General features: G+C 36.7%; 9 protein-coding genes and 1 pseudogene across 22 annotated transcripts in view; 7 read left to right on the forward strand and 3 right to left on the reverse strand.

The window, feature by feature from the left end:
• Positions 1-19,830: 19,830 nt before the first annotated feature.
• On the reverse strand, positions 19,831-24,434 carry hscb (HscB mitochondrial iron-sulfur cluster cochaperone). Its single transcript, XM_026240424.1, has 6 exons — positions 24,055-24,434; positions 23,661-23,757; positions 21,893-21,982; positions 20,463-20,607; positions 20,207-20,254; positions 19,831-20,065 (listed from the first exon to the last, which is right to left on the reverse strand). The coding sequence occupies exons 1-6, from the start codon at positions 24,381-24,383 to the stop codon at positions 19,971-19,973; spliced, it is 804 nt and encodes a 267-aa protein (XP_026096209.1). The 5' UTR covers positions 24,384-24,434; the 3' UTR covers positions 19,831-19,970.
• Positions 24,435-24,813: 379 nt separating this feature from the next.
• On the forward strand, positions 24,814-36,433 carry LOC113067941 (serine/threonine-protein kinase Chk2-like). Its single transcript, XM_026240425.1, has 15 exons — positions 24,814-24,937; positions 26,208-26,480; positions 27,860-27,984; positions 28,118-28,250; positions 28,444-28,534; positions 30,835-30,931; positions 33,254-33,307; positions 33,382-33,446; positions 33,708-33,807; positions 34,813-34,899; positions 35,083-35,246; positions 35,579-35,694; positions 35,805-35,890; positions 36,050-36,103; positions 36,231-36,433. Exons 2-15 carry the CDS (start codon positions 26,216-26,218, stop codon positions 36,288-36,290), a joined length of 1,497 nt encoding a protein of 498 aa, XP_026096210.1. The 5' UTR covers positions 24,814-24,937; positions 26,208-26,215; the 3' UTR covers positions 36,291-36,433.
• A 2,085-nt stretch (positions 36,434-38,518) lies between these two features.
• Positions 38,519-40,243, reverse strand: LOC113067942 (glutathione S-transferase theta-1-like). Its single transcript, XM_026240426.1, has 5 exons — positions 40,049-40,243; positions 39,777-39,864; positions 39,475-39,625; positions 39,207-39,380; positions 38,519-39,061 (listed from the first exon to the last, which is right to left on the reverse strand). The coding sequence occupies exons 1-5, from the start codon at positions 40,170-40,172 to the stop codon at positions 38,915-38,917; spliced, it is 684 nt and encodes a 227-aa protein (XP_026096211.1). The 5' UTR covers positions 40,173-40,243; the 3' UTR covers positions 38,519-38,914.
• Positions 40,244-46,458: 6,215 nt separating this feature from the next.
• Positions 46,459-54,762, reverse strand: LOC113067921 (solute carrier family 2, facilitated glucose transporter member 11-like; annotated as a pseudogene).
• Positions 54,763-56,252: 1,490 nt separating this feature from the next.
• On the forward strand, positions 56,253-65,293 carry wdr31 (WD repeat domain 31). 11 transcript variants are annotated; one of them, XM_026240427.1, is made up of 12 exons: positions 56,253-56,473; positions 56,617-56,635; positions 56,735-56,960; positions 57,037-57,168; positions 57,237-57,363; positions 59,583-59,657; positions 59,818-59,962; positions 60,046-60,146; positions 60,238-60,305; positions 61,535-61,676; positions 61,767-61,929; positions 62,738-65,293. In XM_026240427.1, exons 4-12 carry the CDS (start codon positions 57,122-57,124, stop codon positions 62,896-62,898), a joined length of 1,029 nt encoding a protein of 342 aa, XP_026096212.1. In that variant the 5' UTR covers positions 56,253-56,473; positions 56,617-56,635; positions 56,735-56,960; positions 57,037-57,121; the 3' UTR covers positions 62,899-65,293. The 11 variants fall into 11 exon arrangements, with proteins under 11 accessions (XP_026096212.1, XP_026096216.1, XP_026096217.1 ...); XM_026240431.1 differs by having other exon boundaries at positions 56,746-56,960; XM_026240432.1 differs by having other exon boundaries at positions 56,832-56,960.
• A 266-nt stretch (positions 65,294-65,559) lies between these two features.
• LOC113067945 (probable E3 ubiquitin-protein ligase RNF183) lies at positions 65,560-68,677 on the forward strand. Of its 3 annotated transcripts, none has more exons than XM_026240439.1 (2): positions 65,560-65,975; positions 67,612-68,677. In XM_026240439.1, the coding sequence occupies exon 2, from the start codon at positions 67,681-67,683 to the stop codon at positions 68,254-68,256; it is 576 nt and encodes a 191-aa protein (XP_026096224.1). In that variant the 5' UTR covers positions 65,560-65,975; positions 67,612-67,680; the 3' UTR covers positions 68,257-68,677. The 3 variants fall into 3 exon arrangements, with proteins under 3 accessions (XP_026096224.1, XP_026096225.1, XP_026096226.1); XM_026240440.1 differs by having other exon boundaries at positions 65,560-65,949; XM_026240441.1 differs by lacking the exon at positions 65,560-65,975 and adding an exon at positions 67,049-67,087.
• Positions 68,678-75,113: 6,436 nt separating this feature from the next.
• Positions 75,114-80,685, forward strand: tor4ab (torsin family 4, member Ab). Of its 2 annotated transcripts, XM_026240442.1 has the most exons (3): positions 75,114-75,184; positions 77,797-78,150; positions 79,837-80,685. In XM_026240442.1, the coding sequence occupies exons 2-3, from the start codon at positions 77,809-77,811 to the stop codon at positions 80,650-80,652; spliced, it is 1,158 nt and encodes a 385-aa protein (XP_026096227.1). In that variant the 5' UTR covers positions 75,114-75,184; positions 77,797-77,808; the 3' UTR covers positions 80,653-80,685. The 2 variants fall into 2 exon arrangements, with proteins under 2 accessions (XP_026096227.1, XP_026096228.1); XM_026240443.1 differs by lacking the exon at positions 75,114-75,184 and having other exon boundaries at positions 77,714-78,150.
• A 12,671-nt stretch (positions 80,686-93,356) lies between these two features.
• LOC113067922 (radiation-inducible immediate-early gene IEX-1-like) lies at positions 93,357-94,913 on the forward strand. Its single transcript, XM_026240403.1, has one exon. The coding sequence runs from the start codon at positions 94,103-94,105 to the stop codon at positions 94,514-94,516; it is 414 nt and encodes a 137-aa protein (XP_026096188.1). The 5' UTR covers positions 93,357-94,102; the 3' UTR covers positions 94,517-94,913.
• A 6,527-nt stretch (positions 94,914-101,440) lies between these two features.
• Positions 101,441-102,587, forward strand: ier3 (immediate early response 3). The gene has a single exon (XM_026240444.1). The coding sequence runs from the start codon at positions 101,519-101,521 to the stop codon at positions 102,131-102,133; it is 615 nt and encodes a 204-aa protein (XP_026096229.1). The 5' UTR covers positions 101,441-101,518; the 3' UTR covers positions 102,134-102,587.
• Positions 102,588-112,520: 9,933 nt separating this feature from the next.
• ddr2l (discoidin domain receptor family, member 2, like) overlaps positions 112,521-144,179 on the forward strand; it is a 36,476-nt gene continuing 4,817 nt past the window's right edge. The window contains exons 1-14 of the mRNA XM_026240446.1: positions 112,521-112,668; positions 126,425-126,532; positions 126,633-126,735; positions 126,835-127,063; positions 129,729-129,876; positions 131,144-131,249; positions 132,008-132,194; positions 133,569-133,815; positions 134,683-134,775; positions 135,086-135,240; positions 135,551-135,755; positions 140,819-141,063; positions 141,996-142,123; positions 142,666-142,863. Coding sequence (XP_026096231.1) covers positions 126,472-126,532; positions 126,633-126,735; positions 126,835-127,063; positions 129,729-129,876; positions 131,144-131,249; positions 132,008-132,194; positions 133,569-133,815; positions 134,683-134,775; positions 135,086-135,240; positions 135,551-135,755; positions 140,819-141,063; positions 141,996-142,123; positions 142,666-142,863 — 2,105 coding nt within the window. The 5' untranslated portion in view covers positions 112,521-112,668; positions 126,425-126,471. The remainder of the gene's footprint in view (positions 112,669-126,424; positions 126,533-126,632; positions 126,736-126,834; positions 127,064-129,728; positions 129,877-131,143; positions 131,250-132,007; positions 132,195-133,568; positions 133,816-134,682; positions 134,776-135,085; positions 135,241-135,550; positions 135,756-140,818; positions 141,064-141,995; positions 142,124-142,665; positions 142,864-144,179) is intronic.

Consider the following 144,179-nt stretch of genomic DNA (forward strand, 5'->3'; position numbering starts at 1 on the left):
GACAAGCACATAATGAGAGATCAAATTTGCACATCAGTAACGATTAGCGAGACTCTATAATACCCAGGATCGCATGACATAAAGGTCTACATTTGATCGAGCTCCAAAGAAGAAATAAACTTTTGAAGCATGCAATCCGTGCCTTCAGCTTGGACTTGTACCATTTCATAAGCCAGAAGCCATGGAGAACACAGGTCAAAAGCAAACACATGCTCCTTCGGGGCCTTCAATTTGAGTGTTGACAAGATTGAGTTATGTGGTCACTGTCCTGTCAAACGCAATAACTGCAATAAGGCTGAAGGAAAGCCGAAGGTTTTATTTTTTTTACGTACCATGCCTTCACCTCTCAACCATGTAATGCTTCCGCTCAATACTAACCAAAGGCTCTGACACAATAGGCAGGTCTAAAATGATCATATCCTTTAGGTCTGTGTATGTGTGCCTGTGTGTGTGTGTGTCTGTTTGAACAAGGGAGGATTGAGAGTGCGGAGACATAAAGAAAGAGGGCTTCACAAAGGAAAGCAAATGTATTACCTCCTGTTAATGACTCGATCAATGCGCCGGTCACTACGGCTGTCAAGATCTTGTATCAAAGCTTCAATAGGACACCTCTATCACCGACACAGGCTCAGACGGAGGACACGCTGTCCGATTCACCATACATTATCATCTTCCATCACTTCAAACAGACAAACTGGATCAATACAGGTGTGATGACTATGAAATCCATAATCAGCCTTTTTTGTTTATTGTTCTATGGAGTTGCAGGCAGGCGGACGGAGGGAGGATGTGGTTGGCATGGAAACAGGGATTGCTGGAGAGGTTGTGGTGCTGTTGAACTAAATGGCACAAAAGCTAGGGGCGTCATTATCCCACCACATTGTCCAGAAAGACGCGGAGGCCGCGCTTTGGTAATTGTTTATTCAAAGGCTAACATTCCCAGTTGAAGTCTAGACCCCCCAGAGTCATTTGGCTGATTTCGGGATTTGAAGAGATGCTCGGAGATGAGATGCGGTGGGGAGCCGGGGCACAGGTAGTTTCGCATAAGCATCTGTATGTCATTACAGGCGCAGCGGCACACTAAGAATCTCTAGATGTGATTGACTTTTGCAGCAGCCTGTGGTATAAAAGTAACACTTCATATTAAATAATGAGAAATCTCATTTCCAAATGTAGATTTTAGTTAAAGGAATTAAAGAAATTTTATTTAAAAAATCTGATTTAGTCAGCAGCCTGTTTGGAAACCTTTGCAGTTGATTAGGTGTCCAGAGAATGTGTCTGTGAGTGACTATTTGAGTGGAAGCAGAAACTGTTTACATGCATGTCTGTTTAAATGGAAATGAGATGCTGCTCCCAACCCCTTCATCCAGAATAGGGCTGTGCCATTACAGCTCAGATACTAAAAAACTTTTTTTTGGTATCACATCTATTGCACTGAAATCAAACATTTTAAGCCATTTAAGTTTAAACGTCTGCTATATGGTTTTCTGAGTGTGAAAACTAAACTAAGTTCTCTTTCATGTCTTATTGCGTTGTCAAATACACACAAGGTATGTTAAAAACACATGAGTTACAAAAACAGTTGGTTATATCTGTGAAGGTTAACTAACATCTGGGAAGAAACTGTATGTTTGTTTTAGATATGTGTGGCAGCAGCATAATATACAGTAAATACATTTTAAAAATCCACTGCACTCTTGTGTCTCCTCTGAGACTTGGACTCTAAATAGTGTTCTGTGCTCATCAATGCAGCCAAAGACAGAACAGAACAGGCATTAGATGTCTTGGCCAGTTATAACATTCTGACACAGATGATGCATTTTCACTGCACTGTGTAGTTCAATTTGAAGTCGCCTAATATAATGTCTCTGGGCCAAAAGCAGCTGCATGAATATGAACGTTTGACTGTGGATGCTGGAAAGTCATTACATGTGTGAACAGCACATTTTTGTATTTAACGGTAAAGACATTCTGGTAATTTAACGGCAGTTTGTGTGAAAAGGGCTATACAGTAGATTTACCAAAGCAGTGTGGCAGTGTAAGGCTTGGTGTGATTACTCAACATCCTTGTTTGTCAACCAACCATTCAGATCTGAGGGCAAAAAAAACGTAACACATATATGTACATGTTACGCAGCACTGCGTTTACAAATCTGATGAAATGCATTTTATAATACAATGCATTGACAAGATGTTCTTTTTGGAGCAAAACTTTAAAAGTAATCCTACAAAGTGACTGTCAGCACAGACATGATGTTGTTCTAGGACCAACAAATATTAATCATTTAACAAATTATGTTACAAGTAGAGAGAATAAATGCCTGTTCACACCAAGAATGATAACTATATTTACGTCCACACCAATGTACGGTAACATTCCATTTATTATAAGCGCACTGCAGTTTTGTTGTCTGCTGCTTCAAATGCTTGAGCACTGGATTCTGCTTTTTTATTCAACAGATGGAAAAAAAATCATTCTGAAAAAGATTTAAACAATATTGTTCCTCTGTGCTGTTACTGTTGTGAAATTCTGATAATCTTGTATATTTAAGGGAGTTTTTCAACTAAAAACTGCAAACTTTTTATGCATTCATTTACACGACAACACCATTTTGGGCACACAAACTTTTGAAAATGTGAGTGTGAGTACCATTATTGTCTTTGTGTAAACACGTGCATGTGTTTTATGAGTCTATAGGTATGCGTAAGTTTCTTTACAAAGTGACATTTCCAGTTTCTGGCCTGGTATGCATAATACAGTGTTTTTAGTCATTTTCATAGATCTGTGTGAACGAGGATTGACAGTGTTGTCATATGTATGTGGAATTTGACAAAATCTCAAAGAAAAAAAAAACAAGTTTTATTACATCGCTCTTGGCTAAACATACCCCTTGAAAAAAATGTAAAACGATATCATCATCGTTATAGTTTTCATCCTTTGTAAGAACAGGACTAAAAACATGATGGTTTTTTAAATGGAAATTCTCAAAGATTCAGAATTTTTTTTTTTTTAAATCAGCCCTCGTGCAACAGAACAGAAGAGTTCATTTTAAAAGATTTTCAAAGATTTCACCTCAAAACCTGGGCTCTTAGATTGGGGTACAATATCTCCTATATTTTCAAAAGAATAACTAATCATCTCTATTCTCTCTGATCCTTCCAATACTCCTTGAGGGTTGATGCCCTGCCAACCTTTAATTAAAATCTAGAGCAGCATCCCCTAGGGCCACAGTCCCTTCTGAGAGGAAGAGCTTTTCTGTCGCACTTCCAGCTGATTCTTCACCTGAAATATCACAGATATTACAGATAACGTAAACCTCTTTTTGGAGATTGATTTGGTAGACAAGCAAATGTGTAGCTCTGAAACAGCCGCATGGCATATCCGCGCTCCATATCATGGAGACGCTGTTTTATTGAGAAATTAAAACTACTTTGTTTGGTCCTACAAAAGATATCACAGCTAGAAATAAACTAAACTAAATATTCAGATGTGTGCAGTGCATTTTATGGAGGACTGTTTCCTAAACAACAAATGTTGTTTCTGTAAAGTTGGGCAATTCCAGCTTTGCATGGACAGTCTGGCACTTCTGACTCACGGTATGGAAATATAGTTTTCATATTTAAAGAATTTGTCACTGACGATTTAAACTGAGTTTTGAGCAGTGTAGAGTAGTGCTTGTTGTTCTCCAATCACAAATGCAGACATGGTTTTATGTTAACGCGGCGTGATATGCAATGCAATGCATAAAAAGACACAGTATAAGTCATTATAATCAGTAATTATGTCCCCACTGGATGCAACAGATGCCTCGTTTGTAATGGGGTTTTATTGTTGTTGTTGTTTTTTTGTTTTTTAAACTATGTTTATTTTTAAACTATGTATTATTATTATTATTATGTTGAAAAATATCATTACTTTTCATGTTTCTATGATGCATAGAAAGTTCAGAAGAACAGAATTTATCTGAAATAGAAACCTTTTGTAACATTATAAACTTATGAAAAGTTTAACACATCCTTGTTTAACTAAAAATATTAATTTCTTTCAAACCGCTCTAGTGTATATTGTAAAATTTTCCCCACGATTATTAATTGTGATTGCCTATATTTTCATGAACAATATTGGATTAATTAAATAACTGGTAAAGTGTATTTTATAAATGAAGCCCCCAGACTGCCAGAATAGGTGATTTCACAACTATTTCCTATGACTTTGATGACATCCACGTAGCAGCAAAAGATAAATGCCAGTCCGGTTTGGAGAACTTCAATAAATAAGATTCAATTCAGAACCACACAACTAAAATGAATGAATTATTGAATTAAATCATGATTATAATTGCTGTCATAATTTGTCACCATAAGGGAATGACTTCATAATATAAAATTAAAATTCTTTGATCACACAGTTTTGGAAAGTTGGGCAATTCCAGCTTTGCATGGACAGTCTGGCACTTCTGACTCACGGTATGGAAATATAGTTTTCATATTTAAAGAATTTGTCACTGACGATTTAAACTGAGTTTTGAGCAGTGTAGAGTAGTGCTTGTTGTTCTCCAATCACAAATGCAGACATGGTTTTATGTTAACGCGGCGTGATATGCAACGCAATGCATAAAAAGACACAGTATAAGTCATTATAATCAGTAATTATGTCCCCACTGGATGCAACAGATGCCTCGTTTGTAATGGGGTTTTATTGTTGTTGTTGTTTTTTTGTTTTTTAAACTATGTTTATTTTTAAACTATGTATTATTATTATTATTATGTTGAAAAATATCATTACTTTTCATGTTTCTATGATGCATAGAAAGTTCAGAAGAACAGAATTTATCTGAAATAGAAACCTTTTGTAACATTATAAACTTATGAAAAGTTTAACACATCCTTGTTTAACTAAAAATATTAATTTCTTTCAAACCGCTCTAGTGTATATTGTAAAATTTTCCCCACGATTATTAATTGTGATTGCCTATATTTTCATGAACAATATTGGATTAATTAAATAACTGGTAAAGTGTATTTTATAAATGAAGCCCCCAGACTGCCAGAATAGGTGATTTCACAACTATTTCCTATGACTTTGATGACATCCACGTAGCAGCAAAAGATAAATGCCAGTCCGGTTTGGAGAACTTCAATAAATAAGATTCAATTCAGAACCACACAACTAAAATGAATGAATTATTGAATTAAATCATGATTATAATTGCTGTCATAATTTGTCACCATAAGGGAATGACTTCATAATATAAAATTAAAATTCTTTGATCACACAGTTTTGGAAAGTTGGGCAATTCCAGCTTTGCATGGACAGTCTGGCACTTCTGACTCACGGTATGGAAATATAGTTTTCATATTTAAAGAATTTGTCACTGACGATTTAAACTGAGTTTTGAGCAGTGTAGAGTAGTGCTTGTTGTTCTCCAATCACAAATGCAGACATGGTTTTATGTTAACGCGGCGTGATATGCAACGCAATGCATAAAAAGACACAGTATAAGTCATTATAATCAGTAATTATGTCCCCACTGGATGCAACAGATGCCTCGTTTGTAATGGGGTTTTATTGTTGTTGTTGTTTTTTTGTTTTTTAAACTATGTTTATTTTTAAACTATGTATTATTATTATTATTATGTTGAAAAATATCATTACTTTTCATGTTTCTATGATGCATAGAAAGTTCAGAAGAACAGAATTTATCTGAAATAGAAACCTTTTGTAACATTATAAACTTATGAAAAGTTTAACACATCCTTGTTTAAATAAAAATATTAATTTCTTTCAAACCGCTCTAGTGTATATTGTAAAATTTTCCCCACGATTATTAATTGTGATTGCCTATATTTTCATGAACAATATTGGATTAATTAAATAACTGGTAAAGTGTATTTTATAAATGAAGCCCCCAGACTGCCAGAATAGGTGATTTCACAACTATTTCCTATGACTTTGATGACATCCACGTAGCAGCAAAAGATAAATGCCAGTCCGGTTTGGAGAACTTCAATAAATAAGATTCAATTCAGAACCACACAACTAAAATGAATGAATTATTGAATTAAATCATGATTATAATTGCTGTCATAATTTGTCACCATAAGGGAATGACTTCATAATATAAAATTAAAATTCTTTGATCACACAGTTTTGGAAAGACATGAGTAAGCAAATTAAGACAATGATACGGCTGTCAATCCCTAACACTGACTATGCAAACATAGCCAATAAGGCAGCAGGAAATACCAAGCAAGTCTTGCGTTTACTCTCTTTGTCCATCTTGGTGGCACTCCATAAGCAAGTAGTAATCCGCTATGATTAAGTGTTTACAAATGAGACATGTTGTGTCCAGGTAAGTAATTGGCAGGCTTCTTAATGCTGCATGTTCTTGAAGAGATTACACACTGTTGGAGAACTAAACTGGAATGTCAAATAGGAAATGATGCTTCCTGAGTCACGCCGTAACAACTAACCAACCCACCCACTGGCTCTCTAACCCTCGGAAGACGTTGCTTAAGCAACATTTCCCCTGAAATCCTCCCTGCGATTCTCCTATCAAAAGCTCAGAGATGTGCCGCAGTGAAATGAGGGAGCAGCAAGGAATATTATTCAGAAAGATTGAGCAGCTCCAAGCTTCTTAGTTCTCAGCTTGAGCAATTCTGGGTGTGATTATATTTCAACTTTAAAGACAAAAAAAAAGAAATCGCTTCTCATGAGATGAATCTGAACACAGGGTTACCGTCTTTTGATGAGTGCAACAGTATTCAGATTATTTAAAACGTTATTATTAGTATTCTATTCTATTCTATGTTCTATGTTTCAACACACATTTTTGCAATTGTTCATTAGTCAGTCTCACAGAAACTGTCATGAATATGTACAGGTCACAATTAACCCCAAAATCATTAAAAAAAAAAATATATATATATATATATATATATATATATATATAAAGAGACACACACCCACAAAGACATTGTAATTAAAGAAAATGTATTAGCTATTCAATAAATGAAAATAAATTCTACATATTTCTCAACAGGTTTTGTTGGATTAAATCGAACATGTGAAGCAGAATATCATATGTTGTTGTTTTTATACATTCATCTTGAGTCAAACTGTTCTGGGAAGGATTAAAATAGCAGATCTGCATGCAGTATTACTGACTTAATGAAGAGCAACAGACACTGCTGAGGGTAAATATCTCATTAGCATTTGTAAGGTTACACAAGGAGGATCCTTCATAGAGGAGTAATCATGCAGCACTGAACACAGCATACAAACAATCCATGCTGATCATGCTTTATAATCTAAACTCATATCTGCTCGTCTGAATACTGGTATTTTTGGGTTATGCACTTTAGTGAACATAGTGATGCTGGAGCCACATGCGGCTCAATCACAAAAAAAGAACTTGATCAAAAGTGATAGTGCAAGCTAATAATGATATATGAGCAGGTCCAGAGGGAATCCACACAATATTCCACATTTGCTGCACTGATTAAGGAAGAACACCTGGGAAATGGATTTAGATGTGGTAAAATGTGTTAAATGCTCCTGAGAGTAATCCCCTCTGAGGTCAGAAATATTAATGCATCCATGGATACTTGGTTAACACATTGGTCCAACTGTGATACATTATTAACAAGATATTACTTGCAAATGTCTGTGCCATTAAACCGGATGCATTTCCGGTATGTCATGTCATCTGATGACTAACTTTAACTAAGAGTTTATGCAAAAGAGAGAGCACTTAAAAGGATAGTTCACCCAAGTTAAGAAGCTCCAAGCAGCCCTGGCAGCAGCTCAGCTTGACCAGCAACATGCAACGGCTGCCCAGAAAGACCTGGTGAACAGATTCCATTATGCCAAACAGCTACTAGAGAAAGCCAAGAGACAGAACTGAAATGGAAAATCTGACACACTAAACTAGACGATACCAACAATGAGCTCTATATGGTGAGGAAAGAACTCAAATATGCTTACAAGCAAAAACAAGAGCCAAGAAAAGAGAAAAATCTCTTAGCCTCATCACTGCTGAACATAGCAGAGTCCCACGTCCAAGATCTGGCATATGACGAAAGGAGCGAAGGACCACAACCCAAAATCTCACCTGCCTTTGCCACACAACCCTTTCCTGCCAACGAAAGAAACCATCCCATCCAAGCATACCTTGGAGCTACACATGGGATGACCATCAAAGACCTCAACAAGCTGTCTAAAAACATCAGCAGGTTCAACCCGAACTCCAAAGAGGGCCACAACATCCAGGCTTACCTTCAAGATATTGAATTTCATCTGGAAATGAGACCTCTTATGATTATGATACCTCCTTAGAGCCACATCCAGTCCCGAGGTACGAAACTTCCTAGATCGACAGCCCAGTCAAACAAAGTCAAACTACCAGCAACTTTGTGAGGTCCTGATCAAAGAGTTTACAGTCCCAGAGTCTGAACACAGACTGTTAACTTCCTTGGAAACCTAACAAGGTCGACAAGAGGCTCCACAAACTTACTACAACGACTCCGACAAGCCTACTTTTGTGCACACAACAAAACTTACCTTGAAGAAGATGTGAACTTCAAAACTTCCTAAGAAATCTGCACCCTGGAGTCCACCATCCACCATGTAGGCGTCATGGCCTCTCCACGCTCCATGACCATCCAACAGTTGCCTGACCTAACACAGAAGGCCTATAACAAGCAAAAGCTTCACAGAAAGGTGACAAAACATCCACACTCTTGAACTCTGTCAACAAAGACTCAAGCCTTGCACTGCACTACACCCAGTGGCATCACAACACCAGAGTGTTCCATCAAGAGCACAGAGAACGTTTGTAACGCCATGCCTCTGAGTCCGAACTCGAGTGCGCACCTAAAACTACAACCAGCCTACAACTCCACATCGTAAAACAACACCCAACCAAGGGCTTCCCAAGACGGCACTTCAATGACTACTGAACTTCCAGCCAATCAGCAACCTCAGGAAACCCCCTTTTCAATGACAACCAAGGGAATCCCCATTATACAGACAACGCAAGTAACTTACCTCCAGACTCTGATCTAAACTGGTTTAGCTATCTAATAGAATTTTAACCTCATGGAGGAACTCAATGCGAGGGTTTATTAAGTGATAGATGGTTGTTGATGTCCATGCAGTTTCACGTATTGCTGTAAACTTGGGATTTCACATTTCCATTCTCTTCAACTCATTCTTTCCTGACTTTCTCTCTTCCTGCAACTTGTGTGAGTACGTGTGCATATATGTTAGATTAGTTTATATGTCTTAGATTTATGTAATAAAGCCTTATTCATATTGAAAAGAGAAGTATCTTGTGTTTAGTGCTTACAAGTTAATGTCTTAAACTGCCAATCTTGTTACTGTGCTAATTAATAGTGTTTTCACTATACTTTGGATATTAATATCCAGTGCAGAGTTGATGTTAAACAGCTCGTTCTATGAATCGCTGGCCGTCTCCGTGATCAGCCATAAAACAGTGATTCGGTCCAAAATTCCCTTTAAAACCTTAAATGATTCCCTTTGAGCTAAATTGACCTGTTTCCCTTATAGATGGATGAATGGATAGATGGATGGATGCCACAATGTACAGATTAAAAGCAAAAAAACAAAAACAAAAAAAAGCACAAAAAAAAGTGAACAAAGAAATAACGTACAGCAGCCTGCAGCAATTAGGCTATTGTAGAATGTAGCCTACACTTAACTTTGAAACTTTGAAACTGTCAGCAAATCTTTTTTTTTTTTTTTTTACATGTTCTTGTTAAGAAACACGGGTATGTAAACATGATCGGGGGAAAGTCGGCTCCTTAGTCTGTTAAAAATAAGGCCGGCTGCGGAGAAAACGGGCTCTGATGACACGGACGTTGGCGGGACTCACGAATAACGCTGTGCTAAGTGTATAAGTTTTGTTAAGCGCTTCGTGTTTTCGTTTCACCACTGAATGAGATCCTCATCTGGTGGAATACGTGGCTCCAGCAAGAATTTTTTCCAACTCATCTCGGCTGGACTCTCTGTTATCATCACTGAAGAAATGGCTCAGCCTTTTACGAAGAGTGGGCATTGCATCCTCTTCATCATTGGTGGCGGCGGCTGAATCAGCACCACTCGCATCAAAGAAAATGTTCTGATAATGTTTTTTTTTCTTACTTCTGTTTTCATCGTGAAACCTGAGATGTTTGTGCCGAGGGTCTAGGGCAGACGCGAGAAGAGGAGTTTTCACTACATTCTCTAAGCGGTGTTTATTCGTTGTTTGACAGATGCCGCAACAATGTTCTTGAATTCGGTCACTTTCTGTGATTCTCCACGGCATATTTGAAGTACTGTAGAAGACCACAGTTCTTAGGGGCCGTTCACATATCGCGTCTTTTGCGCACTCAAGTTTGTTATTTCCAATGTGATATTTCAAATTCGAATGTTCGACTATCCGTGCACACCCCTAGCATCCACTCATTAGGTTTTACGCTGAGGAGCCAAGAATGTGTCCCAGCAACAGCGAATGGTTCAAGGTTGTGGCATGGGGATATAACGTCTCTGTTTCCTCCATCAAGGAACAAGATTTACGTACGTAACCAAGATGTTCCCTGTCTGTCAGTCACTATGAGTTATGTCATGAAGACATATGTGGCCTTTGGGAAGCGCCACAAGGAGCTGACCTTGGTACCGAAGGGGACCAAAGGGGAGAACATCACTGCTGGAGAAGGCCATGCTGCTGTTCCATCCACAAAAATATTTTTGGAAGGTATTTCAACCTTTAGTGAAAGATTGCTTCAACTCTTTCCTGTTTGTTCCTTTCAGCCTGGCAGAATGGACTGACCCAGGGGGCATTAATATATATGGAATGGAACAACTGCCAGAAGAGACCGTCTGTCAAGGGAAGACACAGGTTTACAGAGAGGAAAACCTTTCCATGGAAGAAAACACATATGGGAGCCAGTCATTGAGATAGTTGAGGATCCTGTTGCCCACTTCCCATAGTGGGGCATGGGTGCCCTCTGCAACTTTGGTGAAGACATGGAGGGACAGGAAGAACCCGAAGGGGGGGACCTTGTATTGCTATGCCTGACCCTCGAACGCAAACAATTGGGATGGTCTGTGACAAGGAAGGCTCGACAAATGAAAGTACTCTGCCTTCAGGTTTATTGCTACAAACCAATCCCAGGGCTGAACATATTTGATAATACATTTCTGCATCAAAATCTTAGAACTGGAGTTGGTGAAGGGCCCCATTCAAGACTTGGATATGATGAAGTCAATGCTGTAAAACACCTTCCTCATCTCAGCTGGAGGGACTGGCTAGATTGCAACCTTTGCCAACAGAAAAGCAATCTCCTTGCGCAAGACAGAGGTGTCTCGGACTGCCACTGAAGTCTCGAGAATGCCATTGAACTTGGGAGGTCGCCTAGTAAACTGAATCGCGCAGCCGAGTTTAACCGTCTGAAAGAGCCAGGAGGACGGGGTTGAGCAATGCAAGCCATGCTCCCAAACTCTGTACGAGTGGCACCAAAGGGACAGCTGACGTAACGCAGTAGTGCAGCAATGAGGAGTTGTGCTGGGTAGCATCACATTCTTAGCCATCACAGCAAAACTCCCTGTGTCTCTAGAGAGACTGGCCAGAGATGCATTTAAAGGCATTGCGTCTCCAAACTATGGCAGATGAGAACTGCCCCTGGTGATGGGGGCATCATGGGTGAGAGTAAAGAAGTAGTGCATCGCTCACTGCTGATCAATGAGCCTTGCAATATGGAGGAAAAGGAAACTGCTCTTTCTTCGACAATATGGCTACCGCTGGCACAGTGTTTCCCACAGACTTACAGTCTATTTGTGGGGGCATATATATGCAAATTCATTCTCTGCCAGCAGGAGGTGCAGGGTCGCCTTCTGTGTGAAAGCAAACATGTCCCAGGATTGTTTCCGGCAATGACCCTGGGTCGGGGACCTAGTAACATTGCCGGGTTCAATCCCAGGACGAGCGCGGTGTGACCAAAAGCCAGATCTAATGTCGTGTTGTAGTGATGACGCACGTTATCGCGTGACTCTTTTACCGGCTGTTTCATGGTGAGACCGCATCGTCAACTTCATCTTTGCAGTGACACAGAAAAGACCAGTTTATTACTAAACAATTAAATGTCTCCTTGCTAATTTAGACTAGTTATTCAGACTAGTAAATTAGACTAGTAAATTAGCTAATTTAATATAATCATTACCAGTTCTTTGTGGCAAGCCTTATGTGTGTGGTCATAAAGTTTATTATTCTGTAGGCTATAGCCTATTTAAGTAATTAGATTAATATAAAGGTGCGACGCATTTACTACTTTTAAAAAATGCAGGTCAGGAAGCGGGTCGGGTACAATATTTTATTTTTCCTCTTATTGCGGGCGTGTTAGTTGAAAACGTCAGTCGGGGGCAGGTTGTTTATACATTGACCCGCGCATCACTGTACCCGACCCGCTTACTGACCTGCAACTTTTAAAATTAGTAAAAGTGTAATTTGGTTTATTGAAAAATGATTGCACTGATTTGCATGTTTCTTGATGTGCTTTTTTTCTGTGGTACTCACATGCACCATGTCACTTCACGTCGTATTCTGCACCATGTCCTCTGCTTCCCCATCTACAGGTCTTCTCCAAGAGTATGTAGCGGTCCATTCGCTATTAAAAGTGCATCTTCACTTTTTCTTGGCCACACTGGCCATGGCTGCATAACCTGACTGAACAGCGCACGCGCTCTCCAATTTGAGACAAAGGGTAAAATTCCTGTACAGTACAAGGTAAAGCGCGACAGGTGGACGCTCTATTCGCGCCAGTTATTTAGCCCACAAAGTGTATGCCTATGTATTTCAAAATTGTCTAGTACTATATAAATTACAAAGGTTTAATTGGCATCTTTATTTCAAATGACCCGACTGACCCGAATATCATAAAAAAAAAATATGGATGACTTGTAACCGTGGGTAACCGCAGGTGACCGCAGTCACCCACTCATTTTGGATCAACCCGCGCATCACTGGTCGGGTACAATATTTTCTTTTTCTTTTTTTGCGGTCCAAGTTAGTTGAAAACGTCAGTCAGGTGCGGGTTGTTTATACATTGACCCACGCATCACTGGTAGTGACCGACAGATAGGGAACTGTTCACTTAATGGTTCTTTGGAAAACCAAAGATTGGTTCTTCTTTGGCATTGCTGTGAAAACCCCTTCTGGAATCTTTATTTTTAAGAATGTAGTTGAGCAACTTCACCTTTAAACCTTTAAACTCATCCTAATTTAAGAATATGCCCATTGCCCATTTTCCTTTAACACTAGTTTCCCCACCATTAAAGGTTTTTCTTATTTTCCTATTTTCCTTTCTTATTTTCCAGGTGCACCCTCCATTTTTCACACACCCTTTTTTTCTTTCAAACCCAATTTTGGAGATTATGCAGAGACAGCAGTGGCTTCAGAACTGGTCGATCATGTTTTCCCATTAATTTGGCAGAGCTGGAGATGCCTTCCAATTACAGGATGATTAAAGGCCACATTTTTCTTCCCTTCCTCTCTCTATCTCATCTGTGGTTTAATTCACATGTATTAGCATTACCCGGGTACTGCAGCATAAATGGCTGCCCACTGCTCCGGGTATGTGTTCACGGTGTGTGTGTGCACTTTGGATGGTTTAAATGCAGAGCACGAATTCTGAGTATGGGTCACCATACTTGACTGTATGTCACTTCACTTCACTTAGGAAATATCGTCTCCTGCGAGGAAAATTTAGAAATGTGACACTGTTGTTCTTGACTTAAACAAGCGAGTCAGGTCCTGCTTTCAGCAGGACGTTTACAGGGCAATGCTCCAGTGCAGCATTACATTGATTGAAACTGAAGATTAAATGAAAACTGTCATGTCTAAGCTGTTTTCCTAGCCTCCAATTAGTTTTCGGTCCTTGTTTCTTTGGTTTTGAGATGAGATGATGCAGCTGAAGTTTCCAATTATAATGGTCATTTCTATAGTGGCAGCTTAGACAAAGCTTGGTTAAAAAATGCAAAATGCACCGTGATCTAAATGGACTTTGTTTGGACACCAAAAAAGTCAGTGGTTCTTGAATTTGCTAATTATGCCGCCGCTTTGCAACAGTGGTTGTTAGGGTATTTATATGCAGTTCTAAGGAGCTGTGACTAGCTGGCTTAGTCATAACAACTTATTCCTGAGCTTTTGACCATGCACTGTAAAAATATTGTTAAATATAATTTTATAAAAATGTAAGATTATAAAACATATTTTATTAAAATATGTATTATACTTTAAAATTATACCTTTAAAAGCATCCTAATGCACATTACTGATAACTAAAATGAAAAAAGCTAAATTATTTCATATGTGAATTATAATTATATCTGATGTGTGTGTATGGTATTATATATGGAATTATTATATGGAATTATAAATGTATTCATATAGTTTTACTTGCAAAAAATTTAAAGTATTTCACTGTAAAATGATAACTTTCTAAAATGCTTGATAAAATAGTTTAAATGCATGTCATTTTGAAAATTATACAGTATTCAATTTGTCTTATATTTTTGTACATGGGCATTGTCGCTAATTAAAGGATTTCAAATTTAAAATTTCCTTATAATTTACTCGCCCCCATGTCATCAAAGATGTTTACGTCTTTCTTTCTTCAGTAGAAAATAAATTAAGGTTTTTGATGAAAACATTCCAGGAAAGTCTCCTTATAGTGGACTTCAACGGCTACCAAATGGTTGAAGGTCAAAATTACAGTTTCAATGCAGCTTCAAAAAACGTATTTATTTTTGGTTCATTTTAAGCCAGCAATAGTCATTTTCAAACAACCCAGCGTGTCAAACATTTAAGGCAAACCAGCTGGGTTTGTTCATTTTTGACCTAGAAGGGTTGGCAAAATAAACCAAATTGGGGTTTTTTAAGCATTTTTAGAGCGCAGTTATGCCAAAAGAGTATGCTGTCGTATTTGATGCTATACCCCAGCAAGTAATACATTTTGTAAGAGCTTATGGAGGTGAAGCAATATGTTAAAAAAAGACAGCATGATCATAGAAGTTTATATTCTTAAACACAGTTGTACGCATAACTATATGGGAATATTATAACAGGTGATACAGGGCAAAAGCTTATTGTGGATCAGTGTATTTAGAATTGGAATAAAGCTTGGCTTGTTTGTGAAATATATTCTTTAAATAATAAAGTAAAAGAGGCTATATTTAAAATGTTTCATGGTATATGCAGCTAAAAGTGTGTCAGAGAGATTTATTCTGGATATTGATAATTCCTGTGATTTGTTTGCTCAGTAGAAAATGAATCTATATTATCCAACTATTTTGTAACTGTGTCTACAGAAGGATTTTATTTTTTTATTATTTATTTTATTTTTATTTTGGGGGGTGGATATGGAAAATATAATTAGAAACAAATATTACATTTTGAATTAAATAATTATGATATGTAAGTATTATTCCAATGATGTAATAATAATAACTTTACTTTTTATTATTTTGGGAAAATTTTACATCGGAGGGTCGAAGCCAAATTTCATCCATTTTCTTCAGGAGACTTACGGACTACTGCACCAGTTAGGAGAACACTGTTAATAAGAAAAGCAAAGAAGACTTGCAATATTTTCCACGAATATACAGTTGTTGATTACTGAATAAATGGTTTGCAAACTCTTGTACATTACTTTTGTATATTTTGTTCTGGTTAATAAAAAAAAAAGAAGAAGAAATGGCACACACTGTTTTTGTCTGCGCACCGCTGCATGAAGTCAAACACACCTATTGGTACCACAACATGATCGCTGTACCTCCTGACCACTGCAGATTCATTTTATTTGATAGTGTCGCCATATAATGCACAACCCTCTTGTAATTTAGCTAACTTAAAGGGTTACTCCACCCCGAAATAAAAATTTTGTCATTAATCACTTACCCCCAAATCATTCCAAACCCGTAAAAGCTTCATTCATTAACATATCATAATTTAAGATATTTTGGATGAAAACCAGGAGGTTTGTGACTGTCCCATTGACTGCCAAGTAAATTACACTGTCAAGGTCCAGAGAAGTATGAAAGACATCATCAGAATAGTCCATCTGCCATCAGTGGTTCAACTTTAATGTTATAAAGTGACGAGAATAATTTTTGTATGCAGAGAAAACAATAATAACGACTTCATTCAACAATTTGTCTCCTGTGTCTCTCCGCATCACTGTACCGCCATTTTGGAGAACATATGCTGAACGTAAACTGTGAACGCCATTCTGTGTAAATTCTGTATTTTATTGATGATATATTCCTTTCGGCAAAAGGTGGAGTCAAACTTGGGTTGATCACATAAAAAAAAAAAAAAAATGCTAAAATTATGCCCTTTATTACCTACACCACTGGAGTCGTATGAAAGGTGTCTTTTGTAATCTTGTGTAACCCAACCACATGTTAGTGGACGGGGTTAGTGTAAATAGCCTCTTTTATCTTCTTTTCCCAACTGAGTCTTCTCCTATTTCTACCATGCTTGATTAAGCTTACTGTGTCTGCTACTGGGTTGAAAGTTGCCAGGTTGAGGTCACAAATGGGTTGAAATGTGTACAATGTGTTGTTTGTGTGAGTAAGATGCGTTTCATATGAGATCTGGCAACTGAACAACCTTGGAATAATATATCGAAGTGATTATTCCTATAACAAGATTTTGGGAAATTTAAATTATGGGAAGGTGGCGGGAGAAGACTCCCGGTGTAACACGGAATTGAAATGTTCAGTAACCCAGATGGGAAAACTATACAGTAAGTTGCTATTATTCTTTAAGGTCTTAATGAAAAGTTTATGGCATACTTTGGTTAAAATTTCTCAATGGTAGTGTAAAAAACAAATTTTTTAACCCTGTCAAAATCAGCTCTGTTTTCAGTACGCTGTTCTAGTCCATGTTGCTTTGAATGCTAATGAGCTCTGTTGACCCCGCCCCTGTCTTGTGTGGGATGACGAGCAGTACTGTTCACTTTAGCGGCAAAACTTGCTAACTAGCACATATTAGGAAAGGTGATTTGCAAAGATAAAAAAAAAAAAACTTATACTCACTTCTTGTATAGATGAAGCTCAATCACAAATGATTCGCATGAACATACCGTATTTTCCGGACTATAAGTCGCACTTTTTTTTCATAGTTTGGCTGGTCCTGCGACTTATAGTCAGGTGCGACTTATTTATCAAAATTAATTTGACATGAACCGAGAGAAATGAACCAAAGAGAAATGAACAAAGAGAAAACATTACCGTCTACAGCCGCGAGAGGGCGCTCCATGCTGCTCAGTGCTCCTGTAGTCTACACTGAGAACATAGAGCGCCCTCTCGCGGCTGTAGACGTTGATGTTTTCTCTTGGTTTTTGGTTCTAAATAAATGTTACCTATAGTCCAGTCCGACTTACATATGTTTTTTTCCTCATCATGACGTATTTATGGACTGATGCGACTTATACTCAGGTGAAAAATACGGTAGACGCATTTAGACAGATCAGGGAAAGGTGCATTCCCTTCAAAATGAAAGTACCATTAATCCTTCAGCGGCTCAGATGACTGTTATGTTCATTATTACATCCAGGGCAGTATTTCACCATAAAATTAGGTATAATGCAAATGTTAAACGATTTACAGTTTTCATTGTATATAACTTATTTCGGTAAAAATTACATCTGCCAGGTGAAGCTTAGAATTACGATCAATTTGAAAAAAAATTCACGACAAGCTTCAGTAATTTGAGGTATCATTCATGTACCCACAAAACCATAAGTGTGAGCAATAGTGATATGTGCAATCACGGACTGTGAAGTAAAGAAAAAGCAAAAAACTGCAGATTTGTAACTGATTTTCCATCATAAGAGAAATAAAAACCTTTTCTATACAGATTTAAATAAAAGTGTCAAAACAAAGTAATTTAAGATCTACCCAAACAATTCTCTTCATTACAACAACAATATATAAGAAGCATTTCATAAACATGACTTACAGCCGTTGAGGGGTTTTCTACAGTCTCCATAGTGAGGTGACATGCTTCCCCCTACGGCTCAGCAGAGGCATTTTCAGCTCCAGCATGCACACCTCCCTGACGCTGCCTTTCACACAAACACACACATTTATAAATCCAGGATCGATAAGTGTGTTATGATGTAATTTAATTCATACCGTACCATAAGCGACTGGTTCAAACTGGCGCAATAAAAGACATTTTGTCGAAGCTTTTATCTAATAAGAGACTGTGTGTCTAAAGTGATGCCATCATCTAGCACAAATCTAGCTCCAATTACAATTTAATGAATCAGCCCACATTAGAGAGAATAAGACGCATTTATCACAAAGCGCACCGCAGAGATTGCAAGTCTAGTAGAAGCATTAAAGATTCAAACTGGGATTGGGCTAAATTAATCTTGTTGTCTTGCACAGTTTTGTTTTATGACTGTAGAGTTTCATCATTTTGCAGGTTTCCCGTTTTCTCTGTTCTCCCAAAAGCCCAGACCTAAATAAACGTGGCATCAGCCAATCACAGTTTGTCACTGAACACATACCTATTGTCTTGGGAAAGTCACACAGTTTGTGAAACGACATCTAAGAGATTGTTTGCATGTGTTATCAGCAGCGTTTGCTAATGCAAGCATCACAATTACTATTGCTCACACTTAGGATTGAGTTTTTAAGTAACTTCTAACCTAATAATTTATTACAATTATTCAAATTAAAGAATTTAAATTTAGAGCACATGAGCACCATTTATGCAACTGCATAGGATTATCATTGTTTACTATATATGGATTATATACATACATAATATGTGTGTGTGTGTGTGTGTGTGTGTGTGTGTGTGTGTGTGTGTGTGTTAACTGATATAAAATAAAACAAAATCTAAATATTAGATGCAAAAATTTTAACTAAACAAGAATTTACAGTTTTAAATTGTTTTTAACTGAAATGTAGCTGAAATAAAATATCAGTATTATATAAAAAAATAAAATAAAACAGAACTTAAGTTAAACTTAAAAGTACAGTTAAGTTGATTCATCAAAATTACTAACTAGAACAAAACTAAAACTTAAGCTGAAATAATGAAATTTAAATATTACATGAAAAAAAAATTAACTACACACAACTTCTTTAGTATTTTTACTTTGATACAAATTTTAGAAAGCTGAAAAAAAATGTTAGCTTTTTTTAGCTATGCTGCAACTCTGGTTTTAAGTTTAACTTAATAATTATATACTTATACATTTTAAACTTATAAACTTAATAAGTTTAAGTTAAATTATCAAAATGAATAAAATGGAATGTTAATTGAATTAAAACTCAAATAAAACTAAAATAAAATATTATATATAAAAACTTAAGCTGGATCACCATAATTAATAACTGAACATCAAATAAAACTGAAGTAAAACTATAACCGATAAATAAAATAAATAAAATAAATAAATAAAAAATAAAAAAATAAAATATTTAAATTACTTCTAAAAATTACATGTTATATAAAATATAATCATGCATCTTGGTCTAAAGGTGTGCTGCGTTACTCATGTAAAAGCTCAGTTTTTAACTTGAACACGGCAAAACATGAAAAAAAATTATAATAATATTATATCCCTTTAAGTTAGACTGCAGGATACATCAGTCATACAGTATCAACAGACCATAATACATTGTTTTCTTTTGAATTAGTCCATTAAGAAATGACCCAAAAGCCATAACAATGCCATAGCCACCAATGACGACACTGTAGCATCACAGCGGTGAGTTTTGCACATGCAAGCATTGCTTTTGACAAAAGATTAAAATAATGTACTTTATTTAGATACCAACAATAATCCAACAAAAACACACCATTAACAATAAATATACTACTATAAAAACACAAGCAGGAGTTTTTCACCAAGCTGGATTACAATTGCAAATAGTTTACAATTTTCCCTCAGCAGCCCTCTGTAATTCTGTCTTTTACCTTCTCCTCTATATTTGTGAAGTACTTCATTTGGGCCAGGAGCTCTTTGGCAGTCAGCAGATCTCCTGTGAAAAGAGACTCGTGAGGCAAACAGAAAAACAGCGCTTTTCCACTCGCATGCCATGGAAATGTGTGTGCAACCGGGCTTGGCGCTGAATTTCTGTCAAATTTGGGAGGTTGTGAGGAGGAGAAAGAGAGAAAAATACCTTTATTCAGAGATGAATTCATCCGTTCAGTCAAGTCTTTCAGTTTCTCTGGTGAAAGGAAGTAAAATGCAGTATATCAACAACACGAATAAGACCTAGCAGCGAAAACATAAAAACACAGGACCTTGAACTTTCTGATGGAATGCATCTGGGGCCGCAAACGGTCACATAAATAAGCTGTGAGCGACATGAGTGGGTGCAGAGCAATATTTCAACAATCACTTCCGGTGTGAGCTTTTCTTTCAGTCCTACACACCTCGCACAGACCGGCCGATAGCGCTGACCTTGTCTTGGCTCCGCGTCTCTGCGAGGCTCTCGTTGATCTCCAGGACCTCTAGGAGAAACGCAGGGTCCGCGGTGGCATCCGTACCTTCCTCCAGTAAAACCCCTCGCAGCTCCAGCTGCAGCAGAACATGCAGGTTACGCAGGGTTAACAGCTATTAAAACACAACTACGGCCTCTGGGACGACTACACTGTAACATTCAGAGTCATAGATCGGTTAAAGTGCCTGTTTTTCAGTTAGTGCCCACAGATAAACTCTAAAATCTAGTTTCTATACATGTCAAAGTGTAAAAATACAGAACATGGCAAGAGCTGATATATATATATATATATATATATATATATATATATATAAATATATATATATATATTTATACACCGTGGTTACAATATCTATTTGGGCACTTAAACATTTCTGAATGTTACTTTATTTTACTTCATTTTTCTTCATAATTTTAGCTGAATGTATTTTAATAATCTAGTGTGAATGTGATTTTATTTAGTTTTTTATTTTAATATATTTAAAATGTTATTTATTTCTGTGAAACGAAGCTGAATTTTCAGCATCATTTCTCCAGTTTTCCGTGTCACGTGATCCTTCAGAAATTATTATAATATGCTCATTTGGTCCTAATGACATATTTTTTAAGTTTTCCTGCTAATATTTTTTAAGGAATATTTTTGTTACTACATTACCATTAAAAGTTTGATGTAAGATTTAAAAAAAGAAATAATAATAAATAAATAAAAACTTTCATTTAGGATGCATTACATTTATTAAAAGTGACAGTAAAAACAATGTTACAAAAGATTTCTATTTTAAATAAATTTACTTCTTTGTAAAAGGGTTAAATGTTTTTATCCAGCATTTTGGGTAGATTTACTTAACTCTATTGTTCAAAAAATTTATATATGGCTGTCTTAAAATTAACCAAAAATATGTTATAAATTAAAAATCAGACACATAATTACTAGAGGCATCAGCAATAATAAAAGATGAACATTTATTAATAAGCTATTATATATATATATATATATATATATATATATATATATATATATATATATATATATTAGTCCATAAGATGGCAAGTTAACTTATCATAAACAGTTAAAATTTGTTTCGCAAAAGTTTTTAACACATGTAGTGTTACTGTTAAAAGGCTCTTGCTTCATTTTTCCTTAAAAATGTGTTTTCAGTTTTTTTTTCTGACATTTTTCGTTTTGTTTTATTATTTAAAAACATATTTTTGTGAAATGTCCTACTTTCATTTGATATTCTGTTTGATATATATAATGCACATACTGTGTGTTAAATTTTAGTGTGGATTATGCGTCCAAAGTTTTCTACGGTCACTGTATATGTCATATGCACAACAAATATTTACTAAACAAATAATTACCATGTAGACGGCCCGACTCAGAGGTTTCTGCAGCGTTCTGTAGGCTTTGTTCACCAATGCTGATTGTTCTTCTGAATATTCCTGCTCTTTCTGTAAATAGGATGAGACCACAAAAGTCGTTCCAAATTAAAGTCATTCTTCTTACGGGCTACAAAGACAATTTCAACAGCCCCCCTAAAGGCACATATCGCACAAAGCTCCAAAGTATAAAGCAATCTGAAGAATACTGTGATTGTGGGTTTATGAAGTAACAAAAGAAGTGTTATACAAAAAGAGTCTAACTCTGCCCAAGTTTTCTAACTTTTCCAAGCGTTATATAATTAAGTACTTTCGTCATATTCATTTTAAGATATCATGACATGTTCTTTGTTTGTGGTAAGGATATCCTCTTGGGAATGAGCAGAATTGTCAAAAAAAAAAACGAAACCCCAGCAATGCTGATAATTGCGCCGGGTTTTTTTCCCTGAAGGATCTGGCTGTGTGGGTGGACGCAGAGGGTCTGAGCTGTGATGGGATTCGTCAGGTGGAATAAGAGGTGAGAAAGCTCAGAAATGATTTGCAGAGGAGAAACATTTTCAGCTGTCGGAGTTGCCGAAGCCTAGAGAATCAACATCTGGCTTGCTGTTACTGTCAGGAAACCCAGCTGGCCTCGCAAAGCATGAACCAATCACCAAAGAACTGTCTGCTGCCTTACAGGAACAATGATAAGCTGCATACCCTCTACCTGAGCATCTAAATAGATATGGACAAGAGATACTGAGAGTGCGCTACTACAGAGTTTGAAATATAATGCGAAGAAGAAGGTTTAGAAGGTGAATCTGAAATAACAAACAGTCAAGAATATGTAACACTGAGTCCAATGTCACAAAAAAAAAATAATAATAAAAAAATTATATATACATATATACATATATATATATATATATATATATATATATATATATATATATATATATTATTTTCTTTCTAAATAATATAAATAGTTAAATAGTTAGTGGTCATTATTAACTGTATGCCAATTTAAATAATAAAAAATACATTTAAATATAACTAATAATAATAAATAAATATTTAATTATTATCAATGTTAAAAACAGTGCTGTTTAATATTTCTGTGAGTTCTGATACCTTTTTTTTTTAAATCAGGGTTCAAAGTTTTGAAATTTATTTGTAATAGAGGTATTTTGTAACATCATAAATATCTTTACTGAAACTTTTGATCAACTGAATGTGTCCATGCATTAAATAAATAAATAAATAAAATTAATTTTTTAAAACCTTACTGGTCCCAAACTCTCCATCAGTACAATGTATGTGTATATGTATTTGTGTTTGCGTGTATATGTGTGTGTGTGAGTGTGTGTATACCTCAATATACTTTCATGAAATTCAACCAGGAAGACAAAACCTTAATTTTCTATCTTTATTCTTCTGTATCTTCTGTACAAACTATTCAAAATATATTCTTAGAAAGTGTGCAAAAAGAAACATAAAACAATAACTAGTGCTCTAAAAGATTTACAATTTAGCCATAATCTTTTGCTATCCCTTTAATTTACATTTCGCAAACTCATATTATAGGTGAAAACAAAAGTCCACCTAGTAAATCACTTATATTTGCTCATAACTGATATGGCCACCATATATTTTGTATTTCTACAATATATTTCAGTGTCGTTATGAGATATAAAACCAAACCAATAAACTGTATCTCAAAATAAAGTAGTAGTATGGAATATAACACATTTTGTATAATATAATTCATTACCGATGATTTCTGGCTGTAGTTGTCAGGATGGAGAGCTCTTTGCAGCTCCAAATATCTTTTCTGAAGTTTCTGGGTGTTCAAAGAAAAATTTTGTTCACTGAGGAAAGATCAACAAATTCAGTTACATATATGTTACAATATGATTATAAACTACTTTAAGTTGAAAGCCTAAACATATATAGTAAAACTGTCGGATCATGTAACAACTACTGTATCAAATATACTGTATATGTTCTGGCTTTTAAGAAAAGAAAGGAAGTAAGGAAGGAAGGAATACAACTTTTTGGAAGCTCATGACCAGGAAGCCAGAAAATATTATCCGTGAATGAATATCTGATGCGTTCATAACAATAACAGCGATCTTTAAACTATACCTAACTTACACTTAACTCACCAGTTCAAGATGTCAAAATAATTCGCCTTGTCATCAGGAGGTTGGATCACATTACAGGATGAACAGAAAAATAATTCCGCAGAAGATCCGCATTTCCAACAGAGTCTGTTGACTGTGACAGTGCTGAAAGAGTTCAGAGACAAGTGTCCTTTGAGTGCTTTACAGTGAGAAACAACATTAATGTCTTTCCTGTAAGAGCGGACAGCTCTTCCTGAAGCGAAACACGGAAGTAAGACGACGTTAAGAAGTTGTCCATTTGATATTATTGTGTTTGCATGTTTAAATCCATAAGATCCTAACAAAAATCGGAGTTTGTAAAGTGTTATCATGTTGACCCAATGAACGAAATCTGGCTTATAGAATGTTAGCGCGCTACTTCCTGTCAGGAATACCAGAAATTGTGTCAAAATAAAAGCTGTGTTTTAAAAACACTTTAAAGTATTTATTTTAATGTAACTGAATTGTTTTTATTGGTTTATGGTTACCAAACCAATAATATATTATAATGGTTGCAATTACTAAAATTTGGGACAGGATCTATTATTGTTTGCTCTCGAGGAACTACAAAAATATGCTTTAAATAAGTAAAACACAACATTAACCCAACGTTAACTCAAAACTACATATGCACTAAACAGTTAATTTTCCTCCCACATTAAAATATAATAAAATTGTGTATATCTACGTATATATTGAATTAACATGGAATATTTTATAAACTGCATTTCCCATGAGCCTCTACTCAGGCTTCTGATTGGCTGAATGTAATGGGAAGTTCACTGAGGAACAAGTTGCTTTTCCCGGCAGATTTGACGAGAAGCTCACGCGGCCTGATAACCCACTTCTGCAAGTTTGCTCCTTTTAAAAACAGCAGTCGGTTGAGGTATGCAATACGATATAATATTGAAAAGTACCATTAGATGATCTGATGGACGTGGATTTCGATCAATTATTATTTCTGATGAAAAAAGCAACAACCCGTTTCCTCGATCGTTAAAAATGTAACTGTGTTTTACACTGTAAGCACGCGCTTTCACACAGTAATGCACATTTGAACCAGCAGAAGTAACCAAAGTGTCTTTATCTGAAGAAAATAGACATGCCTTATCTAATATATTTGGTTCTTGGGTCTGTTTTCTTATCAAGTTTCATTTGATTGCATTGGTGTCGGGTAGTGCATGAAATTATTCCGACATTTATGCCAAAAGAAACTGAACTTGGAAAGGTCACATGATGTAAAAATTTATTTTCTTTCAAAGCGTATTCACATTATGTGTCAGTCATTTCTCTTGGAATCTAATGAGATCATATAAGAATCGTTAACTATACGTTAAATATGAAGAAAAGTTTTTCTAGTGATTTATAAAGTATGGTACCGTTATCTCTTGCTCTTAATAAGCCCATGAAAAATAGATATTAAAACCAGTTAATTTGTTGTACTCATATTCTCTTATTCCATTCATTCATTTTATCCATTTACATTATTGCTTGATTTTAGGAGCTATTAGAATTATTGGACCCAAAATTCAGCAACACATCTTTTTGAAAGTTATGTGCAAAAAAAAAAAAAAAAAAAAAAGGTGACATGTGAAAAAGATGTAATTAAAACGTATGATGATGCATTAAAAGTCCTCTGGTAAATGGAATTAGCTTAGGTAAAATATAATATAAATTAAAAATATGACAATGCTTTTAAAGCCATGATGCACAGCAAAAATTATTGCATACAATTTTCAAAATAGCATAGTATGTACTGTATGCAGTGCACTTTTTCTGTCATGAGAAAGCCTGGACATATCATGAATATTTTAAAAGCATAAGTCTAGGGCTAAAAAAAAAAATTGTGACAATTTCTATAGTGAGCAGGCTTGAAACTACAATATTTAATTGGCAAAAAATATATAAATTTATTTTTTTATATATAAATATTTTTTATATTTTATATATAAATATTATATATAAATATTTTATATATAAATAGATTTTTTCCATGCACAAACAACAAGAAATCACATGCAACATGTTAACAATATAGCGTGCATACTGCTGTGAAACATGTATCATTATAGTTAGCAAAATCATGTGAGCTGTAAGATGGAGTTTGGGGCTTTATACAGCTACTGACTGTTGTTTATATTTTGTAACTTTTTCAGTGTAAATCATGTCTGAGGAAGCTGGACCTAGTGGTCAGTCCCAATCCCAGAGTCAATCCCAGACCCAGTCCCAAACACAATCACAGCCTGGATCCAGCTCCTCGTCCGCCCCAACATCATCAAGCCAGGGCTCTTCCTCAGGCTCAGGGACTCTAAGTTCTGTAGATACAGTACCGGTCCAGGAACTACAGTCTATTCCTGAAGACGAGGAGGAAGTCCAGCCTCAGGTGTGGGGCCGCGTCATCCCCTTGGTGCATGGATTGAGTGTGCTCAGTTAAGTGTATTATCTTCCTTGATTTAAGAAAGCGAGTAATGTGAGAGCATTATAATTAGTTCCCAAGGGTTATTGAACAAGAGTGGTATCAATAACAAACCAAATGGGCCACATTTCTGACCTCTTACCGTATATGTATAATAAGGTTAATCATGTTTAAAGCAGTCAAATAAATGTAATTAATGGACTCTTCCGGGTTTGGTACAAGTTAAGTGCCATTGACAACATTTGTGATGTAACTTTGATACCACAGAATATAATGTCAGTGTTTTAAACATGAAAAGCCAGTGCTTAATGAGAGAAACTGGAGCAACAGCGAGGTTTTTGACCAAAAGTCAGTTCTCATTAAATTGTTGTGTGTAATATAGAAACAAATTTGAAGTGCAAAACATAGTTAAAATGTGTGATATGCACTGAATACAAAACTTGTGGTAAATGGAATTAATGTAGGTAGAAAGTCTGTTTGATGGTCTTTGTACGATCCGTTGCAGCTAGAATATGAAAGTAAAACAACTTCTCACTGCAAAATGACTCAGATATATTCAGATTTGCACACTGGCATATAACAGACCAAAATAGATTGTATTTCCGACCTCTTAGCCTATGTGTATCATGTTACAAAGCAGTCAAATGGATGTCAAGTTAAGTGCTGTTTACAGCATTGGTAATGACGTTTTGATATCACTGAAGATCATTTCAGTGGTTTAAACATGTAAAACTAGTTGGTGACAAGATACTGCATGTGCAAGGTGTCCCAATAAGGATTCATGACTACTCCGTTTACTTGGTGCAACCTACACCTATCAGTAATTCAAAACCAGAAGTTTATCTTCTTATCAAAGCATTCCCACCTTTAAAAGAGCTTAAGTGCTTTCAAATAAATGTTAGCCTCCTATTTCTGATTATAAACACTGGTCACATTATGTGTTTGTTTCCCTAATAGTGGCTTTATTTGTTTGTGTTTAAGGTTCAATTTTAGTTCTTGTTTTTGTGATGTTAGGCCACAAATACTTTCATTAGAGCTTGCATAAAAATTAAAAACAGATCATTAAAAGTTATGAGATTGTTGAGCTATTAATGTATAACAGTGTTGTTACTATTATATTTATTATTATGTGCTTTTGTCATTTTTATTAGTTTTGTTTTAAATATGTTTAGCTTAATTTATTTTTATTTATTTTTTAGTTCCTCAGCTTTAACTTCTTTTATTTCAGTTTGTAGTCAACAAGTAGGGAACATTTCTCATTTTGTAAGTTTATGGTTTCATCTAATATATGTTATTTTTATTTCAAGTTCATTTCAACCAACAAAAATCATTTTTAACAGGTTTATTTAACAATAACAGTACTAAATATAGCTTTTTTTGAATGTTTTGTAGATTGCGTTGAAAAGCAGTATGTCTTCGGAAGGGACAAAAGATGCGATTACTCTTTCAGAACACCCATCGTACTAGAGTCAACACATTTCCATGCGTACAGCAAGAAGCACTTTAGGATTTTTAGGGTAAGGCCATCATTGAGTAGCTCTTCGTAAATTTCACTCTCTGACACATTAATCATGGCTGACTGTGGAAAGCACATTTCTGCATCAGGTCTAACTCAACACGTGGCTTGCTTTACTTTTACCTCTGTTTCAGGATGAGAATCTCGTCTACCTCGAGGACCTCAGTGGTAACGGCACATGGGTGGACGACGAGAAAATAGGAAACGGGAAGCAAAGACTTCTTAGCAATAACTCTGTTATTGCCCTTGCACAACAAAAACATCAAGGTTAGTCATCTAGATGACAATCTTCAGGAGCTTATGAAATGTAACCTACAGTTCATACAATAAATCACCTGAAAAGGATTACAGTGACCTTATTTTTGCATACAAATGAAAGATTATTATAGTGTCTAGAGGCTTCAAGGTCTAAAAGGACAAAAAAAATTCCCTGATTTGATTTGGTTCTTTTTTTCCTCAGTTTTTATGTTCATCGATAAGATGGGGGACGATCAACCAAACCTTCCTTTAGAGTTCAGCAAAAAATATCACATAGCACGAAAGATTGGAACGTAAGTGAACGTCTCATTTTCAGAAACCTTCAAAATTTCTTAACTGAGTTACTCTAAGCTTCATTATGTGGTTATGGTCCTAGCAGACATTTCTTACCACACTGATGCTTCCTGCACAATATACAGGTGCTGGTCATATAATTACAATATCAAGTTGATTTATTTCACTAATTCCATTGAAAAAGTGAAACTTTATTATATTCATTCATTACACACTGACTGATATATTTCAAATGTTTATTTCTTTTAATTTTGATGATTGTAACTGACAACTAAGGAAAATCCCAAATTCAGTATCTCAGAAAATTTGAATATAACTTAAGACCAATACAAAGAAAGGATTTTTAGAAATCTTGGCCAAACTGAAAAGTATGACCATGTACAGCACTCAATACTTAGTTGGGGCTCCTTTTGCCTGAATTATTGCAGCAATGTGGCGTGGCATGGAGTCGATCAGTCTGTGGCACTGCTCAGGTGTTATGAGAGCCCAGGTTGCTCTGATAGTGGCCTTCAGCTCTTCTTCATTCTTGGATCTGGCATATCGCATCTTCCTCTTCACAATACCCCATAGATTTTCTATTGGGTTATGGTCAGGCGAGTTTGCTGGCCAATTAAGAACAGAGATACCATGGTCCTTAAACCAGGTACTGGTAGCTTTGGCACTGTGTGCAGATGCCAAGGCCTGTTGGAAAATGAAATCTGCATCTCCATAAAGTTGGTCAGCAGCAGGAAGCATGAAGTGCTCTAAAACTTCCTGGTATACGGCTGCGTTGACCTTGGACCTCAGAAAACACAGTGGACCAACACCAGCAAATGACATGGGACCCCAAACCATCACTGACTGTGGAAACTTTACACTGGACCTCAAGCAACGTGGATTGTGTGCCTCTCCTCTCTTTTCCAGACTCTGGGACCCTGATTTCCAAAGGAAATGCAAAATTTACTTTCATCAGAAAACATAACTTTGGACCACTCAGTAGCAGTCCAGTCCTTTTTGTGTTTAGATGCTTCTGACGCTGTCTGTTGTTCAAGAGTGGCTTGACACAAGGAATGCGACAGCTGAAACCCGTGTCTTGCAGACGTCTGTGTGTAGTAGTTCTTGAAGAACTGACTCCAGCTGCAGTCCACTCTTTGTGAATCTCCCCCACATTTTTGAATGGGTTTTGTTTCACAATCCTCTCCAGGGTGCGGTTATTCCTATTGCTTGTACACTTTTTTTCTACCACATCTTTTGCTTCCCTTCGCCTCTCTATTAATGTGCTTGGACACAGAGCTCTGTGAACAGCCAGCCTCTTTTGCATTGAGCTTTTGTGTCTTGCCCTCCTTGTGCAAGGTGTCAATGGTCATCTTTTGGATAACTGTCAAGTCAGCAGTCTTCCCCATGATTGTGTAGCCTACAGAACTAGACTGAGGCCCCGTCCACACGGAGAAGGAGCTTACCCCAATCCGATCTTTTTTTTCCTTGTCTCAAGAAATATCCGCGTCCACACGAAACCGCAAAATGATGTAGTATACATGCCAGACCAGTATGTGGCACTGTAATTCTGACACAGAGATACACTAAAAACAGAGAAGAAGACTTGGACTATGCTCATAAACCTTACGCGTGGTACACAATCGAACATGGAATAATACATTTATTAATCTGTGTTAATGTTAGTTAATAAAAAGACAATCGTTCAGTGTTTGTTCATGTTTTTGTTGCTGTTACGTGATGTAGAGGTGTCTGACTAGGGGGGAGACGTGGGCTGATGACGTCATCGTTTCTGGAAATATACGGATTAGCCGTCCAGATGAAAACGTTTTCAAATTTATCCACTTTGGGACCCGGTTTCAAAAAATAGCGGTTTCACCTTACGAAAATGCCGGATGCGTGTGGACAAAACGCCTATCCGATAAAAAATTTGTTCGTATTCACAGAAACGCGTCTCCGTGTGGACGGGGCCTGAGAGACCATTTAAAAGCCTTTGCAGGTGTTTTGAGTTAATTAGCTGATTAGAGTGTGGCACCAGGTGTCTTCAGTATTGAACCTTTTCACAATATTCTCATTTTCTGAGATGCTGAATTTGGGATTTTCGTAATTTGTCAGTTATAATCATCAAAAATAAAAGAAATAAACATTTTAAATATATCAGTCTGTGTGTAATGAATGAATGAATGAATATTATATACAAGTTTCACCTTTTGATGATATTCTAATTATATGACCAGCACCTGTAGTTGTATTTGATTGCAGTGTACATTTGTTTTTGCAGTTTATTGTACTTAGCCCAAAAACCTCTGTTTGTGTTTTCTGATAGAGGCGTCTGTGGTGAAGTTAAACTTGCCCTTGAAAAGGAAACCTGTAAAAAAGTTGCTCTGAAAACCATAAACAAACACGACTTCCCATCAATAGGGGTAAGAACTGGGTATATGTATAGATTATTAGAAACATTGTTTGCTTTTTTTTTTTTTTATATGCTTACAAAGCCTAAATTTATTTGATCAAAAGAACAGAATAAATGATAGTGAAGCAAAGATTAACCGTGAGCTGGTCAAAAATATATTCAAATATGTGACGGTTCAGTACAGTACAGTTTTAGTAGGAGATTAATATGAATGCATGTCTGAGGAGAAATTACTTTTCTTTAGAAAAGTTTACATGGTATATTGTTTTCATCTTGTAGTGTTCATGAGCGCAGCTCTGCGTTGTTTACAGTGGTAACCCAGGAAACACTGTATTATTGCTGTTCATGAGTGCCACCTGCTGGCAGAGAGTGAATCTGCATCTCATTCAGCTCATCTGCAGTTCATTCAGATATGTTTTATGTATAGTTTCACAAAACTAAAGTCAAACCATTTTTGCTTCAAATTTCGAAATTATACAGTCTTATTTCGATAAGAAACTACTCATGCTGCATGTATGCAGCATCTTTGTTCGGATCATGATTAAAATCCAGTGGTTCCTTAACTTCCTTCTAATTTTAAATGGAAAGAGCACGGACAAAGCCTTAGTTTGTTCATATTGAGAGATTTCTTTTTTTGTGTGTAACTTGTTTGATTTGGGGTTTGTTTTAAAATTTCAACTTAGTTTTGTTATTACCATTTCACAGAGAATTGTGCAGCACTAGCCTAATAAAACAACACCTTTTAATTTACTGTATAATGTCTTAAATCTCATTTTGTTAAAAAAATCTAATTGTGAATTGAATCGTGAGTTCAGTGAATCATTACATCCCTAATAAATTTTAATCCCTGATTAATACAATTTTACACCAAACAGTAGGTCGCTTCATGAAAATGAAAAGTTGTATAGACGTATAGTAGTTGTTATATGAAGCATTGTTGGACGATATGCTCAACTTTCATATCATCCAATCATCAGCCTGTGAGATAGTCGATACACGATATTATCATGCTAATTTATTTATTTATTTATTTACTTGGTTTCATTGCTGGAAAGTGATCCGACTCCAGCATAAGACTAAAAGCAGCCTAATGTTTTTAATATGACTGTATTTATATTTAACATAACTATGTAGCAAAGGACATTTCAATTTCCAAAGAACATTAACTTTTTTAGTGCGAGTATATGCTCTTAAAAAAAAAAAAATCATTCTCTTTACAATCAGCGAAGCTATCTACACTGTAGGGCTGTGCAAAAAATCGAATTTTCATGCACATCTCATCAGTAAAGACGCTCCTGTAATTATAAGTATATCTCCAGCACATGCGTTTAGATCAGGGTTGCCAGGTAATCACAACAAATCCTGCCCAGTTGTTGTTAAAACTAGTCCAAAACTAGTCCAATCGTGCTTCCAGAAGGTTCCCTGATAAAAATTGCTTCCCGGGGTTAAAATATAAGTTTTTCAGCAGGGTTTCCTTGGTAAAAATTGTAATTTTAGGGGCTAAATATCACTTTATTTGTATTGGGATCGCTTTGACCCGCGGACATGAAAAACAACCACAGACTTGGCAACACAGTTTGGCATTTACTACAATGAGCCGTAATTCACTGACAATCTGCACAGAATCGATGTTAAATTCGCAGGCGATTCTTTGTCGATTTTGAAAGCGATTTTGTGTTAGTTGTCGGTAGACTACGGCTCTGTGTAGTAACTGCCGCTCCACCTGAACCAGTGTTGCCAAGTCTGCGGTTGTTTTTCATGTCCGCGGTTTGAAGCAACCCCAATACCAATAACGTGATATTTATCCCCTAAAATGCTAATTTTACCAGGGAAACCCTTCCAAAAAATGTATATTTGAACCCCTAGAAGCTATTTTTATCGGGGAACCTCACGAAAACGCGATTGGGCTAGTTGTAGACTAGTTTCAACAAGCAACTGGGAAGGATTTGTTGTGATAACCTGGCAACCCTGATCTGAACGCATATGCTGGAGATATACTTATAATTACAGAAGCATCTTTACTGATGAGATGCACATGAAAATCGCATTTGATTTTTTGCACAGCCCTAGAAAAATAAATGTAATGGAAACAAATAGGCTCTAATATTAATAAGATAGTTTTACTAGCCTAATAATAATCTGACTCATCTCTGATAATAATTCTATCATCTATAGGTACAACCCTAATTTGAAGTTAATCATAATAAGCAACTCATAATAAGTAGATGTGTATCCATTAAAAAAAGACGTATAATGCTTTAGGATTTTGTTCAGACATACTAATGTTTAAAATGACTCATACCTGATTAATTTTTTGTTTTGTGTTCCACAGACGGCCACACGAAATGCAGAACGGGAAATTGAAATTTTAAAGAAAATTGATCATGTAAGGCATGAATGAGTGTTTAAATGCTACCGAACTATAGATAAAACATCTCATGGTTTTTCTCTTCCCTGCAGCCGTGCCTGATCAAGACAGAAGATTTCTACCAGACAGAAGATTCTTACTACATTGTTTTGGAGTAGTAAGTTCCTGTGGTGTTTTGTTGGAGAATAGTTAGCAACATGAACTCACAGACCGAATTTAATTGGGAACAGATAATTTCTATCTGTATTCGTAGTTTTAGATACTATAAAGAAAAGTTGCCTTGAGTTACTAGACAAGGAAATACTTTGTTAAAAGCACTGCATATTGTTGTAACTTTCAGTTGTTGTTGTTGTTTCGTTTTGCAGAGGTTTTAAATGTTTATAGATGAATAATTTCATTATCTCTGTGCTGTGAATAGTGTTGAAGGAGGAGAGCTGTTTGGCAGGATCAAGGCCAAGAAACAGCTGGAGGAAGAAATCGCCAAACTCTACTTTTATCAGATGCTCAGGGCTGTGGAGGTACGTCTTTGAGAGATGCTTCAGTAAAAAATAGGAATATTGTGATTGTTTCAATTTAACAGAAAAGTTTTCTGTTTGAAATTTTTTTAATGTCATTTATTCCTTGAATACATTTAATACATTTAGCAAAGCTGAATTTTCAGTATCATTACTCCAGTCTTTAGTGTCGCATGATCCTTGAGAAATCATTCTAATATGCTGATTTGAGGCTCAGGAAACATTTCTGATTATCATCAATGTTGGAAAAAGTTGTGCTGCTTAATATTTTAGGGGAATATTTTATTTCAGAATTATTTGAATAGAAAGTTCAAAAGAAGATAAACAAGTTTGATAGAAAATATATATAAAAGAATTGTAAATATATTATTTGAAATGAGAATATTTTGATTGAATAAAAAGATCTTTACTGTGTCTTCTGATCAATTTAATGCATCCTTAGTGATTAAAAAAACTTTTGTTTGTATAATGTTTAATGTATATACTGTAGTATGTTTAATGGATACTAGAAAGTTGATTTCTTTTTTTTTTAATTTTTTTATGTTGTGGCTGATAAACTATAAATGTCATTATAAAAGCATACTATTTGGTGAAAAAAAGAAAGAAAGAAATGCTCTAAAAACTTAAATTTGTATTTATACTGTATGCTGTAAGGTAATATCACAATATGATAAATAATAATGATTAATCATTTTACAATTAAAAATTTTCCATTTCAAAACTATATTAATGAAGGTTGTTGTACATTTTTTTTTTAACAATCAACAAATTTTACTTTTTGTTGTGCTTTTAAAGGAAAAGCAACCTTCAAGACAGAATGCATTTAGCAGATGCTTGTATCCAAAACTGCTCAGAATAAAAATGCAAAAGCAATTTGCCATAGAACCAACAATAATTCCTACAGTGTACAATGCCAGGTTTATTCAAAAGCCAGACTATGAGACAAGCTATAGCAGAGGTGAAATGCAAAGAACATTTTTCAAAAATGTTCTGTTTTATTCTCTCCAGTATCTCCACAATAACGGGATTATTCATCGAGATCTCAAGCCTGAGAATGTGCTGCTGACTTCACATGACGACAACTGTTTGATTAAGGTTAGTTTGCCTGAGAGCTTTGAAGCCGATTCTGACATCGTTCTCCTTTAATTGTCACAGTTCCAAAGTTCAGCAATCCAGCCCAAGCCTCTGTCTTTGTAGTTTAAACGGGATGCACAGAAATAATCCTGAACCTGAGATAACCTGCTTTCCCCACACATGCCAATTCTCAATGCTTTGTAGATCACAGATTTCAATCAGTCCAAGATTTTGGAGGAATCCTCCCTGATGAAGACGCTCTGTGGGACGCCCACATATCTCGCACCGGAGGTGTTCACACACGCGGCAACTGTAGGATATACCAAAGCAGTCGATTACTGGAGCCTGGGGGTCCTACTGTTCATCTGGTTAGTGGAGATTCAATTTGAATGAGTAAATATGAATCAGTGGGATCCAGCATTACTTTAGCATTTGCAAAGGCTTGCAAAATATATTAATAAATATATTGGTCATTGTTAATTCTGCATTAATATTCACAAATGAGACTTTATTTTAAAGTGCTATAGAATATTCTTTTATAGTATTCATAAATGACTGGAAAACTCAATTCATTGGTCAAAACATTTAGAAAGATGTGTACATTTTGAGCCCTTAATCGAAACTCAATGCGAACTGAGCTTGAATGAACATATGAACGTATACCATGTTTTCTTAAAGGTGTGTGTGTGTATTGTCATAGTTTGGGTGGTTATCCTCCATTTAACTCCGAGTGTCCCACCATGTCAGTGCGTGAACAGATCATTAGCGGCCAATACCAATTCATCCCATCTCAGTGGAAGAAGGTCTCAAATGAAGGTAATGTCTTTGCTCTCCATTGACAATTGGATCGTTTAATAACATATACCATCATATCAATTTATATTGTCAGCATACAGTGCTAGTTATATAGTTACTTTGTCTTTCAGCCAAAGATCTGATCAAGAAGCTCCTGGTTGTGGATCCTGAAAAGCGTCTGAGCGTGGAAGAGGCGCTGACACATCCATGGTTGAACGTGCGTGCTGAAAAACCCACTAACTAAAAAAATGTGGTTGAGCATTATCCAGCTAGTATTGATAGTTGTCCACCTTTTAATAGTGTTTGAAACGGGATCGCTTAAAGTAAAATAAAAAACAGCATTCTGCAAATGTAAAATCTTATGTTTGTGTAACAGGATGACGGAATGAGAAGCACTGCAGACCAATTGATGCAATGTGAAATATCCAAGGTACAACAATTGTTTTCTATTACAAAGCTAAAGTCTAAATGTATTACAACACTGAGTAGATAGATAAATTTGACGTGGAAACATTTTTCATTAAAAACTAAATGTGATTTTCATCTTTCATCCACAGAAACGTAAGGCAGAAGAGGCAGAGGGTGAGCCTCCATCCAAGAGGAATCCTGGGCCTTGACTTGCACACACTTAGTAGTTTCTTGGTAGCCTTTTAAAGCTCTTTCCTGTGACCAATTCTTCCCGAACGTCTAACACTGTACTGGCTTTGTAAATATGTATTTCTACCATTTCCTGCGTCCAAAATAAAATCTTTTAACATTTTCTGTTCCTCTGAGTTTATTACTTTTAACTTATCAAAAATCTTGTATATTCATTTAGCAGACAATTCTAGCAACGTGCAAAAATATTTTCTGTCCACTTGGATTATGCAGGGATCATACGGTTATTGGAAATCCTTGAAAGTGCTTGAATTTTAATGTGGTGTTTTTGAGGTTTGAAAAGTGCTTGAAATTTGGATGCAGTGCTTAAAACTTCTTGAAATTGTAATTGCATTGCATTCATAATATTACTGAACTTTACAGTTGGAACCATGGAACATGTTTTCCTTTAATTTGTCGCCCTTCTGTCCAATACTATCACATTTTTAATAGCACAATATATAATTTGTCATGAATGTGTATAATAAGCTGGATAATGTACATCCAGCTGGTTTTTATCTCAGAATAAACCTGCATTGAGTTGGGGTCCTGATCACCCTGTCAGGGTTTATTCTGTGGTAACAACTGGCTGGATGTTCATTATACCTTACTTATTACACGGCTCTGTGGAATACTCCATTCTGATTGGTCAGTCGTGACATTCCGAGGTATGTTATCCCTGGATAACAACCGGTAAAAGCTGATAACACATGCTCATCCGTTTAACTGAAGTCAGTGCTGTATACTTGCTAGGAACAGTTTTCTTTGGCGGAAGCTTTGCGTTTGTTGAGCTATTAAAATATTAAAACTTGATTCAAAATGGTGTACAACTATTTAATTATGTCATCCTGGTATTGCGACTCGCTTCATACAAACGCTGCTGCTGCCATTTTGCTACGATTGTTTTGTACGTTGTAATGGATTATACGATTAACAAACTGGTAAAATTTTATTAAGTTGGTAAAGCCTCAATTATTTATGTGTTGAAATGTTGTGTAATAAGTGGTTTGACTGCACCGTTTCCCTTTAAATGTCCATCTAGTTTGAACTTGCCACTTGCTTGCAACTGCTGTGTTCACAGAAGCTTTGCGTTCAAATATTTCAACTTAAATCAATATTTAGTGTATAATTATTTACATATGTGGCAAGTAGTCATGTAAGCGGGATAATGTACATTCAGCCAGTTGTTATCGCAGAATAACATCCATTTCGTAATGCAATGCTAATCGACAAGGGGCACTGCAGATCTATAAGTGTTTGACCTCAAAGTACTGCAATAGGATGGGAAAGCATGCAGAGCTGTCCATTAGTATATAGCTCTCACAGGACTTCAATGTCAAAACACCGATCTGTTTGCACCTTGCCACTTCAAGTTAAACAAACCTTGAAATTTAATTGATAACTTCGCGACTGCGGGGCCTTCCCCTTGCTGGAGCTGGTGTTTTGACGATTATGCTACCTCCCATTTGAAAGATAGGTAAAACAAATCAAAAGCGAAAATTCTATGTATCAGATCTTGCTACTAGCACCTTATTCATTTGGTTTGAGGATTTTTTACCTACCCCTACCCTAAACCTACCCGCCCATACTGACCCTTACTCTAAACTTACCCTTAAAATACTGCAAATATAGTTTTGGTAGCACAATCTGATAGGTAGCATGTTTCGTCAATACACCAGCACTGCACACAGAAATCCACAAATGTGCAATACGCAATTCACAAATGAATCCTAGTCAAAGTTGTTTGTGATATAAAAATGATATTTATTATTTTCATTTTTTTTTATTGTTATTGAATTCATGTTTGTGAAGATTTATGTATTTTTCAGTGTTTATTTTTTGTCAATCTATTTGCATTTATTTGTGGCTCATAATCGATTCTACTCCCATATTAAAGTCTGAAAAAGGAAATGTCCAAAATGTACTTATATGGAGATGGTCTGGGCGTGTTTTATGCAAATGACTGCATGCAGCCGCTAGTTTAAAATACTCCAAATTCAATAACATTAGCACAAGGTTAAGAACAAATTATTTGAGTCCTAACCGGTTGTGAATTAGGAGTAAAGTTTTTGTGAGAAGTTTGAATGTGCTATAAATACGAATAATTTACACCATTATAAGTGAATGAGAACCATTGTCTAAATTTCAAGAAAAAGAGCAGGATGTTTTTGTTGTGTGAATGTGATATACAACATTTAACCACATATTATTAACTGAACTGATTTAAATGGACATATCCATCACAGAAAGGTAAGGCACAAGAGTGAGAAGAAAAGCATCATTCAAGAGCAAACCTGGGTCTTGACATTCACACACTTTAAAACTTGTAGTCTTCTTTTACCAGTTCCTGTCAACAATAAAATGTTTTAACATTTTCAATTATATTTGAATCATCACAGTCTTATTCATTTAGCAAACCACACTACCATGTTGTAAAGATATTCAGGCCTCTTATTTACATGCATATGTATATGGATATATGACTCTTTTGAAAATATTAAACATGATATTGCACAAACTGCATATCCATGTTGAACAGATGCCATATTAATCATTAAATGTATGATTAATGACATATAATCTTCTATAATAGAGAGTTGATTTTTCACAATTTAGCTGTGAACTTCTGCCTTATTTGATAGACAACAGAGTGAGCTTCATCAAAGGAGTCAGAGAGCGCTGACTGTACTCGACTCCTCCAGCTCTGCAGTTTGGGTCTGTCCTTCAGAACGTCCCTCCCGCTGCACATGGGCTGAAAGAGACAATCAAATGAGCTCTATTTATGTTTTTGCATGCAGAATTGTGCATAAATATTCAATTTCATCCTAATTAATGATGCATAATGGCCTCTAAATGCAATGAGTTTTACAATATGTTTAGCATCTCTAAGTGCCTACCTGCATGAGCTCACAAACTGCTAAAAGGTCAGCCAGTGAGATGTCATGACCACACAGGAAGGCCTGTCTCTTCAAAAACATGTTTTCCAGCATGTCCAGTGTGCCATCCAGGTCTGTCAGTGCTTTTTTAAACTTCACAGGATTTGTTGGCTGTCCCATCCTTGGAAATATAACCTATACAGGAATACAAGTCAAAAAAGATTTTAAAAACAATATTCGATGTAGAATCTTGAAATGCATTGTCAACTTGCCACGTATCAAAGCCTACCTCTTGCAGGAAGACTGTGGAAGCATGCATACGTGTGTTCACATGATGCCAGGCCGTGTACTCATCCACTCGAGCTCTCTTCTCTGGCAGTTTGGGGTACCAGTGATCAGGGACATTGTAGGTTGTCGCCAGATACTTCAATATAGCATCACTGTCAAAGAGGATGGTTAATAATAGAAAGAAATTTTAAAAAAACACATTAAAATATTTCTAATAGCAATAACAATTTCAGATTTTACTGGCTTCCAAATGCTCGTTTAACCAAAGGTTTCCTATTTTTTACAACTGGAGTCTTTCCATACCTCTCAGTAAGCACGAATCCATTGTCATCCAACACTGGCACTTTTTGCATGGGGTTGAGTTTGGAGAACTCAGGTGTTTTGTGCTGCCCTATAGTTCCATGTTGGGCATTAAAGTTGTGAAGGTTAATGTAGGATGAAGTTCAAATAATAAAAAGCATACAACATTCTGAAATAAATATAGACAGCTAGGGCTATGTAACCTTTGTACAGTCTTAACAAGTGCACACTGCACTGCTTCCTCTGAACAACACACTCATAACAATGTTGCTCACCTTTTCGTAACGCAACGAGTTCCACCGTATGTGGTATTCTGTTGTGTTTAAGGAATATAAGTAAAGCCCTGCATGGCTGCGACAAGAGATCCAAGTATGCTTTCACTGCCTGTCTGCCAGCCATATAGTCAACTATAACTGTAGACAGAAACAATATGAATTCCTGCTCTGACCAGTTTCATTGGTGGATAGTCCAATCACAAGCTGTCACAAAGGTTTCTTCCTGCTGCAGCGCCGCGGACGGATAGAGGCTCAAAGGCGCGAAAAACGCTTTAAAGAATGTTTGTCTCGAGGCAAATGAAAACTAAATAAAATGTTACTTTAAATATATAAATCTCAGTGATTTTAAACTGGAAAGCAGTATCTCTATTAGATGAAACATTAAAAAAACATTGTAAATGTAAACGACAGTGATTGGTAGATCCGTATCAGCGTTGAGAAAAACAACACATACCACGTGAACACGCGTTGTCATCTCGGTTACGTATGTAACCTTGGTTCCCTGAATAGGGAACGAGATGCTGCGGTGACGTCACCACGTATGGGAACACCTCCGGTGTGACGAATGTCTGAAGCCCAATACCATCCCGCCAATCCTATTGGCCAAATGGCGCATAGCACCACCCTACGCATGCGCACGCATGATATACCTGGGTGCAGCGCGCCATTTCGCTCAGATTTCATGACTGAAGATGAAGTTATCAAGGTACGGAACGGCCAGAACCGCAGCATCTCGTTCCCTATTCAGGGAACCAAGGTTACATACGTAACCGAGATGTTCCCTATCATAGGTCACTTCGATGCTGCGGTGACGTCACCACGTATGGGAACGATATACCAAAACGCCTGACGTACCTGATAACTGAGATCCGAGGAAGCATCTGCTCAAGCGGAAAGAACCCGGGAGCCAGGAGCCATCCTCACATCCAGACTGTAGGACTTGATAAAAGTGCTCGGTGAGGACCATCCTGCCGCAGCACAGATATCATCCATAGAAGATCCACTGAGAAAAGCTTGAGAAGAAGCCACAGCTCAAGTGGAATGAGCCTTAATTCCTAAGGGCGAAGCGAGTCCGCGCGCCTCATAGGCCAAAGAAATTGCCTCCACCAGCCAATGGGACATGCGCTGCTTTGTAACCGCATGGCCCTTACTTTTATGTCCAAGACAGACAAACAGCTGGTCAGATTCACGCCAAGGGGCTGTACGATCCACATAAGTCTTTAAAGCTCTCACAGGGCAAAGACTTAGATCTCCTGACCCAGCCTCAGCAGGTGAAAAAGCTTCCAGGAACACTTGCTGAAAGCGAAAGAGGTTAGATGCGACCTAGGAACATAGTTAGGCCTGGGCCGCAGCAGCACCTTCACAGAGCCCGGTGCAAATTCCATGCATGAGGGTGAAACAGAAAGAGCCTGTAAATCCCCAACTCTCTTGAGGGAGGATAAAACCATGAGAAGAAGTGTCTTCAGTGACAAGAATTTATCCGATACGGTCTCCAAGGGCTCAAACGGATGCCCTGATAAACCTAGCAACACAATGGATAAACCCCATGAAGGAACTCGCACAGGGCGGAAAGGCCTCAGCCGTCGCGCACGCTGTACGAAACGAGAAACTAGTGGATGACGCCTCATAGAGGCACCGCCTATGTATTCGTGGTAAGCTGAAATGGCTGCCACGTAAACCTTAAAAGTGGCTGGTGTTACGCCATCCGAAAAACAATCCTGGAGGAACTCCAGCACTGAAGCCACTGGGCAGTAAACTGGATCCACATTACGATTGCCACACCAGGCTGTAATCAGTCTCCACTTGAAAGCATATAAGCGTCTCGTAGAAGCTGCTCTAGAATTCAATATAGTCTCAGTGGTTTCAACAGAAAGACCGGGACATACTAATGCACTCCGCTCAGTGGCCACGCCCACAGTTTCCACAGATCCGGCCTCAGGTGCCAAATCAGCCCCTGTGCTTGTGATAATAAATCCTGTCTGAGGGGAATCTCCAAGGAGAGCCCGCTAGCAGACTGATCAGATCCGCAAACCACGGCTGCGTGTGCCATCGCGGAGCCACCAGCAGCAGCTGTTCCATTCTGTCCCGCCGTATTCTGCATAATACCGCTGGGATCAAACGAATCGGAGGAAAAGCATACAGACTGGTCCTGGGCCAGCTGTGAGCTAATGCATCCACGCCCAGGGGCGATGGGGGGCATAGGGAGAACCATAGCGGGCAATGCGTAGTCATGTTTGACGCGAATAAATCCACTTTCGCTTGCCGAATATCCGCCATAAAAGATTCACCGTCTGGAGGTGTAATCTCCATTCTCCCTGTTCCAGAGCCTGTCTGGATAGCATATCTGCTCCGAAGTTCAAACGTCCGGGGACATGAACAACTCGGATCGACAGAAATTTCTCTGAGACCAGAGAAGAACATGTCTCGCCAGCCTGCACAGGGGGCGAGAGCGTAATCCTTCCTAATGATTCAGGTATGAGACAAACGCTGTGTTGTCTGATCTGAGCAGCACAAGACGGCCGATCAGCAGATTCGCGAATTACTGGAGAGCCAGAAAACTGCCAGTAATTCCAACCGGTTTATATACCAACTGCGTTGTGCAGCTGTCCACACTCCATGGGCTGGTAGCCCTTGACAAACAGCTCCCCAACCGGTCAAAGACGCATCCGTCGTGACGGTCTCTGGGAAAGCTCAAATCCCCAGCCGAACCCCGGTAGGAGAACTCGGTTGGCATCCATAGCTTTAATGACATCACACAACTCCGTGTCACCGAAATCGTCGGATGCGGAAGACAACGGGGTGAAATATTTCGTCTTTCCGCCCACTTTTCCACTGAAAAGGGCGCATGTGAAGTAACCCCAGACAAATTACGGGGAATGCCGCTGCCAATCGTCCAAGTGGTTAACAGACGGACGCCCTGGAGCCGCAACGGGGCCAGAGCTACATCCATGCATTGAGAAGTACGGGGTCTACGACTTCTATAGCCCCTTTGCTCAGCAGAGTTGACATCTCCTGTCACAACACTGCTATTACCATCAGTCTACCACCGTGGAAAGAATTCAGCGGAAAGAGGCAGGCCTCTAAAAACGAATTGGTGTATCCGTGACAATTGTGCGTAACACCCATTGAGAAATGCCGGGCAAGCGTTCCACGCGACCCAAAACGATACTAGCAGTCTCAAATTTCCGCTTTCTGCAACGCTGTCATACACATAATGTCCGTGCACGGAAAAGCCTGCGGCATTCGTGCACAGGGGAAGTGTATGCATAAGAGCTATTGCGTCCCGTTGTGTATAATCCTGAACGTGTCCACGGCAGGAATTAGACCAACGAATTGAACATCAGGCTCTGCCGCTAACTAAAACGGCGGCTGTGCGAGCCGTCATAAACGGGTCGTCTGTATAAGACCCTTGAATCGCCCCTCAAGATCTGAAAGCTGGATTGCGCAGTGTCTGAGGGATTTTTTTTTTTTTTTTTTTTTTTTTATTACGCCTGGCGTCACAGCCCGATCCAATGCTGCTCGAAGCGCTGTTTGCTGCGAGACAGTCAATGTTAGAGCGTACGGACTGCAGTGAGAGTGTTGGATGCGCATTAGCGGTCCAACAGCACTCTATAGTGGAGGGCACAGTCCCTGGCGAACATGAAGTAAAGCGCATGCGTAAACTTGCTGCGTTTCGTTGTGTATAATCCTGAAGCGTATCCACGGCAGGATTTAATACACCAAGATAAAAATCGGGCCACGTCGCCATTGCGAGAACGTGCGGCTGTATGAGCAGTCATAAACTGGCCATCTCTGCCAGCCTTTTGTGCCGTCCCTCAAACTCTGAAGGCTGGATTGTGCAGAGTGTCTGAGGGGGCGCTCAAATGATAGCTCAATCCAATGATGCTCGAGGTGGCTTTGCTGCGAGACAGTCAATGTTAGAGCGTGGGGACTGCAGTGAAAGGGTTGGATGTGCATTAGCAGTCCAACAGCACTCTCTAGTGGAGGGCACAGACCCTGGCAAACATAGAAGGAAAGTGCAAGCGTCAAACTCGCCGCGTTTCGTTGTGTATAATCCTGAAGCGTGTTCACGGCAGGATTTAATCCAACAAGATAACATTAGGCCACGCCACTAGCGAGAACGCGGCAGCTGTGTGAGCCGTCATAACTGGCCATATTCGCCAGTCTCTCGTGGCGTACCTCAGACTCTGAAGGCTGGATTGTGCAGAGTGTCTGAGGGGGCGCTCAAATGATAGCTCAATCCAATGATGCTCGAGGTGCCTTTGCTGCGAGACAGTCAATGTTAGAGCGTGGGGACTGCAGTGAAAGGGTTGGATGTGCATTAGCAGTCCAACAGCACTCTCTAGTGGAGGGCACAGACCCTGGCAAACATGAAGTAAAGCGCATGCGTCAAACTCGCTGCGTTTCGTTGTGTATAATCCTGAAGCGTGTTCACGGCAGGATTTAATCCAACAAGAAAACATTAGGGCCACGCCGCTAGCGAGAACGCGGCAGCTGTGTGAGCCGTCATAAACTGGCCATATTTGCCAGCCTCTTGTGGCGTCCCTCAGACTCTGAAGGCTGAATAGTGCAGAGTGTCTGAGGGGGCGCTCAAATAACAGCTCAGTTCAGTGACGCTCGAAGTGCTTGTGCTGCGAGACAGTCAATGTTAGAGCGTGGGGACTGCAGTGAGAGGGTTGGATGTGCATTAGCAGTCCAACAGCACTCTTCAGTGGAGGGCACAGACCCCGGCAAACATAGAAGGAAATGCATGCGTCAAACTCGCTGTGTTTCGTTGTGTATAATCCTGAAGCGTGTCCACGGCAGGATTTAATCCAACAAGATAAACATAGGGCCACGTCGCTAGCGAGAACGCGGCAGCTGTGTGAGCCGCCATAAACTGGCCAAATTCGCCAGTCTTTTGTGCCGTTCCTCAAACTCTGAAGACTGAATTGTGCAGTGTCTGAGGGGCGCTCAAATAACAGCTCAGTTCAGTGACGCTCGAAGTGCTTGTGCTGCGAGACGGTCAATGTTAGAGTGTGGGGAAGAACGAGAGGCTTCTCGTAAAGAACCGTAATAAGAGAATAAAATTTGCCGAAATAGACACGACTCGATACGTCTAGACGAGACTAGGTCGCGGCGGAGTTTGGCGCGATCCGTTCGGCTAGAGAGGTAGTCAAACGGCATCGCTATATAATAGCAGTCCGCCATGTCACTTAATCGTGGCAAAAACCCGCGCCGTTCGTGATATGCGCTGATAAGGCTGCTTCCAGGACCTCGAAACCTCTTGGTGGAGGTCCGTGAGAAGGGTAATTTATCCACCGCGCGGATAGCCACATAATAGCACACTGAGGAAGGGGAAGCGCGTTTCTCCTGTCCGCTCGGAGGGAGAGAACCGCTTATGCCGGTCAGAGCCTACTCTGAGTAGAAGCTGCGGTTAGACAACATAGTATAAAACCAAAACTGCTCTGATTAACGCGCTCGAGTAGGGGAGAGCGAGCAAGTGGAAAACTCCAGTGCATCACTGTACTCATAGTCAAGCCGCACATATCGCCCCTAACCAACACCTCGTGCGGGGCCTCGGCGACCGCAGAAGCGAACGGTGGGGGTTAGACGCGAGGCGACTGAAGAAATAGACTCCAGAGCGCGGATACTTTTCTTATTTTACCATAGCCGTAGGCTATCACAGAGAGAACATGAGAGAGGCTGCAAACGAATCTCTCATGAGTGCCTCCCTGTGATAAACCCATATACGGCTCTTACCTTTCGTTGACTCATCGCGTCCGCGAAAGAGGAGTTAACACTGCTCGAAGAAAATCGCTGGAGAACGCGAGATGATAGGGCACAGATGATTCGCTATTCCTGAAGGAATGAAATCTGAGCGAAATGGCGCGCTGCACCCAGGTATATCATGCGTGCGCATGCGTAGGGTGGTGCTATGCGCCATTTGGCCAATAGGATTGGCGGGATGGTATTGGGCTTCAGACATTCGTCACACCGGAGGTGTTCCCATACGTGGTGACGTCACCGCAGCATCGAAGTGACCTATGATAGGGAAACGTGGATTCAGCTGCCCTTTGAATATAATATGTTACGTCTGAGTAATGACACTGTGTGGAACGTAAATAAATCGTTATTAAATATATATATATATATAGAGAGAGAGAGAGAGAGAGAGAGAGAGAAAGCCTTTACAATATGTTACGGAAAAAAATAAAATTGTATTGTTATAATTTTCTCAAAATGTTTGTTGACTTTAAAATGAATCGAATTCAAGATTGATTCATGCAGTGGATTGGTGCTTGTAAAGGATCTGCAAACTTTGAGAATGTTAAGAATAAGAAATACCTGACTGTGTGTGAAAGATACAAACAATTGTGTTTTGCAAACATTTCCTTTATTGACAAAACTGTTGCTGACATACAATTAATCAAACTTGAATTTATTTGAATGATTTCATTAAATTTTTCTTGCTTAAGATTATAATATGGTATTGGTAAAATTAATTACAGAAACCAGTATCATATAAGTACACTAATTCAAAACAGTACTGTGTAGTATTTCTGCATAGTAGTTTTACCCGTATTCATTTGTATAAAACACATCCAAGATGTAATACTAGGCTATTGAAAGTCCCTGCCATCATGTGACTTTCCCTGCTGTAAAAGGCTGTATTCATTTTGAAGGCACATGATGTAGTGCAGTGTCTGTGTCACAAATGAGACATTATAGATATCTTCTGGATTTAAATTTTTTAGGTATTTTTAGCACATCCATACATAAGTACACATACATAATAAAGGCCTTTAAAATACAGTTCTTTGTAAATGTATCGTGTGTTTTACATCGGTGTGGACAGTAGAGGGCCTTCAGTACCACTGACAGCAATGAGCTTCTTTCTATAATGAAACTCACTCTGGATCTCCAGAAAGGTCTTGTTCTTGGTCTCAGGGACCACAAAGAAGATGTAAGTCGCCACCAAGCAACAGACAACGAGGAAAACAAGGAAGCAGTACTGCTTTAGTCCACCCTGAGAAAAATTGAGAAAGAGAAGTTTGTTAAAAACCAAACATTTCAATTCCACTCTGTTTTTGATAACTCTCATCCAAAAGTCATTAACAAATGTCATGTTTTTTACAGAATCTGCACGGTAAATAAGGTCCTGGATCTTGGAGAAATACAACTGCTTTGTGAAATTCTAAATAGTGAAAAACTGAGTAACCGTATCTCAATAAAAGGGAAAGAATGTGCTCATATATACCACAATAAATGGAAAGATCATGCCAATGAAGAAGAAAGCGATCCAGTTGATAGATCCGCCGATCATGTACGCAGCAGGCCGATCGGTTTGGGTAAACAGCTCTGTTGTTAAAATGTTTGTCACACCACCTACAGCACAAAAAAAAAGCGCTTTAATATTACTGATCAAACTAAATCAGCGTGTACCAATATAATAATCAGAATATAGATGAGTTCTTATCAAAGGAATAGTTCACCCAAAAATTTTAATTTACTCACCCTCAGGGCATCCAAAAATGTATTTCTTCATTGGGACAGATTTGGAAAACTGTACCATTACATCACTTGCTCAACAGTGTACCATCTGCAGTGAATGGGTGCCGTCAGAATGAGAATCCAAACACCTGATAAAAACCTGATCCACAACTGCTTGTTTTTTAAGAAACAAATCTATCATTAAGGAATTTTAATAGATTAAACTGCTTGATCTGTGCATATTTCTCTCCTGATTCATATGACGTTTTCACTGGAAAAAGCAATACAGACTCTTATTACATTTTGAAGTTATAAGCGTCTTAATGATGGGTTTGTTTGTTTTTTACAAATGTGCAGCTTTTTGCTTCACAATATGTTAATTGAGGGAATGGAGTGGCGTGGATTACTTATGGATTATTGTGATGTTTTTATCAGCTGTTTGGACTCTCATTCTGACGGCACCCATTCACTGCAGAGGATCCACTGGTAAGCAAGTAATGTAATGCCACAATTCTCCAGATCTGTTCCAATGAAGAAACAAACTCATCTTGGCTGGCCCGAGGGTGAGCACTTTTTCCACCAGTTTTCATTTCTGAGTGATCTATTACTTTACTATTAAAACATGCATGCACTGTAATCTCCCTTATTTGCTTTCTTTCTTTTGTACTCATTCATTCACCTGGTCCAAGGCCAAAACTGAGAATGAAGGCAAAAACACAAATCATACTAAGGTAAGGAACCCAAGGACTGGACTCCTGTGAGGAGAAACACCAAACAAACATCAGTAAATCTGCATTCATTTAAATGTTTGAAAATTAAGATCACAAACTGTAGGCCATGTTTCAACATAACCAAGTATGATTCTAGTTTATATACTAGCGACATGATAATAAAATATTGGCACAGGGCACAAAATGAATATTGCGAGGGGAAAAAACAGCAGGTATTAGGTCACTAGACCTGAAAAGTGAAGGTGATGGTGAAACAGACACAGCACACGCTCATGAGAGAGTATCCACCGATAATCAGAGCTCTTCTTCCCAGAGATTCGATCAGAAGACCCTGAAACACACAAACATCAGTTAAATCATCTGTGAACAGACTCTTCTGCAGAGCTGCCTACAGCTGAACTCAACTTGCTTCATAATTGATGAGCTTTACACGGTTATACAGGACTGAATCTGAACCAACGCTCAACTGACTGAAGCTGGATAATGACACTTTTTGACCTTTCAAAAACTGGGTTTAGATGTGATTTAGCTAAGTGGAACACTTCTTTATCATCAGCAGGCATTGGCCCTCTAGGACTGAGTGTGTCCACGCCTGATCTACAGTACCAATAGATTCTGAGAAAAATTCCAGACTTACACATGTCAGTGCGGTGATACACTCACAAGCTCCAGTTCCCACCGTAGCGTACGGAATCTTGGCAGCTGGAATCCCAGCCTGGGTGAACACATAGTCTGCATAGAAATAAATCTAAAGGAAACGACACATACATATGAAGAGTTTATTTGCAAAAACAGATAACTCAGATTTTGTTTTATTTTTTAAATATCATGTTTTTTTATTATTTCATCATGTTTTTATTGTGTTTTATTGTGTTAGTTAGCTGTATTTTTTTGTTATTTTTTACCTAATCAAAATAACCCAACTGAAGGTGGATTGAGATTAATTGGAATGCACAATGAAAAAATAAAATGATTTTTAAAAATTGTTAAATGTTAAGTAGTTATTGTTTTTCGCAAATAACTGTTAATATATTGGCATTGGTGTACAGTACATGAGATCTGAAATTTGTGTAGAATTTGCACAGTGTCGATAAAACTTAACACAAAGACTCGTTTCCATCATTGGACCGAATGGTTCTCTTTGCAAAACTGTACCATGCCAAACCAAAATTAAAAAAATAAAATAATATATATATATATATATATATATATATATATATTTATATTAAATGTAAAAATTTAATTTAAATTAAATTATATATATATATAATATTATTTTTTTCAATAGCTACTGGCTATATAGCAGGCTTACAAACAACAGTAACAGAGAGAAAGGATGCAGACAACATGAACTGGAACTAATGACGAGTTTGCAGAATTAGTCACTTATTAGCAAAAATAATTGCAAACACAACGTTTTAAAATGTTTTCTTAGGTGCGGTCACGTTAGAGACATTTCAGTGGTTCACCATTGGCTTTACAGTTCTACTGTTGTATCTCACATGACACTCCATGAAAGCTTTTAAGCATGTGTGCAAAATCACTTTCATGCCATTATACAGTAGGAGAGGAGATACATGATTTGCTCATGAAAAGATCAGGATTTAAAGCACAGCAGGCCGATCAGATGCCGTTTTAAAGAGAGGGGGTGTTTTGTGGTTTTAATAGAGCACACATCAGCAATCAAAGTTAATCCAAGACACTGATGTGATGTTGTTTCCTGCTGTCTGGGTGAGATACACACCGCATTGATGCCGTTGAGTTGCTGGGACGTGTGGATCACGGAAAGGGTCAGGAGCTGCCAGCGAAGACTGGTGTCCATAAAAAGCTCCCAGGGCTTTTTGGGTTTAATACCATCCGCACTGACCCGCTCTCTCTCTATGTCCTCCTTTTCTCCGTGGTACTTATCTGAGCCATGGAACCACATTAGAGCTGAAAGAAAGAGCATAACATTCCTTTACTCGCGAGATTCTCTTGCCCTCGCTTTTGTTGTTGGTTACGGCTCAACGGTTGGATTTAGCTCCCTCCAGGGTGCTCACATTATGACATCCATTCAAGTGTGTTCATTCCAATGAGATTTTACGCCTCAGTCTTTAAACAATCTGATTTTGTGGTTACAGGTATGTGCAGCTGAGATGACAACACCATCTTTCTGATGAGTTGAGTTTAAATGTGACTCGTGATCTTATACTTGCCAAAAAATCAAGCAGGAAACAATGAACATTTTCATGGAGGATTGTTGGGTTGTTGATTAATTATTTCATCTTCATCGATTTATTTATTAAAATATAACTTACATTTTTTTTCTGAATTATTACATAAGGCATATTGGATTATTATTATTTTTTTAAGAAAATGTGCAGAAATTTCAGATGGACATTTTATATTTCAATCTGCTGTTTTCTGTAGACTGTTATATATTCATCACATAGCTTTTACAGTAAAATTTAAAAAGCCTAAATGCATAAATGTGTATGTTTCCAGCTCAGTCTACTTTGTGTACTTATTTAGTAAGATTTTCTTTTCAAATAAATGTACATTTTTTACTTGACAAGGATGCATTAAATAAATCAAGTGACAGGAAAGATATTTATGGTGTTACAAAATATTGCATCTTATAAATGCTGGTCTTCTGAACTTCATGTTTCACTAAATATTAAATATAGGCATTTTTAACAGAGACCGTAGTAAAATATTGCTGTTTTTTTTAGCTTTGTATTCACTCTTCTATTCAAGAAATCATGAAAAGAATAGCAGTTACACTCCCCACAATACTTTTATGTATTTAACATTAATAAGAAGAAGGAATGAGCTGCCAACCCCAAATGTTTCAATGATAGTGTATTTTAACTGATCTCAGCAATCCAAAATAAAATAAAATAGAATACAAAGGACAGCAAAGAGAGAAATAGGATTCAGGGTATTCAAAGTCTAAGTTTTATCATAACCTTTAAAAATGTGTATCATCCAACCACATCCTACTGGCCTTACAACAAATCATTTTTTTAAACAATTGCGCAACATAGTTATAAAAGCATGCTGTACCCTGTTGGCAGGCGTCATCATCTCCGAGGTCGATGAGCAGGTAGCGAGGGCTCTCGGGGAACCAGGGAAGAGTCAACAGCTGCATTATGGCTGGAATACAGACGGTGGACAAGAGGATGGGCCAGTACTCCTCCTTACCTAGCAACTCACTGACACACATATACACACACAAAACATTAGTCTTAACATCTTTACTGACATCTTTATAAATTTCATCAGACATGTCATAAGAGGAATCTATTTTATTCTACATGCTTTTCATTGTGTTGAGCTTGAACGAGTTGTCCCTCTTCAAATTCTTTATATGGAGAATGACTTCCTTTTTTCTTACTTGAGGCCAATCACTTGTCCTGTTAGGATCCCTCCGGTGATGAAAATGGAAGTTCCCATCGCCATGGCACCACGCAGAGCTCTCGGTGCGATCTCACCAATATACAGCGGCTGCACACATATTGCGATACCTGTTATTTTAAATAAGATGTCAGATATGAGATCCCAAACATACACTTATGTTTTGTAACTTGATTCAGGCTTCTCATTGAGGAAAAGCACGTGCAATTTATCATAAAGGCACCAGCAAATTGTATCCATTAAAGAAAAAAAAAAATGCAGTAACTACCATGAAACTGCTTTACATTTAATTGTTTCAGGTGAAGTTTTTTTTTCTTCACTGCTTATCCCAAAAGAAAAAAAAAAAAAAGTAATTATATTAGGATATATATATATATATATATATATATATATATATATATATATATATATATATATATAATATATATATATATATATATATATATATATATATATATATATATATATAATTTATATATATATATATATATATATATATATATTTTTTTTTTTTTTTTTTTTTTGGTTCAACAGAGTTGTACAAATATTAGAAATAATTTAAAAATCAGTATTTGCGAGCATGGCAAATTATTAGTTTAAAATATATGTGCTTTTTTTACCTTTTCTTTATATATATAGACCTTATTTGTATTCCTTGTCATGATTCAAAGGTAGTTAAGCAGATTTACTTCAGTCTTCAGTCACATTATCCTTCAGAAATCATTCTAATATATCATATCTAATATGCTAACTTGCTGCTCAAGAAACATTTCTCATTCTTCATTATTATTAGAGATGCTGAAGTTTTATTGTGGAAACTGTGATGCATTTTCTTCAGGATTCTTTGAATAGAATAGTGAGTAGAAAGTTCAAATCTGAAACAGAATAATAAATCCTTCTAATAATATAATTTTGATCACTTTAAAGCATTCTTGTGGAATAAAATGAACTAATTCCTTATGAAATGACTTTGGGATATTTCTACAATGTTTACTGAAAACTAATACACAACTGATCAACCATCACTACTTTGCTTTAAAACTTGATATACCTGCGTTTACTCCTGTCAAGAAGCGGCCAACGATTAAAAGCTCAAAAGAGCTGGAGGGATAACTCAAGCCCATGAAGAAGGCAGCCAACAGAGCAAAGGTGTTGTTGAACAGTAGTGTCCCTTTCCTGAAAAAAAAAAGGATTAGAAATTCATTTAAACAGGGCTGTGACATCCCTAAAAACTTCACATTTGATGTGCCTTGTACATTTGCTCACGTCATTCAAATAAGTTCTGTACAGTATTTTTGGCTGGAATTCACCTTCCGAATCTAATGGCCAGAGTTCCCCCCACAGACGTTCCCACAAGTCCACCGAGAGTGAATATGGACACTATGGTGGACCAGAGGAGTGTGAGCACCTGGGTGGAGATCTCAGTGTTGTAGCGCTCAGTCCATGTCTGATTAATGAAGTTCTGTACAGCCTGAGAGGAAAGAGAATAAATACTGCCTGGCATTAACTTGATGAATAATAACACAAACAGAACACTGAGACACAAATGATCTTCATTTATATCCCACAGAAGAAAGCAATTATTAGTAAGTCAGTTACTAATCTAAGATAAAGCATGAAAATTGAGGTTAACCTGGGTTAGCAATTAAGGCAGAACAGACACTAAAGCCAAAACCAGTGTGTTTTTTCATGCACCGGTCAGTTTTAAGCTTTTGGCATGTTGTTTTGCATGCATAAAGGTGACTACTGGAAAGAAAACATCCAAAATTTGCATCTGTAGACAGACTTTAAAGTATTATTAAGGCTTAACATTTCAGTGATACAAAACAATTTTCTTAATGTATTAGTGATATCTCTTACAGTAGTTAAAATTAGTCTTGCCTGTATACACACACACACACAAAAAATGCATTCAGTACTTTTTGTCACATTCAAAAATCAATCCATGAGATATATTTACTACAAATTTCATGTGACTTGTAGTCTGATGGGCTACTGCAATAATAACTCATACATCACACACATGCATGCTGTACTGAACTCCATCTGCATGTTGATGTAGATGTGAGAATAATCACGTTAATGCATACGTCTTACCTTGGTAGGTGCATTTATGATAGATATATTGTACCCACATTGAAACGTTCCCCCGATCCCAGCTGCCCAGACAGCCAGAAGAAGAGACTTACTGGGAACCTGCCGTCAACAGAGAACAAAAGCCATGTTCAGAAGTGATTCTGATTTCAGCTCATCGTTAACAGAGTATCAGGGTAACAACAGAACAGTGAAGAGTTGTGAAAATATGTCATATAAATGCAAATATAAAAATTACAATAAATCTGCTAAAACATAATGTAATATGCAAGACTTTGAAAATAGAATATTTAAATTAGCTTTATGTTCTATCCATCACTGTTCGTTATTGCTGTGCAGAATAGTACATAAAAACCTAGTAATAAATAGTTTAATAAAAACTATTTTAAATATTTTTTACATAATAAAAAGCAATTTAATAATTTGAAAACAATAATAATATTTAATAGTATTTTTACAAATATATTTCATAAAAAAATTATTGATTTTATTTTATCATATACCTTTATTTGTTGAGCTGGTTCTCTGAAGTCTTTAAGTAAAGGATGATCTTCCTTAAGCTCCCGACAGTCTTTGCCCATTTTTGAAACCCGTTGAAAATATTTGAAAAAATTGAAATTTTTATTTAATATTCCAAACGCCTCTTAATCATGGATTCAGACTGTCTCTGAAATGCGAGCTCATCCTAGGACAGAACTGCTCTTAGTGCTCTAGACAAGGTGCATAACAGATATACCAGCAGAAATACAATCGTTCTCTTGTTCAGCACGAGCAGTGAAAACTGCATGGGTTCAGAGTTAATTCAGGATGAATTTCCCTCACTGAGAAGCTCTGTAGAGTGTCTTTAGGATATTTTTTCTCTTTTAACGCATGCATGTCATTTGCTTTTCCACGTTCAGTCCTGTGGATAATGCATATAGAGAGCCTTTGTTGTGGACCATAAATTCAAGTCAATTGAAAGCTTACCTTTCTTCTCAATGTCTGAGACTCTTCTTGGCCATTCATTTTAAGTTAATTCATTTAGAGCAACATTTAAAGTTCAGAGTGATCAAGAACTGAGTTATTCCATGGTGCTTTCTAGGTCTCACTACAAAGATTAACTTTGAAGGGCAGTAGGTCTGTGTGCAGTCATTAGTGTAATCATAAGCTCCAGTTGACCACCACTTTACAATTACCTTAGGCACAAATTCAGAATTTTGCGTATAATATATTGTCCTCTAACAGTTATTTATAATGATGACTAATGAAATACTTAATGCTAGTTGGCTGTTCTTTGTGAGAAGAAATATTTATTCAACTATATCAAGCATTATATTGTTTGGCCTTTGATCACAAAGAGCACATTGTTGCTGTTTCAGTCAAGTGATCTGCAGAGCCCATAAGCCTCTTTCTGATTCATAGGGAACTCGACCAGTTTGGAAGCCTCTGACCACACCAGTATCATCATTTTATGAAAAAAAAAATTATAATAATAATAATGCACATTTAAAGTCTAAAGTATGGTGAACGGTAAGCTCATGCTATATCGATGATCATCTCAAATGCTTGAGACAGAAGGAAATCTTGTGTTGCTTCACATATCAGATGTTCTGTAATGCCTAAACCACTGGCCTAGTTTTGGTGAGAGTAGCCATGCCTTCATTGACCACAAGAGGGCAGATCTTCAAATAGAAATTAGTCTAGAAAACAAAATTTTAGTATTAACTTTAGTATTTTATTAACTAACTTAGTATTAACTTTCTGCAGCATTGACAGGAATATACTACAACTACAAATAATCATAATATTATTTGTAATATAATATAATGTAAAATTATTAGTAACTTAGTATACAAACAAGCAACTTATAAACTTGTGTTAAAATAGTTCAATGCTTAACTCCACTTTGCCTTAAGTATTGAAGTAATTTTTTCAAGACATTGTTAAATGATTGATACTATTATGGACAAAAAAAATGGCCTATGTTCAGAAACCTAAAATTACATTGCACAACAATATTGCACCGTGCATATATGGGAGTTTTTGTTTTTTTATTTATATATATTTTTTTAAGTTATTAATTCTTGCTGAATATAGGGCACGTGTTTACTTTTTACCACGACATTTACATGTGTTTTGTCCCTAAACACATTTTAAACATCATTTCTTTAGCTTAATTTGAATTGACTTTACACTATTTTCCACGGCCTTAAATAATTTTTATTCTTTAATATCTTTAAAGAACAACAATAAAGCTGAGAAGACATATTTTTAAAAAAAATAAATAATTGATGGAATAGACAAGTTATTTGATTTATTTTTGATGTAAGATATATATCTATTATATACTATGTATATCTGTATAAATTAAAAAAAATGATTTTAATTATATCATTTAATTTAATTTGTTTAGCTTAGTTTAGTTTCGTTTCGTTTGCTGTTTATTTTTTGTTTGCTTTGCTAAATTTATATGTATTTCGTTCAGAAGCTCCATGTGACCTGACGCCCCGCCTCCTGTGCGCTCACGTGACCTCCGTGCGCCTGGTAACAGCGAAAGCGTCTCTCGTGGAGATGATGAACTCGAGGAGCTGCGGAAGAAGATTTACCGCCGAGACGGATCACGATGCGCCATAAATCCCTCGTTCACGTATTTTCTGCAAGCTCCGACATAACACGCACACATGCGAGCCCTTCACAATAACACCGACACACTGACATTGATACCCGGCTAAGCGTCTTAAGAATTGGGACGGTAAGTTTTGTTTTTTGGTGTCAAGAACTCTACTGCATTTAAAATGCGTCTAGACGTGTCTCGTGCAGTTTAATAGCAGATGCATGGATTAAAAGCGATGCTGCATGCTTTTCATGCAGTTCTCTCTGATTTACTTTCAACAGATCAATGCATTTTGCACAGGTACCCTCTCTCTCTCTCTCGCTCTCTCTCTCTCTCTCTCTCTCTCTCTCTCTCTCTCTCTCTCTCTCTCTCTCTCAATAGCTGTTTTCATATCTGAAGGTTTATTGCAGGAGATGGAGATATTGGGTTGGCCAAATATTGCCATATTGCATCTTACTTGTTACCTAATGCGATGAGGCACTAATGCACTTAATAGGATTCAGGTCGCCCTCCCTGTCTTCCTGTAGCTCTCAGAAGCAAGCTGTGTCCATACATAACTGAACCCAGTACATAACTGATTACCAGCTTATGCTAGAGACACAACATCAGCATCTGTTCTTGGCAGGTAATATCTCCCTTGTGAGGTTCCCAGGGACTTGACGTCTTCATCAACGTGTAAAAAAACGGTGTAATTCTTCCAGATCCCAAAAGAGTCTGAAGATGGCCTGTGCTGTGGAGAGATGAGTGAGACCTCCTGATATCGGGTGATTAGACACCCATACAGGCATGGGGAAACTACAGAGCAAGTTTCGGCGGCGCTCAGACCTTTACAAGTGAGATATGATGAGTAATGATGTTTTGGTTGTGTTGGATTTGATTATTGAGGCTGTGTTGTTGACAGGGCCAAAGAGGGGGCGGAGCTTGCACCTGTGCACCAGGTAGTGCAGTATGAACCTGCTCACACAGATGCCATCAACTGTGTCGTCAGCCTGACCTCTGACCTGTGTGTGTCAGGAGGGCATGACCAGGTGAGCTGGAAAAGCATTGAACAGGAGGGAGGTTGGAGATTTTTTAGTGTTGGGGGTGTTGGATGTCAAAGGTTAATTGTAAAATTGCTTCAGCATCTAATGGAATTGCACAAATAGTTGACCCTCTGCCCACCTTGGGTACTATAAAAAGTGTTTTATGAACATCCCTAGTTTATGAACACTAATTCATAAAGTGGGTAAAGCTAATTGAATTTTGCCTTTTTATATAAAGTGGTCATATGATGTTGCTAAAAAGAACATTATGTTTAGTATTTGGTGTAATGCAATGTGTTTATGCGGTTTAAGGTGTGTTTTAAAAAAACACATTATTTTCCACATAATGTACATTATTGTTGCTCCTCTATGCCCCGCCTTTCTGAAACACACAGATTTTTACAAAGCTCATCGTTCTGAAAAGCGAGGTGTACGCTGATTGGCCAGCGATCCAGTGTGTTGTGATTGGCTGAATGCCGCGAGCTTGACATACTGTGATGACATCCCCAGGAACGACGAGACAAAATCAATTAAACCCATTACAAACTAGGCATTTATTGCAACCAGTGAGGACATAATTACCGATTATAATGACTTATGCTGTCTTTTTACACATTGCATATCACGCCGCATTAAAACCATGTCTGCATTTGTGATCGGAGAAACAACAAACAACAAGTGATATTCTACTGCTCAAAACTCTTGTTTGAATCATCAGTGGCAGATCCTTTAAATATGAAAACGTACTTACAGGCTGTAAGTCAGAAGAGCCAGGCCGGCGGCAACAGCGAACATTTTTGTGCAAACATTTGGGAGGCATTATGCAAACTTTCCCACATAGTGACGTGTTATAATGAGCCGTTTTAGGTAGGAGTGGTTAACTTTTATAAAGAATATCTCGTTGGATTTGAAACTTTAGTCTTTGCAACTTTACAGATCTTCTTTATGCAACAACAGCTTGTAACACTCCGAAGAGAAAGAAAAACTTGAAATCGCATCATATGACCCCTTTAAAGAAATTGTAAATACCCAGTAACATTAGAAAACTGTGCAGCGAGACATTCAGGTGACCCAACCATAGTATTGTTAACCAAAACTATCTTAAGTCACATTTGTTAGTTAAAGTATTATTATTATTTGAAAAATTTGATGAAAAACAATGACAATTGGAAATTTTTTCCTCAAATAAGTTGAAACTGAAGTACTAAAATTTAAACCGAAACAATATAATTAGGAAAAGAAGTGTGTGTGTGTGTTACTAAAATTACAATTATAACCACAATTATAACCACTAACAAAATGCTTAAAATAACAACAGAATATGCATAGAAATGTTTTTTAATTTAAAATTTATTATTTTATTTCAGCTATTTCCCAAGGCAACATTTCTCATATTTGTGTATCAATAAAGTAATGAATACTACAAAGCATATCAAATTACTCAAATTTTAACTGAAATTATGAAATGAAAAACTTAAAAATATGAAAATACAGACTAATTCAAAAAGTAATGTATAGATGTTAGTTATACATTGAAGTACTAAGTACTAAATTAAGTACTAAGTACAAACATTTGAAGTACTAAAATTAAATGAAATAAAATTAAAATGAAACTTAAACACTGCTGTTCAAATGTTTGTTATCAGTAAGATTTTTAATGTTTTTCGAAGTAGATTCTTATGTTCATCAAGGCTGCATTTACTTGATCAAAATAAATAAATAATAATAATACTTTTGTGAAATATTATTGAAATTTAAAAGAACCGTTTTCTATTTTAAAATACTTTTAAATTTAATTTATTCATGTGAAGCAATCATGTCACATGATCCTTCAGAAATCATTATAATATGTTGATTTATTATCAGTGTTATTTTCGGGGGGACCTGTCATACTTTTTTCAGTATTTTTTGATAAATCGATAGTTCAAAAGAACAGTGTTCTATTTAAAAGTTGTTGTTGTTGTTTTTTTTTTAAGATACATGTATATTATGTTTATGACTGTTTGACTGTAGAAACCACCCAGACACCCATAGCAACAGCACATGCTAGCAATGCTTGTGTAACATCAAGAAGCATGTAAAGATCTATCTAATTTTGTATGTCAGATTGTTGCCACTATTGGCACAAACATTCCACATTTAAGGCTTTAAAACAAGCAATGATAGTTATAATATATTTTTCATTGATTGACAATACGTGCATTTTAATATGATTTGTGTCTCAGGCTGTGGTTGTCTATGACTGGAGAGCTGGAAAACGGTGTAAATCATTCCAGGGCCACAGCAGAGAGATTACAAAGGTAAAGACAAAGCTTCGATTTATTTTGGAACAATTTTCATTAGTTGTGAAAAAATGAATAAAACTGGTATTGCTCAATTATTTCATAAACATAGAGATGCCTCAATGAATAAGTGTGTTTCATATACTGTGTGTATATAAATCTCTCTGGTTTCCTTTAGTTATGCTGTTTTAAAGGAAGTTCCTTGATCTTCAGTGCGTCCCGTGATAAGACAGTGCTGATGTGGGATATGGGTCGAGATGCCGAACCCGTCCAGGAGTTTTGTGGCCATGAGCTCGTAGTTAACGGGGTAGCGGTAGGCCCAGGTGAACAAACCCTCTAACAATAGCATGCTATGAGCACAAAATCTCAAACGCCGTCCTGTAATGTGGTTTTATTCATTTCGTAGATGGCTCAAAGTTGTGCACCGGCTCTCGTGATAACTCCATGCGCCTCTGGGACATCGAGTCCGGAGAATGTCTGCAGAAAAACACCATCTCACGTAACCTGGTTGGAAAGGCCATCTTCAGAAATTGACTTTTGAGATTCTGGTGTATGTTTTAATAGTCCCTGAATATTATCACGTGCTGTCCTATTTCAGGTAACTCATCTGTGCTGGGTACCAGGATGCACATCCATTGTCCAAACCTCAGAAGACAAAACTATCAGGTCAGATCGCTGATACGTCATATGGTCTGTTGTGTTGGTGAACAGTTATTGTTTGCAGACATGCATTTCTCAGGAAATATTTGTTAAACAAATAAGCTATATGATTGTGGAAGCTATATCACCTCAAAGTTATATATATACTGTAGTATCTTTGTCGTTTCACAGTAAGGTCCCATAAGTTAATGTTAGTTAATGCATTAACTAATAAGCAATTCATTTGTTATAGTACTTTTTTAAATCTTTAAGGTTGGTTATTAAAATACAACTGTTTATTGTCAGTTCATTCTAGCTTCGGTCCAATTAATGATCTTAGGAATGAAGGAATAGCTCACTAAAAAATTATAATTTGCTGAAAATGTACTCACCATCAATCCATCATGTGTGTTTCTTAAAACAGATTTGGAAAAATTTAACATCAATTGCTCACCAACGGATCCTCTGCAGTGAATGGGTGCCGTCAGAAAGACAAAACCAACAATCAACAAGTAATCAACACACCACTCCAGTCCATCAATTAACATCTTGTGAAATGAAAAGCAGCATTTTTATAAGAAATAAATCCATCCATCAGGGCGTTTTAACTTTATATCTCCGCTTCTAGCCAAAATATTTTGTAATCCATAATGATGCTTTCTCCAGTAGAAAAAAGTTCTCTCACATCAAAATCCACCCACATATTTGTTTAGAACTACTTTGGACTGTTTTCACTTGTAAATAGTGCTTGATCAGTCCATATTTCTCTCCTGATTCAGCCTAGACTCATAATTTAGATGAAAGCAGCGATATGAAGTTAAAAACATCTTGTTTCTTACAAACATGCACTTTTTCATGTCACAAGATGTTAATTGATGGACTGGACTGGAGTGGTGTGGATTACTGTGATATTTTTATCAGCTGTTTGGACTCTCATTCTGACGGCACCCATTTATCAGCTGTTTGGACTCTCATTCTGACGGCACCCATTCACTGCAGAGGATCCATTGGTGAACAAGTGATGCCCATTTGCTAAATGTGACTGTAAGGCATGAAAATGTTAAGATAATGAAAGCATTATTAACATCATGATTTCTGTAAAGTTGCCTTGAAACAGCGCACTCATATATTATGTAAACAAAAACTTTTGTTTTGGATGCGATTAATCGCAATTAATCATTTGACAGCACTAATTTAATTAATAGCACTATATGAATGTTTTTGATTGGTGTGTTGGTGTGTATTATCCGTCTCAGGGTGTGGGATAGCCGTACCTGGCAGGTCACTAACACATTTCCGGCAAAGCAGTATATTCAGACGCACTGTGACATCAGCTCCAACTGTTACCACCTGCTGTCGTCCAGCAATGGCTTTGGTGGTCAGGGTTGTGAAGCCACGGTGAGTGTGTGTACGTGTGATACTGCCAGGACACAGTTCTCCATGTGCATGCATTCAGACGTTTAACGTGTGTGTTTCTGTTTGGTGTAGCTGTGGGACCTCAGGCAGCCCGGCTGTAAGGTGGCTGAATACAGAGGACACCTGCAGACCACGGCATGCTGCGTGTTTGTGCCTCCCCGTCCCGGATGTCCTGCCCTCGTGGCGTCATCGTCGTATGACAGCTCAGTAAAAATATGGGATCTGAACACTGCAGGTAACACATACACTTGTATGTTTCCAAATGTGTACAAGTGAATTGGCCAGCTGGCTCATGGGTTAATAGACCAGCTTCCTGTTTATGGAAGTCAAATCGGAAAAGTCTAACATATTTTGGTAAGAGAAAAAGAAACTTTGTGAGGAGCTAAGCAAACTCAGCTGGGGAAGCTTACTCCTCTGATTGACATATTTAATTGAATATAAATTTAAATTGATCCATTAAGCAAGTTATTTATTTATTTATGAAGGAAAGTAATATTTTTCTTCAGCAGCGATGATTTACATTGATCATAAATGACAGTAAAGGCATTTTTATGTTACAAAAGATTTAGATTCCAAATAAAAGGATCCTTAAAAAAATATATAAGTGGCACAAATGTTTTCAACATTGATGATAATAAGAAATGTTCTTATATAATTTTACATAACATAGATTAACATGCATTTCCCAAAATGTATTATTTTTTTTTATTTTTTTTTGTGAGTAGTATTTAAAGTGTTTTTAAAATCCTAACACATTTAGATAACCATTATTGAAGAGCTGTGATTTATGGTAAAAAATAACATACATTTTTGCCAGGTTTTGATGATATGTAGAATTTAAATGCAAATGACACAATTCTCCTTTAAAGAACAATGTCATAAGCAACACTTGACACTCTTGCACATTTTCTTTTACACGTGTCACGCTTTCTGAAACAAACATCTTTAGCTTAACGTGTCAAGCTAGTATAATCATGGAAAAAAAAAGTCTGAATCTGAATATTCAAGGTTTGACTCTGGTCTCCTCCATATTCTCTCTTCAGCGTGTTTGTACACGTTAACGCTGGACGGTTCAGGGCCTGTGGTGTCTCTGGCTCCGTGTGACTCCAGCAGTCTCCTGTGTGCCAGTTTTAACACAGGACTGCACCAGCTGCATCTAGATCAGGGAGCAGTGCCCAGCCTCACTGAAGTGGCTCGCTTCTGACGTCCATCTGGACCGCCTGGACAATCAAACTGATGAGTTCAAATGAACTAATTTATTAACTGGAACTCCTGGAATGTACACTTCATTTCCAAAGTACTGTATGTGGACTTATACTTTTTAAAGAGATAAGTCTTGAAAATGTACTCACCTGAAGTCATCCGAGATGTGAATGAGTTTGTTTTTTCATGACAACACTCACCAATGGCTCCTCTGCAGTGAATGGGTGCCGTCAAAATGAGAATCCAAACAGCTCATGAAAACCACTCCAGACCATCAGTTAATATCTTGGGAAGTAAAAAGCTGCCTGTTGGTTTTTATCAAATGTTTGGACGGCACCCATTCACTGCAGAGGATCCATTTCTGAGCAAGTGATTTCTGTAATTCTGTTCTGATGAAGAAACAAACTCATCTTCATCTTGGAGGGGGGAGTAAAGTTTCAGCAGATTTCTATTTCTTTAACAGGTTGGCCTATAATTAATAGGAGCATGAACTGTATAAATGTGTCTACATTGTCCACAATGTATTTGACCATGTAGTGTATGATCGTCTGAATACACAAACCATTAAATGGTGTTTAAACATAATTAACTTACCTGAAGCAGTGAGACTGAATGGCTATGAAACTCTTGACTGCAGAAAGTATTTACAATATGGCTTTTTCCAAATATGGCTTAACTCAGGGTTAAAAAAATGTATCTTAGATGAGTGCAGTTTTTTTCTGTGTGTGTGTGTGTGTGTGTAAACTGATACGAACAATGAAATGCCACTCAGCTTCTCCTTGTTTGCTGAATATGCTTGAATAAGTTTTTGGAAGCCAGGAGTGAAAGTACTGGAGTACTTGGACTTAATTATACTGTATGTTGATGTACTATTTTACAAAGTTTATGCGTCATTATACTACACTAAACTTTTAGACTTTAGATAAAAAGTTTCAGGTAACTTTAATATTTCTCGAGCATTTGTCTTGAGTAATTCAAATAGAAAAACTGTGAGTAAAAGCGTCGAATATTAATTGAATGGGACAATCTTGTTCCTCTCATCTATTTCTTAAGCTAACGGGCAATGTTTATTTTTGGTTTCTAAAGCTTAACTACAATTAAATGTGGTCTCCATTTTTATACATTCCCATAAATATATTTTCATACTTAGATTTATAATTGAGTAAAATTTACAGGAAAAAAAAAAACACACCTGTACTCTACCTTGAGTATAATTTCCCTGTACTTTTCACTCCTGTTGGAGACCTTTTATTTGCACTCTTCATTAAGTCATAGCTAATGGGTCAAAATGATTCACTGCCAAAATCGTTCATGCAGAAAGCACATAGATGTGAAACCTCAGTCTCTTTCTCTCCCTGTACACACACACTCACACACACACACACACTGACAGTTACATTCACACAGACTCAGGGTTTGGCAACATGGGAAGCTGAATCATTTTTCAGATAGAAGCTGCTAGAGATAACAGACAAACACAAACACATTCAAGCATCTATGTAAACAGCCTTGTCTTGTATTTCACACACAGAGACTCCGAGGAGAGGGAAAGGATGCGTATGTGGCCCTTTAGAGAATTCAATTCAAAAAACAGCAGATCTCAATATTTTCCCTCAAACAGATGATCACATTATGGAGAATGTGAAGTCAGTGATGAAATGTGTTTTCTGTCATTGTTGTTTGTAATATATATATATATTAGTTCTAGAATGAAAAAGAATATTGCAGCTTTTTTCCTGAAAACACTGTCTTGCCAACATGACAATGTTGATTTGACATTTAATGTTTTGACACAGTTTTTTCACAAATATACCAACCAAAGAGTTTTTGTCTTTTATTTCTTCTAAAATATACATTATCTCCCCAAAAGTATTTGTACACTTAAGTCCCACTTAAAACTGCCTGAATGTCATTGCATTAGAATGCTACTAATGCTTTTCTCAATACAAACTGCATTTATGTATTTTAATTGTTTATATTTGAGTGTATGGCTTTGATTTTGTTTACATTGAATTCTATGTATTAGAAAATAATATTTTATTGTTTCATTTTATTTTATTATTTTTGCTGTGTCTTTGAATCAGCTGGTGTTTTGGTCATTTGAACGTATGAAGCCAGTTCTCCTCACATTTATACAGATCTAGTTAATCAGATTTATTATCAATATGATATTTAGCATTTGTCAATGGCTTGCTTCAATACAACATTTTGCTCTGTAATGCAATGACATTGTATGTATTATGTAATGTTGTTTTAATGCTACAGAAAGATGTGAAGGTTAGAATGATGTGCTTATTTGACTATTATGTAAATGCTGAGGTGTGGAGTTATCAATTTGAAGGAAATGTTTATATGTATGTGCATGCTGCGTGAATAAATTATTTCAGTTCAATGAAGTCGACACCTTTTTTGGCTCTTTTTGCATACAGTCACAGCAGGAAATGGAAACATCTGTGAAATAATATGTGCAGCTCGATCTTTGTTGTTTATGAATAAGAGTATGAAGAACGTTAGCATGAACAAATGTGTATATAACACCTTAAAATTACTAGAAGATTTATATTAACAAGATTCCTAATGTTGCAAATTGTATAATTTGTAGATAGCAAACATTATGTCTCTATATGTTTGTATATATCAGCATGGTACAGTCACAGTAACTTTGGCTTTTGGCTCACAGTCTTCTCTTCTGCTCAGGTATGTATTCTCTATTCCCTCTTTGGTTCTCTCTCAGTTTACACTGCTGATATGCCTGGCAGCTGTATTTGACTACTCGCTGTGCATTTCCTCCTGCCTGCTGCTCCAGTATTCAAATGCTGCCATTCTTTACAACACAGAGGTAGAGAGAAACTAAAAAAGAAAGAAAGTGGCGGAGTGACTCCTGGTGTTTTTGTTTTTCTATGTAAAACGTCAGGAAAAGTGTGCTAGATGTAAAAAGAGAGAGAGAGAGACAGCACTGAGAAAAGACACTAACACATCTCATTCTCTCCGAAAGGCAACAAAGGCGCAAACAACAGCCTCGACGCCCAGGACACCTGCCTCATCTGACCGGGTAAGAGAAGAGACGTCTTGAGATGAGTGAGTAACTGGATCTATACATTATATGACAGACATTATATTTTTATGTCTGCTGTCATTATTCCAAGTAGAAGTGGACGAGTGAACAAGGGTGACTTTAATGGGATAGTTTGTTTGACTTGATTATAGTCGAGCAAAATTTACAGCACAAATCCAGTAGCTTATGCACTTCCAGTTGAAAACCAATGTGGTTTAAATTAAATGGGATTATGCCATTAAAAGAAGAAGGCTTAGAGACCAAGACGGGTTTGGAAATCAAAATGTGTCAAAACCTTCAGCTTATCAGATGTTCAACACTTGAAAAATTGGATGTATTTGTATAAATGTAAGGCAATAAATTGTCAGTGTCCCAACTGTGAAGCAACTCAAATCCACTTTTAAAAAATAATACAATTTCAGGTGTTAGTAGACGAAGAAACATTGCAGTTAAATGCTAAAGCCATTACGCACATCTTATTTGACTATACTGCCATCATAAATGTAAACTATGATCAGTTGAGGCCAAACCAAAGGTCATTTGATGGACCTCTAATGAAGCAACCGAATCCTTTCTATCTGCATCATGGGCGTCAGCAATGGGACACCCTTCTGCTGCTTTGCATAGTTTTGGGCTGTTCTTTGATGGAAACCTGTAAGCATTTCCAAGGCAAATCTGTTATTGCGAACAGGTCTAGTGCATGAGCAGAACGACAAACAAGTCTGTTTATTAGTCGTATTTCATTCTCTTCTACTGATAGCTACAGTAAGTTATAGTGAGGGGATACAGACAGTCCATCCAGAGCAACCTGAAGTCAAGTATCTTGTTGAGAAATTTGCTCTTTGAACAAGCTGGTTGAACGAGCAGGTCTTGCAAGCCAAGCTATTTAGAAATACAGGCGAACACCAAAATCCAAAACACTTGATGACCATATTCAGTGCTCATATCCCAAAATGTTCTTTTATTGTATTGTTTTGGCTTTTCTATTCATGCATTTAGCAGATGCTTTTATCTAAAGAAGGATATGAGAAATTCGACACACAGCAATTTTTTTTCTTTTTCTAAAGAATTTTTTTTTTTTTTTTTTTTTTTGAAGGTAGAGAAACTCTCTAAACGAATGGCCGGACCATCACAGGTTTACAGATTTATTTTATTTTATTTTTCATGTATTTAACAGATGCTTTCATACAAAGACAACAATATTCATTTTGCACAAAGCCAGTTTTTGCCAGACCATTACAGGGTTTTAATTATCTTATATCTTATTTTATTTTAGAGGAGCGTGAGCAATTATAAGAGCCAACAATATTCTATTATGTACAAAGTAAGGTGTTTTAATTAATTATTTTTTAAATACGTTTAGATACTTTTAATCCAAAGCATCTTGCAATAAAGGAACATAAGCAAAAAGATCAGCAATATGTTATGTGTACTAAGCCAGGTATTTTTTAGATTTTTTTTTTATTTTTTAGATAATTTATTATGTTTATATATTTATTATAAATAAATGATTGTTAAATTATTTTATTTGATCCAATTCAAGGATGACTTAAAATAGATGGAGCATAAGAAATTTGTCACAAAGCCAACATTATTCTTTGTGGTGGTAGAAAAAAACAGTCTAACTCATGAAACTGAACTGTTCTTGTACTTCTTCAGACTTGCCACATTGCCATGGATCTTGAGGATGCCCGTTGACTTCCTTCTCCCTCACCTCCTCTCATTGTCATGGAGTCTGACCCGAACTCCCTCCGTGACCCCTACAAACCTGTGGATGACAATGCTGAACCCCCCGATCTGGAGTGCGCCATCTGTTTCTCCCAGTTCAACAATGTCTTTAACACCCCTAAGGTACTCCACTGCAAGCACACCTTCTGCCTGGAGTGTCTTGCACGGATGAACGTGAAGTCCACCCAACCCGACACTGTCCAGTGCCCTCTGTGCCGTGCATACACCCCGTTACCCGACTTGGGTCTTCCCAAGCTAGCAAATGACTCCACGGTGCTGTCTTACCTTCCGGCCGCCATGCAGCATGTCTATAGCATCCGCTTCAACCGCAACAAAGGCAAACTGCAGGTGAAGAGAGTCCCCAGCTCTGCCCCGGCCCTAACGCAGACCGTCAGCCAGACTCTGGACGTCGGGAACCCAGCGGGCTTGGAGGGTCAGCAGGGCAGAGATGGGGGTAGAGAGAGGTCCCGGCTGATGACCATACTGCGAACTCCACTGTGCAAAGCTTTTATTATGAGCATGGTGGCAATAGTGACCGTCATTCTCACCATTGTTTTCACGATCAACTGGAAGTAAGCCCGAATACTTTGGTTTTTATATATACGCTAGAGCATGCGTACAGTGGCGTAACACGAACATCGTGTGAAGCTCCATTTTTCCAATGCAGTGTACAATGTATACACAATTTGCACATGTGCTTTGAATTGTATTTTTTTGCACTAAATAGGTTGTCCACAAGGTGGCGACACTGGTTCTTGCAGTTGTTTCGGAGTCATAAAAGAAAAGGAATGAGAACAGTAACAAACTACGACGAGAAAAACAATATAGACTTCTGTATTGACAAGCTGTTGTCTGAGGGGATTAAAACACACCAGTGACTAACAAATACAAAGACATTTTTATCGCTCAGAACATTTGTATAGGAAAAGCTCAGGCACTGGGATCAAAATCGCGCATGCGTTGAACGCATGTGTGTGCGCACTCTAAATGGCTTTAAAAGGCTTCGACTGTGCAGAGTATATTTTGGGCTTTATTATTACTGGCACTGACTGCATTCGTGTCAAAAGGTCAAATGACAGCATAAACAAACAAATAAACAACATGACAAACACATTTTAGAATTTTTCCATCCTAGACAAATCAACATTTCCCTTGTCATGAAATCTACTGCTATATTTAACAAGGAGGATAGCGGTTACAAAAAAAAGTACTGTAATGGTACCATGGTGTTTATGTGGTACTACTATGTTTAAATGTTCAAAATATTATGGCACCTTTGTTTTGTGTTCCTTACAGACATTAATCATGTGGTATGGGATGATAATTCTGTTGTACTTTAAACATACTATGGTACTCCTTCGGTATGTTCTGGCTCTAAATACTTCCTGGGGGCACTCATAACTGTATAGTTACTTCACAATATGTAAGCGGACGATAGTACACTGATAATAGTCAGTAGTGCTATATCTCCAAAATATTTTAAAGTAGATTACATACAGCTGTAGTCAATTATAAAAATGATATAGAGCAGGTTGTGCAATATAATGTCTTTACCACAGTAAAGAGGGGTTGTCTTGTTTTATAAACTGGTGAATCTCAAAGGGCTCACATTATCAAAGGCTCTCAATATAAAGTGAGGTATTTCAACTGTGACTATGACAAAGCTCCCCCTAACAGAAACTATAGTGTTTAAAATGATCCACAATACTTTTTGTGATTTCAGAAATTTGTTAAAAAAAATAATTTCAGTTTTCCTCTTGTTTGTATGTTTTTAGCAATTCAGCTAAGTTAAATTATTGTTGAGAACCACTGCAAATCAGGTTAGACGCCATATTGAATTTGCATTACAGCAGTCAATTCCATTAAACGCACTGTAATTCTTTCCCTCACCGCTTCGGTTTCATCCGTGTTAAATTCATGTCTAATACTAAAATCAGAACTTTTTTGTAATTCCATTTCACTGAACCGAACTCCTATAATGAATTAAATTCTAATTCAATTAGCTTTATTTGCATGGTAAAAGACTGAGGCTTTTTTGCCAACCCTTACGAAAATTAAACATGGTTTTATTATAGTAAACATGGTTAACCATGAATACCAGGAATTTTTTTTTTTTTTTTTTTTTTTTTTTGGCGTACTGACTACCATTTTTTCCATAAGGTCAGTGTAACGTAACCATGTTTATATATATATATATATATATATATATATATATATATATATATATATATATATATATATATATATATATATATATATATATATATTATATTATATTTAGTAAAACCAATTTCCGTCAGGGAAAGTATTGTTGACATTTACACACAAAGAAAAAGAATATGAATAGGCTAAACAGTAATAAGAAAAATACTTGCATGCATGTTTACTACGTTGATTCATTATTTCTGTTTCTAATAGCAGCACAGCTATTGAAGCCTTTTTGTCTTGTTTTACAAAGCGATTACATAGCAATAGCATTAACAAAGTTTGTCAGAGTCGTGTAGAAACGACAAAAAGAGCGCAGATTCGTGCAGCAGATGGCGTCCTCTCGCCAGAGTTCGTTCACGGAGCTCCAGTAATACACTGCTGCCTTCGCAATGGAAAAGTACCAGAGCTCTGAAGCTGCCCCCTCCCAGTCCCAGTCGCTTGCCTGGTATGGCTGACAAAACCAGACAAACCAGTAAAAAGATGTGTGCTATCTGAAACCTCAGAAATGGGGAAACTACTTTCTGTGTAACTTAAGTGACTTCAGATAAGAGGATGTGTGGAAAAAATGAAGGAAGTAAAGTAATACTTTGCACTGAAATAGCTGGACTTTTTCAGAATTTTGAAATCAATCCATAAGAGCTCTCAAGAAAGATCTAAAAATAGCACAGCATGAGCACAATGACTCAATACGTCTCATTTAACATTAGCTAATGCATTAGCATTAATGCAATATCACAATGATCCGCAAGTAGGCTAACCAAACCAGCTAAAATACAAATCCATAAACCACAACAATGTTTCCTCCATTGAAAAAGTCGTTGTCCTCTCACATCAAAATCCTTTGTTTAGGACTGTTTTGGCATTTAAGCAGTGCTTGAGCTGTTCATAATTTGCACTCCTGATTTAGATGAGACTGAAGAAAACGATATTCCATAGCTGGAAACAACAGTTTAAAGTTAAAACATCTTAACGGTGGATTTGTTCATTACAAACAACCAGATTTTCAAACAATGTTAAGTGATAGACTGTCGTGTGGATGTTTCAATCCGCTGTTTGGATCTGATGGCACCAATTCACTGTGAGCATCAGTTCCAAAAAAAGAAGAAACAAACTCATCTACATCTCAGATGTTCTGAGCTGAGTAAATGTTTAGCATTATTTTCATTTTGGATGAACTATTCCTTTAGCTGATGTTTAAAATGAGACTTTTTCTGAAGTGTTTCAAAAACATCTGGTCTCCAAATAAATAAATGTTCAATGTGCACTGGTTATTTCTGTGTGGATTTGAATCAGATATCTAAAGACATTACAAGTTCTGATTTAGAGACTGTTCGATTGTACTGTAGAGATTATTTTTTTATGTACTGTAGTGAAGGTAAACACAGGGTTAGACAGATCGCAGTGATTCTTCCAGCCATTGATGTCATAATGCATCATACATCTCTGCCTTCGTATTGTCGCAGCTAATGCTAATGTACGTCAGATGATGCTTAAGCCAACACAAAGACTGAGCAGACCGGATTACAGCAGTCTGTTTGTGTTACTGCTCTGCTTGTGTACAGCATGTGAACTACAGTGCACAATTATTGTGCTTTTGCTTTGAATGTGTTACTGATGTAGAAAGAGACTTGTGTGTGTTTATGAATGTCTGTCCACTTCAGTAGTGTGGGCTGGTTATGTGTCCTTCATAGGAACTGGCACAAGGTTTGTCTGTTCCTTTTCTTTGTTTTTGCGGAGGTCAGATTTGTTTTGCATGTTGAGTCTCTCTGTGTGTGTGTGTGTGTGTGTGTGTGTGTGTGTGTGTGTGTGTGTGTACTATTATGAGAATGAGAGTTGTGGCATACTACATGAGAAGTGTTTGTTGATGTTTAAGTACTATTAAATAATGTTTACCACAGTTATTACCGTCTTATTGTTTGCAAGTGTTTTTTTTTTTCTTACAACAGAGCAGTCTCCATAAGTAAGATAAACCCTTTATTTTCTTTGTTGAGAAACTGGTTTGTACTGATAATGTACAAACCTCTCAGAAAGGCTATGTATGAAAGACAGATAAACCCTGAGATTACATAATGATATAAAATATGAAGTCAGAGTAATTTCTTCTTTCTTCTCTAATTTCTTCAGATTTCTTTCCAGATTATGAGAACTAGGCAGTATATATTGAGTAAGATTTTTTTTTTTTTTTTTTTTTTTTTTTTTGAGAAAGATTTTTTTGAAAGAATTCTCTTATGCTCTGCAATTATTCAAACAAAAACCATTTAAAACAACTGTTTTCCATTTATGTTTTTTTGACTTTCGGTGCTTTTTTAATTTTCATATATACATTTTTGTTCTTAGTTTGTAATTTTTTCTATGAATCCCAGAGCTGTCAAGTTTGGTACAATGTACAATTTGTACAATGTTTTATTGAAGTCTTTTGAAACATTCATCCCTATGGCGAAAATGAAATGCTAGAATCTGCTACAGATTATGAAAATGGCAAACAAAACAAGCTTCCTCCCACCCCACTAAATTTCTCCGCTCTTTCAGGCAGATGAGTGAGTGGAGTTCAGTTTACCACAAACGTGCAATGTTACTCACATCACTCCCACATACAGTGGGTTTTCCTGATGCCCTTCTCCCAGTGGATGACTAATCAGTCAACTTTCTGAAGAACAGGAAACACTCTCCCTTTATTTATACACTGCCCTTCAAAAAAAAAAAAAAAAAAAGTCACCACCTGGATTTAACTAAGCAAATAAGATCCTCCGAGTGGACAATTACTGCATGGATGATTATGTTATGTGTTCAAAGAATGAGGTCTACCGGAATAGATGAATGACCAGATTATTCCATCAATGGATTTTTTCTTCCCTGATGGCACGGGCATATCCTAAAATTACAATGCCAGGTTTCATTGGTCTCAAATTGTGAAAGAGTGGTTCAGGGAGCATGCAACATCACAGAGTCCAGAGTCAGACCTTAACCCCATCGAGAGTCTCTGGGATGTGCTGGAGAAGACTTTGCACAGTTGTCCAACTCTCCCATCATCAATGAATGATTCTGGCAAAACATTAATGCAACTCTGGACGGGAATAAATGTTGTGACATTGCAGAAGCTTATCGAAATGATGCCACAGCAAATGCGTGTATTTTATATATATCAAATCTCTTTATTATATACATATCACATATCTCATGAAAAGAGCTCCCACAGTCTCAGAGACATCACAGTGACAGATACAGTATGTGTACATAGGTTAATTTAGAACGAAAAATTTAAAAGATGAAAAAGAATAAAAAGGAAGAATAAATATAATATGAATACTTTATTGCTATTGTGTGAATAATAAGTCATAATTTCAATCATTAAACTATAAATCATCATATCAATAAACAAGTAACTGTAGTCTGATTATGAGCATTTTAAAATTTAATAAAATCTTTATTATTATTATTATTTAACAGGATCTTTAATCAAATTGAATTCAATAATAAATTATACATTTTTGGAATTTGATTAGGTACTCCAGATTACATGCAATCAGTTAGACTAATACCAATAATATTTTAAAGTGATAATTGTAATTTAATAATAATTAAAATATATTATTATTATTATTATTATTATTATTAACAGCAATGATAAATCAATAATAATATTTTATATATTACATTTACTAACAATCATTTAATGCTAATTATTATTAAAGTAATAATATTATAATAAATAATAATTTAACCATAACCAAATAAACCAATAACCAAATATATTTTGATTAAATAGTTAAATTATTTTATTATAAATTATATTATTATTATTATTTATATTATTAATTATATTAATAATATATTAATTATATTAATAATTATAATAATTATTAACGCTATTAATTTATCAATAAGAACAATTTCCTAACACAAATAATAATAATTGTATTATTAATTGTATAATATGTATTTTTGTTTGTTTTTTTTTTGTTTTTTTTGTTTTTTGTTATATTGATTATTTGTTTGAATTGTTTTTATTGTTGTAGATTTATAATTATTTATTGATAACAATATTTGTTTTTCTGGGTTAAATTACAAAGTGTGTTTCCCCTACTGTATGGCAAAAAATATATGTAATTTGCAAATCAAAAAATTGTTCCCATGTAATGTTGCCATGAAAACATAAACTCAATGTCCGTTCAAGATCGTGACTCAAGCAGTCTTGTGTACAAACAAACATACAGAAGACGAACTTTGTGACAAACATCTTACAGGTGGAAACTCAAAGACTTGAAGTTTCACGAATAAATTCATGCTGTGTTTCTGTCTGGACACTAGGTCTTAGAGTTACTACTGTTCATTATTCTGTTAGGAATCCTGCTCCTCTAGCAAAATAACCCTAACTGAATAATTAGTGAAACAGACTGCAAATAATGCTAAATAAATTAGTTTTTTGTTCCACCCAGAGAGCGGTTATATAAATGTTATTTAGACAATTTGTGAACAATGTAGAGATACGTCAGTGATGCAGAGATGGGTCATTTCAAAAATGAAACTATATTGTGTTCCATAAATAAAAGACTGTACAAGATTATGCTAAACAGTTGTAGGAATGGAAAAACACTATTGGCTGGCAAGCTCTTTGTCGATGGTGATAATTTATCCTTTTTTAGCAAGTAAAAGGCCTTTATAATTGTAAAAATGTCCTCCTGCTGTGTCTTTTTGCTGTGAAATCTTTAATGATTGTATAGTTTACATGTAAGAATAACTTTTATATATGTTAGTAATATTTATGATGAACAACAGCTTATGTTTACTTGACACATTTTTTTGAAAAATCATGTTAAAATGTGATTATCAAATGTGAACATCAGGCCTCTGTTTATTTGTTCATTTCTCAGTATTGCATTGCATTATATGATCTGACACTACAGAGCCTCAAGACAGCAGGCCATGCTCTTATAGAATTAACCTAAAACCATAATTATTAGTAATAGGATGATTATAGTGTCCCAAATTAGTTTAAAAGGTTCTTTAAATCATGCACAGTTTTCTATATGATTTGCATTGGGAATTTTCCATCTGAACGGGCAGCTGCAGTTTTACAATGACCCTGATACAAGCAACTTGTTTGCGGTTTATTCCATATCAAAGGAAGAGGAAAGACAACATGCAGCGAGAGGGTGGAGCTCAGTGAGCAGGTATCCAACAGGTGGACAGGACTGGTGCGTTTGGAAGAGGGAATCTCATCGACTATCAATCATCAAAGAACAGAACCGAGACTCGAGGAGCAGCAAGCGAGTAGACGCCTCGTGCAACTTTGAAGGTAACAGTCTCCGTTTCCTCACTCATCTTTTTGCTTTCTTTTCCACTATTTAGAAACCAGAATGGATGCACACTTTTAAAAATAAAGCTTCTTTAGTCATTTAAGGTTCAATGAAGATACCTTAACATTCTTAGAACCTTTCCATTGGACATTTATAGTAGTTCTTTGGGTTTTTAAAATGTTCTACCCAGTAAGAAAAAAAAAAAAAAAAAAACAGTTTGACTGAAAAGTTCTTTGGGAACCAAAAATTGGTATTTTATGGCATCTCTGCAAAAACCATGTTTTGGAATCTATATCTTTAACACTGCATAGATGTTAAAGGTTCTTCACTGAACCAGATGCCAATAAAGAACTTTTAGTTTTAAGAGCGAATATTTGTGTTTTATGTTACTGCTGCTGTGCTACAGAACCATTTGCATGGTAAAGTTTGCATAACTGACCTCACAGTGCTGTGTGCAAACAAACACCATTCTCCAACCATCACTCCTAAGATAAAATATACAGTCATGTTTTCATTAATGCATCTACAATGTCTTTTTGACACTTAAGGCGCACTCAAAACTATCTGAATGTCATTGCATTAAATAAACAAGGCATTTATATTTAAGGCAAGACACCACTGGTGAATACAGATACAATTTTCTGGATTTCTCTATACTTTGCTAACATTTTCTGTATTACAAGTTTTCTGAAATGTCATGTTTCAAAATATACAAAACCAGAGGGTAATGTACCATATTTTTTAGTTTGGCTGGTCCTGCGACTTATAGTCAGGTGCGACTTATTTATCAAAATTAATTTGACATGAACCAAGAGAAATGACCCTAGAGAAAACATTACCATCTCCAGCCGCAAGAGGGCGCTCTATGCTGCTCAGTGCTCCTATAGTCTACGCTGAGAACATAGAGCGCCCTCTCGCGGCTGTAGACGGTAATGTTTTCTCTTGGTTCTTGGTTCTAAATAAATGCGACTTATAGTCCAGTGCAACTTATGTATGTTTTTTTTTCTCGTCATGACGTATTTTTGGACTGGTGCAACTTATAGTCCGAAGAATACAGGTAATTGGATAATGTTGTTTATTATTTAACTATCAGAAAATACTGTTTGGCCACATAAAAAAAAAAATAAATAAATAAAAACTTTCACCATGTTCATACGAAATCAAGCAAACGTTCTATAAACAAAACACTGAAGATGTAATTAAACTGTAAATAGTAAATTGAAATAGTATAGTTTATCATGTAAATCTACATATGAAAAAAGATAAAGTACAATAAAATGAACACAGTAAATCTTTTCTAAAAAAATCAGCAAATTTCACAATAATCACACTAATTTACATTGTAATTTACAATGTCATAGTACAGTATGTCATACATCAAATCCCTGTTGTTTCCTTCCATTGCATTTGTTGTAATTCAAAGTGGTAATGTGAGTAATGCAAAACAGTAACAACTCATCACACACTCACATAGTGTGTGAGGACAGAGACCTCTCTTTCTCTCTCTCTTTCTGCCCAGACTTGTGGAGGACGAGGAAATACTCTTCAGATAATATGACTAGGAAGTAATACACAGAGAGCACATGTGTCGAAAAATTTAGTTAGAAATATGTTTGGACTTTCCCGACGTGTATATGTGTGGATCCCGATTACAATATGTTTTTCTGAAGAAAATATAGTTGTGTTTGATCATGCAAAAGTTTCCACAATTCCGCTGATGTGTTTTAGGTCATCATGAGGCCACATTATCTGTAGCTATGGCTTAGGTCTCTTCTTTCAGTCTAAGTCTAATAATAAGTGTAATAATATATTTTCACTGGTTTTTCATCTTCCAGGCAAGATGATTTATGTCAGATACTTAAAATTATAATTATGAAACAAATTAATAATTGATTCATTGTTGTTTAGTATACTATTATTCCTATAGTAATATTTGTGACTTATTTTTAGATTTTCCATTTTTATTTAGTCATTTACTGTAGTTGTTTTTGTCATTTTTATTTTTCCACTTTTTTCTTTTATAGTTAATCATAGTTTTTGTTCACTTTTATTTCAGTTTTAGATTGACTAGTTTTAGTACTTCAACTTATCAAAACTTAGAAATAAAATAATTATTTTGTTTAATTTGGTGATTTATAGCCATACTTTGTTTCTTCTTGTGTGTCAATAGACTCTCTGAAATTACAGCGATTGGTAGCAAATTAAAGCTAGAAATATGCTTTTAATGTGAGCATAATTTAATATTAGAACAGACCTTGAAAAGTGAAAACCATTAATGAGCCACAATATAGACTTTAAAAGAGCAATTAGGTTGATTTAGGGTCATAATGCTCTTTGCTTTACACCTTTCTTGCCTCAGGGTCATGCTCTATACACACACGACTACTGTATTTTTGCCAAATCCAGCTCTTAATTACCTCTAATTATCAAACAATTGCCAAGATACAGCAAAATGCAAGGATTAAATGGCTAAAGCAAGTCACGCAACCTACCGTGACCTCTAGCAGAACTGCATGATCTTTGTGGAGCTGTATGCTATAAAACACACACTTAATGTGAAAAACTGTGCGCTTTTATATAACATAAATAGACTTTTGTTTGCTTCTCTCAGTTTCTCAGGCCGATGGTGGACTGTGAAGGGGTTTCAATGGATGCTCAGGTGGAAAAGGAGAGAGGAGATGAGGAGAAGGAAGGTGGACAAAGCAAGTCTTTCCTCTCTCCACAGCTGAAAGCCATGATCCGGATCAAGAAGAAGTACCTAAAGAGATCTAACTCAGTCAGGTCGAGCACTAACTCTGCTGTGTCTGATGGGAGTTTGCACCCTAAGAGTCCCCAGACCAGGAAGTCCAAGCGCAGGAGGTCCCGTGTGCTGTTCCCAAATAACACTTTGATATTCAGGCCAAAGAAAGAGCGCAGCGGGGCGAAACCTTTCCTGCTGCTCTTCAGCGTGATCGTCTTCTTCCAGGTAATTCTGCCTGATCTTTTCCTTGAGTGTCATTCCTGTGCCAGAACTGATTGTTTTTAAGGAGGTTTCCTTTCATCTACTATTGGTTCATCCTCTTTTTACCAGACAGGTCATATATATATACAGGTGCATATCAACAAATTTGAATATCATATAAAAGTTATTTATTTTATGTAATTTATTTCAAATAAGCAAACTTTTTAATATTCTAGATTCATTGCACACAACTGTTTTTTGTTTTTTAATTCTCATGGTTATGACTTACAGATTAGGAAAATTATAAATTCAGTATCTCAAAAAATTATAATATTTTCCCAAAGAACAATTATAAAAAGAGTTACTAAACAGAAATGTTCAAGATCTCCAAAGCAGGTTTAATTATGCACTCAATACTTGGTTTGGGCTCCTTTGGCTCGAATTACTGCTTCAGTGTGGCGTGGCATGGAGGTGATCAGCCTGTGGAACTGGTGAGGTTTTACTGAAGACCAGGTTTCTTTGATAGCAGCCTTCAGCTCTTCTATATTGTTTGTCAGATGTTACCTATCTTCCTCTTCACAATACCCCATAGATTCTCTGTGAGGTTCAGGTCAGGTGAGTTGGCTGGCTGATCAAGCACATTAATATCATGGTCAGCAAACTACTTGGAAGTGGTTTTGGCTCTGCGGGCAGGTGCTAAAGCTTGTCAGCAGATGGAAACATAAAGTGCTCCAAAAATCTCCTGAATGGTTACATCGACTTTGGACTTGATAAAATACAATGGACCAACACCAGCAGACGTCACAGCACCCAAATCATCACTGACTTCAGAAATTTCACACTGGACTTCTCCAGTCTTCCTCCAGACTCCAGACCTTGATTTCCAAATGAAATGCTAAAATTACTTTCATCTGAATAGAGGACTTTGAACCACTGAGCAACAGTCCAGTTCTTTTTCTCCTTACCCCAGGTGAAATGATTCTGACATTTTTTTTTTTTTGTTCTGGTTCAGGAGTAGCTTGGTTCTAGGAATGTGACAAATGTAGCCCTTTTCCTAAAGATGTCTGAGTGTGGTGACTCTTGATGCACTGTCTCCGGCTTCAGTCCACTGCTTGTGAAACTCTTCCAAGTTCTTGAATCAGTTTTTCCTGACAATCTTCCCAAGGCTGTCATCCCTGTTGCTTGTGCACCTTTTCCTACCACACTTTGTACTTCCATGTAAACTTTCTATTAATATATTTTGATACAGCACTCTGTGAACAGTCAGCCCTTTCAGCAATGACCTTCTGTGGCTTATCCTCCTTGTGGAGGGTGTTGATGATTGTCTTCTGGACCATTGCCAAGTCAGTAGTCTTTCCCAAAATTGGTGTTTCATGTGCTAAACTAGCCCAAGAGGTTCCCAATATTTATACTTAAAATTAATCAAACTAATCAAGCTCAAAATGGAGTAATCTATTTTTTTGAGATACTGAAATTTTAATTTTCCTAAGCTGTAAGTCGTAACCATCAGAATTAAAACAAAAAAACTCTTGAAATATTTCAGTTTGTGTGTAATGAATCTAGAATATAAGAAAGTTTGCTTTTTTTAATTAAATCACAAAAAATAAAGACCTTTTCCATGATAAATTTTTTAGATGCACCTGTATAAACATGTATTTTACATGCATACAGTACCTTTTTATTAAAAAGATTATCTTCCTTTTCTCCCAGGTCTACAACGCTATTGAGAATCTGGACGACCATGTGTTGAAGTATGATCTTGAGGGTTTGGAGAGGTCGCTGCACAGGGAGGTGTTTGGCCAGCCAGAGGCGCTAGAGGAGCTCATGGACCATCTGAACGATTACCTTTCCACTTACGCTCACCAGAAACCCCTCGCCCTGTCTTTGCACGGGTCATCTGGCGTCGGGAAGAGCCACCTGGGTCGCCTGCTGGTGCGTCACTTCCGCTCAGTAGTCGATGACAAGCTAGTGGTGCATTATTTATCCAAACACCACTGCCCCCTACAGGACATGGCGCAGCACTGCGCCTCTAAACTAGCTCATCGTATATCAGAGGTAGTGACTCAAGCCGATGAAGAGGAGCAGATTCCCTTCTTCATCCTGGACGAGGTGGAACTGATGGCCCCTCCGCTGCTGGACATCCTGCAAACGTTTCTTCAGTCCAATCAGACCAATGAGTTTCTGAACGTGGTTTACATTTTTCTCAGCAGTCTGGGGCAAAGGGAGGTCACGGCTCATGTTCTTCAAAACGCCTCCACCAACGGGGCCCATAAACCGCTCCGACGGGCCCTGTCTCTCATCCATCCTCTATGGATGGAGCCCGCAGTCGAACTCATCCCTCTTTCCCTGCTGGAGCGGGAACACGTCATACAGTGCTTTCTAGAGGAAATGACCCTCGAAGGGTTTTACCCTGAGTTCAGTCAGGTAGAGAGACTGGCGGATGAACTGGCCTATCACACTGCAGCTGGAAGACAGTACGCAAAAACTGGATGCAGACAAGTAGTGGGAAAAGTTAACCTGCTTTGAGAGAGCTTCAGACAGTGTGAACTATTCTCATTATTCAGCCATCTCAAAATCACATTTTTGTGACATACACTATAACGAAATAATAATTTTATTCAGCAAGGATGCACTAAACTGATGAGAAGTGACAGTGAAGATGTTTATAATATTACACAATAGTTCAATTTCAAATAAATGCTGTTCTTTAGATCTGTCAATTCATCATTGAGTCCTGAAAATAAATGACATTTTGCACCAAATATTAATCAACACAACTGCTTTCCACATTGATAATAATAAGAAAGTGCAGCAATGATTTCTGAAGGATCATGTGTCACTGAAGACTGAAGTAATGGACAAACTTGTGAGATGGACCCATTAAAACTTTTACAATTTTTATCACCGGTACATTTAAAGAACCTTTTAAAGAATTATATGTACAAATCTGTTTTTTTTTTTTTTTTTGGTCTAAGTGCAATTTTTTGATGGTTTTCTTTATTATATTGTTTTATTATCATTTTCATCTAAAAAAGTATGTGACGTGTTACAATAAATGTAACAACAACGACAACTGGAGTAATGGCTGCCGGAAATTTAGCTTTGCATCACAGGAATGAATGACATTTTTATTATTTTAAATTGCAATAATATTACATGGCAGTGAAATTCATGTTTAGCTGTTGTGGCACTTAAAAATGTGTGTAAAATATAGCTTTTGTATTTTGTTTAATTACATTTTATAATGTATAATTTATGTCTTTTTATAAAGCATTTCTAAAAAATAAAATGGTAAAGGATTAATCCAATACTGTTTCAAATCAGCTCAAAACTAGTTATGATTAATTATAAATATTTAAATCCGCTGTAAGTATTTACTTGACCTTTCAGTGTCATCTGTCTGTCAAATCTAAGGCTACAATATGTCCACACGAAGCCAGAGCTCACCCCAATCCGATCTTTTTTTCCCTCGTTCAAAAAGAGAAATCCCATCCACACAGCGTTGAATCAAGAAATATCTGCGTCCACAAAAAAAAAGTGAAACAGACTGAAAAACGATGTAGTATACATGCCAGATCAGTATGTGGCGCTGTAATTGTGCTACAGAGATACACAAAAATGAAGAAGAAGACTTGGAGCATGCATTAACCTTTGCATTAACCGTGCTGTAGACAAACCATTGTTGTTGTTGCTCTTACGTGATGTAGTGGTGTCTGACTAGGGTTGATGCGTGGGGTGATGACATCATCGCTTTAAAAAATATACGGATGGCCCCGTCCACACGAAAATGCAAAGACAGCGTTTTCAGATTTATCCACTCTGGGACCCGGTTTAAAAAAATAGTGGTTTCACCTTCCGAAAAACGGCAGATCCGTGTGGATAAAATGCCTATCCGATAAAAAAGTTGTGCATATTCACAGAAACACGTCTCCGTGTGACGGAGCCTAAGAATGTTATTTTCCTGGTTAAGGAAAATAACTTTCTTACTTTACAATACTACTCAGAGCATGTAGCAAAAATCTGCATGATTAGGGGAAAAAAAGGAGCAAACAATGAACAACCTCAAGTGTAATACATGTTAGACTTTATTAAAAACACATAATAACCAAAACTAGTCTAACATACAGTACTCACACACACACGCATATAGTGGACATAGGAAAAAGGGTTAAAGCTTAAGTAGCTAAGAGAAGAGAAATAAAAACATGAAGGTATCACACAATTTGATATTCAGCAGATCTACAGCCTGAAGGAAACATCAGTTTCTTAGTTCAAACACACCTTTGTAAAAGGTACATATGATACTTAGGGCCCTATCTTGCACCCAGCGCAATTGATTTTGTACACCGACGCATGTGTCATTCCTATTTTGCACCCGCGCAAAGCGCGCTTTTCCCTCCACAGAAGCATGTCACTAAACTAGTGAATGAACTTGCGCTCCCTGGGCGGTTCAGCGCAAAAAAGGAGGTGTGTTCCGGCGCAAACAATCCCTGGTGCTATTTTGCTGTTCCATTAAACAATTGCGCCACTGACCAGAAAAAACCTAGTCTAAAGTCAGTGGTGCGTTGCGCGTTGTTCATTATGCTATTTTAGGGGCGCATGCTTGACCATAATGTATAGCGTGCACAACGCGCATAGACTTTGCTCATGTAATCTACACAGATGCAACAGTTATTTTTGCAAATCATAAATTGTTACACTAAAAAAATATTAACACATGAGATGACGGAAATCATGACGCTATTTTGGGTGGGTTTCTCCCATCCCCATACAACACAACTTCTCTGTCTTTCACTGCTCTTACAAGAACATCAGTCTCCTCGGCTGTGAACCGCTCCTGGCGTGCGCCTGGTAAATATGCCATAATAGCAATCCATAGTGGAACTTGCGCACCTGCTTTTAAAGGGAATGTTGGATGACACTCTGATTGGTTTATTTCACGTTACGCCCAAACCACACCTATGAATAATGAAGCTACTTCAGACCAACCCATTTTAGATTTGCGCCGGGCGCAAGAGCCATTTATCCCGCCGGGAAAATAGCAACAGCGCCGAGACCCGCCCACAAAGTTACTTGCGCTTCGCGCTTTGACACTTGCGTTTCAGATCGTTTAAATAGGGCCCTTAATGTATAAATTAATAAGACTAAGTTTGATGCTTGCACGTCTTGCCTTTTTGAAAAGAGTCCTGATGCACTTTGGGGCTCCAGCTGGTCTCTGCTGAAGTGAGTTGATGAGAAAGACCAGTTTGAATCAGAGGATCTTGATGAATGGAAAGACAAGGCCGAAGCCTGGCGCAAGCTAAGGGTGGTTTTGAAGGCTCTTATCTCGGCATCTTCTCCTGGAACTCCTGAATCTAGAAGAACCGCAGACTTACATTACCCAAGATGGCGGCCAGCTTTTCACTGTCCCGACAGAACGGTGTTTTCGTGTTTTAGGTCTTGTGAGTCGCAGTGTTTTTGTACGTCGTCATCGCGTCTACCTGTCTGGAAGCGCACATAGTCGCGAGTTTCTGCTCGATGTCGGCAGAACCACATTTTTACAGTTAAACTCTGTGCATGCGGTACAGCTAAGGGATCTCAGTCTGCTATGCAGGCCGCTCGACCGATGAAGCCATCTCCAAAACCCTCCACTCAGCACTCACACATCTGGGCAAATAGGTCTCATGTGTCAGAATGCTGTTCATTGACTTCAGTTCAGCATTCATCACAATCATCCCTCAACAGCTTATTTACAAACTGATCCAACTGGAGCTCAACACTTCGCTGTTCAACTGGTTGTTGTACTTTCTGACTGGAAGACCTCAGGCAGTACAGGTCGGCAGCAACACATCCAGCACCATCACACTGAACTCTGGGGCCCCACAAGGATGTGTGCTGAGCCCCATCCTCTTCACTCTGCTGACCCATGACTGCACACCTTCACACAACTCAAACCTTTTTATTAAGTTTGCAGATGACAGTCTCATTACCAACAAAGATGAGACAAACTACAGGAGCGAGGTGAGCCGCCTGGCCGGGTGGTGCAGTGACAACAATCTCTCTCTGAACGTGGAGAAGACGAAGGAGATTGTTGTAGACTTCAGGAGAGCACACACTCAGCACGTTCCTCTGACCATCAACGGTGCGACTTTGGAGAGAGTGAGCAGCACCAGGTTCCTGGGTGTGCTCATCACAGAGGACCTCTCCTGGACTGAAAACACAGCAGCACTGGCCAAGAAATCAAATCAGCGTCTCTATTTCCTCCGCAAACGGAGGAGAGCCAGAGCCCCACCCCCCATCATGTACACCTTCTACAGAGGCACCATCGAGAGCATCCTGTCGAGCTGCATCACTGTGTGGTATGGCGCCTGCAACGCGTCCTGCCGAAAGACTCTGCAACGCATAGTGAGAGCAGCTGAGAAGATCATTGGTATCTCTCTCCCCTCCCTCCAGGACATTTATTGAACACGTCTCACCCGCAAAGCCCTCTGCATCGCAGGTGATCCCTCCCACCCATCACACAGCTTCTTCAGCCTGCTACCATCAGGGAGGAGACTGCGGAGTCTCCAGGCCAGGACCAGCAGACTGAAGGACAGCTTCATCCACCAGGCTGTCAGGAAGCTGAACTCACTCCCGAACTTGCCCCCCCCCCCTCCCCTCTTCTGCCCCAGGCACCACAGAACTATGAACCCACCCCCCACTAATATACGATGACATGCACCAGTCACTTTGTGCAGCATTGGTCTGCTCACTACCTCATTCTCCATGGAACTGACATCATTCCACTACCTCATCAGTCAGTTAAATAAAATAACTGCACTTGAGCCCTTTGTCACTTTAATCAGACTAAATAAGCTTTTGTTTTTGCACTAAATAATCTTTTATCTGCACTGTTGTTCACTTCATTGATTTGCCCTCTATCTGACTTTTGCCTTGCACTGCTTTATTTAACTTTATTTTTAATTTTATTATATGTCTTTTTTAACATTCCCTTATTGTATAGTTGTATCTACATTTTATATTTTGATCTAGATTTTTAGGCTTTAATGTTAATGTTATCTGTGTGCATCGGGGGTCTGAGAGTAACGCAATTTCGATTCTCTGTATGTATGTACTGTTCATGTGGAAGAATTGACAATAAAGTAGACTTGAACTTGAACCTGAACTTGAGGTGAGGCCTTTAAGGTCTGAGAAGGTTCACGCCTCTCAGGACGGGCTTGTCCAATGAGAAACTCTGAAATTCCAAGCGGGGGGTTGGAACTAATGAAGAGTTTTACAACCCTTTGTGTGAAAGCATGGCATTTTGCAAAATGGAACTCGAGTGGGGGTTCAAGAGAAGAATCTTCAAGATTCTTAGAATACTAATTACTTATTAGAGAAGAGTCCATTTTTATGTGCATTATTTGTCTGTTTCCGAGAGACTTGAGTATAAGAGTTGCTTTGCCGCATTCCTGGGACCCATAAACTAGTGTTATCAGATAGTGTGCCTATGGTTGCTATGGAACCAGAGGCCTGTTCTGCCTTTTTTGAGGTTATATTTGCATTTCGGAGGAAGGGTCCATAGACCCTTTGGTTAGATAAGGGGGCATTAGATGTATTTTTTAAAATATAACAAATATTGTGTGTATGATTGGTCCAAATGCTACAATACAAATACTGACAATATTTTGTGATTTCTATATAGAAAATAATTCTGATGGTCCTCAAGATCAGATATCCAGAGAACAGTCAACAATTAATAATGCAATGCAATAATAATGCAGTTGATGCTTTTGATTTGGCACTATTTACTCAGAGAATGAATTTCTAGTGCCATTTTAATGGTTATTTATGGATATGCTGACATTTTCATAGTCTTGCGATATTTGGAAAAAGGAAGACTATTTATTATTGTTGCTAATCAATATTACCCTAGACATATTGCCATTAACTTGCAGTTTTTTAAAAGATGGATGACTTTAAGTTTAAAAATGAAACAAAGAGGACAACAAACTGCAAAATTACTTTCTTAAAGTGAATGTTATCAGTAATGCTTCGCTAATAGCCTTGAGGAAGAAGCATTTGTGGAAAGAAACATCAAATCATATTTACAGTAATCTGGCTGCTTGTTGCAGCATTGAAATATTTAAATTGTGTTCTACTGTATATAGAAGCATATAAAACTGCTGCTGTTTTCGCATGCTTGTTGTTTCCTCCGCTGTGATTGGCAGGTTGATCTTGATTTCACCCTTGTGTTTATATGTGTGTAAGAGAAAGAAGCCTGGTTACCACCACAAATAATTTTGGATCCCAATTACATAGCCCATACCTGCCTACAGCCCTCTGTCTGAGAATGCTGAATATAACAAGATTGACTTTTAATCACTTCGAGGCACAGCCGAAAAGCTAATGTCACGCAAACACCACACTTGCACACACTTTTCACATGCAGTACCTTCCACCCTGGAGAAAATGTCTTGAAATTAGTCATTCTGACTCCTTTAGCAAAGGCTTTGCAATGTATTCATTTAGATATGCATGGCTTTTCCACTATTCAAGAGTATTTTTAACAGTCAATCCTGACTTTTCTTGTTCCAAGTTTCACACTGCTCATATTAGCCTGTTTTTAAGTTGTAATTTACCACTGGCACCACAATTCATTGTTAGCATTAATCCAGGTTTAAATTTGTGGTTAATTAACAAAAAAGTGCAATACTAAGGTAAAGCATAGTTTCAGGTATATCTGCAATTTTTGAATATTTTTATCAGTTTTGTCCGTCTGATTAATTTATTTAATTAAGTATAACAATATTGACAACATGCCCTGATAATTTTTAACTAGATTTTTACTGTACTATACTTTACTGTACTTATATCTCAAATAAATAAGAAAATATACATTTTAACATTTTGATATTAAATCCACTATTGTTTTTTGTTGTTGTTTTTTTTGGGGGGGGGGGTTGAATTGTTATTTAAGGGTATATATATATCATATTATATTATATATTGCCATAACACCTAGCCCTAATTCTGCATAGTTACTTTAATTTCTTTTTCACTGCACACTGTGATTATTGCAATTAAAGCACGTGCCATGGGGAGGTTAAATAACCTCAGTATGAATGTTTAGACATGCATAATCTTGACAGCAGCATTTACAGTCAGTTCAATTATGTGATTTGAACTTTCTGGTAAATCATTGTGGTTCATAGTTACAAGGGTGGTAAAGGCAGTTGCTGGAGGGGTCCAATTTTTACATCTCTCACAAACTGACAATACAGCAAAAAGTACAGCAGCACCACAACCGATTTAGAGTTTGCAAAGAAACAATCTGTGTGTCATTTGGGAAAATAAGAGAAAAACTGAAAGTTAACAGGTCAAGCGTGGAGGTTTGATTGTGCACTTGATCTTTAGATCGCGTGCAGCTTTTGTGACCAAAGAGTAAATATCCGAGGGTAGGTGGAGACAACGGCCAGTACTAACTTTGTATAGCTGCCAGCATTTTCCTGCAACAGGATCTTTCAGCGCTCCAGAACTTTCCACTGCTGCATTACTGTGAATTATACAAAAGATTTGCTGCTTTATTAAATTGATGTTAGATATAAAGTGTTTAGAGTTGCAGATTGCAGTAGAAACAGGAAAACATAGTAAAGCAAGCCGGATAAAAACATACAAAATATCCTATTACGTAAATCAGGAACTGAAAACACACTGCACTAAAAAAAAAGAAAAGAAAAAGAATACTGAAATCAGACTCCTCTGAGTTTTGCCCAGAGTGACACAAATCACAGGCCTGTTAACATCAGTTTTGCCTCTTGTGTGGAAATTATATCAGTTTCCTGGCATACACTTACTGCAGAACTCTATCATTTTACCAAGTAAATCATCACAAAGTTATTTAAACAAACTCTTTGGTAATTGTCATGCACCATATATGCTACACTCTTTGAAAAAAGGTACAAAAGTTGTCAATGGGGTGATACAAATTTCAAAAGGTTCACCTTTTATCCCTAAAATGTACATTTGAGGTACTAATATGCACTTGGATAAATAAGGTAAAACAATAAGTTAAAAGGCACATCCTTATACTGCTCCATAAAAGGTGCAAATTAGTACCCAAGATGTACATTTTAATACTAAAATGGTGCAATTTAGTAACTTTTGACAGGGACCATCCCATTGACAGCATTTGTACCTTTTTTTTTGACAATGTACAGATGTGAATGATTTGTGAACAGGATTCTATTTTGATCTGCCACACTAAAAAAATACCACATACGAGCATAGAAAGAGCCATGTTTATGGACCAGAATATCATATACAGACTAGGGTTGGCCTCTTTTAACCTAAGCCAGAAAGAACCCACCTAGCAACCACCCAGAACCACATAGCAACACTCTAAAAAAACTACCTTAGCTATTGCAAAGCAATGTCTTGATGACGGCAAACTAGAGAACTGCTCATCTGTCCACAGAATATGTAAACATCTAGTTTATTTTGTGATTGATCACACTGTTTATATTTAGCAGGGTGTTTATAAGACTGTGTACCACATCAACCTGTTGACTGAATATGCCAGTACCACACACTGAGTTTTAATAAATAAATTAGTCATTTTATATGTACATTTTAAATATTTAATTTATAATATAATACATAAATTAAAATATTTGTGACCCTGGACTACAAAACCAATTTTTGAAATTGAGATTTATACATAAACTGAAAGCTGAATAAATAAGCTTTCCATTGATGTTTGTTAGGATAAAACAATATTTGGCTGAGATACAACTATCTAAGGGCTGGGCGAGTTAACATTTTTCTTATTATTATTATTATTATGGAAGTCTGTTGCTTGCTGGCTCTGAATCCACATAGGGCCCTATCATACACCGGGTGCAATGCCGCTCAAGGTGCTGCACAAGTGGTTTTGCTAGTTTTAGACTGACGCAGTACTCATTTTCCCATCCTGCGCAGCGTTGTTTAAATAGCAAATGCATTTGCGCCCATTTATGTGTCCCATGGCCATGCTGGCCTAAAAAAGAGGTGTGTGACAAAATACTACAGAACCCATTATAATCAGCGATTATGTCTACATTGGACAGAGTGTGACACGACAAATCCCTGACAGTAAACTGCTGCCTGGTTCTATTTATACATTTCCATTAACCTTAAAAACCACACAGAGAAGTTTAAAATTTAAAAATACACTCACCTAAAGGATTATTAGGAACAACATACTAATACTGTGTGTCTGACCCCCTTTCGCCTTCAGAACTGCCGTAATTCTACGTGGCATTGATTCAACAAGGTGCTGAAAGCATTCTTTAGAAATGTTGGCCCATATTGATAGGATAGCATCTTGCAGTTGATGGAGATTTGTGGGATGCACGAAGTTCCCTTTCCACCACATCCCAAAGATGCTCTATTGGGTTGAGATTTTGTGACTGTGAAGGCCATTTTAGTACAGTGAACTCATTGTCATGTTCATGAAACCAATTTGAAATGATTCAAGCTTTGTGACATGGTGCATTATCCTGCTGGAAGTAGCCATCAGAGGATGGGTACATGGTGGTCATAAAGGGATGGACATGGTCAGAAACAATGCTCAGGTAGGCCGTGGCATTTAAACGATGCCCAATTGGCACTAAGGGGCCTAAAGTGTGCAAAGAAAACATCACCCACACCATTACACCACCACCACCAGCCTGCACTGTGGTGACAAGGCATGATGGATCCATGTTCTCATTCGGTTTACGCCAAATTCTGACTCTACCATCTGAATGTCTCAACAGAAATCGAGACTCATCAGACCAGGCAACATTTTCCAGTCTTCTACTGTCCAATTTTGGTGAGCTTGTGTAAATTGTAGCCTCTTTTTCCTATTTGTAGTGGAGATGAGTGGTACCTGGTGGGGTCTTCTGCTGTTGTAGCCCATCCGCCTCAAGGTTGTGCGTGTTGTGGCTACACAAATGCTTTGCTGCATACCTCGGTTGTAACGAGTGGTTATTTCAGTCAAAGTTGCTCTTCTATCAGCTTGAATCAGTCGGCCCATTCTCCTCTGACCTCTAGCATCAACAAGGCATTTTCTCCCACAGGACTGCCACATACTGGAGGTTTTTCCCTTTTCACACCATTCTTTGTAAACCCTAGAAATGGTTGTGCGTGAAAAAATCCAGTAAATGAAGAGATTGTGAAATACTCAGACTGGCCCGTCTGGCACCAACAACCATGCCACGCTCAAAATTGCTTAAATCACCTTTCTTTCCCATTCTGACATTCAGTTTGGAGTTCAGGAGATTGTCTTGACCAGCACCACACCCCTAAATGCATTGACGCAACTGCCATGTGATTGGTTGATTAGATAATTGCATTAATGAGAAATTGAACAGGTGTTCCTAATAATCCTTCAGGTGAGTGTAGATCAAATCTGTAAAAAATAAATTCAGTCATTCAATCATATTAAAAAAGTTAACTGTTTATTATTTGCATGGATTTTTTAAAAGTGTAATTTAGTACAACTGTAGACAGTTCAGAGTAGACAGTCACAGGTCATAGAACCTCACCATGAATTTTCTCATCTTTATTTTAGCTATAAAAGCAATATCAAGTGTTATAATTACACTATTCGGCCGTAGTTTGCTATGTCCATCAGTGAGGAGATCTTAAATGTTTTAAGGACTTAAGAGTTTGTACATAACATATGTGAAAGTTCATTTGTCAGTGATGCAGCAGCTAGTATATAAAAACGCCTCCACAAACAACCGGTCACAAAGTGGAAATCATTCACAACTATGACATCATCTAAAAGGTAATGCGACCCCATCACTCTCCCAAAAAATACATCCGGGTAAACACTAATTGCAGATTTTGGATGTTTGTGTGGGTGGTGATTATAAGGATGGTTAAAGTTCAAAGACTAAGTAATCTCTGACTCTATGTGCATCAGTCATCAGTGCCATTTGCACGCTTTTGTGTAGGAGCCTAGCTTTTCTTCTAGCTGTGTTTAATATTAGTAACCATACACACCCATAGATTCTCCAGGTTAGTGAATTGTCAGTTTCCTTGGCAACAGAGGAACAAATGAGCATCAATGAGGAGTTCTTTGAAAGCCAGTGCCTAAAATAATGAAAACGAAACATTCTTCTTCAGGTGTTCCCTGAGATCTCAGTAACGCCCAGGATGTTCTGTCTGCTTTCGTTGTGCCTCAGGCTGCTCACTACCATTTAGAAGCCTGTAATATTATCACTGGAGACTTTGAGTAACATTTTCTGAGAACTGTCTTCAAACTACTCAAAATAGCACCAGCAGCAGATGTGGATACTGTGCTTAAAATGCCATGAGGTAAACGACTGTTGAACAGAATTATTGGAAATATACTCTACAGTTTGGGATCAGTAAGATTCTTTTAGAGGAAATTATTATTTTTATTATTAAGCAAGGATAAATTAAATTGATCGAAGGTGACAGTAAATTACATCTCTACAAAAGATTTATATTTCACATGAATGTTGTTCTTTTAAACTTTCTTTTCATTAAAGAATTCTAAAAACACAATTTCCCTAGAATTATTTGTATAATACATATTAATTTGCACAACTGTTTTTTAACATTGATAATAATAAGAAATACTACTTGAGCGGCAAATCAGGATATTAGTATGATTTCTGAAGGATAATTTTACACTGAAGAGTGGACAATTTATCTATCCAACATTTCTTGTTTTTGTTTCTCTCACATTTTGTATCGTAGCTATTTTGTAGTAAAAAAAATTTATTGTTTATATATTATTTGAGCCATCACATTATTATTACATAAAACTGCCAAATTTTATCAATTTATTGTATGTTTTATATATTTATTCACACACACACACAGATATACAGTATATATATATATATATATAGGCTATGTACAGTATAGATATATATTTGCAAGGATTAAAATTTTTAATCGCAATTAATCTCATGATTTTTTGTGATTAATCATGATTAATCACATTGTTATGCACAAAATTCAATAATGAATTCAAAAGTAGTGTTTTGTGCACTAAAAGTACTGCTATATGGACAAAAGTGCAATAAGATTTGGTTTGCAAACACTTAAAACAAATAAGGTGCTTTTTTTTACAGCAGTATTCATTTTAGTAGCAGTTAAAATATTTCTTGTCAATCTCAATATATACAATTGATGTAATCAAATTTAAAATAAAACCAAAGCTATTTGCCTCTGCCAGGGCATTTTTATAGAAAATATTTTACAGGTTGTTATGGAAAAACGAGTTATGCCCAGAGTCATAGCATAGCATTAATCATAGCATTACAACAGGCACCTTTCCGAGTAGAGACCTGCACTATCCCGGGACATGCGGGACAACACTGAATGGGCGAGTGCGGGGACGGGAGGGTAGAGACTCATGTGTGTGGGATGTGTGAAAATAAGCGTGTACTCACACTAGGTAATCTCAAGGCTGATTTATGCTTCTGCATTTAAACTACAGCATAGGCTGTGCATAGTACATGCAGGCAACGCTGTAGCCTGGCGTGCACCTCACAGCACATCAAATCTATGTGGACCGCAAGGGCTGTGATTGGTCTGCTAGTACCCCTCCCCCCGTATTTGTTTTTTGCACTTAAAATAAAACAAAGCAACATGCCCGTGGACACTGCAGACTAGCGGTTTGCATGTGCGACGCAGAAGTATAAATGAAAACGAACAGTGTACTCACACAAGGCATTAAGAAACGGACCCAAACATGTTTGACGCTCTATCACTCCCTCCAGGAAATAAACGAGACCGTGGTTCTGGTTACTGATGGATTTACTGAACTTGCCATCCTTCTCTCCGCCATCTTATTCATCGTCAAAGAATTCCACCGTCAAACTACAGTATGACAATGTAAAAGAAACACGTTCGCATAAACCTTAAAGAAGTAAATATAAATACACTCGGGAAATACAAACGTAATACACATACCTCGCTGGCCGCATATAACCAAGAGCGAATGAGTTCACATTAAAATGCCAGATTCAAAAAACCAAAAAGTAAAACATCTTCTTTACTTCTTTGCTCAAACACTAGTAACTCTTATATTCACACACAGAGAATAACTTTTCACTGTATATTATTTCCCTGTTGCACTGTAAAAAAGTGTCCATGTGCAACGCAATTGTACTTTAGTTCCCAGTTAACAACACTCAATAGTCATGAATAGATTAAACAAATATAACAGAAACAGTATGTATGGCAGTTATACCCCTAAAGCCTGGTTCGTTTGACTAGTGTGAGCACTCCATGCCATGCTCGGCCGTGGTTCGGCCAGGGCACGGTTCGGTTGGGCTCGGTTGCGGTGAGCGTGATTGCTCACGGTTTGTTTAGCCGGCCCTGGCCTGAGTTGGAAGAGTTGGGCAAGAGGACAGTTCATTTTGGCTCGGGCAAGTTACACATGTTGTGTTTGCTACATTGCTCAACTTGCATCATGATTGTGTAAAAAGCAGATGCAAAGCCTCTAACGTTTACTGAAAACATGAGAACTGTTGAGACAGTGTGTATAGATTATGTTTGTTCCCTCAGAGTACCAAACCAAGGCGTTCCTGGAAACACACTAATTTTAAAAGCCACAAAAATATTTGAGTATATTGTGATCTTAATCAGCATCTGAAGCGACATGCTTAAACTGTTAACGGTTGCAACAAATAAAACTTAAAATTAGCAAGTATGCAAGGCATGTCGCAGAGCATGAGGGCTTTTCTATCAACGGTTGAGAGGAGGTGGCAAAGGTAAACAGACATGTGCATCTCTAAAAATAACCCAAGGAACCAAACAAGCGCACACAAGGCGGGCCTAGAAGCCTCAGGTGTGCAGGTTACACCCATGCTGAGTGCATCTATAAAAAGGAGAAATGAAATAAGCTGTGGAGAAAGAATAGAAGGCAAAAATTGAGAGCAAGCTGAGAAAATTAGGACAAAGAGTCAGAAGATTTTCAAGAAAAACAAGAACAGAACACCAAAAAAAGATGTGCTCTGCATGCACAAAACATCCTCATTCTTGTCTGAGAAGGTTTAGAGATGGAGAAAAGCCACCACTATCGTCGCCTTCCATCCCCTCAAAACCCTCCAGACCCCACAGACCTCGTGCTCGACGGGTCCTTTACCCTCCTGGCCTGAGGAAGATCATGCCAAAAGAGGAGTCAGATCCTGCCAGACGCTGGCTGCTTTTGCTTTCTGCTCTGCTTTTTCTCCAAATCTACATGGAAGAAGGGCTCTGCGACACTCAGGGTGTCCCAGACCGACCGCAGGTCCAGGAAGATCAAGGCTCGACGCTTGAGGAGATTCCCTTCAGCCAGCCGCCTTCAGAAGCAGACTTGGCTCAATGCTGGGGAATCGAACAGTCCTGCAACTTGTACTGGGAAATGAGGAGCTGTTTCTGAGATCAGAGCCAAATGTATAACAGCAGTATGTGAATGCATACACGCATGCTGATCTGTACAGGACGCTCGGACGGTGGGCTGCATGGGTTAGTCTATTCGCTGAGTGAGCGTTTCCAGCCGTACTTGGCCACAAGAATGTGTGCAGATGCTCACACACACACGGGGGAAAAAGAAGGGGCCCTTCTGCAGAAACAAGCAGCGTGACTGAATGAACTCGCCTGGGCTGGACTGGACTGGATTTCCTGAATTTAGTGAAGCGCCACACTCGGGTCGAGGCTCTGACTGTAACCTGATATGCACGCACGTCACATAGTGTGGGGGAAAGTGGTGAATCACAGAGTGAAAAACACAGTGTGTGTGTCTGGGAATGCTTCTGTCATTGACTGTAAAATATTTGTAATACTATGTGTGCAATTGAATGTGTTTCCAGGGGATATATTAATAATGGGTAAAAAAAAAAAAAAAAAAAAAAAGATTGTGTGATTATCTTAAATGCCTGTGCTCCATCTGGATGTGTTGAGTCCTCATTTGTCTGCTTATAAATCACTGTGTAATTGTTACAAAGACCACATACCAGCAATGATATGCATCATTAATCAAATAAATATGTAATTACATCTTTGTCTGTGAACTTTTTCTTTGTGAGTGCTCAATTAATCTTCAAATTACTTGAAAAGCAACAATGGAAAACAGGAAAACAAAATAATAAATAAATATATACATACATTCATATATATAAACACATACACACATCTATACACACACACACACAATAAAGTTTATCTAATGATTATGTACATTTAAGCAGTAAAGAAAAATAAATTAAATTCTGTTGTAAATAAACTGCAGAAAATGATGGAGAAGAAAACTATATAACAGAATAAGATTAAAACAGTTTTATTTTAATATATTAATATTCAAAAGACAAATGAAAACAAGAAATGCTAACTAGATGTGCATTTATTAAAAGTAAAATAACCCATGAGGTCCACAAGAAAATCAAAAATGTATATAAACAAATCAAAGACTTCAAAGTTAATAAACTTTTTGTGTCAACTATAATAGGTTAATATAGAGTTTATATTGTGCATCTATCTATCTGTTGTGTAAATTTTGGGGTGAATCAATAAAGATAATCTAATGTAATTAATGAATTTATGTTAGAGCTATTATAACTGCAGAAAATTCTGAAGATGGAAAAGACAAATAAATCTTAACATCTAATAAAAGAATAACACACTGTTCAGACATGTTTATACAAACAATTTTGTTGTTTACAGACACGTCTATACAAATCAACTCTGAACAACTGAAATCAAGGTGCACATCTTTTACATTTTTTTAACACCAAACACACAGCCTTAGCACTGATATCAATGTAGTGTGATATGATCTACCTGCTGGCAGGTGAATGTGACGTTGATGGCTGACTGCACTTTGACTAGCAGCTAGTTTCACACAATCGTGCCACATAAATATCTCATCTCAATCAAACAATCTCATCAGAAATGAAACTCCAACACGTACACACACAAGCTTTGTCTTTCTATCTTCTGTAAACACACATTATCTGACCTCCGTCGGGCATCTGTGATGAAAGATATACTTGTATTTTAATGACAAGTTTCCCATTAAATCTATCTGCCATTCCAATGTCTGAGCTAATGTGATTCTCTGCTAATGATAATGACTGTCACTGTGTCATTACACTGCCTGAAACCCACCAGTCATCATTACTTCATTGTGACAAACACCATGAGACAAACACCTGTCTAAAATGAATGACAAAGTGTAACACCTGCTGAGGCTGACAGAAAACCCCTTTGGCTCTTTACAGTTGTGTATGTGTGTTTTAGCATACATTACAGCTAAGAAGGAAGTCTTGAACAGCAATGACTTCATGCTTTCACATGAAGTTTTGTCATCTCTCATACAGAGCAGGTGTGATGCATTACATCTACTTGTGTTGTACACCTGCTTTGTTTGCATTGATTTCAAAAATCTGTCACAGATTAACAAAATCTGATTGCAGTGATTTCTTTGCGATCGTTAGTCATTTGGTTCATACCAAATTATAATGATTGCTACAGAATGCATCAGTCTGGTTCCTGAAGGTATCGTTCATTTCTTTACAAAGAATTTGATTTGAATTTAAAACATATGAAGATTTCAAAAGAGACCAATCGTGACGTCTGAAGTTAAGCAATGCACTTCTGAAGAGGTCGGTGTGACTTAAAGCCTGTTGACTTGTCAACTGAGTTGAAAGTGACCCTGTAACCTAGCTGTTAGAGTACTGTATTTCAAACGTCACAGGTTTAATTCTCATACAAAACACAAAAATGAATAACCTGAAAGCACTGTCAGTCCCTGTGAATAAAGCTTTTTTAGCCAAATGCGTAAGTGCTTGATCCACCCTCGTCTAAAATTGCAGACTTGCTGATGGTTAATTGGGGGTCAAATATTTAGATGTTTTAGACACATGAGATGCCTTAATCCATATGACGCCACGTGTGTCAGACATACAGAGTTCTCACGCCTTCTTTGACAACTGAATTGAGACATTGTCTTCCGAAACAATGAGGAAGCATTCCAGCCTATAAACAGACACACGTCAATAATAAATTGATCTATTTTAAGACTCCAGAAACATTTCATTGTGTGCTCCTTTGTCATCTTCATGCTCTTTAGCACTGATATGCTAAAATTATATTTTATATGGAATATCATGAAACCTGTTGTGATGTCTGTCATCTTAAAAATTAAAAAAATATAAATAAATAAATAAAAAGAAAGACAGAAATTATATTTTGCACATTTAAGAAATTGTTATTTTGCTAATTTATATTTATATCACATTGTATTTATATTTTGCAAATGTAAGCAAATGTAAAGCTTCTCTTTTGGAGCATTAAGACTTCTTCACATTTATTTTAACATTATCATGCATGAAAAACTGAATAGTATTTAGTGATAGTAAATATTAGAATAAGCTTAATTTTCTTTTTATAATTTATAATAATATTTTTGCATCATGATTGTGATTTATTTTTATAATAATATTTTTTTATGTTTTTTTTTTTTTTTTTTGTTTGTTTTATTTATTTTTTATAATTATTTTGGTGTGAAAAGGAACATGTTTTTGTGAGATCCAGTTCCAGATTCAACCCTAATCAAACTATATGCAATGCACTAAAATGAGTTTGAATGAAACTGAATGAAGAAGTAATTAAGGCACACTGTTAATACAAGAAGCCACTGTATGTGAAGGTGAAGCAGACCGCCCCCTGTCTTTAATGAGCGGCACTGCTGATAAATGACGTTCAGCTGTCGAGATAATCAGCACGTAGGCACTTGACATGAAGGACTCAGTGTAATGAGGAATAAAAGCGAACAATGACCCACATCTCACTAACAAACCAAGAACTCAGATGCTCACTGTTCTGCCTGTCAAGTTGCATCTGTTGCCTTCGCAAAAACACAAGCTCAGTCAAACATGCTCATGAGAACTGTTCCCTTCTGTTACTGAGAATCTACACTGTACAGTCACACCAGATTAAACTCAGAGCTCCAGTTAAGTCTGCATTAGTTCACACTGGCTGGTGCAGTTTAGTGTGGAAGCCCTATGATAAATGAATAAATGAATGAATGAATTAATGAATTAAGCTAATTGTGACTTGAAAGTTTATATCTCGCATTTATGACTTATTTCCCTGAGTTCTGTGGTCCTATGATAGCCCAAATAATTCAAATAACCCAAAACAGCCTATGTTCTAAGTATGTTTTGCTCATGTTCGTATTAGGTTGTGTAAACATTACTTCGCAATGTTCTCTGACCATTCAAAACGTCCAGTTTTTAAAATGTTTTTACTTATGGGAACATTAAAGGAAACATTCTATTTTAGAATTCTGCAAACCTTACTGGGAAGTTACATTTTAAAAAGAAAAACGTTAGATTAACGTCCAACTGAACAATTTCACAAGGAAAAAAAACATTCCAACAATGTATAAGTATGTTTTATGCTAACATTTTGATACCTTTATTAAAGATAACACTGAATAAACGTTCTTGTGGTCTTTTGTTCATGACTTAGAGAGAACCTTGTCAGACCGTTGTTCAGAGAACGTTTAACTGAGCCGGGTTTACATCTCGCTCTCATAAATGCCTTTTTTCCTTCCCGGAATAAGAAATAAATGAAAGTTATTTACAACTTTATATCCCACAGCTTTATCTTGCAATTATGACCCTTTTTTTCCTGTCTCACAGATTTGACATTACAGGTACATCTCAATAAATTAGAATGTCAGGGAAAAGTTCATTTATTTTAGTAATTCAACTCAAATTGTGAAACTCGTGTATTAAATAAATTCAATGTGAGTGCTGTATCTAAGCATGTTAACAGAAGGTTGATGGAAGGAAAAAGTGTGGAAGAAAAAGATGCAAAACTCAGTATTTAGTACATGTACAGTAAATAAACATACTTTCCAGAAGAAAAAAAATGTTTTTTTATTTGTCTTATGAATTATTCTAATTTGTTGAGATGGTGAATTGGTGGGTTTTTGTTAAATGTGAGCAGAAATCATCACAATTAAAATAACCAAAGACTTAAACTACTTCAGTCTGTGTGCAGTGAATTTATTAAATACACAATTTAAGTTGAATTACTGAAATAAATGAACTTTTCCAAGACATTCTAATTTATTGAGATGCACCTGTATATCTCGCAGTTCTTTTGTTCACAGAATTGAGAAAAGCAAAGTCCGAATTCTGACATTGAAATGTAGAATTGTGAGGAAAATGCCAGAATTACAAGATAAAGAGATTTTCTTTATCGTACTTAAAATAGTTTAAAATCGTACTTCCATAGTTTAGTGATAACTTTTAGTTTAGTGATAGCACAATAGTTTTATGCATGATTAAGCTCAGATAGGCTAGGCTACTTGAAAGAGCGCAATGTTAAATTCACTGCATGCCGAGCTACAATGCCTCTCACCACTGAAACCATAAGTCATACAGCTCGACTCTCACACCCATTGGCATATTCGCTCTCATACCTTGAGGGTTAATTGTAGTAAGGTGACGCAAAGCCCGCAAGGCCCTTCCTAAAGTAAACATGCCATGCTTGATGTTTCACCTGGAGCAGACATTCCCCACAGAACACAGAGGGTGAGACATGAAGGTGCTGCCCTCTGATTGGACAGAATAAGTTCATTCATATCATGAAGCTGATGAAAGGTACACAGGGGAATCCGTTCATATGACGCCAAACACTAGCACAAGGAATCCTAATAAAAATGTACAGCATTTCATGGTGCAGTGCATCTCAAGTGACCCACTTGCTAACCAACTAGCCGTCTGCTGCAAGTTCAGAAAAAAACTGTTCTGACATTTTTCAGAATCGTGAACATTTATCTAAAATTCTGAGTTTACATCCAGGTAATTTTAACTTTTTTTTTCTCTCAATTCTGAGATTACACCCCCGCAATTCTGTTTTTTTCCACCTCAACCATCACAATAACTCACATTTCAGACGTTTCTTCTTTGAAGTTTTCCTGAGGAAGTTCTAGACTAAACTACACTGTGGGTGCTTGACCGAAAACATTTTTTCTCTCTCCAATCTAAGATAAGGCTTGGGAAATCTCATACTGTTGCATGTTACGGCTGTAATCAGTAGCTATGTGGGAAACAAGAGAACAGTGAGAAAATAAAATAAAAATTAAAAACATAAATTAGGTGATGCAATTTTAATGAAAAAAAGCATTTGCCAAACCCATAGTTTTATGTTCAGTTTAATTTACTGCCCCATAATCACATCAAGAATGTTATTGTGAAAATGATGCCTTCAAGCTGTGTGTTGAAAATTCCTCAGAACACATCAAATAATAAACTGCCTATCCAGGCACAGTGAGTAGAGTTTGAGTCACTGAAAAGAAATGATGTAGGATTTACTTTGAAAAATTTTCACTCAGAATTTGCTAGTCAATTTTACAAATTAATACAAACAAGTCACAAATTACAGTAAATCATTATTCACAACTGTTAATACACTAATCAATTTATCAATTAAATACAATTTTATTTAATTTATGTGGAATTAAATTGGCCTAGACTAATCCAAAATTAGATCAATCAACTGAAATATGAATATTGTAACATCTAAATTTGTCATATCAAGTAAACTGTTCATATTAAACTGTGTGTATTTAGGTCAGTGATGTGATGCTCCATTAATTTACATTAGAATTGCAATTGAATACACCTTTTGTATTGAATACACCTGATGAACATGTTTTCAAATGAAAAATAATTTTGATTTATTTACTTAATGTGGCCTAAAAGACAGAAATGTGTATGTTTAAAAGAAAGAAAGAAAGAAAAGGTCGTGTCCCAATTTTTTATCTAGCCTATTTATTTGTTTATTTGTTTATATGTTTATTTGTTTGTTTGTTTGTTTGAAATAGGCTATGTTTAATTTTCGCAAAACCGTTTTCCTGACATTATAACCTATATTTATTTGGTTTTCAACAGGATTTTTTAATATTTCGATGACTAGACATCGATTAGATGTTAAGGGTGCGATTTTTACTTGTCGAATAAGCAACTTGGGCCGCTTGTTTTTTATAAGCCTATTGGCTATTAGCCTAGTAAATAAAAAAATAAATTAAATAAATTAAAATCTAATGGTTTTTGGTTTTTAAAATGAAAATATAATTTGACAAATGTATCTTTTTTCTTTTATATAACCTTTTTTATTTGATTTGAGCTATCTGAAATCAAGCACACTACTGACATTCGATGAGCTCGTAGATTCATGTAAAACGTTGGAATTTCTGGCAAAACCCATGTATTTTTCCGTCTCCGTCTCGCCCGAAGGTGTGGCTTCTCTTATGGGCGTCTCTTTTAAAGCAAAACATATAAACCTCACGCTCAAGTTAGAGAAGTCACTTTAGAGAAGCAGGAGACACAGAGCAACTGACGCATACTGAAACTGACCTGAACCGACCATGTACAGCAGATCAGACAGCCTGGTGTTCTCGCTACCGACAAACACTTTCTTCCAGCAGCAGTCGCAGTTTAATTTCAGACCGGTGATGACGCGCAACACCCAGCCGGAGATCTTCACCTTCGAGCGGATCCCGGAGCCGCAGCAGCCGGCGTTCCCTCAGCGCGGAGCCCCGGTGCGCCCGCGCAAGAGGAACACGCGCGTCATGTACCCCTCCAAAGTGCGCAAATATCTCCCCCCGGCCGAGAAGAGCCCCGCCAAGCGCTGGCTGCTCGTCCTGTGCCTGGTGGTCTTCATGCAGATCTACACCGAGGAGGGATCCGTCGAGACCACGCAGAGTGAAGCACCGACCTTCACCGATGCTACTTCCTACAATGTCCTCCCCTTCCAGTCTGCTGAAGAGCAAGCCAGACAAATGATGGGCAGCTGTCCTGAGGACTTCAGCATGATGTCTCGCAGCGAGGAGCAGAAGGAGAGTTCCTGGCGTCTGAACACTACATGCCCGAGCTCAAGCTTGGAGGAGGACATCAACACTCTCTACCAGCAGAGCAGGAGGAATGGATACGTGGTGGCCCTTCTCTACCCAGTGTACCATAGACTTGGTGCAGAGAACTGAATGAACTCAGAATCAAGGTTGTGGACTAATCAAGTTCACTGAACCTTCTTGGAGAAGAAAAACAGGCTCCCGTGGCGCCCAAGATGTGCCTGGAGAACTTGATGAGCGGAAGACGAAGTGATGGAAAACACAAGCTGAGGAGACATCCAATGGACTTGAATATTATAATGGAATGAAACTTGAACGGCTACTTGAAAATGTTTCACTTGAAGTGTAGTCTCACAAGTAGACCTGTTGTACGTCTGAACTCATGAGGGTGTCGCAGTGACCATTTGTGTTGCTGAACTCTGCCACGCGCAGAAATACTTGAATCTCACATTGAAGATTTTTTATGTGTAACATGAAGAAATATTTGTTGTAGCTATTTATTTAATGTTATTTATTTATTGTTATTTGCTTATTTATTTCCTATTGTCTTGTGAAAATAAACTGACATTTGCATTTACAATTCTTATATACCTTTTCATTGTCTTCTTGTAATATTATTAGAATGAGCTCTGGTCTCACAAACTTGGTTCATAACACTGTGATTTCTCAGTACCACATCTTAAAGTTCAATACTCAAAAAAAAAACAAAAAAAAAACATATTTTATTATTTCATGTGTTGTGCATGCATGCTGATATGGCTCTTTAAAAATATTGTTTGTGGATTTGATTGAAATATTGGAACAGAAATGGCTTTCTATTAATGAGTTTTTTTGTTAGAGATGAAAATCATCATAATATTAACACTAGTAATATGAGCATTAGAAAGGTGAAAATGTGTGAGGTACAGTACAATAATGTTCATATAATGAATAAAGTTGCAATAATAGCATAATAATGTTTTGTGTCATTCTTCACTTTCATTACATGGCTGTATTCAGAAAACACACTGCAAAATGTTTTGCCATGCAGATCATTTTAAGAAAACACCAGATTTGACTGAATCACTCAGGCTTCTTTCGGTTACACTAATGAACATTATTTTAAAAGATCATGCCTAAATAACTCTTTGAACTAAGTCATTGAGTGTATCATTAACCAAACCTCACTGACACATTCTTAAAAAACCACATATTACTGGAAAATACAGTGCTTTTTCAAGCTAATGCATCATACTTTCATTTGGCGATGGATATTAGGATCAAAGGTCAATTAGGGGAATGACCAGCTCATCAAAAATCATTGAAAATAAGATTATGTGTGTGTGTGTGTGATTGTAACTTAATTTAAATCTATAGGCCATGTCACTACTGCAAATTAATCATTTTACATTTTACATTTCCCTGTTAAAATGTATATCTTATCTTTTATATTTTTGTTAATATGTATTTACTATAATCTAATAATCTAATATGGTATTATTATGAGAGAATCTATAAAATAAGTCCTTTGCTTTTTGCATTTACACTTGCGTATCAAATTTGCAATAGTGCGTGTACTATATTTTGCCTGCAATATTACACGTTCATATTGTTTTAAAGTTGCTTAATAAGGTTTAACTAAATTAAACTAATAAAACTAAATTATGTTTTTGGTAGTTATTGTTTAAAACGGTTTTCTTACACATCCTGTGCCCATCAGAATGACTATTGATTACAGTCCTCAGAAATCCTCTCTGATGTGTTTTCAGACACACAAACACAAACACATATACAGACTCTCATCTGTCATATTTGTGTTTACAGATGTATGATCCTGGCGGAAACTGTGGCCAGCAGCCCACACGGAAGTCTTGTGGGAGATTCCCCGATGCACTTCCTCTCCAGCACGCATAAAAAACCATTTACTTTCCACAGCCACAAATAGAAATAGATGTTATGGTTAACATTTGGACTCCCCCAAACCAAACACACACTCTCCCCGTGCACGCAAACCTCCAGGTGTTCCTGGTTTTGTCCTTCCATCCCTGCCGTCTCTCTTTGTATGTGTCTGTGAGCTTGCATTCCAGAGCAGTGAGTCACATAAATGAAGCCCTGAAACCGAGAGCTAAAAACATGAAAAAAGATATCGTGTGAGAAAAGAAGAGAAAAGGAGAATTCCTCCCATGGCCAAGGTGTGTCCGGCCTGTTGGGGCTTGATCAAAGACCAACTACACAAAAAGTCCAAACTGTACCTTGACACGTACCTGTATGCTCACACACAACACTGCAGAAAGGCCAGAAGTGATCTTCTATTAAAAGAACCTGCACGTGTTTGGCCTCAACTCTGTACCAAAGTGTCATTTCCGGTTAGTCTGATCAGACCTTAGCATGAGCTTGAGAGATACCTTGAACAAAACCTGACAACATGCTATATAAATCATGTTCCTGAATGTGAATGTTGAAGCATTTTAGCAAAATACAATCTCATAAATCTCATGTGCAAAAATCGATCCTTTTAAGTCAGAATGGTTTATCATGTTGGCTTAAAACTAAAGGTTCTTTATTGACATCTATGTTGCATGAAGTACCTCTTTCCATTCCACAAAAGGTTCTATATAGTGTAAAAAGGTTCTATAGGTTAAAAATGTTCTTCAGGTTCTTTTAAGAATTGTTCACTAAAAGGTTATTTGGAGAACCTACAATGTTTCTTCCATGGCATCTCTGCAAAACCTTTTGAACCTTCATTTAAAAGTGCACTGCAGAACAGTTTTAATCAGTTATTCTCAGTAAATGGTTAGTTTAATTATAAAAAAAAAAAAAAAAAAAAAAATATATATATATATATATATATATATATATATATATATATATATAAAATTCACACTAATAAATCCATTATTACAGAGTGAATAAACCTCCCAGGCAGACTTATCTCAGATAACAAGCTTTCACACCGTGTAATTCTAGGAATTGAGTAAAATTATAACAAATAAATAAATAAAAAATAAATATTTTAACATGGCGTTTTGTATGAATTTGGCAAACAGGATACACATACGTCATTGACAGTTCCTATAGAAAAACAACTGTTGAAGACTCTGAATTAGAAGCTAATTTAAGTTTTGTTGTTGTTGTTGTTGTTATCATTATTACTACTATCATGCGGTGTAAACATGTAAAAAGTTCTAGGAATTATGAAAAAGTTCTTCCGGTGCGAAAGCCTGCTGCTGGTATGGGTTTGGTTCCCAGTTAACCCTTGAAAGCAATTTAAGTTGCTTTGCATAAAAGGGTGTACTTGATATTTAAATGTAAGTATACATCTTTAAAACACACACACACACACACATTTCATGCAACTAGTCACCTTAACAGAACCTGTAACCGCCATAGTTAAATAAATAATGAAAGCAATATACAGTATCAGTCAGAAGTTTGGAAAAACATGACCGAATATATATCACAATTTCTGTTACATTGATGATAATAAAATCAGCAAATCAGTAGATCAGAATGATTTTTGAAGGATCATGTGATATAAAGACTGGAGTAAGGTTGCTGAAAATTCAGCTTTGCATAACAGGAATAAATTATATTTTAAAATATATTAAATTCATTATTTAAAATGTTTTGGTTTTTACAGTATTTGTGATGAAATAAATGCATCCTTTGTGAGCATAAGAGACTTCTTTTAAAAACACTAATCTTACTGATCACAAACGTTTTTTGACTAGCAATCCTATTACTCAGCATCAGCAGTATTCTGTTTGTCCTGAAATCACTGCTGCGTGAACTGTGCTGTCAATGCATTATTTGATGTTTGGTGTTTTTTACATGCATGTACTTGTGCTGTATGTATGGCATCACTGAAATGACCATGATGTCTGAAGATGGCTAATTAAGGTGAAGAATGAGAATATTGCTTCATGCTAATGGAACGGTCGGAATGCAGAGTAATGTTACTGTAATTCTGGAGTAGCACGTGTGAGCTGATATAACATATAAGAAATGTAAAGAATAAGAAACTTTAAGGAAATGATAAGGTTTAGAAAGGAAGGTGATGGGAAGGAATCTGAGTATGCTGTGAACTGAATGATTGAAATCATTCCAGATGAATGACATCTATGACACAGCAAATGCAGAATGGGGTGAGTCCCAAAATTGCATATGAATAAGTCATTTTAATCAAAGGAGGACAGGAAGGAGACTGATGTAATCAGAGCTACGCAGTGTTGCGTAAGGTTTCATAATCCTTTGTGTCACAGTTGTAAAACCACTGAGGCTAAAGGCAAAACCACAACCTGAGTTTCAGGTGTAGAATAAAGACTGAAATGAAAGGTGTGTGAGAAAATTTCTGTCATGCTTTCATTCACTGTCACTCTCTTTCTCTCTCCCACACACACACACTGTACTTTCTATTCTATTTCTTTTATATCTACTTGTTTTATTTCATTTATTATAAATATACATACAGGTCCTTCTCAAAAAATTAGCATATTGTGATAAAAGTTCATTATTTTCCGTAATGTAATGATAAAAATTAAACTTTCATATATTTTAGATTCATTGCACACCAACTGAAATATTTCAGGTCTTTTATTGTTTTAATACTGATGATTTTGGCATACAGCTCATGAAAACCCAAAATTTCTATCTAAAAAAATTAGCATAAATCATCCGACCAATAAAAGAAAAGTGTTTTTAACACAAAAAAGTCAACCTTCAAATAATTATGTTCAGTTATGCACTCAATACTTGGTCGGGAATCCTTTTGCAGAAATGACTGCTTCAATGCTGCGTGGCATGGAGGCAATCAGCCTGTGGCACTGCTGAGGTGTTATGGAGGCCCAGGATGCTTCGATAGCGGCCTTAAGCTCATCCAGAGTGTTGGGTCTTGCGTCTCTCAACTTTCTCTTCACAATATCCCACAGATTCTCTATGGGGTTCAGGTCCGGAGAGTTGGCAGCCCAATTGAGCACAGTAATACCATGGTCAGTAAACCATTTACCAGTGGTTTTAGCACTGTGAGCAGGTGCCAGGTCGTGCTGAAAAACGAAATCTTCATCTCCATAAAGCTTTTCAGCAGATGGAAGCATGAAGTGCTCCAAAATCTCCTGATAACTAGCTGCATTGACCCTGCCCTTGATAAAACACAGTGGACCAACACCAGCAGCTGACATGGCACCCCAGACCATCACTGACTGTGGGTACTTGACACTGGACTTCAGGCATTTTGGCATTTCCTTCTCCCCAGTCTTCCTCCAGACTCTGGCACCTTGATTTCCGAATGACATGCAAAATTTGCTTTCATCCGAAAAAAGTACTTTGGACCACTGAGCAACAGTCCAGTGCTGCTTCTCTGTAGGTTTTGAGTAATGAACCAGACTGGGTTCATTTGAGTTTTTAAAAGCCTCAGGAATCTTTTGCAGGTGTTTAGAGTTAATTAGTTGATTCAGATGATTAGGTTAATAGCTCGTTTAGAGAACCTTTTCATGATATGCTAATTTTTTGAGATAGGAATTTTGGGTTTCATGAGCTGTATGCCAAAATCATCAGTATTAAAACAATAAAAGACCTGAAATATTTCAGTTGGTGTGTAATGAATGGAAGATATGGAAAATAATGAACTTTTATCACAATATGCTAATTTTTTGAGAAGGACCTGTATATATATGAAAGATCTTGACCCTCTAACACTATTTCTATCTGTCTTTTTTTATTATAAAAAAAACTTGACCCTCAGACCCTCAGACCCTCCATTCTATCTACTTTTTTATTATTCATTATATAAAAGAATAATAATAACTTGACCGTCTAACACTAGCTCTCTATATTCTATTTCCAGTCTATCTACTTGTTTTACTTTATTTGTAATAAAACCATGACCCTCTAACATTAGCTCTCTCTATTTTATCTCTACTATATCTACTTGCTTTCTATTTATTTGTTTAAAAAACTGACCCTCTAACACAAGCAGTCTCTATTCTGTTTCTATTCTATCTACTTGTTTTCTTTTATTTATTATAAAAACGTGACCTTCTAAAACTAGCTATTTCTATTCGACCTACTTTATTAATAATGACTTGAGTTTGATTGCTTCTGCAGTAAGTCACTTTGGTTAAAAGCATCTGCTAAATGGTAAAATGTAAATGCTGTCATGATGATGTTTAGTATTTGTGTGAATGACATTGTGCACCTTCTATATATATATATATATGCAAAAAGATACATTATAAGACAGATCCACAAGCCTAGATTTTCTGTCTGCATTTGTTTGTCTGCATGCACAGAATTCACGGCCACGATGCTACGGTTGCCAGGGTGTTCTGGGATAGTTGCTAAGATGTTCTAGGTGGGTGCTAGTCTGTTCTGGGATGGTTGATAGGTGGCAGCTTGGATTTTCTGGGTTTCTCCTTTATTTATTACACTTATAACATCTCACGTGAAAGGCTCCTCCATCATCTGAAGGCAGGGCAGGATTAAACCGGTTTGGCAGATGTCTAAATCCTACCGGAATGTTTCCCTGGGCTGGTATGAACTAGCAGGTATTACACAGGGATGAATGAGTCTGTAGGGACATGCCTGAACCAGTAGCGTTCTGAGACTGTGTGCTGGAGAGACAGCTATAGAAAGACAGAATGGCATCTAGGAGTGGGTGGCAGAGGAAACCTCCTCACCTCATACACCCTTAACACTCTCATCCATTACAAAATGTACATCTGATAACAGATCCAATGCTCATGGGTCCGTCATGACTGTTGCTATGGGACTCTAACATAACAACACAACAAAGATCATTATGTAATAGCGTCATAGTAGTCACTTTGATGACTTTAAAAAGGTTTTTATTCGTCATACTCATCGTATGGAACCAAAAAAAAAAAAAAGTGAACAAAAGTGCAATTACAAAAGTAAGGATGTCACAGAAAATCATGTTATGTGATGTCATTTCCTGTATGATATAATGGTCTTGTTGTCACAAGATTTCAAGTGGGTCCCTACATGTTACATCACACTGACCTTGACAGTTTATTTTATTATTTATTAAATTATTTGTAATATTATTCATAATTATTGCTATCACTTTTATTATTATTATTATTATTATTATTATAGTCTTTGCCATCTAGAATTTTTTTACTTTACATCCCATATCATAATTTAAATTATACATTTTAATTTTCAAATAAACATAAGTATATAAAAAAAATCATTGTCTTGTCTAAATTGCATTTATGATATATTTTTGAAAACATGAATAGATCCATACAATTAAATATCATCAATCCATAAATTATTATTTCAAAATGAGTCCTTTTCATGTAAATGAGAGTTTTTGACTGCTTAACAATAAAAAAGTAACAAAGTAACCCAGAAACTGATCTACTGTAGGCATAAATGTTTCTTAAAACTTCTGTTGTAAAAACGGTGGAAACAAATCATATGAGAAAATCACTGAAAACTGTTTTTTGAGAGTAAAAGACCTTTACCTTGAGCTTGTTTCACAGTCTCTAAAACAACACTTATCATATCTCGCCTCGATCCTAAAAAACCAACAGTCTGATTAGTAAAGAAGTCAGGCCATGAGCTGTAGATCACTGAAATAATGAATCCCAGGTGTCTGGTGGAGGAGTGATAATGTCAGGCTACATATAGGGTGAATGTGATCTTGTTTTATTCGTTTCTTCAGAAGAATGAAGCATAAGTAGGGAGTTTACCATAAATGTTGCAAACTGAACTGTAGCAGGAGAAACCTTGTTGCTCATACCTGTCAGGAATTTTACCTGCTTCCCCTCCCCTTTTTTGCAAAAGTGCTCTTACAAAATCACACCTATCATAACTTTCTATTATAACTGGGCCACGGTGGCAAAATATGTTCATATAAACTGTTATAGAATCAGATATAAACAAAGGTATTGTGATAATCAGCCGAGTGTTTGACTTATGTTTATACATTTTGAATGGAGTGTAAACATATTAGATATTTAAAAAGAAATCAGCATTTACTGTACATGTCAGTAGACATGTCTATTAATATATAAATAAAAAAATGTCCATCATAAAATTATTTTCATTGATGTTTACTTGATCAATCAAATTTCAATAATATTTTTAATTAAAACAGGATTTTAAAAAAATATGTCCATAATTATTATTATTTTTTATTTTTATTATTTTTATTCAATTTAGAGAAAAAGGCAATTTTTATCCATTTAGAAATGCAATGCAAGGCATATTTATTTTATAGCACATATCATACACAGATATTCAAAGTGTTTTTGATAGATAGATAGATGCCCAACAATTGGTTTGTTTTCCTGGTCAATAATTTTTTTAATGTTTAACAGCTTTTTGTAATCAAATCTTATGGTGTATTTGTCAATGCAAACATTTGCTCTAGAAATCACCTTTCCAAATGCAAAAGCCCTTCATTTCATTGAAAAACTCACAAATCAGTTGATATTGTGAATCTAAGGAAATGTTTCAGAAAAGTGAAGAATCCCTGCACAAGCCTCAATGTGTTTTCCAGACTCTCCCTCCCAGATCAACACTCAGTGTTTTCTCCTGTGTCATCACAGCTCTGTCCGAGTGTTCACTTCCTCTGCCTCTCTCTCCTTCACGTGGTCAGCAGAGGAGAGGAAATCATGTTACATCACTCCAGCGTTGTTGTTTAAGAGAGGCCTTTCCCAAATGCTTCATCACTTTCACGTCACGTAACGCTCATCCAGCCAAGGCCGGTTTGCTTTGAGGATGAAGAGGTCATCTCAATGAATGTCCGTGAGCACTAATGTAGTCTACAGCATATTCATACAGAAAACTTTTTTTCTTGTATCATTCTTTTATTTGTACTATAATGACCAGCTGGCTTTATCATATGACTATGAAACATGCAACACATATATTCCACATTATCTGAGCAACTGATTGAACCAGAACTGTTATTTATGTGGAAATTAAATCCAATAAATTAAATAAGGGTTTTCAAACCAAAATAAGTTTGATTGAAATGATTTAAACTGGTGTTTCATAAGTGTGTGAAAACACTGTAAACACATGACAACTCGATGAATGTCTGGAAATTTATGTTACGTTTTTTGGGGGGTGTGATCACTATAATTCAGTTTACAGCATATGCATACAACATGTAGTCTTGTATCATAGTGTGGGTGGTTTGTTTGGCATAATGACCTGCTGACTTTGTTGTCTTTTATATTTGAAACATGCAACACTTATATTCCACATATCCCTTGTTATATGACTTAGACTTAACCATTAGAACTCTTATTTATGTGTAATAACTGATTTAAAAAAAATAAATGAGGTTGTTCTAACCTAAATAATAGTGTATTAATTGATCAGAAGCTAATACGTTTTAATAATAATAGTCATAATAAATAGTCTTGTTGACATTTGAGTCTTGTTGACACTTTCCAGGCAATCCTGTGTGCTTCCACAGACTGCCAGTAAGCGCTGTTGGGTCTTGCATCACCCCTGACTAAATGCTAACATTCTGGAGACGTCTGTCCAGGAATGTGCGAAACAGCTTCTGCCCACAAGAGGCACAACAGCTGTCAGAGAGACAGAAGCATGAGTCTGTGCTGCCCTCTGATGCACAACATGAGCAACTACAGCGGGAGCTGTCTGAATGAAAGATTTGGAGGCATTTAAAATTAAATAATAAATATTAATACTATAAAATAGTAAAACCCAATGAAATAAAATTATATAAATTTGAAATAAATTAATAAACCTAATCTTTGAGAAATCAGAGATTTATTTGATTGGACTTTGGACTCAAATCTTGCCCCAGTCTCCCTCATATATTTTGTTTTACAGCAGATTTTACAAAAAGTTACTAGTGTTTACTACAAACATCTAGCATAATTCATGCCATAAATTTATGTTTTTATTTTTATCTTTAAAGAGGACATCTTTGTCTTGTCAATTTATGTATAATATAATATAATATAATATAATATAATATAATATAATATAATATAATATAATATAATATAATATAATATAATATAATATAATATAATATGTGACCCTGGGCCATAAAAACAGCCATAAGGGTAAATATTTTTGAAAGATTGAGATTTATGATATAAATAAGCTTTCCATGAATAAATAAGTTTTCCTTTGATGTATTGTATATTAGGATGGGACAATATATAAATATAATCAGCACACATATATATGTGTGTGTGTGTGTGTGTATGAAATGTGATCTTTATTTAATATCCTAATGCTTTTTGATGTAAAAATTGACCCATACAATGTACTGCTGGCTGTTTCTATAAGCCTACTTGTACTACTTATGTTTTGTGGTCCAGGATCACATTTAATAGAATAGAATTGAATAGAATTCATATTTTAAAATGCGTCTAAAAATATATATTTATCTTATGTATTTATAAATAATATATAGGAAATAATAGGCTATATATAACGTAGCTATCCTAGAGTTATCGGCGTTACATCCATTGCTCCCTTCTTCACGCGGCCGGAAGAGGGATGTGATGTAAAAATCACATTGGACCGTTCTTTTTTTCTTCTCCTCCTGCAGCAGATCTTCCGATGCATTGTCACAGTGTTGAAGAACATAAACTCCTGAACACAATGCCTCGACGTCTGTAATGGCGCGTTGACTTCGGTGGGATAAACGACTGTCAGGATCCCGAAAACAGGTATTTCACCCGTTGGAAGCGAAAGATAGTGAAGTCTCTGAAGACAAACTGAAGTTGTTGGTTTTTCGGAGCTCTTTGTTGCGATTGAGAAACAATCTTGCGTTCAGACAGATCAGATGTGTGCTGCTTATTAACTCGAGGTGATTCACAGATGTTGGAAACTTTGTTTTGTCAACTTTGGACGCTTTTGTTAGACATCAGCACAAGTTTATTCACTTTTCTTTACAGGCGATTGTTTGAAAAAGTTTTAATACACTGACAGTATCATTCACATAACAAATCGATAGAATTGCTAAGTGTTTTGTCGCTGTTATTTCACTTTATTGCCGTGAAGAGTTTGTTTCTGTCTGTTAAAGTTGCTGTTTTGTGATTTTATTTGTCTTATTGTCATCAGCTGCTTTATAAATCAGGCTGTAGTGCGCATGTCATACTTTTACTTTCAAGAACTGCTTTACTACCGCTATTTTTTTTATTATTATTATTTTTAATGTTTTATATTATGGATAATGTACGAATGATGTCCGATTCAACGAATCATTTTCACTAACCGGTCTGAACGATTCGTTCGCGAATCGGACTGCATCAATCCGAGCGTTTATCGAGTGAACTATCCGCATTCTCTGACTTGAAATTATGCTATTTCTATTACGTTAATTCGGATCAACTCATTGAACTGAGAATCGAATCTTTCGGACATATCCGTGATTCATAAATCCTAACTTCTGATAGATTGAGTTTGATTTGAGTGTGCTATTTTACTGATATTGTGAAAATGAGTGATACAATTTTACCTTGGATACTAAGAATATGTTTTAATAAATAGCTTTTTTTTAATCAAAACATTATGAAAATATTTAAAGTAGAGAAATTAATTTTAGTACTAGTCAGACCACGTGATGACTGATAGGTCATGTCGCCTTCAGGCAAGAAACAACTATATAAGAATGAAGTTAGATTTCAACTGGAAGGTTAAACAGTGTTCTTAGGACTAAGGCTTTTTTTTTTCAATTGGCCATTTGTTGTTTTCACATATCAGCTGTGATTTTATACAAGTTATCTTATTTTAAAAGGTTACTTTTTTACTTGTTAAATTTTTATCATGTTTAATGCTTCATAAATTGTTTTGTCTTTTATAATTGTTTTTAACTGTCCCGAAAACCTTAAAATAGTGGCATGTTCCCATTGTAACAACATTGTCTTTAAAGTGCTGTTGAACTAGCTCCACTCTTCTCTCTCTCTCTCTCTCTCTCTCTCTGTCTATATAAAAACTTAATCATTAAAGAAAGTTCCTCCAAAAATGAACATTTGCTTAAATGTGCTCACCCACAAGCCATTCAATACGTAGATGAGTTGTTGTTTTTTTTATTATTGGAATGGATTTGGAGAAATTTAGCATAACATCACTTTGAACTCTCATTCTGACGGCACCCATTCACTGCAGAGGATACAATGTTGAGCAACAATATTGTGCTAAATTTATCTAAATCTGATATGATGATTAAACAAACGCACCTACATCTTTGGATGGCCTGGGGATGAGTACATTTTCAGCAAGTTATATTTAGGGTGAACTTTAACTGCAGTGTATTAGAAGCATTCACCAAAGACTTACAAAAACTGCTAAATCTCCTTGAATCACTCCCATTGATTATTGATTTTTAGGTTGATAGATTGAAAGTTTGCTTCTTTGAAAAGGGAAATATCTTTGAAATTCATTAAATCCACCTGTTGACAGGTTAGTGAAAATCATCTCTGAGTTTAATCTTCATAAAGCTGGTTATAACAGCGATTTCCTCTGTGCTTTCCTGTGTGCTGTTTTTCTTTCTCCTGTGATGCAAGAAAGTGTTGTATGCCAAAGCAGAGGTCAGATGTTGCCTAACAAATGAAAAATGCCTTGAGCGTAAATTCTCATAAATTTTCTCATGCTCGCAGTTCTCGATTCTGTCTGTGTCTGATTATCAGGCTCTCTGTTCAACGTTTATCTCTGAAAGTTACTGCAGACTGTAACGCTTGACAGAATCAGTCACAGTACGATTGCTGAAGCCATTTTGAGGTCAATGAAGAAATGTCATAATGGGGACGAAAGAGATAATGTGTTTGTTATAGAGGCAATATGAATTTAAAGAAAAAGATTGAGTGATATTTACTGTAAGTATCTCATTGGGATGAATTACAGTGAAGCCTTATACACTAATGGCCAGCATTAAATAATGGACAGAGAATGCAAGTAAAGCTCATTATTTGACCCAAGTGATTTCTCAGAAATAAAAACAGATGATGCTGTTAATCTTGTCTTGAAAATGTGTAGGTTTTTCACATACCTGTCCTGTCCATTTTAATTTCAGGTTCTATATATAGGCCTATATATATAAATATAATAGTAGGCCTATATATATTAGACAGTAAAAAAAAGGCAGATATCGATATATCGGCCGATATTCTTTGTGTATATTATAGTACATTATAAGGCTGCACGATTATGACAAAAATCATAATTGTCCATTTTTCCCTTGAAATTGTAATTACTATTGTTAATTACGATTATCACAATTTATGTTTATACCATTGCTTGACGCAACTGCAAGCCATATTTCTATATGAACATAAACAAGCCGAAAACACTCTAACTGAAACACTTTTAGTGCTTTTCTATAGTATTAAGCCTCAAATGTCAATTATACATTGAATTGGTTTCTTCTTTAAATTATAAAAAAGTAAAAATATGAATGGTATTATAGTGTTATACTAAAACTAAAATTAAAACAATGGAAAAACAAGAAACCCTTAAGATAACATGTAGGGGGGGGGGGCATCTTAAGCAAACAGAATAACACAAGTGGACTCTGAAAGATTAATTGCTGCTTTGAATGATTATGTCACTGTGGCATCCATAATTGTTATTGCGATTATAAAGTCGATTAATTGTGCAGCCAAACCAGTCAAACGTTTGGACGCTTTCCCATTAGTGTGTCCAAAGATTTGACAGGTACTATATATAGAATACAGTATATACATAAACCGAATATATACACATAAACACATTTTTTGCTAATGATCACTTAAATGTGGTGACCAAACACTTATAAAGACGTGACATAGTAATAGAGGAAGGGCATTTAGCAATTTAAAATTAAACTTTACTATCCAAAATGGATCTGACATCAGTGCACTGAACAGTAAAGTTGAAGTTAACAGGTTAAAGCGTTTCATCCAGGTCAACAGGAGCAAACAATGGATCATATGGACAAACTAAGTAATTGCACCACTTCAAGCATTTTACCTGCATTATATGTTCTGTAAAAAAAAAAAAATTGTTCATATCGGCAGTATGTTCGCCGATACCGATATATCGGCAAGAGTGGGCCTCTATTTATCTATGTAACTTTCTAGTTCTAATAATGATGATGTAAAGTCAGCTTTGATATCATAGGAAAAAAATACATTTTGACATATTTAAATAGGAAAACGTTATTTTAAATCTGTTTTTACTGTATTTATTTTATAATTTCTTTGTGAAATGTAAACTTTTGAATGGTAGTGAACATAGCACACTAACAAGTCTAAGTTACTCATTTACAAGCAGCAATAGCAGTAGTTATACAATGGAAACACACTAGTCCTTTATTTACAAAGTGGGTCACTTCACTCTTTCACATTTAAATGTGAGAAACTGTGCTGCTGATTCTTTGCTATTGTGATAAGTTACTTTCACATAGCAAAAGAGCTTCAATGCAAGGAAAGCTATTCTTGCATTTATTTTATTGTATTTTTTTATTTTTTATTATGCATTTGACAGACCATTTTATTCATACAAATTGAGGTTTTTGAATTTTAATTGCATTTAATTGTATTTACTTTACAGACTGTTGTTAATTTTATTTTATGCATTTGACAGACAGTTTTATCCAAAACAACTTATATTGCATTCATAATACATTTATCAGTTCATACATTCAGAGACATATCAACAGGAATCTATACAGTCTATGTTTGCTTGCCATATTATTTGTTGTTTTTTTCTTTCCTATAGCTTCTTTCCATGCTCAAAAATAAAGAGATTTCAGCATGAACCATTGAATAGATTAAAGGCTTGAAGTTTTCTTTTTTACTGGAGTTGTGACCACAGTCAGTTTGTCCTTGAGGCAACAAAGCATTTGGTTTTGGATACATTGAGACTTCTCAGTTTTTACTAACCTGTTTTATTCACCCTGTGTTGTGTATTTGAAGTACACTTGAGGTCTATCTTACCTGACTAACTGGCTGTTGAATGAGATTATTTATAACATGAATGTCGGTTCTGGCTGTGGTTTTGTGTATCTCTAGCTCTCTGGTGAGCTGCCAGCGACTCTCTCTTGGTTTTGCTCTGCACATTGTTTATTGTGTTGCATAATTTGAGATGTTTGGCAGTAAGACTCGGCAGAGAACTGTACTACGGTTCCTTAACACCAGGATGTAGGAATGTGAGTGTGATGCATGCCTTTGTGTGCGATGCATGTCGTGCAGATGAGTGTGCAGAACGGATTCACATTTCTCTCGGTCCTTTAATTCTAGCTCAGTATTGCAAACACGTTCCTGCATGCTTGCAGAGGTTTGCATGTTTTGTCAGTATGCATGCATGCGTGTATGTGCTGGTTGTAAGGAATTTGGGTAGGTTATGCGATGTGACTTTCTTTCATGAAACAGACTGTTTATTGTTTGTAGCACTGTTTGTAGTAAGCGCAACATACTGTACTGTAAAAAAAAGTATGATTAAAAGTTGTAAATATAACAAAGATTATTGGAGTTTGAAAATACTACATTGGATTGGTTTCTTCTTATAATTATAAAAAAGTCAAAATATGAATGTGTTAGACTAAAACTCAAAATTAAAACAATGGAAAACCCCTTAAGATAACATGTCGGAAAAAAAAGTATCTTAAGTACGGAATAACATAACTGGACTTTAAATGATTAATTGCTACTTGCATAATTGTAATTGCGATTAGAAATTCTTTTGTGCAGCCCTAGTAACAACTCAATAATAAATTATGTAAATTGTATGGTATTTATGCTTTATCGTAGTTTTGTCACACTTCCTTTCATTTATTCTGAATTTAAAGAAAATGGACTGTATTGCATGTAATCTTTTTTTTTTTTAAAGATTTTCCCTGTTAGCAAAAAGTCTGTTAGTGCTGTTAATGTTTTGTTGCCTAGCTGTGTTTCCCAGTCAGTCACATGAGGCCTCTTAGAAAGATGAGCAAGAAGGCTGGAATCCCGGCACTGGACAGGCCTTTACATGAGCCAAATATTACATAAACCATCTGCAACCTCCATCCACCTCTTCCTTTAGTAAGCACATTATCTGCAGCCCCGCCCCTCCCCCCAGCATGCAACAGTTTTAAAGTATCATACAGTTTTCTATGTAAAGGTATAATTTGTCTGTTTGATCGAGTGCATGCAAATGCATGTGTTTTTGTTCACCGTAACAAGTGTATTATGTAATGGCTCATGGGGTATTCTCATCAACACACTGAGAACACGCTGTATGATAAGCCTAGCAAACCATGATCGTGTTTATGTGTAATGATCAACAACTCTTGGTGCGCAAGATTTTAAAAATGTCTTTGATAGAAGTCTCTTATGCTCATCAAGATTACATTTAGTTAATAAAAATACAGTGAAACTAATACAATTCTGAAATATTACAATTTCAAATAAGTGTTTTCCATTTCAATATATATTTTTAAATTGTTTTTATTCCAGTGATCCAAAGCTGAATTTTCAGCAGCCATTACACCAGTCTCCTCAGTGACAAATGATCATTCAAATCATTCTAATAAACTGATTTGATGGTCAAGAAACATTTCAGATTATTGTCAATGTTTAAAACAGTTGTGCTGCTAGAAACCGTAGTAGAAACTGTAATAGATTTTTATATACTTAGTATACATCTTTGAAAAATAGAAGGCATTTATATGAATAATGAAATCTGTTACATTATGTATTGACTGTAATTTCTGATTAATTTAATGCATCTTTTTGAATAAAAGTATCAAAAACATAGGTGCGTTTTAATGGTAGTGTATGTCATATAATAAAAAAATTGAATCCAGATTTAATACAGTATATTAAAAAATCTTTGATAATTTTTTTTAAATTAAGTAAAAAAAAAAAAAAGTCAGTCACACTTTAGTTTGGGGACCAATTCTCAGTAATAACTAACTATTAACCAAACTTTTGCCACAATAAACTCCTTATTTGCCGCTTATTAATTGATAGTAAGATATTTGAAAAGTTAAGTTACCAAAAAGTTCATTCTCAATCTCAAGTCTCTGTGATATTCTGATTTCAAGATATAACTCGAAGAGTTTGACTGCTCACGCAAGCTAAATGATTTGAAGAATCACAAAGAACACAAATAATCGAGATAATCAGCCATGATCTCTTGTCTGTGATGTTGTTTCATAATGGCCAAACTCACTGAACTTGTGATGGTTGTAAGTAATGGCTGCTGATGGTTCGTGTGTAATTTTCTCTGGGGTAATGGCTGGGGCGTGATGCACTCATGAAATCAGACACATTCCTGCGGTCTGAGGTTTGGGGAGCGAGAGAGACCCTCCACAATAATCGCACTCCACTCAACACACTCTCAAACATGTCTGTCCTAACAACAACACTAACATTTATCTCAGTCTTTCCAGCGCTAATACGCACTGCTATCAGAGGGGCCCCGCGGCCCTCGGCTCTAGAGGAGAGCAGTGAAGTTTGGCTCAGGATTTTGACTGAAGCTTTGGCCGGCAGAACACTGATTTGTCATATGTTTCTTGTCTGTGTTTGGTAAGAAAATGTCTTCTAGAAACATAAATAGTATCCATCACAGAACAGCCTAAAAGCCATCAGGAACATCCTAGAAATCACCTGGAGCAATCGTCAGTGCTAGGATGCTTTGTAGGGTGTTTAGCATGTTTGTTTTCAGTTGGTTTCAAAGCGGTTCCACCTTGGGAAAAATAGTTTCTGATAAATATTGTGATAGTGGTTTAGAGTGTGTGTGTGTGGGGGGGTTAAGCTCCAGGTTTGCTGGGCTAGTTTGTTTGTTTGGGTTGCACAATTTGTCTAAAAATTATATATAAATTGTGATTATATAAAATGAAATTGTTAAACAATAGTTTCATTTTTATTTAGTAGCAGTATAATAATAATAATAATAATAATACTTTATTATTACTACAGCAACAACTATCATTGATAATAATAACAATAAATAATAACATTAACTAATACTACTAAATAAAATTGATAAATTATATTTAAGAAAAATATAACAATTAATTATTTTGTTATTGTTCTCTTTGTTCAAATAATAGTAATTGGGACAACAGCAACAACAGTAATAATTATTGTTGTGGTAATAGACTAATACTGATTATTATTTCAATCACAATTACCATTATTATGAATGCTACTACTACATAAAAATATTAAACTCTTATTCTGTATAGAAGTAAAAAATAAAAAAACTGAATAAACTTTATTTAAAGGTCGAATTCTCGCTGTTAACAAACCATTAACCATGACCTTTGCCTCAATAAACTCCTAATTTGCTGCGTATTAATACTTATTAAGGTAAGCTAGTTGTTAAGTTGCTGCTTATTAATACTTAGTAAGGTAAGCTAGTTAGGTAAGCTAGTTGTTAAGTTGCTGCTTATTAATACTTAGTAAGGTAGGCTAGTTGTTAAGTTGCTGCTTATTAATACTTAGTAAGGTAGGCTAGTTGTTAAGTTGCTGCTTATTAATACTTAGTAAGGTAGGCTAGTTGTTAAGTTGCTGCTTATTAATACTTAGTAAGGTAGGCTAGTTGTTAAGTTGCTGCTTATTAATACTTAGTAAGGTAGGCTAGTTGTTAAGTTGCTGCTTATTATTACTTAGTAAGGTAGGCTAGTTGTTAAGTTGCTGCTTATTAATACTTAGTAAGGTAAGCTAGTTGTTAAGTTGCTGCTTATTAATACTTAGTTAGGTACGCTAGTTGTTAAGTTGCTGCTTATTAATACTTAGTAAGGTAAGCTAGTTGTTAAGTTGCTGCTTATTAATACTTAGTAAGGTAGGCTAGTTGTTAAGTTGCTGCTTATTAATACTTAGTAAGGTAGGCTAGTTGTTAAGTTGCTGCTTATTAATACTTAGTAAGGTAAGCTAGTTGTTAAGTTGCTGCTTGTTAATACTTAGTAAGGTAGGCTAGTTGTTAAGTTGCTGCTTGTTAATACTTAGTAAGGTAGGCTAGTTGTTAAGTTGCTGCTTATTATTACTTAGTAAGGTAGGCTAGTTGTTAAGTTGCTGCTTATTAATACTTAGTAAGGTAAGCTAGTTGTTAAGTTGCTGCTTATTATTACTTAGTAAGGTAGGCTAGTTGTTAAGTTGCCGCTTATTAATACTTAGTAAGGTAGGCTAGTTGTTAAGTTGCCGCTTATTAATACTTAGTAAGGTAGGCTAGTTGTTAAGTTGCCGCTTATTAATACTTAGTAAGGTAGGCTAGTTGTTAAGTTGCCGCTTATTAATACTTAGTAAGGTAGGCTAGTTGTTAAGTTGCCGCTTATTAATACTTAGTAAGGTAGGCTAGTTGTTAAGTTGCCACTTGTTAATACTTAGTAAGGTAGGCTAGTTGTTAAGTTGCCGCTTGTTAATACTTAGTAAGGTAGGCTAGTTGTTAAGTTGCCGCTTGTTAATACTTAGTAAGGTAGGCTAGTTGTTAAGTTGCCGCTTGTTAATACTTAGTAAGGTAGGCTAGTTGTTAAGTTGCCGCTTGTTAATACTTAGTAAGGTAGGCTAGTTGTTAAGTTGCCGCTTATTATTACTTAGTAAGGTAGGCTAGTTGTTAAGTTGCCACTTATTAATACTTAGTAAGGTAGGCTAGTTGTTAAGTTGCCGCTTATTAATACTTAGTAAGGTAGGCTAGTTGTTAAGTTGCCGCTTATTAATACTTAGTAAGGTAGGCTAGTTGTTAAGTTGCCGCTTATTAATACTTAGTAAGGTAGGCTAGTTGTTAAGTTGCCGCTTATTATTACTTAGTAAGGTAGGCTAGTTGTTAAGTTGCCGCTTATTATTACTTAGTAAGGTAGGCTAGTTGTTAAGTTGCCGCTTATTATTACTTAGTAAGGTAGGCTAGTTGTTAAGTTGTTGCTTATTAATACTTAGTAAGGTAGGCTAGTTGTTAAGTTGCCGCTTATTATTACTTAGTAAGGTAGGCTAGTTGTTAAGTTGTTGCTTATTAATACTTAGTAAGGTAGGCTAGTTGTTAAGTTGCCGCTTATTAATACTTAGTAAGGTAGGCTAGTTGTTAAGTTGTTGCTTATTAATACTTAGTAAGGTAGGCTAGTTGTTAAGTTGCTGCTTATCAATACTTAGTAAGGTAGGCTAGTTGTTAAGTTTCTGCTTATTAATACTTAGTAAGGTAGGCTAGTTGTTAAGTTTAGGTATCGGATAGGATTTGGGATGTAGATTATGGTCAATATGTTAACAAAAGGCAATCCTAATAAGCAACTAGTTAATAGTGAGAATTGGTCCCTATACTGTTACTGAAGAATGATATAATAAGAAGGAGAATTTAGTACAACTACAGTACAACTTTAAAATTACAATACTATTCATAAATTAATATTTATAGCTGATTAGAAAATTTTGGCAGAAAAACACGAGGAGCGTCTCATTACAAGTTTGGGAATTTAGGGGTGGTGTTGGCGCAGTGGACAAGACACATGCCTTTGGTGTGAGAGACCCGGGTTGGAATCCACTGTGAGACACCAATGTGTCTCTGAGCAAAAGACACTTAACCCCTAGTTGCTCCAGAGGCATGCGACCTCTGACATATATAGCAATTGTAAGTCGCTTTGGATAAAAGCGTCAGCTAAATGAATAAATGTAATGTAATGGAAGATGGTTGTTGCATGCTGTGCTCTCAAATGCAAGTTATTTGCCTTCAGATTTAATAATAGCATTAAATCATGTATAGCAATTTCAGGTTTATTTTGATTAATCATGCAGCACTACTTCTGGCCTGAAATGTCTATGATATTTTGCTCTGTAGATATGCCTCAAATCACTCCTTTAGCACACTTCCAAATGCAAAAAAACAAGCCACAGGATTTAAGGACTCATTCATCTCTGTCACAAGTTATGTTAATTTAAAGCTGCGGTAGGTAACTTTTGACGCTCTAGCGGTCAATAAACAGAACTGCTTGCGTCTTGCGGAAGAACATCGTAGCCGGAACTACTTCTCTCTGTTTATGTCTATGAAGAATCACAAAGGTACTGGGTTACTCCGCTGCGGTACCCCCGAAGCAATCTAAAATAGTCAGAATATAAACATTTATTATAGGTGCACCCTAGTGATTCAGCACAAGCTAAAAACGGGGTTTGGGAAATGGATTCATGGTGTACTCGCTTATTATCAGTGTTGGGAACGTTACTTTAAAAAAGTAATTAGTTATAGTTACTCACTGCTTGTTCCAAAAAGTACAGTAACTGAGTTAGTAACTGAATTACTCTATAATAAAAGTAACTCGTTACCAGGGAAAGTAACTATTTGCATTACTGTAAAAAAAAAAGTTGCTATGTCAGAGAATTTGTACCTTTTTTTTTTTTTTTGCTGTTTTCACAAGTCAGATGAAATGAGTAGAACAGACAGGTACATAGTTTCAATATTTATTCCACGTCAACAGACAGCAAGAGTTTTATCCTGCACTTCAAGTACTGTCTTTGTAAGAAAAGTGTTTTTGGCCACTAGCTTTGTAGATGCGTGTCACACATTATATGTACATATTACATGCACGTTCTTGCCTTTGACCACAATGAATTTGAAGTAGTGCTTATATCTTCACCTTGAAAATGCCAACTTTTCATCGGATTGCTCCTGACTCGCCATCTCTGCTGCGAATCACTGTGTAGCTGTTGCGTGTGTGTGTGTGTTTGGTAGGCTTGTTGCGATAATCGGTGTTACCGGTGATACACGGTGTTTAACCCACCTACCGGTCATAGCACTTGACCACCGGCACCGTCCCCATCGTGTTGAAGTTTTAGCCTATAGCAATAAAGCACTTAATTCAGTTAGTGTCTACGTGCCTTCGTAATTTAGCGTAAGCGGAACGAGCGCCGCAATAAAGCAGCAGGTGTCCCATTTCATTTATCATTTGAGGAGAGTGAGGCGAGCTAACTGGCAAAGGATGGCGGAAGATCTGGTTTCAAAGCGAAATGCAAAAGCACCTATTTGGAAATATTTTGGATTCAAACCAAATGCCAACAGGGAACCTGAAAACGTTAACGAGGCAACCTGTAAACTTTGCCTGATGAAAGTGGCAGCATCCGGAGGTAACACTTCGAATTTACACGCACATCTTCAAGCACACCACAAAAATGAAGCGGCCAAGATGGGTCCAGCGGCAAAAATCGTCCACAAAAGCCTGACACACAAACACAGCCTTCGATAAGTGGTGCATTTGCGCGATGCACAAAATATAAAAGGGACAGGGTAGGTTACCTTATTTAACGAAGTTCTTGATGTTCGTTCGTTTCATATTCGATGGTTGTGCGTTTTTTTTTTTTTTTTTTTTTTTGCTGAAAAAGGCAGGCACTTTATTTAACGAATAGTGATTTTTTTTATATATAATTTCTTGTTTGATACTTGCACTATGTGTGCAGTGGTTCGTTCTGTTAATAAATGCACTTTAAAGGTGTTTCATAAGTGCTTTTGTTTAGTTTTTGCATGGTGTGTTAAGTTATTATTCATTTTGCAATAAAGATGTGTGTAATACAAGCGAGTGACTTATTGTTTTGTGTATTTTTATTAAGAATAAAATAAATTAACCTATGATTAATTCAAAAATGCTACTGAATTGCCGCTAATTAAAGTGAAAGTAAATTGAGACGTGTGCACGTCTGCACGACCGCATTTTCGGCCACCGGAAATCCCCGACACACAACCCCGGTGACACCGGGATTACCGATTAGATTTTTTTACACGTCGATTAACCTTTGGAAAAAATCCGTCACCGCAACATCCCTAGTGTTTGGCGCTGCTGGCGCAGCCGCGTGTGCCGCCATGTGTGTAAAAACACTGGCTCTGATTGGCTACCATGAAACACATGAGTCTGCCTTAGCAAATCACAACCGCTTATCTCGTCATTAACCCACCTGCTCACTCGCTGTGTGAGCCAGGGGTCCGTTCGGATTGCATAGTTTATTAAATCTATGCATAGTAACGCACCACATTTAACGTTCAGTAACGTTAACGGCGTTGTAACGACGGGAAAAGTAATTCGTTAGATTACCGCGTTACTGAAAAAATAACGTCGTTACCTAACGCCGTTCTTTTAAACGCCGTTATTCCAAACACTGCTTATTATATACATTTTTCTACATTTTGAACAGAAACAAAGTTACGGACCGCAGCTCTGATTGTTTGTTTCTTAATGGGGGAGATGTATTTCTGCAAATGTCAATAGGACCACTGGGAGGAGCCAGAGGAGCTTGATTTTTTCACAGATTATCTGTCTCATATTCTACTGTCAGGACATAATGACAGGTTTAACAAAAATGTAAAAAATATATTTTTACAAAAGTTACCTACTGCAGCTTTAATACTGCTAATAATAGGGTTAAATGTTTGTCTCAATCTCTAAGCATAAATATGAGCAATAATAGTGATGTTTGTTCTTTACCATTAATGATAAGGAGCAGGAGATGTGTAAAATGAGTTCTAAAGTTTTGGGTGGAAAACTATTTTATAGTTTGTTTGTGAGTAAGAGAGAGTCTGGTGGTTTAAAAAACAAAAACATTTTATTAGATAATCATGTCACAGAGTTTATGTTCGGCAAATGAACTTTTATTTATAAAATGCACAATAATAAGGCATGCATGAGTAATTGCTGGCAATAAAACATTATTGTTCACATAAAGTTTTATGTGCAGTCTCACATGCAAATAATGGCATGGTTCTTTTTTAAATTCTCAATGATACAGTGTGTTTTAAGAAAGACCTCTCTTATTCATCGCTAATGAGAATCCCACCCTGAATGAGGCAGATTTCTACGTGATTCCAGGCCACATCTGCTCTGGAATAGTTTGCATAGTTAGCATAGCAGTGATGCTAATATGACCTGTGGGTTCCCACAGGACTCAGAAAACCCAGAGGATTCTGCAGCTAAACCACGAATGAAAGCATCGTTTACAGTCGGCTCCCTTACAATGTGTTCAAAGATGTTTTCTTCTAATGCAAAATGTAAAAAAAGAAAAAAGAAAAAACATATATAAATATAAATAAATATTTTTATTTATTTATTTATTATAAACTTTTGGAAAAAAATGATTTATTATAAACTTATATTTGAGAAAACAAAATCTCACCAAGACTGCATTTATATGTAAAAATACAGTAAAAACAGTAATATTGTAAATACATAATGATGAATAAAATGGTTTATGTCTTTAAAAAAATCCCAAAACTTTTAGTATAGTAGTGTATATCTCAAAAACGTGTTTTTGTTGAATGTTTACAGTGTGTGTTTCATTTTTATTGACAATTTAAAAGAGGACTTGATTAGGTATTTAACCATTTCTGTGTTTCACATCTTTAAAATCTGCATCCTGGTTTTAGTTCGATCTTGTTCTCAATCTGGACCGTGTTTTGGTCTGCAGTAGGCTCTGATATTGTTCTGTTTTGATCGTTACATGTTTCTTTTGGCTGGAAATGAGTGGATGCTACAGTACTGCTATGTTTCTTTCTGTTCCTCAGAGATGTAGTCTGTAGTCTGGTCTGTCGGCAGACTCTGAGGTCTCACTATGCTGCTTTATCTGATGCTGACCATCTCACTAATAAACGTCAATGGCCAGATAGACCCAGGTAGAGTTACATCACATGCAGTCCCACACAAACATGTGCATTCATACAGACAGTGGCAAAAACATTCACTTTCTCACCATGTGCTCCTTCACCTCCTCAGCTCACTGTCGTTATCCTCTCGGTATGGAGGATGGGAGGATCAAAAACGATGACATCACTGCCTCCAGCCAGTGGTACGAAACCACAGGCCCTCAGTACGCAAGGTAACATCAGTAACATCCTATATAGTTTTAATTAAGGGTTATTTAATATTTTAGTACTTCAAGTTAAACTAAATAAAAATCTGTTTGTTGTGGCATCAGGTTAAACCGTGAGGAGGGGGACGGCGCCTGGTGTCCTGCTGGTCAACTGCAGCCCTCAGATGTTCAGTATCTTCAGCTTGACCTACGTCAGCTCATCTTTCTCACCGTCGTCGCTACACAGGGTCGCTACGCACGCAACTCCGGCAACGAATTTGCACGCAAATACCGTCTGGAGTACAGTCGCGATGGACACCGTTGGATCTCCTGGAGAAACCGCTTTGGTAGCGAGGTAAGTAAATGCATAAGAGTGTTTTTACTAAATGTTTGATTTTTAAATAAAAGACCTGAATGAACTGAAGTTTGATGCTAATATGTTAGATCAGTTAGCAATAATGCCATTCACTACTGTACAGTTTGGGATTGGTAAGTCTTTTATGCTCGCCAAGACTGCATTTATTTGATCAAAATACAGTAATATTATGAAATATTACTACAATTTAAAATAAATACTTAAATATATTTTAAAGTGCCATTATTATGTGTAATGAAAGGTTCATATTTTGGTTTTGGGAGTCCCCAACAATAGGTTGACATGCATGCAAGGTCAAAAAACTCTTTAACAGCGAATAACTTTACATCTGAGGCGTTTAAAGACTCTGTTTGTCCATTATTTATTTCTAAAGATACACGACAATGTATAAAGGGCTCCATTACCTTCTAAGTTACATTATGAAACTAATCAGTATTTGTAAAAATAGGCTAATGATTGCGTCATAACCACGCGACTCTCTGTCGCATTACCGTACAGACAGGAGGAGAAGCTCGCAGGCAATTAACTTAATATGGCGTACTGGCGTTACATTTTAAAATACTATACAAAATAATTAATCAGAATACTTACTCCTGCTCACTCACGCCAAAGAACTCCCCGCTCAAGCTCTCCGTCTCTGCAAGATTAACGATGGCAGTTCGCACGCACAGCTACTAGAAGATTTACATCTGTCACACAGGTTGCTGACGTCATCAAGCTTAGTTTGAGTCTGCGCGTCAGAAACGGAAGTGTTAAAAAACGCTAAAAATGGGCTTCACTTGTATCAATTGAGTTCCAATGGGGTCGCTGTGTCCATTTCTTTTACTGTCTATGGTAATGCCTGATGAAGCAGATGCAGTGCTGCTTTGTTTACAGCCATTACCGGGGAAACTGCTTTTTTACTGCTCCAAAAGCTGCACCTAGTGGCAAAGAATGAATTAGCATTTTCATTCAGACCAACACGAAAAGACCAACAGGTGGGCAGGCAATATGCTAATGATTCATGTTGACGTCAACATGAAATGGCTTGGGATTTGTTTTAAAGGGGGGGTGAAATGCTCGTTTTCACTCAATATCCTGTTAATCTTGAGTACCTATAGAGTAGTACTGCATTCTTCATAACTCCAAAAAGTCTTTAGTTTTATTATATTCATAAGAGAAAGATAGTCTGTACCGATTTTACCCGGAAAAACACGACCGGCTAGAGGCGTGACGTGTGGGCGGAGCTAAAGAATCACGAGCGCCAGTAGGCTTTTGCGTTGAGAGCATGTGGAAGCTGTGACATTACCTTGAGGAAAAAAACATCATCCAAAACAAACCATGGCTAACAGTCAGATTCAGCCGTTTATTTATGAGCCAGAATCAGATCCCGAGGCTGAAACTGAACGAGAGCAGCAGCAGCAACGACTCGCTCCGAGCGGGGGAGGGGACGCACTAACAAGGAGGCAGAAATATTTTAAGCAGTTTTACTCACCGCCTGCGGTTCCAACACACGATCGTGACCCTTTTTCGTTGGGATTGCATCATCCTTAAGAAATAAACGATACGCAAATCCATCGTCAAACTGGGCCTTGTTTGTAAAACAAATGCAGGGAACAAACAAAAACACTTGCACAACTCCGTTGATGCTCTGTAAAAATAAACTCCATCCACTGGTCCCTTAATGCTGTTTTTTTTGGTAATCTGTGCAGGGTTGTCTTGCCCTGGCAACCAAAAACACAGTTCTTTTGTGACTTTTCGCGACGCTCTCGCTCTGATCAGTGAATCGCTCTGATCAGTGAAATGTCTGTGCTCAGCCTCGCTATACAGGAGCGCGCGCTCTTCCGGCAGAAGTGCCCTAGGACCCATATAAGGAAATTCCGCTCCATCTAACGTCACACAGAGCCATACTCGAAAAAAACTTTCCGAAACTTGTGACAAACCGGAAGGAGTATTTTGGGAACAAAAATACTCCTTCAAACGTACAACTCAATTTTTGAAACTTTGTCCATGTTTAGCATGGGAATCCAACTCTTTAACAGTGTAAAAATCTCAGTATGCATGAAATAGCATTTCACCCCCCCTTTAAAAACGAATCTTTTAAATGATTCAGAGTGGACTCTTTCTTTTGAGAGACAGTAACTTTATACAAGGTGCACTTTGAGATTTTAAACTTTGCAGGATGTTCAAATCAAAAATCCATAATAGGGGCATTTTAAAATTGTATTTATTCCTGTAATGCAAAACTGAATTTTCAGCATCATTACCCCAGTCTTCAGTGTCACATGAAACTGCAGAAATCATTTGAATATGCTGATATGCTGCTTAAGTGTCTGCTTATAATAATCAGTTTTAAATAAGGGTTGGGTAGCGTAATATTTTTTTTGGAGAAAAAATTGTAACTTTTTTTTAGGTTTCTTTGATGAATGATTACAAAAAAATTGTAACATAACTTTTGATCGATTTAATGCATCCTTGGCGAATAAATTTTTTCTTTAAAAATGTTTTTTTGCATGGTTTCTATTTTCTATGATTGTATCTCATTGTGCAGCATTTTCACTTATGTTTGTCCATACAATTTTTATTATGTGGGAACCACTGCATGCTTATCCTGCTGTAACTATTTATGATCTGTGCCATACTGTTTAACTTATATCTTCTGCAGACTATAATGGGCAATATAAACACCTATGACTCTGTGGTGCGAGACCTTCACCCTCCCATCATTACTCAATTCTTACGTTTGATTCCCGTCACCGATGCCGTACACACTGTGTGTATGAGAGTAGAGCTTTTTGGATGCGCCTGGCAGGGTAAGTCATAAGAATTACAGAATTAAAATTATGCAATTAAAAAAAAAAAAAAGTATTAATCTGATCCTTCTGTTGCTGCATATTGGAGACCTCTATACTAACTAAAACCATTTTTGTTACTTGAAATAAAATAAACTTTAAGTGAAAATATAAAAAAGTATTTTATTTTAGCTATTTGCAAACATTGCTTATTTTCCTTTAGTTTATCTTAATGTGCTAAAATAAGAAAAGGTAAAACTGACAAAAAAAACTAAACAAAAAAAACCTTGGTATGTGTACTGTGTTAAGCTAACTGAGATTTGTCATAGAGCTTGCTATTTATTGATTTCGATTGCTTCCATTGTCCTCATTTTAAGTTGCTTACAAATAAAAGCATCTGCTAAATCACAATTAAATACAATTTTATTAAAACTATATAAACACACAAAAAAAATTAAAACAGCAAATATAAAAAAAATTAAAATAAAATCTATAATATGATCTCAATTATACTAAGCTAACCCTGTAAACAAACTACAAACACTTCTAGAGGTAGTTGAAAATGAGTGTAGACACTCATATGGTTAAATGCTTTCAAACAGCTACTAAAATGCCCCCTCTCTGCCTACTGACCTAATTCTAAAACATTACAGGAAGTGCTGCTGAAGCGCACCCAGCCAAAAGGATTTAAACTTTGCCGTATGAAATCCTAAGTTTGGTTTGAAGGAGGAAAATAAAGTAAAAAGCACAATGTTCTCTTTCCAGTCCTGATTCTAACACAAACCCACTGTGTTCAGCACAGTTTTGTGGCTATCAGAGCAGAAACAAAAGCTGCTACTCTCCATATGGTTTTATTAGTTGTCTCCCTTTGCATTCAGAAGTAATTTGCACGAGTTTGTTTCATAATATAAGATTGAAAAAGCTCATACATGTGTACTCCTGCCCCTCAAAGAAATCAGTACTGAATTGACCGAAAGTGGACAGAGCAGGTATAAACGGGAATGTGTCTCCTTGTCTGCTTGTGATCCATCATGCATCTTGATACTGGGTGTTAACAGCGCCTCAGTTTCAATCTCGCATATGGGCTACAGACCGAAGCAGATCGCTTTGGCATCTCACATCCGAGCAGCTGTGGCCTGTGTAGATTTGACCCCCTAGAGTCTGATTTGCTGTTTAGTTTCATTTGACCTCAATTACTCCAGTGCCTTAAACGTGAGCAACGTGAAACGATTAATCACATTCTAGAGCTAACGCAATATTAAAGTTTTCTCTTTCTCCTGCTGTGCAGATGGCCTGACGGCGTACAGCTCTCCAGAGGGCCAGACCATGATGGCTCCTGGTTATCCCATCACACCTCTCAACGACTCCACGTACGACGGGGCCCTGGAACGCAGGTGAGGGTCTGATCCAAGGTGGAACGATTCAGAGTATATTTATATGTCCAATATTGGTTTTACATAAAGCATAAATATGTTTTAAACAGTGAATCTCAATGATGTTGAGTATATATATATATATATATATATATATATATATATATATATATATATATATATATAATTTTATAAACACATATATATATATATATATATATATATATATATATATATATATATATTAAAAAAAGATTAGTTTTTTACATTTAAGCATCAAAAACAAATGTATCATATTTAGGATAAATAAATATTGAATTGGGATTGCTGAATATTGATGATGAATGAACATTGATTTTAAGATACACTAAAGATCACATTTAATGTTGTAGTTTAGTGTTTTTAAAGATTCATTTTAAGTATTTTAGATGACATAAAAGGTAATTGAAATATAAAAGTAAATAATGAAAAAAAGTACACTGCCATTCAAAAATTGAACCAGAAAGTTTTTTAAAAAAGAAAAAATGACAGTTAAGACAATTATAGTGTTGCGAAATATTTTTTGTTTTCAAATTCATCAAAGAATCCTAACTTTTTTCTTCACATTGGCTCTTTGTCCTCTTCTTTCCTGACTTGCTGATGTGGGTCAACTTCGGGATTGTGGACTTTTCAGGGTCATCCTGTGGCAGAACAATCAATATTGTTCTTAAGTTCTAGAATGAATGCTAATCACTCCTCGCCCAAAGCTAAGTGCTTCCTGTCTCTCTCTGCTCCCACAGGAAGCTGTCTGGGGGTCTGGGTCAGCTGACAGATGGGGTGATTGGTCAGGATGACTTTGTACAGAGAAGACTGGACCGCTTGTGGCCCGGATATGACTATGTGGGCTGGAGGAACGACAGCTTGGGCCCTGGATATGTAGAGATGGAGTTCCAGTTTGACAGACAGAGAAACTTCACTTCTATGAAGGTGAGAGCGATGCAGTGATAGAAGTTAACAGGACCAGGTTAACTGCAAAGCAAAGCTTGTACTTTTGATAAGGAGCAGTAATATTGTGAAATGTTATTACAACCCAAACAACTGTTTTCTATTAGAATATATTCTAAAACAGAATTTATTTCCGTCATCAAAGCTGAATTTACAGCATCATTACTCCAGTCTTCAGTGTCACATGATCTTCAGAAATCATTCTAATATACTGATTTGCTGCTCAAGAAACACTTATTATTATCATTATTGAAAAGGAAACCTTGATATGTTTTTTTAAGGATTTTTTTGATGAATGGAAAGTTTATGTGACTATATAAATATTTTATAACATGTCATTTTCAATTTAATGCATCCTTTCTAAATAAAAATATTACAGATTTTTTTTTTTTATTATACCGACCCCAAAACTTTCTAACAATAGTGTATAATATTTAAATATAGTGGTAATTCACTTGAAAATTACAACTGTGTGTATTTTGATGTTTATTTATTTCTGGTCCACATTGTAAATGCCTCATTCTAAATTAATTTTGTAAACTGAGGGACAGTGTAATTATTTTATGACCATAATTATTTTCTGTGCCACTAATGCTGTTAAAAGAACTCAACGCTTCTCTTCACCATGTGCACAGTTTGTGTTCTGGTTTACATCTGTAGTGTCTGTAATTTGAACTTGATGTGCTTTGAATGTAGCAGTAATTATACACCGTATTTCACACATAATAACACGTGATTACATGTTGGAGCAGGATTGTTTGCCATAATTACGGTGCTTATTGTGTCTGTATATAATCATGCCAGTGTCTGTGGATTGGGTAGTTTAGGTTCTTAATCTTGAAGTAATGATTTTATATTAGAAAATAACATGTTTATTGAAGTCGGGCAATTTTGTTTTAGTTGCTTTTTTATTTACATATTTTTATTTATTTGTAAGTCAGCATAAAGTCAATTTAATTGCATGCATTCGTTTAAAAGTTTGGGGTGAGTAAAATAGTTTACTTTTTTTATTTTTTATAAATATAATATTTTACTTATTTTATTTTTATTGTGACATTTGTATGTTATAGATTTTTTTTGTAACGTTATAAATGTCTTTACTGTTACTTTTGATCAATTGAATGCATCCTTGCTCCACTACTTTACATAATTCCCAGTTTTCAGGAATTCAATCCAATCGAATCCCAATGAATACAGTTCGAATTAAACATCCTGCTTAACTTGGAAATATATTGCTTTATGAAAACAAAAAAGTGGGTTATAAATGTCATCCATGTTGACTTTAGTATGAGGAACTGAAAAAGCTTCAAATGTGAGCCTTCAGGTGTTATTGATGCTTATTAATTCTCTTTTTAGGTTCACAGTAATAACATGTTCTCTCGGGGCGTGAAGATCTTCGCATCCGTGTCCTGTGTCTTTAAGCTGCACCTCATTTTGGAGTGGGAAGCAGAACTGGTGGAGTTTCACACCGTTCTAGATGACCGGAACCCGAGCGCTCGCTATGTGACGGTCCCGTTAAAGCACAGATCGGCCACGGCGCTGCGCTGCCGCTTCTACTTTGCTGACACTTGGATGATGTTCAGCGAGATCTCGTTTCAGTCTGGTATGAAATAAGAACAACTCAACTCATCCTCCCATTGGTATTCTCAGTATCACCTCATTAAAATACAGCCAGAGCTGTGATATGCTTTTCATATTATCATTCCCAATATCATCATTTCAACTCAATTTCCTGTGATGATGCAAAGCTGAGTTATACACCAGTCTTCAGTGTCACATGATCCTTTAGAAATCATTCTAATATGCTGCTCAAGAAACATGTCTTGTCATTATTAATGTTTAAAACTGTTGTGCCTTGATGAATAGGAATTTTTCTTACAAGATTTATATGAAATGGATTGTTTTGTAAAAATAAAAAATTATTTTCTGCCACTTTTGATTAATGTATCCTTGCTGAATAAAAACGTCAGTTTCTTTATACATTTGCAAATGCATACGTGACCCTGGACCACAAAACCAGTAATAATAGTCATCTTTTTTAAATTGAGATTTATACATCATACATAAGCTGAATAAATACGTTTTCAAATGATGGACAATATTTGGTTGAGATACAACTATTAGAAAATCTGTTATCTGAGGGTACAAAAGAAAAATTAACTGCATATTACTAATCATAAATTACGTTTTGATATATTTACGGTCAGAAATTTACAACATATCTTCATGGAACATGATCTTTACTTAATATCCTAATGATTTTTAACGATAATTTTGACCCATACAATGTTAACTTTGTCTATTGATACAAATATACCCCAGCGACTGAAGACTGGTTTTGTGCTCCAGGGTCACGTATGTCCCTTGCAACCTTTAGGAAAAACTAGACCCCAAATCATTACTAATCATTATAAATGCATTTTTAAGTAGGTGTAGTAATTTCCTGTGTTTTAATTATTTTCCACTGCAGCAACTAATGTGCTTCCCACCCAGAAGCCCCCAGTATTGACCCCTCCTTCATATGAGGTTAACAGCAAAGTACCACAAACTACACAAAAAACAGGTAAAGAGTCATTGTGCTGAGAAAATCCAGCGTTTTTACAGTCACTGTGGAGTCATTTGATACTGTATACTCTCTTAATTCATGTTATTCCAAAGAAAATTGAATGTTTGTCTAACCAAAGCCATATAGAGACTGCTTTTCCTGATTCAGTCAGTTTCCGATGAATACAAATGAAGGAAATGTGTCACATTATAGAAAGTAAAAATGGGTTGTGAACACCACATCCTGTTGGCTTTAACTGAAAATGCCTGTACTAACTTGTGTTACACACTTTGACTGAACTTGATTAACCCACATGTGTTTTTGACAGAGGACCAGACGACAGCAAAACCATTAAAACCAGGCTCTCCTGAAGAGGCCAGTACATCGATTCTGATTGGCTGTCTGGTGACTATTATTCTTCTACTAGTGGTGATCATCTTCCTGATTCTGTGGTGCCAATATGTGTGCAAAGTCCTGGAGAAGGTGAGTGTGCAGTTTATGATGATATACTTGAGTAGCATAAGGTACCTTGGTATAGCTTACTGAAAGGATGAGCATAGTTGAATTTAAATATGTCACTTCACAGACATGTTTAGAAGTTGTGTCTCTAAAATTTTTCCCTTGAATGCATAGCTTCAAAAAAGGGTGTTTTGTTTTCTTACCGACATTCTACATTATTTCTGAATGTGGTGATAAAATGTGGTTTTCACATAGATGCAGATGATCTGTGGGTTTCTTCACCTAACAATGCAAAGTGATCCAGAGTAATTGAAATTGTCTCTCTGTGTCTCAGGCTCCGAGGCGAATTTTGAAGGATGAGGTGACAGTGCGTTTGTCCTCTAGCAGTGACACTATAATTCTGCAGACTCCTCCGGTGCCCCCGCGCATCTCCCTCGACCCGCCCTACGAGAGGATCTTCCTGCTGGACCCCCAGTACCAGGATCCCGCCGCGCTCAGGAGCAAACTTCCCGAGCTGTCGCAGAGTGCAGAAGCTTCTGGTATCTTCTATTATTATACATAAACACACACTAGCTCTGTCTCAAACACTGGTGAGCTGCCTCGCTATTTTTTTTAGAATCGTTACAATATAATGTAGCCAGAATTTAAAACTATTGCCTTAAAGGGAGAGTTCACCCTAAAAATATAATTCAGTCATTTACTCACTCTCAAGTTGCTCCAAACCTATATGAGTTTCTTTCTTCTGTTGAATGCAAAAGAAGATATTTCGAAGAATGTTGTTAACGAACAGTTGCTGGTAAAACATGTTTGAAACAACATGAGGGTGAATAATTACAGAACGTTAATTTGGGGGGAACTATACCTTTAAGTCATTGCATAGCAGTATAAAAGCAGCATATTTTTAATTCATTTAATCAAATATATACATATATATTGAGTTTTTTGTTTGTTTTTTGATTAAAAAAAGGCATTTTGCGTGTTCACCAAGGCTGCATTTATTTGATCGAAAATACAATAAAAACAGTAATATTGTGAAATACTATTACAAGATAAAATAAGGATTTTATATGTGATTATATATTAATTTATACCTTATTCCACCATCTTAATATTTTTGTTCAAAAGAACAGTATTTATTTGTAACATTTATAAAAGTCTTTGCTGTCTCTTTTGATCAATTTAATGCCTCCTTGCAGAATAAGAGTATTAATTTCTCTTTTCATCACTGAATATCTGAACATGATGTCCTTTCTCAAACTAACCACTTGTACTGTAGTTCTTCTATTTTTCATCCTGTTGAACTTGATTTCATTGACATTTGTTTCCTCAACAGTTTGCATGCTGCCTGCCAGTGCACTTTTCCATTCTTCTTCCTCTAGTCTTGCATTCTTTACCTTATGCTTGCAGTCTATGAACTCCACCTGACCTTGTCACCAGACTGAAGGACTTTGCAAGGGTAAGAACTGATGCTAGATTTTCATATGGTCATTTTTTGACACTCTGTGGTTTCTTGCACATAGACACCTCAGGGTTATGGTTGAAATAACGTGAAGTTGGCCTGTTCCTCTGTTGTCTTCTTCTGCTTTTTCTGTCTCTATTTCTTCCTCTTTCTCCCAATCTTCATCAACAAAGCGACATGATTGTCAATATTTCGAATTTTGTAAAGGCATATATAGTACTTAAAGGGATAATCCACTTGAAAATTAAAATTTGGTCAACATTTACTAACCCTCATGCTGTGCCTCAGATTCAAGTGCCACGTAAACCAATCATCTCTTCCTCTTTACTATTTATAGCACAAAGTAAACACAGTTTTCCAAGTTCAAGTCAACCAACGTTAAAGGGTCAGTTCACCCAAAAATCTAAATTATGTCATTAATGACTCACCCTCATGTCGTTCCAAACCCGTGAGACCTCCGATCATCTTCAGAACACAGTTTAAGATATTTTAGATTTAGTCCGAGAGCTCTCAGTCCCTCCATTGAAACTGTGTGTACGGTATACTGTCCATGTCCAGAAAGGTAAGAAAAACATCATCAAAGTAGTCCATGTGACATCAGAGGGTCCGTTGGAATTTTTTGAAGCATCAAAAATACATTTTGGTCCAAAAATAGCAAAAACTATGACTTCATTCAGCATTGTCTTCTCTTCGGGGTCTGTTGTGAGCACGTTCACTGCAGTGTTAGATGTCCAGTTCGCGAACGAATCACTCGATGTAACCGGGTCTTTTTGAACCAGTTCACCAAATCGAACTGAATCGTTTGAAATGGTTCGCATCTCCACTAAGCATTAATCCACAAATGACTAAAGCTGCTAACTTTTTTAATGTGGCTGACACTCCCTCTGAGTTCAAACAAACCAATATCCCAGAGTAATTCATTTACTCAAACAGTAACTGACTGAACTGCTGTGAAGAGAGAACTGAAGATGAACACCGAGCCGAGCCAGATAACGAACAATAGACTGACTCGTTCTTGAGTCAAGAACCGGTTGCATCTGTTTTCGGATCACCAGTAGTTCTTTCGGACAGTTCGATTCAATAAATCGGTTGAAGAAAACGGTTCACCGGTTCTTTTGCGCTCGACGTAATGGTGTCATTGGCGATGATTACCCTTGATTCAAGCCTTCGGTTTACCTGGGCTCATAACATTAGCACCGAATCAGTTCAGAATCAATCATCAAAAGAATCAGTTCGGTTCAGACGCTCTGTGTGTCGGTCTGCTTCACACTGAATCACACATGCGCAGTGTCATCAGCTCCTCGGTTCTCGAATCAGACGAGTCCGACAGAAACGGTTCTTGACTCATGAACGAGTCAATGTTTTGTTCGTTATCTGGCTCGGCTTGGTGTTCATCTTCAGTTCTCTCTTCACAGCAGTTCAGTCAGTGTACTGTTTGAGTAAATGAATTACTCTGATGTCACATGGACTACTTTGATGATGTTTTTCTTACCTTTTTGGACATGGACAGTATACCGTACACAGAGTTTCAATGGAGGGACTGAGAGCTCTCGGACTAAATCTAAAATATAATATAAAAAAAAAATACTGTGGAAGTCCATTAAACAATATTTTTAGGATTATTGTTAAAGGTGCTGTATGTAAGTTTTTGACTGTACTAAAGAATAAAAATACCATAATATGTTTGCAGATATTTAAGAAACATGCTAAGTTAAAGGTCCCCTTCTTCGTGATCCCATGTTTTAAACTTTAGTTAGTGTGTAATGTTGTTGTTGGAGTATAAATAATATCTGTAAAATTCTAAAGCTCAAAGTTCAATGCCAAGCGAGATATTTGATTTAACAGAATTCGCATACAAAAAACGACCCGTTTGGACTACATCCCTCTAGTTCCTGCAGTAATGACGTCACTAAAACAGTTTTTTGACTAACCTCCGCCTACATGAATTCACAATAAGGGGGCGTGGTCTTGTTGCCCTCTGACGGAGAAGAAGGAAGAGCTGCATTTGTGTTCGACATGTCATTGAAACGCTGTTATTTTCATCTCGGAGTCTAATCATCTTTGTTTGGGCTTCCCAGGAACGCTGTACTTTGACATTAATGGTTACAATTTATGTTTAACTCGGTTCCCGAAAATTATAATCAACATGTAAAACTATGTGCAGCACATTTCGCTGAAGACAGCTTGCTGAGGACAACTTCCTCAATCTCAATCAGTTTAATGCCGGATTCGCAAAAAGATTATTCTTGAAAGATGGAGCAGTTCCCTCTTTGTCTGGAGTAGGCGTTGTTTATGGACCACAACCGGTAAGTGTATTTTATTATTTAAAGGGGGGTGAAATGCTATTTCATGCATACTGAGGTTTTTACACTGTTAAAGAGTTGGATTCCCATGCTAAACATGGACAAAGTTTCAAAAATTAAGTTGTACGTTTGAAGGAGTATTTCTGTTCCAAAAATACTCCTTCCGGTTTATCACAAGTTTCGGAAAGTTTTTTTCGAGTATGGCTCTGTGTGACGTTAGATGGAGCGGAATTTCCTTATATGGGTCCTAGGGCACTTCTGCCGGAAGAGCGCGCGCTCCCATATAGCAAAGCACTGAGAGCACAACAGACATTCACTGATCAGAGCGAGAGCGTCGCGAAATGTCACAAAAGAAGTGTGTTTTTGGTTGCCAGGGCAAGACAACCCTGCACAGATTACCAAAAAAAAAAAACAGCATTAAGGGACCAGTGGATGGAGTTTATTTTTACAGAGCATCAACGGAGTTGTGCAAGTGTTTGTGTTTGTTCCCTGCATTTCGAAGATGCTTGTTTTACAAACAAGGCCCAGTTTGATGACGGATTTGCGTATCGTTTATTTCTTAAGGATGATGCAATCCCAACGAAAAAGGGTCACGATCGTGTGTTGGAACCGCAGGCGGTGAGTAAAACTGCTTAAAATATCTCTGCCTCCTTGTTAGTGCATCTGCCTCCCATGCCGGAGACCCGGGTTCGAGCCCCGCTCGGAGCGAGTCGTTGCTGCTGCTGCTCTCGTTCAGTTTCAGCCTCGGGATCTGGTTCTGGATCATAAATAAACGGCTGAATCTGACTGTTAGCCATGGTTTGTTTTGGATGTCTTTTTCCTCACGGTAATGTCACAGCTTCCAAACGCTCTCAACGCAAAAGCTTACTCGCGCTCGTGATTCTTTAGCCCCGCCCACACGTCACGCCTCCAACAGTTTCTGTAACTTATTACACAAAAGGCAATGCTGTTTAGCTTTGTTAACTAGATGTTAGGGCTGTGCAAAAAAACGAATGCGATGTTCATGCGCATCACGTCAGTAAAAACCCTCCTGTGATTATATGTACATCTCCAGCATGTGCGTTCTAGCCCAATCACGTTAGCAGGAGGTCAGCCTGCTCTAAGCTGGTGTCGAATCACAACACAGGAACCGCTGGCACAATCAGAAAGTCGTTACGTATTTCTGAAGGAGGGACTTTATAGAACAAGGAAGTCATCAGACCGTTTTTGTGACAGTGAAAACAGCGGTATACAGATAGGTGAATTGTGTGAAAAATACTGTGGTTTTTTACACGCGAAACATGAACACATGTTATATTACACACTGTAAACACAATCAAAGCTTCAAAAAAGCACGAAAAACGGGACCTTTAACATATTTATCTGAAAAACAATGCTACAGTCAGTTATTCTCCTTTGAAAATGTGCGTTCCGGGCCGGAATGACGATCTCTGTATCAGTTTGTGAAACCAGCCTCGTTTACCCAATTGTATTTCAGCAACTCGGGTTGCCAGTTGTCAATATTTCATTTCAGTCATGGAAGCTGGCAAACAAAAGTGTTTGTGTCGTCAATCTGGCAACCTGCGCGTGCATCAACTCTGAGAAGAAGAGACAGAGTGAAAAAAAACCCTCTCCAATATTTTGAATTTGGACTGCAATACCTACTTCAACCACTGGGTTTCAATCCTACATACAGCACCTTTAACCAAACCATTTTGGAGTCCTATTGGTTAACTAACTAACAATTTTGGCTCCCATTTACTTCCTTTGAACAGTATGAAAATGCTATCAAAGTCAACAGGATCCCAAACAGTTTGTTTAAAAAGTCTTTAAAATGCTTTTTTTTTTTTTGTCTCTGTAGCCTGTAGCGGAGGATACGCCGAACCTGACGTGACCCTGTGCACCCCACACCAGTGTTTTCAGAGCAGCGTCCCGCACTACGCTGAAACCGACATCATCAGCCTGCAGGGGGTCACTGGCAGCAACATGTACGCCGTTCCGGCCCTCACCGTAGATTCCCTGACGCGGAAGGACATCTCCGTGGCCGAGTTCCCACGAGAGAGGCTGCTGTTCAGAGAGAAACTGGGAGAAGGCCAGTTTGGTGAGGTGAGTCAGAAGCAGCTTTCATTACCGCTGCTGTTGTTCTGTTGGCTCGCTTCTGGACGCACTTGAATTGTCTTTAATTCTGAGTTATTTGGGATGTTTTCATGCACTGTTTACACTGTTTTATACAAACAGTGCTGCAATGCCTGATATTTGTTTGGTGAAATTACAGTGTTTCCCAGAAAACCCTGTTATTAGTGACCACACATGAATATTATATATGGCTTTATTAAGAAAAACTATGGAAATCTAGAGTGAGAGCCAAGGATTTTATGCAGTAGTGTTACTAATACTTTTTTATCTCTGTTGACCCTGATTATTGTGTTACTATGGTGACACCACGGCAATACCATAGTACTGTGACACACAGTACTGTATGATATACAAAAGTTTTGTTTTGTAAGAGTTTCTAATGCTCACCCAGGATGAATTAATGTAATTATAAAATACCAAAAAAGAAAAATTTAATTTTCTAAAATATTATTACAATTTAAAAAAACTGTTTTCTATTTTAACATATTTTAAAATATATATTTTATTCCATTGACAAAAGCTGAATTTTAAGCACATTTACTTTCTATTCTATATTCTATATTATGATTTACTCATTTTGCTGCTCAAGAAACATCTATTAATATCAATCTTATTCATTATTATCAATGTTGAATCAGCATTGAATATATTTGAAGGAATCATGATATGAGAGTTTGGTATAAAAACATAGAAATAAATATTTTGCAACTTTATAAATGCCTTTAATGTGACTTTTGATCAGTTGAATGCATCAGTGTTAAATACAAATTTCTTTCTTATATACCCAAGACTAGTTTATACACTGGTACAGTGATTACAATATTTTTACACAGTAAGGAATTCTTAGTGTATGCCAAATAAAGTTTGCTCGCCCATGTTCATACTGTTGTTGCTGTTTCCAGGTGCATTTGTGTGAGGCGGAGGGTTTGGCTGAGTTTCTGGGAGAGGGTGCCGTGATACCGGAGCAGAACGGCAGGCCGGTGCTAGTAGCAGTTAAACAACTCCGAGCGGATGCCACCAGCACTGCCAGGTTTGAGGGGGAAAAACACACACACACACACACAAAAACTATTTATTGGAAAGTTGCATCATAGAATGAGGCTTCTGGGAAGCTCTTGCTAAAAAGTTTGGAAATTTTTATGTAATTTTGGTGTGTTTTATTTGGTCGGAATTAAATGGAGTGGATCATGGATTAAGACAAACAATAGGCAGATGAAATGCAGTGTTTAAACAGTTTTTTTGTTTGTTTATATAGCAAAAATTATTTATTAATTTATTTTAAAAAAAATGAAAAAAAAAATTATATATTCAGTTATACCTGTCATATATAATTTCAATTATTTTGTCATATATTCCTATACTCGTAATAGACTCTTAATCCTTCATAAAATGTGTCAAATTGTTATAAATACACAGTTATCATAAGAATGTTTCTGTCAAAAAGTGTCCATCTGTTAACAGCTGGAATTTATTTCTCATTTATTGTTGTCAGTCGGTATTTACTGATGGATGTTGACCTGTAACCTTTCTCCTGATCCCGTGATAACCTTTCTGACTTCTGTGTCTGTGTAGAAATGACTTCCTGAAGGAGATAAAGATCATGTCGCGTCTGAATAACCCAAACATCATCCAGCTGCTGTGCGTGTGCGTGAGCTCCGACCCGCTCTGCATGGTGACGGAGTACATGGAGAACGGAGACCTCAACATGTTCCTGTCCCAGAGAGAGATAGAGAGCACTCTCACGCATGCCAACAACATTCCGTCTGTCAGGTGTGTCCATCATTATGAAGGAGTATGACATGTACAGACTTTCATCTCCAGACAGGGGTCAATATCGCTATTCTACAAGTCAGAGTTGAGATTAACGTTCTTAACCTCCGAATTCTTCAACTTAACCTTCCAGTTTCAAGTCAGCTCTCAATTTATGATGGAAATGTTTCAGATTACAAGCCAAGTTTTGAAGTGAGACCTCTGAGTCATCAAGTCATAATAATAATGTGGAAATCATTTCAATGTGAAGGATGTTTTTTTTTTTTACAATCAATTGCTAAACACAAAATGGAGCACACATTTATTCACCCTCGTGCCATTTTAAACCTGTATTATTTTCTTTTTTTCCCTTTCCTATGTTAATATTATTTATGTACTATTATAGTATTTAATACCATTGTTTTTATTTTTCATCATTTTAATTTAGTTTGTTTTAGTCATTTTGTCATATACTTTTGTCATTTTATTCATTTTAGTAATTTTTTTTTCTGTTTATCTTTCATTTGAGCAATTTGAGCACTATGTACATTTTGAAGTTTATTGCCAACAAAACATTTCAGATTTTCCTTTGTTTTTACATTTTAAAGGGTTAGTTCATCGAAAAATCAAAATGATGTCATTAATAACTCACCCTCATGTCGCTCAAACCCGTGAGACCTCCGATCATCTTCAGAACACAGTTTAAGATATTTTAGATTTAGTCCGAGAGCTCTCAGTCCCTCCATTGAAGCTGTCTGTGCGGTATACTGTCCATGTCCAGAAAGGTAAGAAAAACATCTTCAAAGTAGTCCATGTGACATCAGAGGGTCAGTTAGAATTTGTTGAAGCATCGAAAATACATCTTGGTCCAAAAATAGCAAAAACTACGACTTTATTCATCATTGTCTTCTCTTCCGTGTCTGTTGTGAGAGAGTTCAAAACAAAGCAGTTTGTGATATCCGGTTCACGAACGAATCATTCGATGTAACTGGATCTTTTTGAACCAGTTCACCAAATCGAACTGAATCGTTTTAAACAGTTCGCGTCTCCAATAAGCATTAATCCACAAATGACTTAAACTGTTAACTCTTTTAATGTTGCTGACACTCCCTCTGAGTTCAAACAAACCAATATCCCGGAGTAATTAATTTACTCAAACAGTACACTGACTGAACTGCTGTGAAGAGAGAATTGAAGATGAACACCGAGTTCGAACTGGATATCACAAACTGCTTTGTTTTGAACTCTCTCACACACAGACCCGGAAGAGAAGACAATGCTGAATAAAGTCGTAGTTTTTGTTATTTTTGGACCAAAATGTATTTTCGATGCTTCAA

Source organism: Carassius auratus, linkage group LG30F (genome assembly GCF_003368295.1).
Source record: "Carassius auratus strain Wakin linkage group LG30F, ASM336829v1, whole genome shotgun sequence".
Taxonomy (NCBI): domain Eukaryota; kingdom Metazoa; phylum Chordata; class Actinopteri; order Cypriniformes; family Cyprinidae; genus Carassius; species Carassius auratus.

Bases quoted from the DNA above. Each gene is read 5' to 3' on its own strand.
- hscb (XM_026240424.1), bottom strand. From the start codon at position 24,383: ATGATAACACTTTACAAACTCCGATTTTTGTTAGGATCTTATGGATTT. The intron at 20,608-21,892 runs GTAATTATTTGT...GTTCTGCTGCAG, and splicing joins TGAGTCGGGCCGTCTACATG to CTGGAGCTGCGAGGGGTTTT. The intron at 20,066-20,206 runs GTATTTTTCTCT...CTCTTTTCACAG, and splicing joins GAATTCATCTCTGAATAAAG to GAGATCTGCTGACTGCCAAA.
- LOC113067941 (XM_026240425.1), top strand. From the start codon at position 26,216: ATGTCTGAGGAAGCTGGACCTAGTGGTCAGTCCCAATCCCAGAGTCAA. The intron at 28,251-28,443 runs GTTAGTCATCTA...TTTTTTCCTCAG, and splicing joins TGCACAACAAAAACATCAAG to TTTTTATGTTCATCGATAAG. The intron at 33,808-34,812 runs GTACGTCTTTGA...TATTCTCTCCAG, and splicing joins AGATGCTCAGGGCTGTGGAG to TATCTCCACAATAACGGGAT.
- LOC113067942 (XM_026240426.1), bottom strand. From the start codon at position 40,172: ATGGCTGGCAGACAGGCAGTGAAAGCATACTTGGATCTCTTGTCGCAG. The intron at 39,865-40,048 runs GTGAGCAACATT...ATGGAACTATAG, and splicing joins ACTCGTTGCGTTACGAAAAG to GGCAGCACAAAACACCTGAG. The intron at 39,062-39,206 runs GTAGGCACTTAG...TGTCTCTTTCAG, and splicing joins CAGTTTGTGAGCTCATGCAG to CCCATGTGCAGCGGGAGGGA.
- wdr31 (XM_026240427.1), top strand. From the start codon at position 57,122: ATGGGGAAACTACAGAGCAAGTTTCGGCGGCGCTCAGACCTTTACAA. The intron at 57,364-59,582 runs GTGAGCTGGAAA...TTTGTGTCTCAG, and splicing joins TGTCAGGAGGGCATGACCAG to GCTGTGGTTGTCTATGACTG. The intron at 59,963-60,045 runs GTGAACAAACCC...TTCATTTCGTAG, and splicing joins CGGGGTAGCGGTAGGCCCAG to ATGGCTCAAAGTTGTGCACC.
- LOC113067945 (XM_026240439.1), top strand. From the start codon at position 67,681: ATGGAGTCTGACCCGAACTCCCTCCGTGACCCCTACAAACCTGTGGAT.
- tor4ab (XM_026240442.1), top strand. From the start codon at position 77,809: ATGGTGGACTGTGAAGGGGTTTCAATGGATGCTCAGGTGGAAAAGGAG. The intron at 78,151-79,836 runs GTAATTCTGCCT...CTTTTCTCCCAG, and splicing joins GCGTGATCGTCTTCTTCCAG to GTCTACAACGCTATTGAGAA.
- LOC113067922 (XM_026240403.1), top strand. From the start codon at position 94,103: ATGTGCTCTGCATGCACAAAACATCCTCATTCTTGTCTGAGAAGGTTT.
- ier3 (XM_026240444.1), top strand. From the start codon at position 101,519: ATGTACAGCAGATCAGACAGCCTGGTGTTCTCGCTACCGACAAACACT.